Source organism: Macrobrachium rosenbergii, chromosome 5 (assembly GCF_040412425.1).
Source record: "Macrobrachium rosenbergii isolate ZJJX-2024 chromosome 5, ASM4041242v1, whole genome shotgun sequence".
NCBI classification, from domain to species: Eukaryota; Metazoa; Arthropoda; class Malacostraca; order Decapoda; family Palaemonidae; genus Macrobrachium; species Macrobrachium rosenbergii.
In genome coordinates, this window is record NC_089745.1 from 11,348,040 (window position 1) to 11,492,218 (window position 144,179).

General features: G+C 38.7%; 4 protein-coding genes and 1 long non-coding RNA gene across 15 annotated transcripts in view; 1 reads left to right on the forward strand and 4 right to left on the reverse strand.

The window, feature by feature from the left end:
- Nucleotides 1-21,588: 21,588 nt before the first annotated feature.
- Nucleotides 21,589-22,236, reverse strand: LOC136839063 (uncharacterized). Its single transcript, XM_067104725.1, has one exon. The coding sequence runs from the start codon at nt 22,234-22,236 to the stop codon at nt 21,589-21,591; it is 648 nt and encodes a 215-aa protein (XP_066960826.1).
- A 3,396-nt stretch (nt 22,237-25,632) lies between these two features.
- On the reverse strand, nt 25,633-32,319 carry LOC136838981 (uncharacterized). The gene is made up of 3 exons (XR_010853171.1): nt 30,485-32,319; nt 26,433-26,630; nt 25,633-25,743 (listed from the first exon to the last, which is right to left on the reverse strand). It is a non-coding gene; the product is annotated as an uncharacterized lncRNA (long non-coding RNA).
- Nucleotides 32,320-44,065: 11,746 nt separating this feature from the next.
- Nucleotides 44,066-111,115, reverse strand: LOC136838509 (arginine-glutamic acid dipeptide repeats protein-like). 9 transcript variants are annotated; one of them, XM_067103575.1, is made up of 21 exons: nt 110,986-111,115; nt 100,015-100,098; nt 99,165-99,381; nt 98,630-98,747; nt 97,257-97,327; nt 96,912-97,017; nt 96,057-96,237; nt 93,459-93,545; nt 92,795-93,008; nt 92,354-92,452; nt 90,405-90,485; nt 88,617-88,857; nt 84,032-84,372; nt 80,432-80,530; nt 77,872-80,291; nt 71,411-71,564; nt 71,143-71,270; nt 69,966-70,417; nt 55,004-55,183; nt 48,570-48,706; nt 44,066-46,068 (listed from the first exon to the last, which is right to left on the reverse strand). In XM_067103575.1, the coding sequence occupies exons 3-21, from the start codon at nt 99,357-99,359 to the stop codon at nt 46,021-46,023; spliced, it is 5,352 nt and encodes a 1,783-aa protein (XP_066959676.1). In that variant the 5' UTR covers nt 99,360-99,381; nt 100,015-100,098; nt 110,986-111,115; the 3' UTR covers nt 44,066-46,020. The 9 variants fall into 9 exon arrangements, with proteins under 9 accessions (XP_066959676.1, XP_066959672.1, XP_066959677.1 ...); XM_067103571.1 differs by having other exon boundaries at nt 97,239-97,327; XM_067103576.1 differs by lacking the exon at nt 110,986-111,115 and adding an exon at nt 110,649-110,876.
- Nucleotides 111,116-124,539: 13,424 nt separating this feature from the next.
- On the forward strand, nt 124,540-134,454 carry LOC136838510 (fibronectin type 3 and ankyrin repeat domains protein 1-like). 3 transcript variants are annotated; one of them, XM_067103583.1, is made up of 13 exons: nt 124,540-124,644; nt 126,213-126,308; nt 127,129-127,308; nt 127,973-128,077; nt 128,969-129,058; nt 129,660-129,752; nt 130,068-130,142; nt 130,646-130,750; nt 131,024-131,164; nt 131,432-131,530; nt 132,212-132,514; nt 133,472-133,605; nt 134,235-134,454. In XM_067103583.1, exons 2-13 carry the CDS (start codon nt 126,227-126,229, stop codon nt 134,286-134,288), a joined length of 1,461 nt encoding a protein of 486 aa, XP_066959684.1. In that variant the 5' UTR covers nt 124,540-124,644; nt 126,213-126,226; the 3' UTR covers nt 134,289-134,454. The 3 variants fall into 3 exon arrangements, with proteins under 3 accessions (XP_066959684.1, XP_066959682.1, XP_066959683.1); XM_067103581.1 differs by lacking the exon at nt 124,540-124,644 and adding an exon at nt 124,902-125,030; XM_067103582.1 differs by lacking the exon at nt 124,540-124,644 and adding an exon at nt 124,951-125,047.
- A 581-nt stretch (nt 134,455-135,035) lies between these two features.
- The window catches only part of LOC136838511 (carbohydrate sulfotransferase 11-like), a 9,234-nt gene continuing 90 nt past the window's right edge, over nt 135,036-144,179 (reverse strand). Inside the window, exons 1-6 of the mRNA XM_067103585.1 lie at nt 143,439-144,179; nt 140,456-140,629; nt 138,767-138,963; nt 136,747-136,935; nt 135,982-136,164; nt 135,036-135,665 (exon numbers count right to left, since the gene is read on the reverse strand). The exon at nt 143,439-144,179 is cut by the window's right edge and continues 90 nt beyond it. Of these exons, the coding sequence (XP_066959686.1) occupies nt 135,506-135,665; nt 135,982-136,164; nt 136,747-136,935; nt 138,767-138,963; nt 140,456-140,629; nt 143,439-143,885 (1,350 nt within the window). The 5' untranslated portion in view covers nt 143,886-144,179 and the 3' untranslated portion in view covers nt 135,036-135,505. The remainder of the gene's footprint in view (nt 135,666-135,981; nt 136,165-136,746; nt 136,936-138,766; nt 138,964-140,455; nt 140,630-143,438) is intronic.

Sequence of the window (144,179 nt, forward strand, 5' to 3'; positions counted from 1 at the left end):
GTGGTAATAGTGGCTGGACAAGGCCTTTCTCAAACAATGATCTAAAGAAGGAAACTCCTAAATTAGCTGTCATGATTTTGGCTTCAGATGCTTTTAGGAAGGAGGCTAATTTTTGACTGCTGAGTCATACTGTCTAATAGTAGAATCTCTTTTATCTGATTCTAAAAACAGAGTGTTGACAGGGTCAATGTTCGCTCCTTTTTGGGCTGCGAATTTTATAAAGTCCATAAAACTAGGCATTCTGAATTCTTGAGAAGCTGACACAGTCTTGGTTTGTACTGTCTGAGTCAGAATGGGCCAGGAACCAAGACTCCGTAATCCCAGTTCCTGAAGAAGAGGAACCAATTGCTCTTCGGCCAATAGGGGCTACTAGGGCTAATTGACCTTTGAATGTCCTGAGTTTGTGTAAAACTTTCAGCAGTAAATTTATTGGGGGAAAGATAAATCTTCTCCCCAATTGTTCCAATCTACTGTCATTGCGTCTATGGCGATACGCCTGAGGTCCAGGTTGGGGGCCACATAACAGGGGAGCTTGGAAGTTGCTCTCCGTTGCGAACAGATCCACTTGGAGGCCCGGAACCCAGCAAATCCATTTGAAAGATTCCCACGCTCCAGGGACCACTCGCTCAACGGAGTAGTCCTGGACAGGAACTGGCCACCACGTTCCGTACCCCTCAGGTGAGTGGGTGGCTGACAGGTGCCAGCCGTGCTTGTTAAGCCAGGGAGAAGATAGCAACCATTACTTGGTTTACTGCGGCCTGATTTGGAGCCGCTGTTGATGCAATGAACTACCACTCGCTGTCAATACCAACCTGATATGAACTCGGGGGGCGGATTTTCTTCAGAGTTAGAAAGACCGCCATAGCTTCCAGGGTGTTTATATGGAACTGCTGAAACATTGTGACCACGCTTCCTTGTACTTTTGTTTGGTGAATATCCCCAGCCGCTTAGGAAGCTGTGTGAACAACTAGTGCAGGAGGGGAAATTGAAGCTGAACTGTTTTTGGACAGGCCTCTGACCGAGGTCCGTCGCAATCTTGTCTTTAAGATTTGAGGGAATAGAGAGACCTTGTCTCTGAGCTGACATTGGCTCGACTCGCCACACACTCTGTTTATGTCTTTTAATTTCTGCTTTTAATAGCAGGTTGTCACTGAGGCAAACTGAAAGAGATCCAAGGACCCTTTTTCTTGGACCAGGGATGCTGATGGATTTTTGAGGAATCTCCTGGTGAGAGATGCTATCTCTTTCTTCTCTGGGAGCGGAAGACATGGCGTGTGATGACAGATCCCCACTGAGACCCAACCACTGAAACTGGACTCGAGTCAGACGTGACCCTCTGTTCAGTTGAAAACCCTAGCTACTCAGTGAAATTGATGACTGGCGGACGTAGCTTTCTGACACTCCGGAACTGAAAGTGCCCAAATTATCCAATCGCCCAAATATGCTGCTAGGGGATATCCCTGGAGACTGGAGTTGTTGTACTACCGTGTCCGCCAGCTTTGTGAATATCCTGGGCGCAATGTTCAGACCGAAGGGCATGACCCTGAAGGAGTAGGCTTGATTCCCGAGTTCGAAACCGAGGAACTGAGAGAAGTTCAACCGACGTGATAAGCGCCGAAAGATCGAGTAGAGGTGGTGACGCCGACACTGGAAGCAGAGTCCGCACTTGAGCTACCGCAAGCAATGCCGCGTAAATTTGTCGATTTTATGTAGAGATTTAGACGCCAGATCCATGATCACTCTTTTTGCTGATCGAGTCTTTTTGGAAACAATAACCGCCTTGAAAACTTAGGTGCCTTACTTTTTATTGCTCGTTTGTTGAGCACCGTCACAACCCTTTAGGATTGATGGGGTGGCTGGTAAAACCTGGTTAGAGGGAGGAGGGTTTTTTGATCCAGCTCCATCCTAGTCCTTGACACAATGCTGTGTGCCCAAGGCTGAAGGTCCATTGGTCCCTGAACCAAAAACAGGCGACGCCTACCCAAGTTCTCAGTGGGAGGGAGCGGCTATCTCCTACCACGTCCAGGTCTTCCCTTGGGGTGGTAAGGCTTCCCTCTGGCGAGGGGTTTGCCTCTTCCTCCCCTTGCAACCCTATTAAGGCCGTGAATCCCCGCCCTCATGTGGGGTTGTACGGTGAGGCCACATAGGTGGGTGCAGCTGGTTGGACCAGCACATGCTGCTGGGGTGAGCTTCTGAAGTAGAAGGCTGCGCTACTGCCGCAGACCGGGACGGCTTGGACTACCGCCGATGGTGGGGGCCTTATGCCTCCTGAAGCGCTTAATTTCGATTAAATGCTGATTCTGGGGTCTTACGCTTTATAGGCTGAAATGCCCAGCTAAGAATCTAAGACTCTGCTGGCCCGTGTAGCCGCCATAACATTTCGTGACGGACCCCCTTCAGGGAAGAGGTTAGGTCCCCAGATCGAGCCACGAGCTTGTTAGGCTCGTATGATAGTCGCGATCGGGCAAAGATGAACTTCCTGGCATTCCAGTCTGGCCATGATAAATTCAAATAAGTCAGACTGGAAGCCTGCCAGCAAGGATTTAGCCAAAACCGGAAGAAAGGCCCGTCCGAGCAGTGAGACAGTAGCTTCTCCAGAAGGCATAATGGAGTGCCCAAGGACCGCTAACTTAACCCGAGCATCAAACTCCGCTTAAAAGAGCTCCCGCAGCTTGGGGAGTTGCTCTACTGAATTGGCGTGGAAGCAGAAGGGGTCCAGTCCGACCAGGAAAGTGGACGCATGCCTAACTAGAACTCATTACTTCCTGGGAATACCAGGGAAGTAGGGTCTGTCTCCCTTAGCTGTGGTAACGGGATTACCATCGGCACGCCGGGCCGTAGCCAGAGCGACTTTGTCCAAGCAAGGGTGTGGGTAGGTTGTCTCCCAGGGCAAACATAGTAAAGTTGCCTTGAAAGGAGTCAACTCGTATTATCTGGCCTGCCTGCCCACAGAGTGCGCAGAAGAGCCGAATGAGCTTGGTCCCTAGGGACGATGACAGCCCCAGGAATCCTTGTTGACCTAATCCAAGCCTCCGTGCCTCACGGCCTGGGTAAGGGGGCAGGGAGATCAAAGAACTCCACCTTCCAACCGCCTCGTGCCAAGACCATCATGTCAGTTTGCCATCATGTTGATGGCCCGGAGTGCGATCGCCAAGGGTTACGACATCGAACGCGGAGGTCCCAGTGTCGGGATAACATACTGTGGCCTGGGTGTGAGAGTTTATTCCCGCCAGTATGTTATCATGACTGGCTAACTTCGGAGATTTTGTTAAATCTCGAATCTAGGTCCCCAGAACGCTTATAGAGCTGATTGGCAAAGGCCTCTGCCGAAAGCAGGTTGGCGAGGAGGGCTTGGTTTTGCAGCCCTCTTACTCGCGCTTTGCTGGAGGAACCAGACTTGCTCCCGGAGGCTACAGGTCCTGGAAACCTTAGCCTTCGACGGGGAAGGGCGATGCCTTCTGGAAGTCGAGGACTTGTAGCCCTTTCGCCTTCCATGAAGTCTTCAACTTCAACTTGGGGATAGCAGACGGAGCTCTATCACCCAAGGAGGAAGACTTCACAAAACCTGCGAAAGAAGATATGGATGAAGCAGGGGAGTCAGCCAAAGGGGCCCGCCCCAACAACCTCACTTACCACCACTTACCACCTGGTCCTGCTCTATGTTCATTGGTTCCAGGTTAAGATCCATGGCGGCTACATCCTCCGAGAGACCCCAGCCGAGGATATCCGCTGGGGTGGCTGGGTCTCATCCCGGATTTGCTGGATGATAGGGTGGCAAGGTCTTCAGGTACCGCGCGCCACCCGTACTGGGGTAGAGCAAGTCTCAACCACGTCGAGACGAGCTTCCCTGGGACGGAACGCTTCCTGCCAACCCAGCCACCCAGGCCCGGAGGGATCTCAAGGCAGACTTCTGGAAGCTTCGTCTCGCCTGTAAGAAAACCAACAATTAGCTAAGAACGAAAATCCATTCCGGGAACCTCATAAACAATATACAATATACAATAATGAGGAGCATAAAGCAGGAGTACTGTAAAGACTGTCACGCATCGACTCATCCTGGACAGTTGTGCAGAGTGAAGCAAACCTCACAATCATCAGGGTGCCAGACAACCAGGGAAACATCCAGTCGACCGCACAACCAGCGTGGGTCCGCAAACCACGTGACCAGAAGGTTGTTGAGGGAGCGCACCTGCCCTCACAGCGCAACAGTCTGTGGCAGTGGTGTATATGAACCTCCCACTTAAGCAAACTAAAGCTGGCGCAGGCCGGAAACTCGACTGGCAACCGAATACTCCGGCGGAGAAGAACCTTAACATAAACTGGGCCAATAAGCTCTAAATTACTCAGAGTGGAAGGCAAGAATGGTGACTTCCGAGTACTCCGGGAATGAAGGAAAGAGAGACCAGGAACTAACCATAAGGGGGCTGCCAGTAAATAACGAAGCGGAGCCCCGGCATAGGACCGACTTCACGATAATATATATAATGAATTAAGAGAGTATTCTGTAGATAAACAGACTTATCTAAAAACAATAACAAAAATAATAACAGTAACAAAGTGATGGTAAGAATTCAAGAGGACGGGAAGGATCCGCTCCTCTATAAATTGAAAACCTTCCGCCTTTACTTCCCGCCGGAGAAACAAGACGTGGGTAAAATGCTCGTGATGTTCATAACATAGGCTGAAGCAATATATACACGATCAACGTGAACCCGACGGGGAGACAGAGGAATGGATAGTGACTTAACACGCCTGATAAAATAAACCACTCAACCCCAACAGCGATGTTAGGACGACATGGGAGGGAGCGAATCCCTCAACCAACAGGAGAGAAGTCCTGAACTCGGAGAAAACGCCATGTAGCGCCACCCGCACGAGTAGAGCAAGGCTGAGAGAGGAGGAGGGGGAGGGGAAGGAGGAGGAGAAGGCTAACAGGGAAGGAACAGAGACGGGGAGAAGCTCACCCGCTCAACTGCACCATGCTACCTCCCAGACAATGAATCTCGGAAGGGTAATATGACTGAAGCAACGCAACCCAAGCCCGACTCCTACCTAGGCGAAGGTTTCAATATGGACCTAACCTTAATATAGGCTAGAAAAAGGAGGGCAGAAGGGAGGAGGAAGCAACAGGGAGAAAATTTTGTGCCGAACCAACCGATCGAGAATGGCGGGCAAGGGGGGACTAGCCTAGAGGAAACACATCCCAAGAACTCATCCTCAAATGGAGGAAGAGAACTAAGGGCTCACTCTGCCCAATCAAAAACGATCCCGGAGGAAACAGCAACAAAACCCTCAACCTGAACTCCCACCCAGGGCAAGGGATGGAAGCAAACAAGCCTACCCACAAAATAACCATCACTCATAAAAAAACTAAAATGTGCTCAACAGAGAGCGAGCCTACCACGGGAAGTTGTTAGATCTGAGGCTGCCGCCAGCACCGAGGTAAACCACCAATAAAATAATAAAAATAAAACTAAAAGAGAGCACCATCTTCAAGCAAAAATTAATTAGCCTAGTAAGACCAAAAATAACAGAACCCAACCTGGAGGGGAACCTGACGGGCATCACTCCCACAAAAGGCCAGTAGGCCAATTGAACGTAATTCATAAGGGGGAGCCACCGCAAGGAACCACCAGGAAGGGAACCAAGGGGGCAAAATCTATCTATAATGACGAGGAGACAACTCCAACTGAAAAGAACAGAAGGAGTCGCTCGCGGTCGACATGGTTGGCGGGGACGCCGTATGACATAATAAGATCTCAATATTTATGAAAATAATAGACCGCAACAGCCAAAAAAATAGAACAAAAACCCCACAAGAAGATGGTACTTAACTTGAAAATGGTAAAGCTGCTCGAGCCATCGCAGAAAAAGCAGAAAATTCCAAATAATGGAGACGCAGCACACAAAAGAAAACAGCGATTTCACGGGTTAGAAAAATGGAATGAGGTAGGTGGCGCGCAGGCCGCCGCCCTGGCGGTGTTTGGTGTGGGGGCTGTAACGGCTCACCGCTCTGTCGGGGATTTGATAGGAGAGATCTTTCGAGTAGGTCGTGGTAGTGGTAATTCACTCACTCCTCCTTATACCGATCGCCTTCCTAGAAGACGCCGACTGGGGTAGTAACCCAGCTTTCCTGAAAGCTCTTTTTTCTGGTATATCTAGCAAGGTTATACCTAGAAATTCGTGCTGTAATGGAATTTCACCGCTGACACGGACTGACTCCAGAAATACAAATTGTTGTTAAACCAAGTTCATATGATAAATAATGGAAAAGATACTGATTCGTAAAAAAGTATTGAAATAAGAATTAAATATAATTTTAAATATATTAAAAAAATTATATTCATATAGTTTAATATCCATTGCCAATACAGTGCATTAATGTATACACTTTTACCACACCAACCTGCTCGTGCAAGGCTCAGGCAAACCAACCTTGTTTACCTTTGTTACTAATCACTTTAAATATGGCTAATTTGAACTTATCAATTGGCATTACAGCGTTAAGATCATTTACTCATTTAAACAAAGCGTACAATTTCTGATGAATATATTTCAAAGCTGCCAGAACTCGAACTGTAAGCTGGACCATCGAAACCGGGATCGTTCGTACAGTAGAACCTGGTTCTCGACGCCAATTGCCCAGAAGAAGTGTCGAGATTCGATTTGTCGAATTCCTGAGTTAATTTCTCCCATAAGAAATAACTCAAAATGGATTAATCCATTCTCACCACCACAATACACATTACCTCCCAACCTTGCCTTTTTTATACAAACTTCACACAAATTACACTAAATAGGTTCAGAGTTGAATAACTCATCGTATCAGAAGCACTTTTTGGCATTTTTAAATGCATACTGTATCAAAAGTTGGCCTATGACCCAATGCGCCGACATCGGCGATATACCGAGAGCCATAGGCTGGTGCTAAGTAGCCTTATAGGCACTACCAGAATGTACTGTAACAGGTACACATGAAAACTGTTGTTAATAATGATAACATTGAAAACAAGCCATACATCACATGAAATTAATAATACAATAGCTTATAAATTAAATATTGCATGTTCAGTTATCATAATTGCTAGGCTTCTGAATATGTTGGAACCTCGGCAAAGCTTGTGGCAGATATAAACAAACCAGAGCGCCACTTCGGTGGGTATCGCGGTACCAATTACATAAACATTTATATTCGCTACAGAAGGCCGAGTTCCGACGTACTTCGGAAATTTTTCTTAATTTTATGATAACAGACATACAGTAATTCGGTTTATAAATACTGTATTATTAACTTAATGTGATAATATGGCTTGTTTTTCAACAGCAGCAGCAGCAGCATGTGGGCTTTAAATGCTTAAATAAGCATGGAAGAACGCCACCAACAATGCTAAACTAGCGCAGCCGCCTGAAACTCTTTTTTTCTACAAACATCACATGATTCATCGTGGGTCGATTTCGGTTTGTTGTTTGAACTCTGGACACAAAATTTACTCAACATTTCGTGTTGAAACTGATTATTTCTTGAGTTCTAGTACAGTTTAGGACCGGGTTCTATTTGTATATATATATATATAGCATATAGTATATATATATATATATATGTATATATATATATATATATATATATATATATATATATATATATATATATATATATATATATATATATATATATATATATATATATATACATATATATATATATATATATAATATATATATATATAAAATTTAGACACCACACTTCCTTCATCCATTACAAATATGTCATTAAAAAAACTGAACGAGATAGAGCTGTTACTATGATGATCTGTCTCATTTGAACACTGTTCATATATATATATATGAGAGATATATATATATATATATATATATATATATATATATATATATATATATATATATATATATATATATATATATATATATACAGTAGAACCATAGTAGAACTCTGCATAAGGTATTACTTTTGGAAATTTACTTCTATAGTATTTTTTTGCTGTTTATCAAGAATTTATTATTATTTTTTGTAGGTCAGCTGTAATTAACCTCAGAACTAATTGTTTTTGTATGCTGGACATCCTGAAATGCTATTGCGCATGCACATTGTTGCAGGGGAATTTCTGGTAAAAAGTGGAGTTTCCTTCAACGGAGGGGGGTCTGGGGGTTGGAGCCCCCTGTTAAGTAGATGGTATTTTGTCTGTCCAAGTTTGTTATGGGTAAGCATGGATCCCTTGTCAGGAACTTCATTATAACTTTGGATCCATAACAGTGCTGTAATGTGATTGGTTGTTGTTTTGTTGTAAGTTTCTGAAATTATGATAGTTTGAAAATCATGCATTCCTTGGAAAACCCAGTTTCAGTTCTTGTCATGGTGCTTCTGGTTCAGCTTGTAAAGTCCCTGCTGAACGGGTTTTCTGTAATGCAGCACATCCCATTTTCTGCGGTGCCTTCACATGTGACCTAAGGTCGGACGGACACAATATTTTATTATCATTATTATGAATTGTATACTTATTTTTTCATTTGACCTTTGCACCACGTATATGTGACAGAATATTTTTATGTCTAACCAGTCATTGTTAATCATTATGTTTTCTGTATGTACCTGTCCTGTTTTCTGTAAAGAAATAGTTTGACCTCAGGTCACCTGTAAATTTTTGTACCCGCGGTCTCTGTGTTATACGCAGATGTCCGCACGCCGCTTTATAAGCGGATCGCTTCATCAATAAACTAGCTGTACTTGTCTTCCTGCTCATCATTTTGCACCTCTCTCACAGTGGTGACCCCAGGAGTGGTTCCTGGAGCCATTAACAGACCCAAGCGGCAACTTAGTGTTGGCCCAATGAACCAACCCACACCCCTAACGGACTAACTAAGGCGGTCTAACAAAGCGTTCGGGTGTTACCGGCCCTCGTCGGCAAATCACCGGTGTCATTAGTAGACCCACACAGCACGCTCCCAAGTGTGTATTGATGTGAGTGTTCCCCCACACTCCAAGTGAGAGCGCAGAATGAGCATGGACACAGACATCCCCAACCATATACAAATTACCGCAAACTTCTCGGAGGCATACGTCTCCCCCGCATGCTCCTCCATGGCGGTGCCCGCTCCCCGCGTGATGCCCCTCCTGACGGACCAACCAAGGGCAGCCCTCAGCATAAAGCTGCTGCCATTCACCCATCAGGACCCAGCATCCTGGCTCTACAGGGTCAAGGGCAATTTAGGGTGGCAGGCCTGACCAAAGAGGTGTTGAAGGCGGACATCGCCATCAACGCCCTCCGGGAGGAGATATACAAGAAGGGCGCCCCCTTGGGTGATAACAACATCGAGCCCTGCCACCTTCCAGGAGTTAAAGGCCACTCTCATCGAGACCTGCTCCCTGCCGGTCTCCGAGAGAGATGCCCACGCCCTTGACCTCGCCATCAACCCCTGGCAGGACACAAACCTCTTGGAAACGTGGCATGCCCTCCAGGACCTCCTCCTCCTCCCCTAGACTGACAGGAGTGGCAGGCGCAAAGGAGATCCTGCGGCAGCTACTCCCAGAGGTCTGTGGGCAGATCACAGAACTATACACCCTGCCGGTCGAGGACCTGATTAGGGTGGCGCAGCAGCTGACGGACTCCACGAGGGCGGCGAAGCGGGCGTCCACACTCGCACACCCCATCAACTGCCTCCAGCCAGAGGACCCCACTACAGAGGGCATCCCGCCAGCAGAAGGAGAGGCCAGGGTTTTGCTATTACCACCAGAGGTTCAAGAAAGCTGCCCGAAATTGCAAAGCCCCCTGCCTTTTCTCCACTCCGAAAAATGGGGGAGGCGGAGGCCACCCTCACAGGCCGCCATGGCAGCTGCATCCGAAACACCCAGGGGCCCTGCACCAGTAGGCTTCGTGTCAGCGACACTATCTCCGGCAGGATGACGCTGATTGACACCGGGGCCATGCAGTCAGTGTTCCTGCCTTCCAGAGAGGACCACAGATGTCTGCCGACCCGCCAAGCCTCCCTGATGGCCGCCAACGGTCTCCCCATCCTCCATGGGCACCAGGCCCTGTCGCTCATCATCCTCGCCGGGAGGTACAGGTGGAACTTCATCGCCTCAGACATTAAGACCCCGCCTCCTGGGTGCAGACTTCTCGCCCCATTTCGACTGGCAGTCGACATTGGCCACAAGCGCCTGCTTGACACCGAGTCCCGCCCAGTCCCAGCCTCCTGTCGCCGGGCCCCAGGGAGCCCACAACCATTCTGTCGCCCACCAGTATGGCTCCCTCCTGAAGGAATTCCCGGCTAAACCCGAAGCCACAGTGACCGGGCCCCGCCAAACACAAGACAATGGGGCCCCCGATGCACGCGAAGTTCTGGAGGCTTCCCCCACAGTGCCTTCAGGAAGCCAAGAAGGCCTTTGCTGAGATGGAACGGATGGGCATATGCAAGAAGGCTCCCAGCCCATGGGCCTTCCCCCTACACATGGTCAGTTCCTCGTTGGGTGAGCGGGTTCCGTTCTCAGCTACCACTCTGTTGGTCGCGAGTTCGAATCTCCGACCGGCCATTGAAGAACAAGAGAATTTGTTTCTGGTGATAGAAATTCATTTCTCGCTATAATGTGGTTCGGATTCCACAATAAGCTGTAGGTCCCGTTGCTAGGTAACCAATTGGTTCTTAGCCACGTAAAAATAAATCTAATCCTTCGGGGCAGCCCTAGGAGAGCTGTTAATCAGCTCAGTGGTCTGGTTAAACTAAGATATACTTAACTTTTCCTACACATGGTGCAGAAAGCGGACGGCACCTGGAGACCCTGCGGCCACTACAGGCGGCTCAACCATGCTACAGAACCCGACCATTACCCTCTACCAATCATGCAGTACCTAATGGCCTCCTTCCACAGGGCCAAAATATTCTCAAAATTAGATCTCTTGAAATCATATTTTCAGGTACCAGTAGCTCCAGAGGACATCCTCAAAACCGCCATCCTCACGCCTTTTGGGTCCTACGTCTTCGCCATCTCCACCTTTGGCCTGAGGAACGGAGGTGCGACCTTCCAGAGGCTGATGGACAGCACCCTGGGGGACCTGGACTTCTGTGTGTGCTACATCGATGATATCCTAATTTTTTCCAAATCACACAAGGAACACCTGCAGCACATCCGGAAGGTCCTGCAGTGCCTGCAGAAGAGTGGCCTCGTCGTCAGGTTCGACAAGTGCACCTTTGGCGTCAAGGTGGAATTCCTAGGCCACAAGATATCCCCAGGAGGCATCCAGCCAATATCATCGAAAGTCGAGGCCATCATCAGGTTCCCACCCCCTACCTCCATCAGGGCCGTACAAGAATTCCTCGGAATGGTCAACTACTACAGGAGATTCCTGGGGATTGCGCACGCCATGGCCCCCCTGATGGAGGGCCTCAGGGGTCATCCGATGACCTTACAGTGGGGCCCCGACCAGCAGAATGCCTTCTCCCTGACGAAGGCTGCCCTCGCCAAGGCAAAAGGTTTGGCATACCAGGACCCCAACGCTCCCATCCAGCTGACGACGGACGCCAGCAACATCGCCTTCAGGGCTGTCCTGGAACAAGTCATCATTGGAGCCCCGCAGCCCATTGCCTTCTTCAGCAGGAACTCAGCCCCACCAAGTCCCGCTACAGCACCTTCGACAGGGAACTCTTCGCAGTACCAGGCGGTACGCCACTTCAAGTTCCTCCTGGAGGGTACGCCCTTCACGATTTGGACGGACCACCAGCCGCTGGTCCACACCTTCATGAAGCTGGGGGATGCATGTTCCTCCAGGCAGCAGCAGCAGCGGCACCTCGCGGCCGTCGTGGAGTTCACCTGCACCATTAAGTACCTCCTTGGCAAGAAGAACCCAGTAGCCGACGCCCTCTTGAGGATCAAAATCGACGCAGTGCAGCTCGGGATCGACTACGAGGACCTTGCCTGCGAACAAGCCGCCGGCCCAGAGACTCCACCTTACTGCACAGCCATCACGTTGCTGAAGTGGTAGAACGTGCCCCTGGGCCCTGGAGGGTTAACACTGCTGAGCGACGTGAGCACTGGCCGCCCCCACCCACTTGTGCCCGCCTCCCGTCGTCGGCTGGTCTTCGACATCATCCACGGACTGTCCCACCCCTCCGGAAGGACGACAGCCAGGCTGCTGATGGGGAGACCCACCCTGGCACGCCTGCTGGGGACCACTCACCACAGCACCACCACCTACAACCCCGCAGCCAATAGAATGGTGGAAAGGTTCCTCAGGTCCCTGATGGCGTCCCTCATGGCTCGTTGCACCTCCAAGAGCTGGAAGTACCAGCTGCCCTGGGTCCTCCTCGGGGTGAGGACCGCCCCCAGAGCCAACGGTGCCCCATCCACAGCAAAAAAAGCCTACGGGGAGACCCTCCTAGTCCTGGGGGAACTCATCACAGAGGACCGGGACGACTTAACAATGCAGAGGCTCCACAACAGGTTTGGGAAGTTCGCCCCCTGCCGGCGGACATACACCGACAGGACGTCCCCCTTCATACCTCCCGGTCTGGCCCCCCGCCACCCACGTCTTCGTCAGGGACGACGCCGTACGGCCACCCTTAACCAGGCCCTACAGGGGGCCTTTCCTCATGCTTGAGAGGAATGGGAAGATATTCCGGATAGCCATCCACGGGAAGGAAGACTGGGTATCAATAGACCGCCTCAAGCCCGCATTTCTGGAGGAAGACATCAGGGGCACTTCCCAAAGGCCCCCGCGCAAGACAGTGGCCCCCAGCCCGCCCCATCCGCAGGAAAACATCGTGGGCGCCCCCCAAAAGCCCTGGGACCAAACAGGAGGGCACCCCAACCCACCCCTCCACAGGGCGCCGAAGAAGACGACCACCCCTTTCAGCTGGCATCGAGAAAGCGAGGCCCCCTCCGCCACCCCAGCAGATACCTGCTTTGATCAGATGTTACCTACGTCTTGGGGGGAGGGGGAGTATTGTAAATTCCCCTCTCAGCGGGTTCTCTGTAATGCACATCCCGTTTCCTGTGGTGCCTTCGCGTGCGACATAGGGACAGATGGACACGATATTATTATCATTATTATGAATTGTATATTTATTATCTTCATTTGACCTTGCACTATGTATATGTGACAGTGTATTTTGATGTCTAACCAGTCATTGTTAATCATTATGTTTTCTGTACGTACCTGTCCTGTTTTGTGTAGAGTAATAGTTTGACCTCAGGTCACCTGTAAACTTTTGTACCCGTGGTCTCTGCGTTATACACAAACGTCTGTACACTGCTTTATAAGCGGGTTGCTTCATCAATAAATCAGCAGTACTTGTCTTCCTGCTCATTATTTCACACCTCTCTCACAAGCTGTGTACACCTCCAACGATTATTTTGGATGTATTGTACCATTTCATGCAGAATTTCATCCTCCTCATACAGGCGCTATGATTTTCATTTGGCAACACTGTAAATCTACCTAACTTTGCAGTGTTCTAAGTGTATGACACCCAGCAGCCTTGATCTAGGGTTGAGTCAAATCCTGGCCATCCTGAGAATGTCACACCTACTGACAATTCTGATTCAGATCACAATAAGTTTATGGAGTGCTTTTAAAGTAATATCATGCACTAGTGACTAGGCTATGCCCTGGTGCCATAGGCTAGGTTAGTTTAGGTGTCATTAGTTAGGCTGTAACATTATTGTCATTTATTTACAGTGACCTAGGTTAGGTTAGGTGGGTTTGCCCCCCTAGCTAGGTCTAGGTAAGTGCTAGGCAACCTACAGAACTAGGTAAAGACCCAGCATCTTTGGTTAGGTTAGATGGGAGGTTCAGGGGGCAATACCCCCAAGCCAGGTAAGGGCATACCTTCATTTCTCGCTATAATGTGGTTCGGATTCCACAATAAGCTGTAGGTCCCGTTGCTAAGCAACCAATTGGTTCTTAGCCACGTTAAATAAGTCTAATCCTTCGGGTCAGCCCTAGGAGAGCTGATAATCAGCTCAGTGGTCTGGTAAAACTAAAGTATACTTAACCTAGGTTAGGTTCAATCAAATCCTATATTTTACTCGTTTTGCCTTTTCCCTCTATCTAAATCCCCACTTTCCCACTATGGGCCCCAAATATGTAGGATATAAGGGTAGGGGCCATTTTCTCTTTAACTACTTATTTCATAAAGAAACAATATCAGAAATGTTCAAAGCAATCATAGGAAAATGGTATTTGAAAGTTCAGAACGCAATAATTGTGAAATGTAAAATTTTTTACCAAAAACTATATTTCCAACTCCAGTATGTGATTATGGCTCAATGTGAAAATTTACAAATCAAACAACAAACACTCACCCCAAAAGTAAATTATTTACTTTTTATTTCGAAGTCCAGTTATTTCAATGCTACGCGATCATTCTTGCATTTAGCAGGTGATGGCTGCAGGGGCCCGGGGTAATGACTTCTGCTGATTAAAGCTGATCAATTTAATTGGGAGAGGTTGGTTTTTCTTTGCACTGCTTAGACTCCTTCGTTGTCTGTCAAAGGTGTAGCGACAAAGGATGATATATTTGGTATTTTCGGTCTAAATACTCATGCCAATTTAATTGGTCAAGTCCTATATTTTCGCATACTCCGATGGTGTCAACGAAATTCCGAGATCGTGTCATATCGAAGGATTAAATTTGTCAAGAATTTCTATGAATAAAATCGGCCCATTCACCATCCACACAAATACACCACAAAGATATGATGTCTACTATACTGTATCATTCCCCCCGACACCGAACGACACAAGGAACCAAGATTATGTTTTGAAAAACAAAATGATCAAATTGCCGACTGTCAATGACGTTAAATATGAAATATGTTAATACGTTTACCAAGCATTCTTTCCTTATAGTAATTTAGGGGTTTTATTTCCCAAAAGTAATTAGGGTGTTGTATGATACAATATAAGAGATTCATTCCGACATGTGTTGCCAATTTGTTGTTAAACCAAGTTTATATGATAAATAATGGAAATGATGCTGATTCGTAAAAAAGTATTGAAATAATAATTAGTAAATATAATTTTGAATATATTAAAAAAAATTATATTCATATAGTTTAAAATTAACTGCCAATACAGTGCATTAATATAAACCACTTTTACCACACCAACCTACTCTTGCAAAGCCCTGGCAAACCAACCTTGTTTACCTTTGTTACTTATCACTTTAAATATGGCTAATTTGAATTTATCATCAATTGGCGTTACAGCGAAGGATAATTTACTCCATTTATACAAAGCATACAACTTTGTTAGTTCTTAAGACTTAATCTTTCGCATTTGTTTACGAGCGACCGGGATGATGTAAGTTTGCAACGTTACTCCAAAAATATTAATTTTGATTAACTATTGATAAAGTTTTTTTAGCCTTTTGTTATCATAAAGAAACATAAAACAGAAGAAAACAACACACGATAAAAGACAGGATAATAAAGAAGGTTTTTGGTAGTCAGCCTGCTTGGTCGAGTGAGCCACAATCTTAACTGATAACAGTGTTCAAACGAGACATCCTCCAGTCACAGTTTTTAATGACATATTTCTTAATGGATAAAGGAAGTGTGGTGTCTAAATTTTCCTTATATAATATATATATATATATATATATATATATATATATATATATATATATATATATATATATATATATATATATATATATATATTAGTAGAACTCTGCATAGGGTATTACTTTTGGAAATTTACTGTTTCTATAGCATTTTGGTTGCTTATCAAGAATTTACTATTATTTTTTGTTGGTCAGCTGTAATTAACCTCGGAACTGATTATGTTTTTGTATGCTGGACATCCTGAAATGCTATCATGCATGCGCATTGTTGCAGGGGAATTTCTGGTAAAAAGTGGAGTTTCCTTCAACAGAGGGGGGTCTGGGGATTGGAGGCCCCCCCCAAAGTAGATGGTATTTTGTTTGTACAAGTGTGTTATGGGTAAGCATGGATCCCGTGTCAGGAACTTCATTATAACTTTGGATCCATGACAGTGCTGAAATGTGATTGGTTGTTTTGTTGTAAGTTTCTGAAATTATGATAGTTTAAAAATCATGTATCTCTTGGATAACCTAGTTTCAGTTCTTGTCATGGTGCCTCTGGTTCAGCTGTGTACATCTCCAACGATTATTTTGGATGTATTGAGCAATTTCATGCAGAATTTCATTCTCCTCATACAGGCGCTATGATTTTCATTTGGTAACACTGTAAATTTACCTAACTTTGCAGTGTTCTAAGTGTATGACACCCAGTAGCCTTCAACATCTAGGGTTGAGTCAGATTCTGGCCAGCCTGAGAATGTCACTCATACTGACAATTCTGATTTTGATCACAATAAGTTTATGGAGTGCTTTTAAAGTAATATCATGCACCAGTGACTAGGCTATGCCCTGGTGCCATAGGCTAGGTTAGGTTAGGTGTCATTTGCTAGGCTGTTACTAGTAGGTAGAACTAAGTTATAGGTACACGGCGGGTATTTAGTGAGAAATGGCAGTTTCTTATAGTATTTTGGCCATGCTTATTAACAATTTAACGTTACTTGGTGGTTGTGCATCAATCCTTTAGTCCATCCAACAAGGGGTTTCCATACGCTGATCTTCACAAGACAGAGATAGTTACGTCTGTTTCGAACGGTTCATATTCGTCCGGCGTATAACTTGTTAACATATGGGTAACTCCCGGCTAGTATTAAAACACGGCGAAGGGACATTCCATTTGGCCGACAACAAACAAATGGGTAAACAAATGCACCACCAGTGTCAGAAGCCCTAAAAGTGTAGAAAAAACCAGTTCCCAAGGTACTGCACTTGCCCCAAGGGATATGAACCTTTCGAAACAGACGTAGCCATGATCTGTCTTGTTAAGATCAAGTATGAAACTCTTGTTGATGACTTCAGAGGTTAATTACAGCCGCCCCCCCCCCAAATAACGTTAAATTGTAAATAAGCAACCAAAAAACTATAAGAAACTGCCATTTCTCGCTAAATACCCACAGTGTATCCATTACTTAGAAATACCGTCATTTATTTACAGTGACCTAGGTTAGGTTATGTGAGTTTGCCCCCCCTAGCTAGGTCTAGGTAAGGGCCCGGCAACCTAAAGACCCAGCACCCTTGGTTAGGTTAGGTGGGAGGTTCAGGGGGTAATGCCTGCCAGGTAAGGGCATGGCACCTAGGTTAGGTTCAATCAAATCCAATGTTTTACTTGTTTGGGATTTTCCCCTATCTAAAACCCCACTTTCCCACTATGGCCCCAAACATGTAGGATATAAGGGTAGGGTCCATTATCTCTTTAACTACTTATTTCATAAAGAAACAATATCAAATGTTCAAAGCACTCATAGGAAAATGGTATTTTAAAGTTCAAAACGTAATAGTTGTTTAATGTACAATTTTTACCAAAAACCATATTTCCAACTCCAGAATGTGATTATAGTTTAATGTGAAAATTTACAAATCAAACAACAAAAACTCACCCCAAAAGTGTCGTTGCTGCACCTCATGTTGTGGACTGCTGCATTGCTAGAGGAAGCTTGCAGCATCCCCTCGGGTCCCAGCTGCAACCACTTCCTTTATGTGGTCTTGCTCTGTTCAACACCTCTAACCGTTATTTGGTGCAACTGTAGCGTTTTTACCTAGTACCATGTTTGGATTCTTGTAACTTTACAACTTACTTCCTTTGCATTCTATGTTCACCTTGCTGTCATATCTCTCCAAATTAACCCTTAGCACGGTCTGGAAAGCTGAATGGCCGTAAGCGCCCATGTGCCTGGGTTGAAAGTCACACTCTAATTCTCATAAATCACAGTCACAAACATCAAACACTTCAAAAGCAATCAAAAGAGAAAACAGCAACACTGCCATCCTCGGGAATAGTGACCAAAATGAGCTGGGTTCCAACACCTACTTCCAATCAACCACCTTGATACCCAAGGTCCTAAGTCTAAACACCTTCATACCAACCTCCAGACAGTGACTCGTTCCAGCTCACGCTGGAAACTAATAGTGTGAAAAAGTTGATGCTTCGTACTTCATCCACTTTAAGGTACACACAAGGTCCTCCAAACACTTTGGCTACACCAACAAGTGACCAGCCATGGAATACTGATTGAAATGAATGTCATTTGGTTAGTTTAGAAAAAAAAGCTCGTAAGGTGTGATACAAAGAAGGAATTACCTGGAGAGATTATATAAATTAAACATATCATGATATCCCTGAAAGTTCTGCCATATTTCATGACATTCAAGTACCCCTACGATGTAAACCATATTACACAGGTCTATACCCTGTTTTGGAGGGTAGTCCCATCACTGCACCTCACGCAGTGCATTGAAGGCATTACTTAACGTTCTGTGCAACCGCAGCGTCCCTTCGGCCCCTATTTGCAACCCCTTTCATGCCTTTTACTATACCTCCATTCATATTCTTTTCCATCCTACTTTCCACCATCTCCCAACAATTGTTTCATAGTGGAACCGCGACGTTTTCTTCCTGCTACGCATTAAAAACCCCATTTACTCTCAATTTTCCTTCCAGTGTTGAATGGCTTCACAGGTTCCAGTAATGATTCTTATATTCCAGTTCCAGTCCACGTACAAGTGTACGGTTCATCCATTTCAATTTGCGCTTACCAACACGGAAAAATCTAGGCCAAAACCCATAAGTCTTATGAGGAACCTATCACCCATTTTTCCACATTATTAATACCAGCGTTAAATTAAAATGTTATTTACTTTTTATTTCAAAGTCCAATTATTTCAATGCTTCATGTAGCAGGTAATGGCTACAATAACAATAGTAGGAACCAGATAGTCCAGGGGTGAAGTCTCTAGCTGAGGAAAGTTGATAAATATAATTAAGATAGGTTGGATTTTCTTTGCATTGGTTAGGATCCTTCGTTTTCTAGAGTTCAACGACAAACGACGATATATTTGTTATTTTTTATCAATTTACTCATGCAGTTTCTTTGGTTCAGGTCGTGCATCTTCCCCATAGTGCTGGTGTCAATGAAATCCTGAGATTGTTCAAGAAAGTCAGAAACCTTCAGAAGTTCAGGGGCCCGGACATAATTTCCCAATTAATATCTAGGACACGAATATAAATAGACTGTGTATATATATATATATATATATATATATATATATATATATATATATATATATATATATAACACACACACACAAGGAATATCTAGAAACCACACTTCCTTCATCCATTAAGAACTGTCATTAAAAACAGAACGTAGAGCTGTCACTGTTGAGGGACTGTCTTGTTTGAATAGGCCTACTTTTCGCCAGGTCAATTGTGGCTCACTTGACCAATCAGGTTGACTACCAAAAACCTTCGGTATTATCCCATCTCTTTATCATGTGTTCTTTTCTTCTGCTTATGTGTCTTTATATGTAACAAAATAATGCCAACAGACATAGAGCTAAAATACTTTAAAAATTCCTTTGATGTACCATTAAAAAAAAAAAAAAGTTACTACCTGTACACAACAGTTCTTACAAATCTGTAGGACAACTCTAAAAATGGCTGCTTTAAGCCTTCAACTACAACATTCATATACTCCTAAAACATAAAATATACTACATCTGAGCACAAATGACATTAAAACTTTGCAAATATAACATTCCTCCTTTTATCTATGTATCTGTGTGAGGGCCTCAAATTAAAATGATTGAAAAACAGCTTTGAAAGCTTTCAGAGTCTGGCATACCTTAACCCATTAGAATGTAACCCAATTCTTAAACCCTTCTACTAAATGATTTAATAGTATATAAAGGTCCCTATAAATTAGGATTACTATGGTAAACAGGGTTTCTGAAAATATGGCATTCAACTGTAATAATTCATATGAAAAATCAAGGCAGGCCGGCAATTATTAATAATACATACTTTGTACAAGAGGATGTGCATAATTATGTACACATATGGAAATACCTTATAGTGCAGGGTTGTAGGTCTTTCATTAAAAGATCTGAATCTATGATTAGAAAACTGACTACCAATATTTCCATATTTCAAGATTTGCTCCTTAATATTTTCACTGTTTCATGACAGCTAGTCCCTTATGGATACACGAGATCATTTTCAGCGATTTGTGATCTGTATCATCTTTTTTCCTCCCTTATACTGAAATATGACCTCCATTTTGAATACAAAAATTATAAGACTGACACATCTTTTTGATCTGAGCACCAGATATGATCTTCCTGATCACAACATTTTACTTTTCTCGGCTGTACAAAATCAAGATAGGTATGTCAATAAGTGATGTGTTTGATAACTAGGCGGCAAACTAAGAGTGTGGCACCATCAATGCCTAGAGTGCTAAGGCAGAGATGTATCTACCCAAGTTACCAGCAATCAGTATTGTAAGATGCAAGGTATATCAGTGCTCTTCAAAGTATGAGAATCACTCATATTTATGAATTTTATCTTTGGCAGATGTTTCAGTTACAAGTGCAGCGAATATGTACATCAGGAAAGTCCATGAGTCAAGGGTCTCCCACTACTGACAAGTTCTACTCTCACCGGGCACAACAATCTCTCTTGTTCTCCTTCTCCCACAAGATCTGAAACGCTCTTCATGCTGAAAGACCTAGGCCAAGGTCTGGACGCATCTTCGTTCTTCGCTAAGAACCTAAGAGAGGAAGAACATACAGCTTTTCCTTGAGCGAAACCAATAGTTTTGTCCAAGGCATGAACCTCACTCACCCTCCTGGCTGTTGCGAGTGCTACTAGAAAAATAGTTTTCTTAGTCAAATTTCTCAACGAGACATTTGCCAAAGGTTCGAATTGATCTGAACAAATCCATTTAAGAACGATGTCCAAATTCCATGCTATTTGTTTAGGAACTTTCGTCTTCGAGGTATTAAAAGACTCAAGTAAATCCGTTAGATCCTGATTGTTCGAGATGTCTAGACCTCTGTGCTTAAATACCGACGCAAGCATTGATCGATACCCCTTAATTGTGCTCAAAGACAATCCTTTTCCTTATAAAGGGATGGCAAGAACTTCGCTATTTGATTTAGAGAGGTTTTAGAAGACGAAACTCCATGTCTATTGCACCAGTCTCTAAACTGACTCCATCTTGCCTGGTACACTGCGTCTGAAGACTTTCTTCTGGGTCGCGCAATAGCGCTTGCAACCTCCTTTGAAAAGCCTCTCTTCCTGAGGAGTCGCTCGACAGTCTGCAGGCGACAAGCCTAGAGCGGACAAGTTCTGGTGGAACCTCAGGAAGTGGGGCTGTCTGAGTAGATCTTTCCTCGACGGGAGGATCCTCGGAAAATCTGCGAGAAGGAGGAGAAGATCTGGGAACCACTCCCTCGATGGCCAGGATGGAACAATTAGTGTCATCTTGGTGTTCTTGTGGTTCCTGAACTTTTCAGGACCTTCTGATAATTTTGAAAGGTGGGCCAGGATGGCAACAACTTAGTGTCATCTTGGTGTTCAAGGTTCCTGAACTTTTCCAGGACCTTCCTGATAATTTTGAAAGGTGGAAAAGCGTAAAGTTCCAGGCAATCCCAACTCTATTGTCATTGCATCCACCCAAAGAGCCTTCATCAAGGCTATAGATGTACCACTTTCAGTTCTTTCACATTTATGTGCAGTTCTTTCACATTTTGCAGTTCTTTCTGTTCTTCCTGCCACTGGCCCGAACATTCCTTGTTGTCTAAAGTCGCTCCCCACCCCTGATCCGAAGCGTCTGACAAGAGTGTGAGGTCTGGGTTCTTGATATAAAGAGAAATTCCCTCCTCTAGTCTTTCTCTTGAATTCCACCAGACCAGCTCCTTCTTGATCCGATCTAAGATCTTGAAAAGAAAGGAATCCGGATGGGTTTTGCGTGGCCATCGGCTTTGTAGATAAAACTGCAGAGGCCTCATCTTGAGTCTCCCCAGTTTTACGAACTTCTCCATCGAGGCTAAAGTCCCCAGCAAGCTCATCCACTGGTTGGCTGAGCAAACCTCGCGATGTAGAAAATCGTCTATCTTGCTTAGACAAGACTCTACTCTCCGTATTGATGGAGAAGCCCGAAAAGCCAGAGAGTCCATCCTCACTCCCAAATAAACTACCCGTTGTGATGGTGAGAGGGACGATTTCTGAACATTGACTAGTAGACCTAGTTCCTTTGCCAGAGATAATGTCTTTATTAGGTCCTCCACACATTTGGCTTTGGAGTGTGCTTTCATAAGCCAGTCGTCCAGATACATCGACATCCTTATTCCTTGCAAGTGAAGATTCTTCGCCACCGTTGACAGAACTCTTGTAAACACCTGAGGTGCAGTTGACAGTCCAAAACAAAGAGCTCTGAACTGGAATACTTTGCCTTGGAAAACAAACCTCAGGAACTTCCTTGATTCCTGATGGATTGGAACATAGAAGTACGCATCCTGGAAGTCTATCGAGACCATCCAGTCGCCCGGTTGAAGAGATGCCAACACCGACTCTGTCGTCTCCATCGAAAATTTCGTCTTTTTTACAAAAACGTTCAATGCGCTCACGTCTAGAACTGGCCTCCAACCTTCCGACGCCTTCGAAACTAAAAAGAGGCGGTTGTAAAACCCCGGAGAGCATGGGGTCGGCACTAATTCGATGGCTTGTTTCCTTATTAGTGCTTCTACTTCTTCTCGAAGGGCGCAAAACTTCTGAGAGTCGTTGGAGTACGCTTGAAAAGTGACTGGAGCGTCCGACAACGGGGGCTTTTGTTGGAATGGGATAGAGTACCCTCCCCGAATCACCTGTAAGGTCCAAGGATCTTGAGTGACCTTTTTGCCAGGCCTCCGAGAACGACTGGAGTCTGGCACCTACTGCTGTGTGGAGGACAGCACACTCATTTCTTCTGTTGAATATTGGAAGGTCGAGTAGAGGATTTCCCTTTCCCACGGAACTTGGAAAAGGGCCGAGAAGTAGACTTGCCCTTGAACGTCTTGGAAGTGTCTGAAAACACCGAAGTTTTGGCGGAAGTTGCTTCAGGAGTAGCCTTCTTCGGTTTCTTTGCTGACTGAGCCAAAAGGTCCTGTGTTGCTTTTTGCGTGAGAGCTTCAGCAATCTCTCGAACTAATTCCTTCGGGAACAAGTGGTCCTTCGACAAAGGGGCAAAGAGGAGAGCAGACCTCTGGTTGCGGGATACACCCTTCGCCAAAAAAGAGCACCAGAGTTGTCGTTTCTTCAGAACTCCGGTTGCAAAAACCGAAGTTAGCTCCAAGGCACTATCGCATACTCCCTTGTCTATGCAGTCGACTACCGAAGTGAAATCCGTCAACTGTGCATCCGAAAGTCCGAATTCTTTTACTTTTCTAGCCAGAGCCGCCACTGACCAATCTAAGAAACTGATGACCTCCACAACAGCGAAAATACTCTTGAGAAGATGATCCAACTCCGACTGCATGAAGAAGATCTTCGCTGACTGAAGAGCTGTGCGACGACTTGAATCCACGAGACTGGAGAAGTCCCCTTGAGCGGAGGCAGACACACCCAAGGAAAAACGTTCTCCAGTCTCGTACCACATGTGGCTGCGATGAGCCAATCTGGAGGGTGGAAGACAAAACACTCTTGCCTTGCTCTCTCTTGTCTGAGAGCCAGGTATTAATCTTCTTGATAGCATTCCTGGCCGAAATCGCCAATACTAGGCGTGTAAAAGGAGCTGGATCCGGGGCATTGTCCCTCTTAAACTGCGATCTGGGAGATGCCGGAGTCGAAGGTTTAAAAGAGTCCCCAAAGTTCTCAACGAAAAACTTGAGTAACTTCTTATAACCAGAAGATTTCTCCTTGATTCCTGGAATGTCCTCTTCCATTTCTACATCTTCTTCATCTTCCTCTTCTTCAGAAGACACAGGAGACAATTGGTGTGCAGGAACTGTTTCTTGAAACTCCTGACGAAACGTAGGTCGCATGGAATCGAAAGTCTTGCGACCATACCGATGTGGCGCCGAATCCGCCAGGTGTGGCGCCGCGCCATGCTGAAGTGGCGCCTCGCCAACAGAACGTGGTGTATCCGGAGCCAGAGAAGAATGCTGAAGAGCCTGGTTGAGCCTCTTCACTGGTGCATGCGAAGTGGGAGGCTCTTGCGCCAAGACTTGTGGCGCATTCAAAGGAAGCGCCTCCGCAACAGGTGCTCCCGAAGCAGCACTAGCGCCACAAAAGAACTGAATAAGATCCGTCAATTTGTCCGTAACTTGAGCGACAAAACGGGGATCTTGTTGACCGGTAGTAGGAGGAGGCTCTATCTGTAGGTCGCATGGAATCGAAAGTCTTGCGACCATGCCGATGTGGCGCCGAATCCGCCGGTGTGGCGCCGAATCCGCCAGGTGTGGCGCCGAATCCGCCAGGTGTGGCGCCGCGCCATGCTGAAGTGGCGCCTCGCCAACAGAACGTGGCGTATCCGGAGCCAGAGAAGAATGCTTGAAGCGCCCACTTCGAGGAGGAGTCAAAGAATCAGCACCACTAGAAGACACATCCCCAGCAGCGCCTTTTCTATGGCGTGCGGAAGCATCCTGGGATCGCACAACAGGAATACTTGAGGGGGCGACTGTTCGGGAGCAAGCCCCACTCGCCTCCTTTCGGCTTTCGACATGCCCTCTCCCTGAACCAGGGGAGTCCGACAGAGGTCTAGACCTGGGAGAATGAGTGGGCCGAACAGACTCCTCCTCCACTAACACTTCACTTTGAGGAGCCAAATTTTCAATGGCTTGGCCCATCGTCTGGATGGCCGAAAGCACTGCTGAAAATTTAGAGTCCATCTGGACTTTTAACTCTGACACGGTGATAGGATTGGGATCAACAGTGTCGGACAAAGGAGAGTTAATAGGAGAGGGGTTAACAGATTGAATTACCTGCCCTACAGACTTAGCAGATGATGACCTCTGCGAAGCCTTCCTGACTCTGTCCTTTTCTAACTTTCGTAGATATTTCTCTAAGGCTGACCATTCATCCGTTGTTAGATGCATACATTCCTCACATGTATTCTCTAAATTACAAAATTTACCCCTACATGAAGAGCAAACTGAATGGGGGTCGATAGCCGCCTTGGGCAATCGAGTCCTACAGCCTAAAGCACAATACCTATACTGAGATCCAGAATCAGACATATTGTACACAATGAATTAATTCCAACCACAAATTGCAAGCGCTAGCTAGCAAAAAACCACAAAGAAATACTTAAGTATAACTTGCAGACAAAAAATTCAACCAAGAACGAGACCGTGTTGCCGGTCTCTCGGCAGAAAACTTAATGAGTTCTAGAACATTGTTGGGATAGTTCCTTGTTACCTATAGAGGGCGCTGGTAGAGGGATCACCTAGGTGTTTATAGCGCTAGCGCGAAATTTAAAATTCTGCCATGACGTCAGAGACGACAGCTATATGTTCTCTCAAAAAACCAGGTGGGTCAAAATTTAGAGTTTTTTTGTCCATCAAAACTCTTTCAAAAGCAGGTTGCTGTCATTTTCAAGATGCCAAAAGGATACCCAAAGGATTAAAAGTAAGGTTTTCTTGATTTTCAGATGATGATTTTGAGTGGCCAATTTCTGGCTTACAACGCTGTTCAGAACAGAAGTCATAAAACCTAAAAATGACATAACTTTTAAACACTGAAAATGTCACTCTTAAAACCTTACCTTGATTTTCATATTCCTCAGCACCACCTTCTTGGTATTCATTACACAAAAGAGCCCTTCCAAGTTTGTTCCCTTCCTTGTCTAACAAAATCTTCTTCCATTTCCACATCTGCAAAATTCAGAAAACTAAATGAAAAAAAATAACAGCAGCATTTTTTATACAATTTTTATTTTTTACTCCAAAGCATCATTCTTCACCTAAGGTCTACTCTGACATTCACTCTCATGAATACCTCCAGTTGATTTAGGAACTTGTTAGTTTGTTATAATATGCAAATTGTAATTAATAATAATAATAATAATAATTTAATGCACTGGTCTTATTAGAAAATTAACAAATAATAAAAAAAACAGGGCATTCTTGAGCAAGAGGTAGTGTTGGGCAATGGAAGTTCTGGTCACCTGAACCAGTGTGTACTTTTCAGGATAGGGGTGAGACTGGGGTAAGGTCTATCCAAATTAAGGCATCTCATGATTCCCCACTAAAAGGTTAAATTTGTTTAATTCTTGCATATAGTAAATCATCCACACATAAACATGCAATACCTGAAAAAATATTATTTCTACTCTTACAATCATACCAAGGATACAGCTTTTTAATGGTTTATTTGTTCTGTAATTTCTTGAATATAAAATCAATCACACAAGCCTATCCTTTACAGTGTGATACAAAGAAAACAGTTCAATGGAAAATCATGCCATCATTATGTACAAAAATGAAGGAAGCAGCAGCTGTTACACTTCAATCTATACAACTTAGAACTACAATTAGGTTACTTGAAATCATTTGTTTCTTACCTTCAGTTTCTCTCCTCTGATTGACTCCAAGACCATGATGTATTAATCTTGCTGCTACTCTAGTATCTACATGTGGTCTCTGTGCTCTAACTTCAAGTTCTGCTAATTTAACTTGGCTGCATTTTGGGCGTCCCATTTAATTTGACAAATCATCCCGTAAAGTTGCATCAACGTTCTCCCCACTTGTTTTCATCAATACTGGCATAATAAAAAATATTCTGTTCAGTAAATGTCTATTGAATAATGACAATGGTGGTGAAAATAATACAGTACATACTACATTTATTATATTATATGGGGAGGATGTGGCCAGTCAATTTTATATATCCAGTTTTTCTTAAAAAAAAAAGTTCACTTTTTCATACAAACCCATCAAATATAATTAGAAAAATACATGGTTCACAAAATTCTAATAATTTCATTATACAATTTATAGAAAAAGCTACTCGGCTACTGTTAAGGTGACACCATCCCAAATCCCAAAATCTTCCAATCCTCATGTAGTCAGGCCAAAAAACAAAGCACCTGAAAAAGACCTTTGTCTTACAAGTATAGTAATGGGCTTGAATGAAAAATAAATTATTTAAAAAACATATTTTCATAACAATCAGTATCATAAACTTGGATTATAACCATGGAGAGGACTGAGCTGCTAAATAATTGGCTGACTGAAACAATTGATCAATCTGACAACTAACCAACTCTCAAAATACAATCATAAACAAGAAAATAAAAATTTTCACTGATGCCTTTATTGTTTCTAACATACAAACCTGAGGTTTTACATTTGGGATTAACTTTAAGCGAGCTAGAAACCAGCCACTTAAACTTTTGCATGAAGATAACAGTTACAATGGTAGGGGCAGTCAGAGCAGGGACCCACCAAGTCAGTATCTACTTTCAGTTCTCCACACAGTTTAATGTTCTGCCCAGGTCAAACAGTGCCAGGGAAAGTACAGAAGTGGGGAACTGAGGGCTAAAGACCTCAGGTTTATATGTTAAGAAAAATACAGCTTTACTCTTTAAAAGATTGATGTTCCTACACGAACACAAACCCTCGGTCTTTAGAGCTGGGAGACAAGTTTTGAAGGGAGGATTCAGGATAAATCTCTGAACTGAGGCCATAGTAGTTCAGGACCTAGGTACTCTCTTTTTCTGGTCATGAAACTGCAAAGGAAAAAGATCCATATTGATCTTTGAACAAGAGATGTTTAATCGTCAGATTCTGGGCATTGGCTGGAATTAAAGGGGAAATAAATATCCTTGATTGGAAAGAAACTTAGATGAACCTCCAGTAAGAGACTATAGTTCCAAGAATAACCAACTGGTTTGCTCAAAGAATCAGTCCCTCTCCCCTTGCTAGATAGGAGGAAGGATTTGTCCAACCAAACAAAGCTAGATTACTCCTCATAGGATCTGATGCCCAGATCACCTACATGCCAGTCTGGCACATGACAGTTAGTTCACTGTTCCTCTGCCCATTGGAAAAGGGAAGAAAGCATTCTAAACAAAGGGACAGGCCTGCACTGGTCCCCACACACACACACACCTTCTCTTCCAGCAGCTGCATAACCAAAGGTGAGATGCAACCTGTCCCTCAAGAGCTGGGTGAACTCATAAGCTTGTTGACTATCCACCATAAAATACAAGGAAAAAGAGCTGGTAGACCTTAAAAGCGTCCAAGGTAAAAGGAGATGAATATCATCTGCACAATTAATTCCATCTAGTACTCAAGCCGAGTTTCTTCAATGAATGCGATGGACATAAATACTCTGGCTCAAAAGATCAGTCTCGAAATGTACTGATGTCCACTAAGATGTTTAGTGCAACATTTGATCATCTCACTAGTCAGAGAAATGACAATTTTGGACACCGTTTCTCTGCCAACCAGAGGTAATGGGGACAAGCTGCCAACTGGGTTGAAAGATCTCAATCTTTAAGGGAGGCAGACATAGACATCACTGTCATTGACATCACAGGACCACAGAGAAGACATGATCATCTCACTGATCACTTTCAAAACATGCAAGAATGATGAGGAGGTAAGCTTCAGATGTAAATGGGTACCCAAAGATGTCTTACTTTATTCAAAGGTGTGATCACGACAGAACAGAACAATGGCAACTTCAGTAAGCTGAAAAGAAGGACTATGATCAAGCATCTAAAGTTGAAAAAATCCAGAAGATTCAAGTTGCCAAGATCAACTGAGAAACATCTCTGACCTCAGCATATAAAAGTTGTAACCACATCCATCTTGCTTGGGATGTCTGGTTGGCCACAGCACTGAATGATCTGTCTTTCAGGTAGAAATGCAATAGTAGCAGATGATTTAGGACACTAGGACCTTTTGTTGAGATGGCACTACCACTATGGTGTCGAATTAGAACAACTAGGAGTGTCACATTGGATCTTGAGACTCTTTGAAAGTCTAAAAGGAACTGTGATTACATTCCAAGAAAGGCAGTGTAAGAAACTGCTGCCCTGGTTAATGTTTCAAAGAATGAAAAGTCTCAAAACAAGGATAGTAAACACATTAAACAATGGTGTCTTTGCTAGAAAAAGGAGACACTGAGACTCCTGAAACTGTCTTAAGATCCACGTAATACCTTTCTTCGGGTTGTGGATCAACTAGTCATTACAGCAGCAGCAGCTACTGGTTACATCTCCCACTCCTCACAGGAGGAATGTAACTACATCAAGTCAAAAGAAATCACCACTTCCTGACTGAGTAGGACCCAAACACAAGTTGTCAGAACTTAGTTTTGAGGTATTGCTGATCTCCCAACGAATCAGGCAAAACAAGAGGAAGTTTTATGTACAAGACATAAATCATGGATGCAAAACCATTTGTCTGTCAACACCATCATTGTGAGTGGTGATGTCTGGCTGACCTGGAGAAGGTGCTGAAATGCCAGGTGCTGCTGCAAACCTGTGCATCTGCACCACCGACAGAATGTCTGGTTGACCACTGTGCTGAGTGTGCTACTGCAAACCCGTGCACCGGCAACGTCAAATGAACACTGTAATATTTTATTTTAATATGCAATTTATTTATTGTGCTTTCTCTGGTTTATCTTAAATTAATTTCATATATTCCATGACTTCATATACTGTACTGTACTCTGTGTATCCATCCCCGATGGATTATGCTAGACTAAGCTTACCAGACTTGAGCTATATGTATCACCTATTTAAAATATACACAAGCAGGGGGACATTTAGCTTATAACTGACAAACTTCAGCTAGATGGGTTTTTTTGTATGTCCTACCACTGCTTTTCTTCATCAGCTAACTTCACTCACCTCTCCACCCTCACCTCAAACCACTGAGAATGTTTGTGTTCACTACTTTTAGCTGGTAACTTCCCATAAAAGCAGGCAGTTCATTTACACTTATGTTGGAGCCAAGACTCATATTTTGATTTGATATTTCTTCACTGTTAATTTTCATAATTCCAATACTTATTTTATTTCCATTTTACTATTAAATACAAATACACATTATGTTATGTTACAGTCTACAATAATATATTGATGTTAAAAGCCTAAAAGCAAAATACCTGTAGTCAAGACTTTTAAACTCATCTGGGTTCCACACACACTCAATTGATTTTGTATTTGCAAATGATGCAACACTGAAATTAACTACCTTGTTACCAAGTTACAACAACTGATTCCAGCTCATGCTGAGGGGTACTCCAAAGTAAAAGGTGACAGTTTCTATTTCCAAAGGAACACTTGCTAGACTGTTCAGTGTATGCGTGGGCAAAGGGAAAGTGCCATACTTAAAGTAAAGGGTTCTATATCAGACCATCTCACCAGGTTTGGAAATATCACATTTCCTCTATGGTAGTATCTCTACAGGTAGTTGGTGCCTTAGCAATGTCTAGCATTGCAGCTGCAAAATTGGTTCCCTTCTTTTTATGCCCTTGTGATTGAGTGGATAGAGCAATGCTTGGTGCTTCCAAAGCTACTGGTTGAGTAAGTAGATTTATCATATCCTTTTGCATACAGAATTACTAATACCTTTACAGTAAAGTAATTATACATACCCCAAAACAAAGAATTGATGGTGTACACTTCCATAAGGCCAACCTTTGCCCTTTCTGTTGGTGATAACTGAAATATAAGGAAAGATAATACGTATAAAAACCTATATATACCAAACAAAATAAAACCAAATATAAATCTTATACAGAATTTACAGTATTCTTGAAAATCATATATTTTGAAAATGAAGTTTTCATAATAAAACTAATATTGTATACTTTACCTGACACACCTGAATTAGCTCTGGTCACCACCAGTCTTAACTACATCCCCATAGCTTTTACCCACTAAGTGGGTAATAAACTATCAGCGTTACCAACGCTTACAGGAAAATCTAGTCAAATGAGTTACCTGCAGTACCGTTGGCAACACTGCTGCAAGTCCTGGCTGAGTGAGGCCGAGATACCCCAATTGCGTTATCCACTATTCAAATTGAAATGGGGAGGAGGGTGGGAATCATTCAGGTGTTCAGGTAGGTATTACAATATTGGTTTTATGAAAACTTCATCCAACACACTCCTGAACACCTGAATTAGCCCGATTAACAAAATTTAGTGGAGGTGGGATCAATCCAATTCAGCCCGACCTGCCAGCAGGGAAAGCAGGTAACTCATTCTGGGCTCTACTCTCTGTAAATGAATGTATCCTCACCTGGTTACCCCACTCGGCAGGTGAGAATGTTTGTAGAGAGAGTACCCCCAACGTCAGTCTCATGTCTAGGAGAAGGTCCCAACTGGACCGAAACTCAAAGGAGTATTGAAGGGGAAGTTACGAGGTACCGAACCGAAGGTAACAGAAGAAGGTAGTTACCAACTATCCTGGAGAATGGAAAGGCTCGTGGAAACTATCGGTGCTGATACACTGAACGCTGGCGCAGGCGAATGCGCCGACTGCGTAGCATCCGCAAGAATCTTGTGAGGATATATTACGAGTTACGAACCCATAAAGAATGAAATAAGGGAGTTGCTGACACTCTGCAAACACCGAGAAGCAACTAGACCAGATGCCTGAGAAAACTGCCGGATTTGCAAAGGTGATAAGACGAAAGATCCATTAAAAGTACCTTCCCTTAACCTTGAAAGAGGGGGCGCTAAGCTCTAAAATACAGGGTTGAAGTAAAGCCTTGCTCTGCTGAGTTAAAAGCCAAGAAAACAGGATGCGCAACAAAGACCCCGAGAGCCCTCCAAAGAGTGGACCGAAAAGAAGATTGAGAAGGGCAATGGAAGAAGGCTTAGCAGAAAAACTGGAAAAACAAGAAATTTCCGTGGCCAGAAGAGGTATAGATTTCAAAGAAAATAGACTGGTTCTATTCCCCCCACCCCTGATAACCTTGATAGACATTATCAAATCTGAAAATTCTTTAAGACTTGATCATGAATATTGGAAAAACTCGATCGCCAGAATTACCACCATCGCAAGATGAACAAAATTTTAAACCCCCAAAGGAAAAGGAACCTTCGAAGGAGGAGTATTCAAGGAAAAGCAAAAATTCAGAACCAGATACATCAGAAACCAAATCTGAACGACCCTCCACGGATCTGGAAACCTTTGTTGCACAGAGCACAAAGCAGGAAATAAAACCATTGATTGATCTAAATGAGAGACCTAAACCCAAAGAAGACCACGCTCAACTACTTTTCCTGAATACTTCCTAATTAGAATTCCTACCCTTCTGAGTGATTCTAATTCTAAATCCACCTTAGAACTTATGCTTTTTAGAGGGAAGGGGAAATCTGCAACACTGCCTGCTCCCATGCTGGGGTAGATCCTACCTTCGAGGTTTGCGGTTCTCCATGACCCCGGCACCCGTTAGGGCTGGTTCTAGAACAGGCAGGGGCTGAAAAAGAACGATTAGTATCTACAACACTATTACTACTATCCTTATCTCTAGTTTCCGTAAATTTAGTCATAAAGATAGAAAAATAGACTAGACATACTCAGCTAGTAACTTGTCCTCTAACTTTTTGAATAATTCTTCCATCTGATCTACCAACCAAGACTAGCCGCCTATCTGACAGATACTACACTGTGTCTTCCTACATAAAAACACAAACAGAATGTCGATCGTGTTTGAGGGTACTCATCCTACACTTGCAGAATGTGTAGGGCCGATGAGTGTCAGCATCTCCAACAGAAGAAGGCTCTGTCGTTGAAGATGTAAACAAAGTGGAAGCATCGGCGCTAGCAGACGGTGACGTCTTCTTGTTTGACTTATCCAAACGAGTCCAAAGTCAAAATCGGGAGAGAAGTTCCAAATCCTATCAATAAAGTATCCATCCAGGAGAAAATGTGTTGAAAATGTCCAAATCATGATCTGATGTCCCAATTCTTGAATGGGGGTCGGGCTAAATGACCAAAAGTTCGCCTGATGTGGGACACCCACACAGCATGGCGAACAAAAAGCAATTGGGTTATCTCGGCCTCACTCGGCTGGGACTTGCAGCAGTGTTGCCAACGGTACTTCAGGTAACTCATTTGACTAGATTTTCCTGTAGGCATTGGTAACGCTGACAGTTTATTACCCACTTAGTGGGTAAAAGCTATGGGGATGTAGTTCGGGCTGGTAGGTGACCAGGGGCCAATTCAGGTGTTCAGGGAGTGTATTGCAATATAGTTGTTTTAGGGGCCTTGGTCCTTCTTTGTCCCAACGTTCAACATGTTTGACAATAGTGCATATATGTGGTCTAGGTCACTGGTCTAATTTTACTTTAGGATAAAATATTAACTCCACATTCCCAACCTAATCTTACATTATAAATATACATTTATCACAAAATTAACAAACATTATCCACACATTCTATATATCTGATGTTAGTATATATATGTAGGTTGTTGGATCTATGTTAATGTTCAGACATATGGCCAGGCAGTGGCTAAACCTTCTTACAACTACTTAAAATCATATCAGGTACATTTCAGCACCAATACATCCTAACCAAACCTTGACCTAGGGCACCATGCCCAGACCTGGCTGAGAGGGGAAGGGGCAGGGTTGCCTTTGCTCCCCGATTAACAGTAAAAATATGAATGCAATTGAACATCAGGTAGAAGTTTATGTTCGGACACATGGACAGGCCTAAGGGAAAAAGGAAGAAGCGCAAATGCACATGGTATAAGAAAAAAAAATAATTCTACAAAAATTTTTGTGCCTTCTATGGGAGGCTGAAAGTGAATATTTCCAACCCCATGGGGACCTCTTTCCCAATACACTTGTAAAAATACTCTAATTTTTGTGAGTTATCCATATTTTTCTAATAATTTCTCTATTTTATTTTGTAAAATTACCATTACAGCTCACATGATACCATAACAGATAAGAATTAAAATCATTAACAATCACCGAATATATTTATGATAAAATATTTTGAAATGTTTTTCTCTAATATTTCTTTTATTTTAGTTGCAAAATTAAAATTACAGCTGACTTACTATAGTAAAATATAAGAACTAAAACAAACAAAAATCCCTAGGTGTATTTATGGCAAACGTTACCATAAGTCACTTGTGGCCTATTCAAGTGATCTGAACATTTTTCCCAGAAAATTTGTTCACACTGGATGGCGCAAAATATAAATTCTCACCTGAACTGTGCCAGCTTGAATATCAAAAGCTATTATTATGCATCACACAATCATGCCCAGACGCAAGGGGTTACGGTCTGGGAAAACTGATGGCTACTACGGTGGCCTGGTTCCTGCTAGGCCTAGGCTAGTCGCTCACCACAATATTTAATGCTTTGTGTTTATGTTTAACCTATGTCTTATGTTACTATTTATATTTGTTGCATTTTGTATATATATTTACTTTTACCACCAAGGGCTGGTACTAAACACAGTGCCTGTTCTGCATGTAAACGACAGTTACCCAACCTGAGAGGTGCGGCAATAGTCTCCAGCATTACCTTAAATTCCATTTGGCAGATCTAAGCAGTGAGCTCAATGACAGCGTTTCCTTCTTGCCTTTTCTACAGTTTTTGGTTGCTAATTATGGATTTACCTTTAACTTTTTGGCGCTCGAGTGTAATTAATCTACAATTAACAGTTAACCCTGAAGTCCATCAACAAAGGGGTTTCCATCACGCGATCTTCACAAGACAGAGCACGGTGCGTCTGTTTTCAAGCGGTTCATATCCCATCTGGCAAGTGCAATAACTTGGGTAATTCTTTAAAAGGTCCGCCTCAATACTAAATTTGGTGTTTGACCATTCCATTAAAATAATACAAAAACCCCTTAATATGCACAGTAATCACAACCACCTAAAGTGTAAAAAAAGCAAGGTGTAATTCTAGGCCTAGTGGGGCTCTGCACCTGTTTTACCTTTCAAGGGCTGGTTTTCAACACATTTTGGGGTTCCAAATATTGATGCGGACCTTTTGTAAAGCCAATTACGGAATGTCTTGTTAACGTGTGTTTAACCCCACCCCCGGCCCAGTACTAAACAAGGCGAAGGGACATTCCATCTGTTCAACAACAAACAGATGCACGGCCAGTATCAAAGCCCCTAAATGCGTAGAAAAATCCATTTGAAAAAGGTAAAAACAGGAGTGGAGCTAATATGGAATTACCTTAGCCAAAACTTAAAAAGAATTTTCCTAATTAGCAACAATGGACTTTAGAAAAATATCCCACAATCGCCTGACCTAAGCTACGTAAATAGTTGGGCCTACCGGCAGTTTCCAAGTTCTAAAGACAGTCTTCTTAAACTATGTCCATTTTAGCTAATAAGTATTTAATTTATATTTAATTTATAAATGTGACCTAAGGCATTGTAGGATATAAGGATGGGGTCAACTATCTAGAGACGTAGGCTACTCATCTGCTAACGACACCAATGTCAGAGGACACATTAAAACATAAGAAAATTGTATTTTAAAGCCCAATATTTTACAATAAATATACGACTAACCTGGCAAAATCGAACGGAATTTTTGATGACTGCTTAGAAATCAATGGCTTCCAGCGATTGAAAATCATTTAGAATATCACCAGTTTTAACATTTTCGTTCGTACCCTTCGTTGTTTAGATAACACTTCAGTGACCCGTTTTTTTAAGACAACCATGCTTGGTTTAGTATCCTCCATTGTAAACAAACTGGTTCCTGGTTCCTGGTTCCTAAGCGCTCACTCCGCAAACACAGTTGCGGGCACACTACACGATTCTCATGAGGAGGTGTGAAGCTTTATTCCCTGAATACATTTTTCACTTTTATTTTTACTTTTACCTTATATCAATACAATTTTTCTCAGTTTTATTTTTTCTTTACATTATATATATTATTTAACAGTTTTCATTTAATTTAGCACCCTACCCTTAACCTCCCAAATGATCCTTAATATTTCTGAATTTATTTACTTTTATGACTCCTCCTTTTACGTTACTGTTACTTTTAACTGGTGCCGTTGTTTTCTGGGTTGGTGACGTCCTTTATTTTCATGGCTATTCTTATGTATTCCACTAGTTTTTCTGTTCAGGGGCTTTCAGAGTCTCTAATGTTAAGTTTTCTATTTTTGTAAGGTTTACACCTGAACAAATGTTCTGTGCTGTCCTCCTCTATTCTGCAGTTATCACAGACCTCATCCTTATATCTTCCCCGGTAGTTAGCTTTCAGGTCCAACATATTCAGCCTGGTTTTCATTATTAGCATGCATCCTTTGTCTCTAGTTCCCTTAGATACTTATTTTTCTTCAAAGTTATCTATGAATCTCAGCTTCTTCATTTCTTTCTTCTTTTTTCCAATGTCTTTTCGATATCTTGCGTTATTCTTCTCTTAATTTCCTGTTTCAGTTCTTTTTTGCATATTTTCCCATTCCATTTATATCTATATTGTACTTTTTACCTATCTTTTCTATGCCTTTTGTCCAGCACAGCCCGTAGGGGCTCTTAACTGGTCTTCTACTATTTCTTTGATTAGCCTTTTCTTGTCTGAATTTATAATATTGTGGAATAGCATTATTTTCTTGTATTCAATTCTATAGGCAACTGGCCATATGCCGGACTCCGCTAAAATTCCCCAGTAGGGCGTGCCTTTGGCTGTTCATACATTCCTCGGAGGATCCTGTATTGCATTTGCTCTAGAGCGTTTGACTCGTTTTCTGTTAAGTTGCTCCAGGTCTCTATGTTGGCAATAATGTTGGGACCACCACTGTTTCATAGATCTTTTTCCTTACTTCTAATGCCATATTTCCAACTTTCTTTACGTCTCCATATTTTCTTATTTCTCTTAGTAGGTACTCTACTTTTGTTTTCTCGATTTAATACTTGTTTCTTGTGAACCATTTTGGGTGTACCACTCTCCTAGGTATTTATATTCGCTTACACTACTAATTGGGCCGTTTTTTAATTCTGTTCTTATGTGGACTGTCTGGCCCTTTGTTCTTCTATCTATTATCAGCACTGCTGACTTGCTTGGCTTAGTGTTAAATTTGAACTTTTCAGTTGCTCCAGGTCAGCTGGCAGTTGCCAATTGCCATTTCTATACCTTCTTTCCTGCTGGTGGGGAAACATTATATCATCAACAAATATTAGGGACTCTATTTCTATATTCCTTATGATTGTTATGTTCTTCCTGCTTATTTCATTCACTTTGTCTGTTGCTATGCTGCATAGTTTTGGGCCGTAAATTGTACCTGCCTTACATTTTCTGTAATTTCGATAGCGCCTGTTTCTCCCTGCAGGGCATCTTATGACTGCTTTGCCGTTCTCATTCATCTTTCTTATCAACAGTGCATCTTTCCATCCTATCATTTTCCCAATCTCTTTAATGCAGTCCTTCAGGTCTAGTTTGTCAAACATTTATACGCATCTCCAAAACCATATGTACGTCGGGGCACCAAGCACTGTGTTGTAGCCAATCACTGCGTTCAGGGTTAGCAGGTGATCAACTGTGGATCTTCCTTCTATGCCACCACATTGGAATCGGCTTATCTTTTGGTTTATTTTTTCGTTTGTTAATTCCAACCTCACTTTTTCAAATACCTTGCTTATGTTACTCGTGATAAATATTCTCTCTTGTTTTCTAATTCTAATTTGCTTCCTTTTTTGTGAAGTGATAGTATTTTCATTTTTCCCATTCGTCGGGGAGTGTTTAGCCCTCTTCTATTTGCCCAATTAAGAGTGCCAGGCTTTCGGTCATTTCTGTCCCCATACTTTTATCATTATGTTATTTATTCCTTGGCTGTCCGGGGTATATTTATTCTTCAGCTTGCTTACTGCTCTTTCTACTTCTTGAATGCTTGACCTCTGGATTTTTTTCCGTTTTCTCGTCCCGCATAGGGACATCCATTTCTGTATTGTATATTAATTTCTTCTGCCAGTTTCCTACTTTATCTTCAGGTTTGTCTAATATGAACAAATCTTTGTAATATTGCTCGTATTCTCTTCTAATTTCTTTCACGTTTTCTATTATTTTTCCTTCCTATTTTTTATTGCCACCATGTTGTTTGACTTTGTGCCGTCAAGTTTTTCTTGAAGTCCCAGAAGGCTGCTCCATTTACTCCCCTTTCGATTTTATTTCGGCTGCTGTTTCCTTAATCCTGATTCCATCTTCCTTCCTTTTTTCTCTAATAATATATTCACTTATTAATCTCTCCTGTACTTGCCTTAGCCTCTTCTCTTCTGTACTTCTAGACTTTTGTTCTCTCTTTTGATCCTCCTTCTGGCCCTCATTAGGTCTCTTAATACTTTTGTTTTTCTTTCCTTTTTCTTTTGCATCTTTTCATGCATTTGCTTAATATTTTGTCTAGTTCTGTTTGCCATTTGGTGTACTTCTTTTTTATGTCAGTGGTGGAAATCTGACTTTAGGCGTCATAATAACTGGGGAGTGAGACTCTTCCCGGCGTTTGGTTCCACATTAGAGTAATGAGTCTCAAACGATAGTGCAAATGAAATGGTAGCTTAGCACAGTTTCCTTTTTTCAGATTGTGATTGCCTTCTTACTACTATCGTCCATTATAAATAAGATTATGGTACATCTATTTTATCATATAAGATCTTTAAAGGATATCCAAACGTTGCACAACATACGGACACTACACGAAATTTCATTCAACATTGTCCTGTCTCAATTCTGTATGAACGGATTTAGGATAATTTAACAGTTCCCTTTATAACCAATAAAAGGGAAACTGTAAATGGGGGTTTGATTGTTTTTCCAATGCGCTCTTATAAGTTTTAGTTATTCCTTAAAAATTTTTGACATGTTTCACAAGGCAAGGTCTTTCAATTTTAGAGAAGCAGTTTTTAGTTTGCTGTAATATTTGTCCGTCTGTCCACACTTTTCTGTCCGGCCTCAGATCTTAAAAACTGCTCAGGCTAAAGGGCCGCAAATTGGCATGTTAATCAGCCACCCTCCAATCATCAAACATACCATATTGCAGCCCTCTAGCCTCAGTAGTTTTTATTTTATTTAAGGTTAAAGTTAGCCATGATCGTGTGTCTGGCACCACTATAGGTACCAGCGACAAATGCCACCACTGGACCGTGGCTGAGAGTTTCATACAGCATTATACGTTGTATAGAAAACTCGATGGCGCCGAAGAAACATCAGCACATTTTTTACTTTTTTTTTAATGGGGTTCTTTTAGATGTATGCTGCTTTGGTGATTATGAATATACCACCATAGTTCATCCATGTTCATAGGATCTTTTCAAAGACACCTATATAATTCTACTTTTAGTCTACATGGACTTGGTGGAAATCTCTTGAATGCAAATGTCAAAAACACAAATTAGTTTATATATATATATATATATATATATATATATATATATATATATATATATATATATATATATATATATATATATATATATATATACATACACATCACTAACCAGTTTGACATGCTTGCTAGAGGAGATATGCTTTGGGCAACCAGGATATCTGGCAGTATAGTGCCCTGGAGTTCCAGTCTCAGCAGGGTCCCTTTGAATGGGCTGATTTCCTATGGTGATTGTTGGTGGAGAAGACTGAGCAGATGTAGAGGGAGGAGTTTTGGTCGTTGGTATTGGGGCCTATTGTTGCCCAACCTGTAGCAGCAGTCAGATTCAGTGTGCCCCAACTCTTACAGCGGGTGCAAGTAGGCCTGTTAGGCAGTCCGTTCCTCGGGCGAGTCGAGCCTGAGAGGTACCTGGAGTGGCACTATGCGGCGGGTGAGATGAGCAGGGACTAAGTTCCTATGAATCGGCCATATGGCAGGGTTCCATATGTGGTGGGCTGCTTATCACTGAGATACACAGCAAGGGGCCCGGGCAACACATTGAAAAAGATCCTCCAGCATGGTCCAATTGAATAAGTCCTCAAGGTAGCGTATGACAGGGAGTCGAACCAATGGGTACCACACTGGGTCTTGTGACAGGCCCATTCCGTTCAGGACCAGCCGACTTCCTTGGCAAGACCTCGGAACCTTGTCGCCATTTCCTCCGGGTTGTTTTGTAGGCTTTTTGTGATGACCCTACAAACTTCAAGCATGTCACCTTTTGACTCTCTCCAGTGAGCAGAGGGCTGCCTTAGCTTTTCCTTCCATGTGCTTTGTAAACACTAAGGCCCTATCGGTCTCGATGGTGTAATTTTTGAAGAGCACCTCTATCTCCTCCAACCATGCTTCCGGCTCTTCCTCAGCCCACTTGGGGACTAGGGAATTAATGCTTGAGAGCAAAGCATTGGGTGCACCAGGTGTGGGGTTGAGGCTTGTTGGATAGCCATAGCTTCAGCACTTTCCTTCCTTGCTTCTCCTCCAGCTCGAGTTCCCTTTCTTTGAGAGTTAACTCACGCTGTCTTCTCCGTTCCTCGCTCTTCATCATACCTCCTCTATTCAGCTTCATAATTCTGCTATTCCAGTTTTGCTTCCTTCTCTCTTGCTTGGCCAAGTCATCCAGCTGTTCCTTGATCCACTTGGTGAATTCTGGTCCATTGAGACCTGCTCTCCTTCCCCAGATCCATGAAGGCTCTGTAATTGTCTGCTGCCATGCTTCCGATGGGCTGACTGGACTTACTTGGGGAAATAGTCTGTGATAGTGGGGAAGTGTCCTGACTGGTGGCACCTTTTCAATAAGGTGGCACTGTGGTTGAGTGTGCCGTGCAAAGGTCACACTGATGGAGCAATCCTGAAGGAGCAAAGGTCCATATGGGCGGATACACTGTCGATGGCACTCTGTACTCAGGTACAGGTGCAGTGGCTTTATGTGTGAGTACTATGTCTCGGTGGCACTGGGGTGCCGGTGTGTTTCGGGAACAACCCTAAGAAGCAGTGCAACCAAACTGCGCTGAAGGAAATGGCACTCTGTGCGAGGCAGAATGTGAGTAAGGAGTAAAAGGGGAAAGGGAAAGGTAAGCACTTCAGTAACTTAGTCGTTGGCAGTGCCTCAGATTAGTGGCACTGGAAGGGGAAAACCTTGGGCTTGTACTCGTGGGTGGCTAGTTCTAAGAACTAGTGGCTGCTCCTGACATGAGGAAAGGAAGCCTTCTTCCTGACATGAAAAAGGAAGGTTTGGGCTTGCACTCAATGTGCGATTTGGTGCTTCATGTATACATGCAAGTCTTGGATAATGGAAACCCACTCATGCACAACAGTTAATAACTGTTATTAAATGAGTTGTGACGCTCTGTGAAACGCATGAGTTCCTCCGCTGGCTGAAGCACTTAATGTGAAAAAATTGATATGGGAGACAATTCAGTGAACACAGGCATGTGTAAATTTGTGCACTGTGTGAGTGAGTAAAAGAATTGATGGGGATCAAAAGATCAAGTTTTGAGTAAAAATAAGAGAAAAATATTGTACTTGGCTTTATGAATGTGAGTTTATTTTCCAGTACTCATTTATTTAATTTTAGTATTCTCCTTGTTATGATGGAAGAATATTAGAGTTCTTTCTCTCTCTCCCTGAGAGCGTATTTGTATGGGAACGTATTAGTTGCGTGATTTAATTTACTCTAATTTCTTCTTATGATAAATTACATTATGAAAATTTACGCTAAGTTACTTTTTTTCTAAAAATGTGCTTTTGGTATTTACGTAACTTAATAGCTAGCTCCGGTCATGACAAGTTATATGGTGGAAAGTGGTGGAAAGGGTTTTCAAATTACAATACGGTCAAGATATTTCGTTAGCTTTTACGTTAGGGGCTTAAAAGAAACAGAATTTCGTTCGGCGAGTGAACAATCGGCAGTGGAACTGGGTGCGCGTGAGGGAACAGCTGATGGCTGCTGGTTGTCATTGTTCAAGTAATATAACGAACGATGATTTAAAACTTAAGAAAAGGAACACTAAACTTTTTCTGACTGGCGCTGATGCGCAAATCGAATTATTTAACTTGAAGCATCACTTCAGTAATGCCTTTACTTTACTTGAAACATTAGATGTAAATTTGAACTGATATGACAGTCTTTGAATTGTGGGAGAGAGTGAGATGCTGGGAAAAGCGCATGCCCGAGCTGGTACAGCACCAACTGCTAGAGGTCGTCATATGTATTTTAACATGAATTTTCGAACTACACTTCACTAGCACAGGAATTGTACAATTCCTCTGCTGTAACTGTTTTCGAACAACACTCGCAGCTAGCTGTTCACGGGCTAACACATGCAATAAATCCCTGACAAAGCACTTCCTAACGATCAGTTGTCTGGCATCACAACACAGCTGCTATTCTTCTTACAGTCGGTGAATTTGCGGGCAGTTATCCTGCACCACTAACTGAAGAACTTTGCACCCTTGCCTTTATCTTATATGATATTATAACTAAGAGATTTGCTGTTAATCACTTTTTTTTTTTTTAAACACTTTTCCCTATCTGTTCCTCGTATCCTTAATCTTAACCCCTTACCTTGTTATCTTTAGCTTCGGTTCTGCCACCCATATATTTTTGCCTTGTCAATAATGGAATTGAATTATTTATGAATTATATCATTCCTCGGTTTGTCTTCCTAATCTAGTACAGTAGCAAAGTTAGTGTTACTAGTCGACTAAGATCGATTGGCAAGATCAACAATGTTACATTCTCAGTCCAGTTGGAAGAATGAAAATGGATTTTTTAATTAACTGCCTTAAGACCAACACAAAGCGCTCAGAATGTGTTTATAAATGTAATGAATAAACTGACTTACCTGATGTCACATCTAAGTAAACATAGAAGTGGAGGTCGCCTTGGTAAATTATAACCAGTAAATGCTTTAAATTGAATTTATTTACAAATAAAACAAAAGAACCTTATGTACGGTAATCCCTACACTGCACCGCATGAGTTGCACTGATGGCACTAACACTTATTGGGAAGTACAAGGGCACAAAATCACCAGTGAACTCAAAGGGACCGATGGATAATAATAAGCAACAGGTCACCATGTGCAAATGAGGTCAGGTTTGTGCTCCAACATGCTTAGAGACAATTTTGTGGTACCCAAATGGGTAAATATTACTGATAAGCCACAGGCAATTTCTGGACTTTCTCATGGTCTATAATGTTCAGTCTGTAAAGCTGTGGATTCATCAGAAGAGGTGAAAGTTGTTACCACTGTACAGTAGATGACCTGGCAATCTCTTAGGACATGGTACCACAAGGTAAAACCTAGGATCTCATACGTAAGCTGAAACCTATATTTTAGCCAGCAAGGATGCACAAGAAAGACTGGGACAAAAGTGTTTGGCAAGATTTCCAATATTACCTGGATATGACCACTGTTCTATCTCCCACAGTTATTGAAGTGTTGGCAGTTCCAAAACTGCCACACGCATAGAGAGTGGGGGGGCGTCGGGGGAGGAAAAACCAAATCAACTTGATGTCTTCTGTCCTGACATCAGACCTGGAGCTTACACACTGCATAAATGGGAGAGAGATTTGGTCGATTCACAGACATCTACTGTGCCTGACCCATTATGCCTGTTCAGTGAGTTTAACATCTCTGCTGCAGAATGTGCACTGCAACTTCCAAAGCCTCAGAATTCTGGGTTATAACCATTATAATTATAGTAACATTCTTGCTTGTTTTGTCTTTTGTGATATTTTACAATTCTCCTTTGTTGCCTGGCCATTCTGTCTTTCTTGGTCTCCTAATTATGATCCCTTCTACACTTGCCCATATTTTTGTCCATGACCATATTATCCATACCACTTTCTGTCAAGACTGGGCTTCACTCCATTATAATGGCCTTCATGATGGAGTTTTATCCAGCCATGGTCTTGATAACCATCACAGCCAGGCTCTTTCCTTTGAGACATTGATGTTATTATACATATATGCCCTCCTCAACCTGAAAATTATCCTTGTCTGCTTTAATAAAACCTGTCTTGAAAACTTATATTTTTTCTTGCAATTCCCTAGTAGGTCTGTGCAATGGTTCATCCTTTGTGCTATTGTTCCAAAATATTTTGGTTCTTTTGTACACAGTACTAATTAAGAGGAACTATGAAAATCACTTTGGATGTCACTTACATTCTCTGTGTGACTGGAGCTGCTGAACCTTATCTCGTGCTGGTCAGTTGGTCAACGTTAAATATCAGGTCAAAAAGGCCCTAGTACTACAGTACTTGCATGAGAAATGCATCTGATAATTTGTCAAAAGGCTTGCCAAAAATAAAACAATAAACTATTTCAAACATGTAATCTACAGCTAAAGACATAACTGATATTGAAAAGGGTAAAAAATGGCTGTGAGGCATTCTTATTCCCAGTATATACATTACTGAAAGCAGATTTCAGTTATTGCAAATAACTGAGATTTGATTTACTTATTTACAAGTCTTAAAAGCACTCTTAGAAATTATCACCAATGATTTACAGTTTTATAATTTACAGAATATTTGTAAAATGATGTTTAACATCAATCAAAACTGATATTAACCAATCGTTTCCCAAAATTTGCAACTTTAAAATAAAAGCTGCTTTATTCTGTAATATCTATATAGGATGCTCATCACCACACTTGTACTTAAATACTGTGATATGTATTTCTGTTACCTGTGTAAATAGTTTATATATTATAATACTATTATAACACCTTCATTTAATCTCACAAGAAGGAACCGTCCTGTATTTCCAACACCCAAGCAGTAGAGACAAAGGTTTTTGTGATGAAGGGTGTTGAGAACCAACTGCATATCATACAAATTTTTGCAGTGAAAGCTTTTATCAACCAATGGCATACCATATGTAACTAAGTACCAGTGACTAAAAATATAGTAAAACCATGGAGCAATAAACACGCATTTTTTTGTAAAAAAATAATCTTCCTATTATTTTACATTGAAGGAAATAAACACTGGAAGACATGAACAAGACATATCACTTAGAATGTGAAACTAAAAATTATCACCATTTCCTCCATTTTCAGTTTAAAATACTAATGCAAGATTTAATTTCAATGAGTTCTAAAGGAGAAAAATCACACAAATCCCTCATGACTTAAGCCAACTCAGTGTAATGACAGCACTAAAGAAGAAAAACTGACCATAAAACCTTTGACTTATTCCACATCCAGTGTAATGATGGCATCTTACAAAATGAACTGAGTTAGAATTGAAGTTTTGGAAAAGTGAGGATATTTCAATTTCAAAAAAAATATTTCAGGATAACTGTAAAAATGAAAGGCTCACGGTGCCATCACTGATATTTGCATGAAAAGAAGTGCACAATTAAGTCTCGCTACAAAACGCAGAATTTTCACTAGGTTTTGTTTTTGAAAGGAACAACATTTGATTTTTTTTTACAATTTATTTTGTGGCATCTGTAAAATTTCTGAAGTTGATTTATGAAAAGTTGAAAACCACATCAAATTAGAAATAAAAGTGGTGAAACCTGGCTCTGTTGCTTGTCTCATTAAAACACACTAGTGTAGATATAGATACTTAATATCCCATATAACAGTATAGAAAGGAGAATATGTTTAGTAGGAAAAATAATTAAGGCTGGCTATCCATACTAAACCTGTTTAAAATGACAAAAGATCAAGCAAGGACACCCAGTGCTACTTCAAGGCCTACCAGTATGGGCAGTAGGCTTATTGTACAACTAAAATTCTACTTGATCAAATCCCAATCTAGATTAAACCACATAAAATAACATTACTCTAATTTTGATGCTTTCAAAGGTTGTGTCTTTCATATGAGATCTGTGTTAAGAATGTACATTCCTAATTAGTGAGATCAGTGAAAACTTTTCATACTAGTTAATATAAAAGAAAACTTATATACAATTAAAACTCATCCACGTCAATACATACAACTGTTTACAGCCTCAAGCCTTTGAAATGGAGGAAAAAGAAATCATGAGTTTGGAATTAAGACACAAGTTAAATTTGAAACTAAACTACAGTAATAAAATTAAGATGCTACATTTACAGAATACCCAAGAGCTTTTCCTCCTTGCCAATAGTTTTTGTCACCTCGAAGAATGCGAATGATCTTGCTGTAAAACGAACTAACTGTTTACAATGACATCTTTATTAAATAACATATCTAGATTCTTCTGCATGCTTCACCTCCCATGTCCATAATCTGGTCTGAAATGCCCTCCAGGATTCAGATGAGGAAACGTTCCTCTCCATTAACATTTGTCGCTGAAGCTGCTTTCGTGAGCATGTGCTACAGAAATCTGAAATACGTATATATTGGATTATTATTGCTTCAAGCAGCAAATAAAAAAACAAGATTGGATATCTACTATTTTTTTTTAATAATATTGTATGTTTTTAATAAAGCCTCTGGATATATCAACTTATGAAACATGAATCTTTGTCCCTGGCTGTGGGTCAAGTGACCAAATGATAATGTTCATGCATCTGTGGTTTGTTCTTTAAAATAAAGAAAGTAATTTGTAAGCCTAATATATGGATAGATACTGCCAAGCTATCAATGGTAAGGGACATCTGACTAAATAAAAGACTTCCAATAGATATCATGTTGCAGACTACTTTCTGGTTTGGAGTGCTATTCTCTACAGACTTGAGAAGGAAACATCTGAAATCACGAGGAACAACAAAAATTAAGCTGCAATTAACAGCGAGGTTGAGTAAACTCACACAAATGCGTAACACATACTTAATGAATAATGAAGTAAAATATTGAGTAAGCAAAAATGTTTTGCTTATTGAAGAGAAAATGAAAGTTTTTCTTAAAAGTAAATACAATTCAAAATAGGAACAGAATGGTAAATGCAGTTTTAAAGAAGAAAACATAAGCCCATAAGAGGACTCCACAATAAGTGACAAATTTAAATTTTTTTCTCATATGTAAATTTACAAACATTCACGGTTTCTCCAACTGCACGATAAATACATTATTTCAAGGCTAACTCAAAAGTTACAAATTTTTTGGCTATCACATATTTTCATAAGTGACTGTGAATGATTTCTTATATGGTAATTATAGTTTTTTCCACTGATAAACATTTTACTCTTGGTTTCTTCTATCTCTCTTGGTATTAAACTCTTTCTCACGATGATTATCCTAGTGGCAATTTTGTAGCAGTTTGAAACAGACTAATAAGCTGAAATCCTCGACTCTTATGTCATGGTTAGTTTGATTACATTGTTAATTGGAGCCTCCTAAATATTTAAACATTTCATACCCTAAAAGTACTGAGGCTGATGAAATCTTCAAGACTTCTAACAGATATTCTAGCTGTTGGTTGAAATTACAGAAGTGTTTAAACTTCAGGATTATGTTGTATTATACCCTCTACATCAGAATGGCAGATGTGTCCATCTAGTAGCCACTGAGCAAATGAGTCAGGTCAGTTCTAGTAAATTACTTAAACTGCATTACTCTTTCTGCCTTGATAAATACTATAATCTGAAGTGAGTTTTAATGATTCTTCATTCTACAACCTGCAATTTATTCATTGTAATGGATTTCTGAGACCATCATGACAATTTGAGGGATTTCTAAAATCTGGTCATAACAGATGTTCTTAGTTTACACATTTCAAATTCTTATAACGCCTATACAGGCAGTTCCTGGTTACGTTGGCCCCAGCTACATCATTCTAAGCTTGCGGTACTTTTCTTAAATATAATCATAAAAAAATCTGTTCCAGGTTACAGTGGATGTTCCAAAATTACATCGTTTCAGTCTTACGCGATGGAAGAATAATTGAAGAATATTCGTACATTTTTTGGAGGAAATTCTACAGGATCATGGATGAACACCTCACCAGAAGCAAGGTAAATCAATTGGGAAGTTTTCAAGACAACCAAAGGATTAAGGGTAAGGCTTTCATCTCTTTCAATCTCATTTATAGCAATTTTTTAATAAAGTATTCCGCCACATCGCGCTTCAGGAACAGAACCCCGAATTAACCCAGGGACTGCCTGTACAAACATGAATCCAACAGGTACTTACATTGTCCTCATGGAAAGACAATTATTCTAAAAGTAAATTACTTTAAGCACCTAAGTACAGGCCTACACACATTCATAATCCCACTGATTACTTTATATACCATTTTTGTACATTCTTGATTTGTGTAATGTTACCTAATATCATAATTACTTCTTTTTTTCTTTTCCCATTGTTTCTTGGGCTTCTATCTACATTACATTTCATTATGTTATAATTTTGCAAACCTTCCAAACAGACTGATATTTGATTTGATTCTATACAGTTTGTTATGTAGTGAGAATGGAGTTTTTTACTAGTAGTTAGTGCAACAAATCTAACATTACTGGTATATTAGGCAGTGCTGTACACGTTGCAGTGTCAATCTGTCTTGAGTTTATGTTACATTCCACGCTGTTTATAGATTTTGGCGATACTTAAAAATAATTTTATCCAGTAACATATATAGTTACATGTCTAGTGTTAACATTTTACCCATGGAATGTGAAAAGATCTAATACTGAAGTGATGGCTATACTGTACTGAGAGTTAAGGATAGTCATTGCCTTTCTGGAATGATAGTGAATGCTTCTTTTATGATACATACCTAATGAAAGTTATTTCCTAGTATAAAAGTAACTGAAGCTTTATATAAAAAGAGGCTTTACAAACGATGAGGAACATCTTTATGAAAAATATTCATTGCCTGACAATGTATGTAAAATGCTTAATGTATTTTGAAAAAAAAAGTCAAAGGTAGAATGATTTTACACTTACATGAGCTAACTGCTCTTCATAAGGTCTGCTCAATAAAGTTGCAGGATGGGCTTGTGGCGGATGCCCTGGTGGTAGGGGTGGAGGTGGATCACCAGGTCGTAAAATAGGGGGCCGAGGATAGGTCGCAGCTGCAGCAGCTGTAGTAATAATAATAACACACACAATAATAATAATAATAATAATAATAATAATAATAGTCAGCATAAAAATGACACTGGTAAAATGCTTTAGTTTTGTTACCTAACATTAAGTCTGCAGAAATAAGGGCATTTCAGTATTTTAAATGCAATTTTTTTACCTGTTAACTTCTATCAAGTTTTTTAACATTCAGTCCAAGATAAGCCATGAGTAAAAAAAAATGCACTTAAAAATCAAAACTACTATACGTGATGAAAAAAATACTAAGTGCAATAAAAGTCTCCATAGAGTAAACCATCCCTATTCAGAACTGTAAAGGGCAAGTCCACCAAAATATGGTCATAATTTATGCAAAATTCTCCTACTGGAAAACTGTGAAGAAAGGTTCTGCATCTAGAAAATGAATTTCACGATTTTATATCGGACAAAATGAAAAAAAAATGAATTTCATGACTATAACACACAAAAACTTGGGAATACATAATTCTCTGTATGGAATATGAAAACATTTTCAGGTAAAAATTGTAAAGCTTGGAAAAATTTAATTTTTTTATATCCAAATTCATATCTTTTCCAATATTCTATCTTCTATGTAGTGAAACTAAATGATTCAAAAGGCACCAGCAATGATAATCAGAAATGGTGAAAAAGCAAAGACCACATCTAATGATGTAGTTCAGCCTGTAGACCTACAAAGGAAGTGAAAAGTTGCAAGTAAAACAAAACACCTCCTTAGCCATTCCACAGACCACAAAATGGATTAAGCTACAGGGGTAGCAATCCAGGATAAAAATGATGAGGGTCATTGGCACTGCCAATTCTATTTGACACTGTGTAATACTGCTACAATAAAACTTATGGTGCAGATACTTTTTACTTTCAAAAAATTAAGCCACCAATATCATTTAATATCCAATTCAATATAACTTATGAATAACTTCACCTTGGGTGTAAGTTATTCACATGGTACTGTATACTGAAACAGATGTTAAACAATATTTGTGGTTTAATATTTTGTGACAAAAAATGTCATGTGTGCAAGTCACAAAAATTTACGAATACATGGTTCTTCAACAGTGTGTGATCACCATTCACATCAACAAAAATGGAAAAGGGCAATCTCTCACAGCTAACTGAAATGCTCCTTGTAATGTATTTTGTACAAGTACTTCAGAAATGAAGCCATTTTAATAATTACTGTTAAGCATTACCTACTTTGGTATAAAACACAAGAAGCTCTTCCCACATCACTGAAATAAGATCTTAGAGGACTGAAACCCCATTAACAGGGTAGCCTTAAGCTAGTAATGTGGATGTACAGAAAAGTAATTGTTGCTATGGATGGCTGGAAAAGTAGATACAGAAGTAACAGAATAAACATCAGTATGAAGCCCCATGAAATCATAGGGAAAATGACAGAAGACCTACATCAGATGGGGAAATCAGGCAGAAAGTGCACAAGAATGAGGAAAGCATTAAGAGCCTCATTTCATAACTGACCCACAGAGGGAAAATATGACATTACTGATGATAAGATCATAGGGTTGTCATGAATGACCATGTACCCTAGTCAGAAGTCTCTTTCAACTCAAATTTTAACCAAACCACTGCATCAAATTCATAGTCTCTAAGGGCTGGCCAAGAAGTATTTTCCCTTAAACAATGGATGAATTCTAGAACAGCATAAAGACAGGAGAACAGACAAAGCCAGGGATGAAGAGATGTTGCAGAGCTTCCAGTGATACCTACAGTGTACATCACATAGCACACACAAGCAGTACTCCTACAAGTGGCTCATTAGAACACTGTAACAGCTTCCTAAAGTTGAATAGCCATGTCAAAAAAACCATATCAGGGGTTGTGGCTGAAACAATTATATTTAACACTGAGTGTCCTTACATCTGGAATTCAATTCATCTCTGCTTGTCAGGAACTCTAGGTTTAGACATCATCATTACAGTATTCACCAAACTACTAAAATGACTGTTTAGCAGTGGCAAAAGTGTCATTAAACATAATTTATTAAAATCACATACCATTATTATAATGGTAATACACAATTACTGAAATAGTAGAGAAAATTTTTCTAATACAGTACCACATTAACTATGAAGCGTTATAACAGCTTTTTAAATTTAAAAATATCTATGTTACTGGCATGTATAACCAAATACTTCATTTTCATACACAGAGTCAAATGTAGATACACTGATGACAATGTCACTATACATAATACCTAATTTTATGTTATATTCAATTATCTTCAGCACCAAGGGTCACTGCTGTATAATGTGAGCTTGTTTTCTGGATAATGGTATTTATTCAGGTCATCAAATTTACTTGAACTATATGATTTACGAAACATGTAATTATAAAAATCCTTTAAATGGTTAAATTTTTTCCAGACTTTACTGTTAAGTATATGGATGGATGGTTCCTACAGCTGAAGCCCAAGAAATATGAACAAGGCCATTTAATAGTTTACTGGATTTATTTAAACATAAAGAGCACTTATATACTCTGCTCAAAGTGTGGAAGACCTGCACATGTTTGTATTGTTACAAAGAAAATTCTGTTGTTTCTTATGGTGTCTTATTTACTTCAAATGCAGACAATCTGTGCAAAACCAGACAAGGGTTGCTTGTATTCTGATCTATCTACCCCTTCCTTCCAAGTAACTACTGTATACTTAATTTTATAATTACTTTCGTACCTATAACTTTACTACTGTTTGTGTGTTCAGATGACATATTGGTACAAATTAACTTCTTTCTCCCCATAAGGGGTAGTGTGTCAGCGCACATCAAACTGTGCAGTGCATGCATTTCTTAAGGGTGCTGCAGCATCCATTCAGCCCCTGGCTGCACTTTATTGCTTTCAACCTCACCACTTCCATTCTTTCTTCCTCATTGCTGTTTGACCCCTCTTATTTACTATTTTCACCATTAGATCATTGTTCTTAACCTCATTTAATTTTTGAATCTCTTTTTATTTTCCTGTCCATCTACTCCAACTCCCTGACTGAAGTGTCCCAGTGCTTGATTTTATAAAACTTAATTTTTTATTTACCAATAATTCTAAATCTATTCTCTGAATCATACGAACAAAAAGGTAAAGGACCTGAAGTGAGTCTCACATGCACTACACATTGTAGGCAGATTCTTTCCAGTATTTCTCCAGCCTCCAGCTGCATAATGCTTTGGATTCTACTTTTCACTTAGTTATTTTTGTCTTCTTTCACTTGGCTGTCAAAATTCAACTTTTTCCTGCTCTAATTTTCAGCCTTAATTTCAGAATGCATCCTATCGGCCAACTCTGGGTCATAAAATGTGACCAGGTGGCCTGTTCAATTACATCAGTAAAATCGAGTTGGAAAGTCACCAATTCTCTGAGAATCTAAGTACTGCACTCACTTCTTTGGTTACCAAATCCTTGAACCTTAGCATTTTAAGTGTAGGAGGAATCACACAGCATTCAATTTGACAACAGATCAGGAAAAATTTTTACCGTTCAACTTTCCTGGAAACCACTGCCAAAGAAAATTAAACATCCTGCAATGTTTGTATTTTTCACGGCAAAAACGTTGGCTGTTCTGTGCTACCCGATCTACCAATCATATCTACATCTTAAAATCCTTAACATTATTGCCAGCTGTCTCCTTCTGAAGATAATCATACACTGACATGATAAACAAAGATTATCTTAATTTCCAAGTGAAAAATATAGGTTGGTAATATTTAATAAGTAGTCCTGTATATCAATATTACTGTATGAGCATTATTCAAGTAATGTACAGCAGTTGGTACTGTACTCCACTTTTTGAAAAATTGAAAATACAAACTAAGTAATTAATACAGTACTTAGTTTCCTAAATGGACCTATTTCAGCTATTAACTTTTACGTGACAAGTGCCAATACACCGTACTCTATATTAAAAAGAATAACCAATGAAAGAGTATTGCAGTTTCACCTGAATTACTGTTAGGTTAATATACACAAACTACCATTGGAATAAACTATCAACCATAAGAATAAATGAGCAGAATACTTCAGTCATGCATGTGTCAAATGATAAAATGAACAAATGGCATCACAGGGTTGCAACTTAGGACTGGTTAATTTTCAAAATACTTTATGCATTTGTGTAAATATACATCAAAAGCACAGTAAAGCCATGCCATGGGATTTTAATGAAATCTTTATGGCCAAGGAAGACAAAGAATTGGACAGTGTGCAGCAATGAAAACTAATTACTCAATCATACACATACTATATTAAAACTAAAGGCAAGAATTATTAATATATACAATATATATATATATATATATATATATATATATATATATATATATATATATATATATATATATATATATATATATATATATATATTGTATATAATTACACACACACACACACAAATGCTACACAAGATGCAAGTAAACCATAAAACATTTACAACAATCACTGAAGCACAGGCAATGATATGGACATAGTGTAAAGAAACTTTGTAACACAAGTATCATTTTGAAGTATGTATTCCACACCCATGAAGTTTGAAGATTAGTCTCTCAACAATATAAACTGTAGTATTTTACCTAATATTTGTCATAGCTCATGATTATGTCCTTGTCCTATCTCAAAATTGTATCTAATTCTCATTAAATCAAAGGATCAGGAATATGCCATATGTTGATTAAAAATGAAGCTAAAATACAAATAAATTTAAAGATATAAAACAAGCCCATTACGAACAAAGATTGCCAAAAAGTATCAGATACAAAGCAATTCATAGTACACATAATCAGACAAAACTTTGGATATAATATCAGGTAAATACTCTCTAACTTCAACTGATTACTTCATGAAAACTAGTTGTGCAGTGACTTTTCCATCAAATTATTACTATTACATGTTAGAAAAACATTCCAGGTAATGAATTTCACTTCAACTGAATGTCATGTGAAAACAAGCAATAGAACAAACACTCCACCTTCAATTCAACATTTCATACTAACCTTTTTTTCAACTACAAATCTAATTCAGTCAATAATGGTAAGTATTTCAAGAGTAATTACTGTAACTACTGAACGTTGCCAAATTATTTTAGTTATCCATTTAACTGACATTTCAGCAATGATGTACAAAATTTTGACAGATATTTCAGCAATGACATATATACTTACAGAGCATTTCAACTAAAATTTTATTTTAAATTTCTTGAAAAACGGAAGATACTTGAAATATTCCAATGAATGAATGGATACATGCAGCTAGCAAAGTTGCCATTCTACACACTTCCATAACGCTGTTTAGAGTAGCAATGTGATATGATATGAAAACAAAGCCTAGAGCTGACTGAAACAACTAAATATTACAATTATCAATAATATAAATGCTTTAGTTATACTACAGGTAAGTCAAAAGCTTTACCACATTTGTGCAAAGATTGAAAAGACTGCTGACATATGCTTGTGCATAAATGTGTATGTATTGTGCATATTTTGAATACGCTGTTAGTATACAAATTTCCTCATGTCAACCATAGGTACCGAGTATGAAAATACTGAGTAATAATCATCCAACAGTACAAAGGTTATTTATCACATTTCCTAACGAGAAATAAACAGATTCCAATCTTTTCTTCAGTTATCTGAAATTGTTCAAGGGCTACATATCAAATGAACTCAGAAACAAAAACACTGGATTTGTGAATACAGCACTATCATTTGCATAAGGTTGCATTTGCTCATTCATCACTTAGGAGAAAATGGTCTTGCGTACGGTATCCTCTACAGTATATTAAACCAAATCAATAAATCTATACCAAATTTATCTATACTTTGTGTATAACACTTACGCTAACATTTTATAAGACTAACAATAAAAAGTCTCTTAGAATCTGTAGCTACTTCAACTAATACAAAATTAAAGACCCTTATAGATATCCTCACTATTAACATTCAACAAATCAACACTGAACACCAAACATGTCATAAGTAAGGCCCAAGAAAAAAATTCATACGCTAAAAGTTTTCACTACGAGGAAATTCCATGAACAAAACTGATTTAAAAAAAATGAAATGGAAAAATGAAAGAAAAAAGTGGAAAGTGACCCTAACCATTCAGGAAAAATGTGCTTATGAAATATGATACAAATAACATCAGACACAGACACAAAATTGCGTTTTGAGACAAATTATGTTGACACACAATCAGGCGTATAAACATCCTGAAGGAGTGGAAGAATGAGTGAATGTGCATGTGACTGTTTAAGTGTTTCTGCTCCTGCATACCTTCTGGGTGAAGGTGAAGGTGGGTGTGGGCATGGGAGTGAGTATGGGCATGAACCTCATTGATCATCTGCATCCGATGCATGTGGTCAGCTAGGGCCAGCCTCTCCGCAGTGGATACAGCCAACGAGTTGTCCGAAGGAGTTGCTGCAGCACTCAGAGCCAAGGTCGTGGCTGGCAGCCCTGCACACAACATACACAATGGTCACCACGTAATGTCACAGAACACAGTGCCACACACAATAGGAAAGGAAAAGATTTTAGATACTGCACTAAAAAGGATATTAAACAGGAACACATGAAAGGAAGGGCTACTAGTGCTGTGTCATCTAACTCAGAAAGAAAGACAAAAAGAAGAGACATCACACATTTTACAGGATGAGAATTAGTCTTGTTAAATATGAGAGACGATTAGAAAGAAATATACATGCTTTCTCTCTGGCTACTGTATTTAGCGATACAGCAAATTAATAAAAAAAAATAGCACATTTTAATTACACTTCAATTTTTAGTTATACACCAACAACAGTAACAATCCTAGTATTAAATGTTTCAATTTAAAATAACCCTAGTATTAAATGATTTGAGATTGATCAAATGTTAGATATTAATCTTCCCTCTGACCTTACTGTATTCAAACTGAAGTCTTCGATACAGAAATCTGTGCTTTTATTATTTAAAAGATAACTCTCTCTCTCTCTCTCCAAAGATAAATAATTCTTATCCTGCCATCTGGTAAACAATAACAGAACAGTCTGGTTGTGTCAAAACAATATCACTGGGGAATTATTTTAAACCATAAGTTTACTTTTAGTGTCTCTAAAAAGTAATGTCCCACGCAGATACAAATCCAAGAACAAGACTTTATTTGAACTCCCACCAAGTAAATAACATTAATATTAACAATTACTGGCAAACATTCTCCAATATCAGCAACTGCTACTATTCCCCTGCTTTACACAATTTTTAAGTGACTGCTTTCATAAAAGCATAACCAGAAAACTGAGTTACTAAGGTTGGAGAATTTCCTGGTAATGAATCTACATGAGCTAACTAGACTGTAGGTACTGTATACGCTAAAGACTTTTATAATATTTTTTTATTAAATTATTTCGGTGTCATATAATTTTTTCAAGTGCTACTTGCATATGAATTATAATTTGTGAAAAGTACACAAGTACATGGATAAAATTTTCACACCTCCAGAGGTGGATCCTCTAAAGATTGTTAATGGAAAAAAAATTAATAGTTCATATCAACTACAGAGCTTTACAGCTTATTTAGAAGGCCCTTCCCTGATTTTATTAATATTCATGACTAATTTTTTATTGCTGGCTATGAATTCATTGGTAATGTGTTCAATAGTTAGTTTTTCAGCTGCTTCTCAACATTACTTGAAAAATTCTGGTTTAAAGAGAGGTACCATGGCACAATACCTCGGTTGTAACGGAAACAGTGCAATCTTCTCCAACATGGGAGACAAGCTACAATTTTGCCTAGCACATGACCTGTACAAACAGTCCTCGTTTATTGGCAGCATCGGTTAACAACATTTTGGTTTTACAACGCTTGGCTAACGACGTCATTAACCAGACTTTTGGCGATGGTATGTGACTTTTGGCGTTGATAAGCCGTTTATTGATGTCAGTAAGCAGTCTGTTGACATCGGTAAGCAGTTTATTGGTGCTTATGACGTCGTAAAAGCCATTTTTTACCATAATTATCGGTGATTCTTGGTTATCAGAGATTTTGGGTTATTGGCGCTCAGCCAGGAACAGAACCCTCACCATTAACTGGAGACTGCCTGTATCTTTAACACCTGGAAAATGTCCAGTACACTTCAGTTCTCACTGCTTATATTTTCAAGTTCTTTCAGTGCTCCACTTTATAATCTTCAGATATGGAAGAGCTCCCAAGATCTCTGCAAATTTATTATTTTCTATGCTAAACGTATATACTTGTGGTTACAACTGGTAATCCTCAGATGAGTGCTTCTTGTGTAACTGTAGTTGAAAGAAATTTGTGAGAAATCATTCATATTGCCTGAATGAGGCATCTTTAATTAACTGGTACCTTATCAGACCTTCAGCTGTGGGTAGAAGGGCACATGTCTAAAGAATATTGTGAGGGAAGGTGATGCTGCTAATCACAAATCTCCCCAGTCCAGTCCATCTCCCAGACTTTGGCCATACCCAAGTTAGGTTAGTTGGAAAATGAAGATCCAGTATAAGATCCAGTGATGCTGTGTTTTAAGTGCACATTATGAAGCAGTATTGGGGACAAAGCATTGACTAGGAATTTTTGCCAATTAAATATGTTTGCATGTTTCCAGCAAAAAAGCTGTGTCCCAGGCAAAAGCTCTCCCAGCCAAATCGTGCACTGCTAGCATAATACTATTTGTTCAACTCACTGTGGTAGTGAATGTTTATTTTTTTATTTTTTAATACAATGAATATGTCCACATCATCCTCATTTTTTTAAATCAGCTACCCTTTAAGTTTGCACAGCCTAGGAGTACAGTTAACATATATTTAGCCCAGACTGTGATGATTAATATCAGGAAGAGTTCTTTGTAAAAAAAAAAAAAGAAGATATACCTTTGTGAAAGGTTGGTCAAATTAATCCCTAAGAAATTAAATCATGTAAATGATAACAATGGTTCTTATATAAATAGAAATACTACAGTATACTGCTTGTCCTTTATTAATTATACCTAACTATATTAAATTATTTACTTATAAAAAATTTTAATACACGGCTCCTAAACTAAATTTCATTACTTTTCAGATACCTCCAAGACCAAGGAAAATATTCTTAACAGACTAATCCAGTAAGTGAGCTAGACATAGTGGATCCTAAAATGAATGTGACCAATACTTGCCTGACTAAGCTTGTAAAGGCAGGTTCTTTGAGTTCAGGGTATCTAATCCATCATGCCCTGCTATGTACCTTTCTCCCACTCACTTTAACAGTTTGCATGTGTTCGTCTGCATCATAAAGAGGCAGGAGTTTATATCAAAAAGCAATTTTTTGCGTCTAGCAAAATACTGCTGCCATGCTCAGTTATATAAATACTAATTATTTTGTTTGTAGGCCTTGTAACGAGATCATTTTCATAACAGTGTTGGCAAATTTGTTGACTGCATACATACAAATGTTTCTTTTCTTTAAGAACAAATTTTCAAATATTATCAATACTGACGTTAGCCAATAACAAATATTTCATACCTGATGATGCTAAATGATATAGTTCTTAAAATACATGCTTCCATATAAATATTAAATATAAAAGCTAATGCACTCATAAACATAAACAACGCATTTGCAAAACAAATGCAAATTCGGTTCTGTAAAGCTAATAACCTACTTGTGATCCCATTCCTTAACCCTAATGGGATGGCCTAAATATATATTAAACATACCCCCCCGGACTGGGCAAACTTTAAGAAAAAAAATCAATGGAAAGAGGAAGATATGCAAATGCACATGGTGTAAGAAAAAAAATTATAAAATTTTTTCCCTACTTTCCACGGGAAGTTGAAGGTGACTATTTACAACACTGTGTGGGCCTCCCTTACATGATACTACTTGTAAAAGTATGCTAATTTTACCAAGTTTTACATGTTTTTCCAAACAATTTATTTTATTTTGTAAAATTATGATTACAGCTAACACATTATCATAACAGATACGAGCTAAAATCAGTAACAAATTCTGAGTATATTTGTTGCAAAATATTTACAAGATTTACTGTGATGGGGAGATAAAAGATAAGAACTAAAACCAACAGCAATCGCTGGGTATATTTATGAGCAAATAAATAAAAAGATGTCATGGGATAGAGAGGGGCAATACGTTCCCCCATCAAGTCTCAAATCACAATGATCCCCCCCCTCTGTCCTATGTTGAGCTACTACAGTTGCCATAAGTCATTTATGGACCATTGAAGTGCTATGAACATCTTTCCCGCTAAATTCATCCAAATCGTATGGCATATAATATTAATACTGTACTCATATGAGCTAGCCCATCCATTACTCAAAACCTGTTATAGATCATCGTATGATGATGCCTGGCCATTAAGGGTTGAAGACTGACTTATTCTTACCAACATTCATTTCAATGCTAAGTGGAAAGGTTATGCATTAAAATATTTCCTTTTAGTGTACTCTATTGCAAATATATTAGAATATAATGCTATAAAATCACAATACTGTACATAACTTGCTTCCAACCTCCGCCTCTGCTACTGCCTGACATACGTTTTATATACGCACAATATTTTGATCATAGAATTTTCAGTTCTAATGAGGAATGCTGTGAATCAAAATATCTACTGCATTAGGAGTGCGTGGAATACATAAATATGTACAGTATCTCTTGAAATTACAACTGCTGGAAGTACGTAAGCTGAAATGTTCTGGACTACATAGATCTGGTCACATTTTCTCTTTCTTTTAATGACATACTTTAGATAATTATTGTATTTAGGTTTGTACCATTAATGACACTTTTCGATAAAAACTTTAAAACCCGTAAAAAATTAAACAAAAAAGCAGGCATAACAATACAAAAAACACTGAATGCACTGTACATGAGCATGTGCACCTGTTCTGGCATTTCGGTACCTCCACATCAAAAATCTAATGACTGTGTGTGTGTGTGCGTACATGCACACCCATGCACACACATCCGAAATTTTTTGTATTTATTCAGTACGGCATACAAAAATTTACAAAGTCCTCACATTACGAAATCAACTGTATAGGCTATCATATATCATTGGTTGAAACATTGAGTTGTTCGTAATCTCCACTATGATGTTTCTAAGACTTCCATCTGACCCGTATTTTGCTTCTTAAAGCCTTATTTCAAATCTACAATATGCAGTGTATTATGTTTACTGATATACAAGAGAGAGAGAGAGAGAGAGAGAGAGAGAGAGATTACAATTTACATATACTTGAGAAATAAACTGCAAATATAACACAAATTCAATGATTTTCACTATGTGGTCATTAAAATAGTTAAAATCAATATAGAGTATTGCTATGTACATATTCCCCAATTCAACTGACAATTACATGTAAATTGCAATTTTATGAGCAATTTTATAACTCACTCTCTCTTGCATTGTGTGTAATTATTTTACTCCAAGTTTTGATAAAGATGTGATTAATATAGAGAACAACCGACAGTGTGGAAGGTAAACTAACAACACATTATAAAAGAAAAAATTTCTGGTACACACACAGAGAGAGAGAGAGAGAGAGAGAGAGAGAGAGAGAGAGAGAGAGGAAATGCAGAGTAAGTGCACAGTTTACCTCATAATGTGATGCATAATAGTAGAAAGGATTAACAGATGAGTGGTCTTGAAAATAATCTGTTTCCTCCATCTGGAGAAAGAACGAGAAATTTTCAACACCACCCAAAACAATCACTGACCCTAACCAACTGACTACCAGTAATGAGGACCAGCCTACACTGAAATTTCACCCACTGAACCTTATACCAAGATTTACACTAAAGTGAAAGTTCTGCAACTACTCTGACACAAACGTCAGAATAAACTCCATAAGGGCCTATCACAAACAAATATATTCTAAGCATAATTTCCTAAACCAGGATGTTTTCCCCTGTGAGGTATAGTTATTATTAAAGAAAATATACAGGACAGTTCACTGAGAAGAGAGAAGAGTACTTACATTGGGGGTGTGAAGTAACTCCATAAACAATTATCTCTGACTATTTCTAATATGACCAATTTGATGCAATGCCATATAACAAATGTAAATTTACAAGGAAAACATCTATTAAGCACCGAAGGAACACTGTAGAAATACATCACACTAAAAAAAATATAAGGAGTAGGGAAAAACAGGATTTGACAAAGCAAAAAAATTCAACAAACTGAACAATCAATGCTAAACAAGGTATCACTTGGACAGAAAAAGGTGCTCTGAGATGGGTCAATAATTATACTTCCTTCAAACATATGGTTTTAAAACATGAAATTAACAAGCTCAATTAAGGCACTGATTCATATTTAAGCCCACAGTGCCCCAAGGATTATAACTTTTACATTCACAGGAGCATGTAGCCTAATGACTGCCAAATGTAAAAGGCTCTAAACTACTACTGTTTGTACTTCAGTGAAAAGAACGTTTTCTTTAAATAAGATGTAATAAAATTTTAGTTCCAGCAACTGAGAAAAATATAAATAAAAATGTCACTAATGTGCAGTACTCAAAACATACTTGGAAGGTTAAGAATGTTAAATTCTCCTCTCAATCACATTTACCATACTTTAAGTCCTCACTTTCAACTACTGTAACTGATGTTAAAGCAAACTTCTCTTAGTGAATAACTTATCAACAAGAAAAAAACTACCTGAAACTTTTATGCAATATGATACAAATTCAATTCTTAATGGGTTCACTCAACCATTTTCTTAAACATTACAAACATGTTGCATGATGAATGGATGAACGCTTCATATATACATAATACACAAAAGTATCAAAGGCAGTAAATCTATATGCTATGTTAAATGATATAAGTTTTTCCCACCAACCCATTAATTATTTTTGCCAATACTGTACTGATGTCTGCGATGATCCCTGGACCACCAGTCATTTATCTCTCACACAAGAGAAAGTAGTCCCAACATACATGTCTCCTATGGGCCCTGACATTAGCATTAATTAACAATCCTCACTTTTTTTGCAGAGTACGTAAACAATACTCATGAAATTGAACTTCTGAGTATCTCTGTTTAATTGGATGATGACGGGGGCTTGTTTTTTAATCATTCTCGGTGACTGAATTTGGAATGATGGTTCCTGATGGTAATTCTTCTCCTCCTAAGAATGATCAGTGCAGGTGTACTGCAAGAGACTGCAATTCATGCTTTCATTACCCGTCACTCCTTAATGTGTGTGTTTTTCATGCAGGAGCCAGGAATGTTCGCCTTCTCTTAACTGCGTTGAACTGTTACTTGGTTGCTTGCCCAGTAGAAGAGATATGGTTTGCAGTGGAAGAAGGTTTAAAGTTTTGTCAGTCTTCTGAGGGCAATACACCATCAGTATCACTACTTACCTGTGCTGTGCCAACCCAACACCTAAGCTTCTACTGTGACGTCTTGCACATGGAATCAGCTTGGACTGTTCAACTTGGGCAACTCCATGCCTCTCTGCACAGGACTGGCAGTACACTTCTATCACCTCATTCAGGTAACCAGACCAGCCCAGGCGATTCTGCTCCCGACTGTACGAGGGCAGTAAATGGGATCATGTTTAGTTACTTTTGGTATCTTCAGACTGTGACTCCATGTCTGGAATCCACCTTCACCTATAATGGGTTCTACCAAACCTGATGGTCATTAGATGGTGGAACCCAAACAGGACAAGTTTAGGCAGCATTTTCAAATGATCACTGAGCCCATTCATTAGTGCAACTGTCCAAGGGAAGTGACCATGGCAACTATTCAGCACTTGGTGTCCATTGAGAGCACCTTGGATTTCACCCTAGTCTACACCTTTCTTTGACCTCCGGATCATGAAATTTGTTATCCTCAAGTCACGCCATCAAGCTGCTTTCCCAGTTGCTAACATAGCACCAGAAGTATTAAGTACAGTAGGAAGCTGAGACCTGCCCACAGACAACCATCAGTCTGATCAACAACCCCTATCTAGAAAGGCTCCAATCAGAGAAGAGAGGTCCAAAAATTGTTGGTGATGGGAGGATGGACGCTGACCTTCCAGTCTGCAAACTTGTGGGGCTAACCTGGTTTTGAAGAGGCATGACTGTGTTTGTAGCCTTCTTGCTTTGAGAAATGATCAGTACTGGGTTCCTCCTTACTCTTTCCCAAGAATAAGATTGCGGCAGTGTGAAGTGCACAATTAAGCTTCAAGCTCCTTTGTGCACTGTGCTGTATTCTCTAAGATTCTCTCAGGGCTAGTGAAGGACACTGGAACCAAACTTACTAGGCAGCAATGCCATCAATTTCAGGTTTTGAAAAAAGACCGACTTCTTCCAAAGTCTGGTCAGGTTCCCAGCAGTATTCTTTTTCACGAAGGGGTCAGGAGTCTTTCTGTCCCTTACAGCCTCCCATCCAGGCTTTGGCCAGTAAGAGAAGCAAGGGGAAGGAGGAGGAAAGTGGTAATGGAAGCTGATAACCATTCTCCTCCATAAGTTGAAGGATGCCTGTCACACTAATGGGTAATGTGGCAATGACAGAGTATGGAACCTAAGGTAGTCTGTTTCCTTCAAAACCGCCAGTGGCTTTCTTCAAGAACTGTCACCTTCCCCTTTCTAACAGACCAAAACCAATTCTTGCTTACCATCGGGAACCATCCAAATTTCTTGTTCTTTCATTCTCTCTCCCATGAGTGCATTTGTCTGTTACTCTCAATTCAAGATGGAAACCCTATATTTCATATTGGCCTCAATCAAAGAGGGTGACTTCATGCTTTCCAAATATCTGAATTATTTTTATTTATAGATACCCATTAATCAGAACCCATAAAAGTACCTCTGCTTCAAGTGCAACAGGATAATCTATCAGTTCATAGTTTTGATTTGGACTTACAACTGCCCCATAGGTATTCTTGAGTTTTTACGCTGGCATCAGTTTGGCTTATTCGTTCGGGATCTGTCTGTTACAGTATCCTAACAACTGGCTAATCCTGGCATCTTCCAAGACACAACTGCTCCATAACCAGAAAAAAGTCTTTCAATTTATCCAAATCTAGGAGATTATGATAAATTGGGAGAATTCTGATTTCCTACCCAAACAGGAGACAAAGTACCTGGGTATGTTGTCAACACAGCAGACTTTGGGAGGTATTCACTTATTGCTTGTTCCAACAGAAACAACCTTCTGACTTTGGCAAACTCATCTTGGTTACTTTTGTCTTTGGAGAAACTCCTGCCTTAAAGATTTATCCAAATGTGTTTGCTTCAATAATGCCTAGAGTGACAGTGGTCAACTGCTGTTGATCCTGTTGACACTCATTCCATTGAAAATGGAAGTGACAGAATCTCTCTTGATGGCTAAATGACAAAACCACCTTGTGGGAGTTCCACTCCTTCCATTTGAGTTGTTTCTGTACTCAGGGGCACTGAAAGCGATGTGAGGTACACACCTGAGTAGCCTGTTTTTCTTAGGGGTATGGACTCGAGATGATTCTCACCTGCACTTTAATGTTCTCAAAACTGGTGCAGTGCTCCTGGCACTGCATGCATTCTGGGGTCAACTGATGAGTGACAACACAGCTAGAGTGTCATTCATAAAAAAAACAAGTTTGTATGGTCTCCCATCCCAAATGCATGTTGGTGTGGCAGGTGCATAAGTGAGACCTCATCGAGTAATTGAACTGTCAGCCAGATACATTCCACGACATCAAAATGTGGTGACCAACTAGCTTAGCTGCCAGAGATAGGTCATAGGAATGAAATGGTCCCTCCACCCATATTGAACAGAAAAAATTTTCTGGGTTTGAAGATCCTAAGTGAATACCCTGTTTGCCTTGACTAATCAGGAAGCTCATGGTGTTCTGCTCACCAGTACTAGATCCCTGGGCTGGCTTGGAGGAAGCCTTCCGACACCCTTGGGAAACCTCAGTGTTTATTCTTTTCTGCTATTTTACATACACTGAGTAATCAACTGAGTCTTGTCACTCCATCTCAGAATGACCCTGGTGGCTCATCACTGGTCACAAGCTGAGTGGTGTCCAGATCTACTTTTCCTTCTTGTTGAAGCACCAAGAAAACTAATCTTATGGCACAAGCTGCTTCAGCTTTACCAGTCCTTGCAGTCAATAGTTTTATGACTGGAGGCTATCCTACATCAAATATAAGTGAGAAGCTTCTCCCCCACCTCAGTGTTGCAAGGGAGATGTCTGACACCACTAGATCTGCAGCAGGTATATACCTGACAAAGTGTACCATCATCTGTGGCTGTTGTCATCAGAGGGGTATTCCTCATGTAGGAACTCCTATTCAGCAGACCACAGGACTTCTAGTCTACCTTTACCATGATAAGCAGCTCTCTGAGTGCATGGTTAAGATCTACCACTCAGCCCTTTTTCAGGTGTCCCAGCTAACAGGACTTAGTCTCCATGCTTTTGAGGAGCTTTTGAACAGTCATGCCCAACCTGAGAACCAAGGCCTACAGAGTGGGATTAACTTCTTAGCCAATGCCAGGCATCTTAGGAGCCCGTAAGGGAGGCTAAAAATAGAGATGTTATGCTCAAGACTTTTTCCTTGCTAGTCTGCATTAACAAAGAGGATAGGCGAATTGCAGGGTCTATTCCCACTTAACATAGCATTATATGTTAGTTCAATATGCTACAAAAAGTTACTTACGATTTTTATTACAAAAATTACAATGATACCACGTAGTGAAAAATCACAGAAGCTTAATACTGTATTGTGTCATTATAAGTCACCTGATGACCAAAGGACCAAAGTTTTCAAGATTGCCAATTGGAATTTTTTTATACTCATTCATTATTACTATCATCATAATCATCATCATCACTGATTTAAGATAGTTCACACAAAGTTAAGTTCTTTAACCCGTTGCGGATGGCATGCATCGGCTAACAAGCAATTACTGCACTAGCAATCTTATAGCACACATTATACATCATATGATAATTACTATGTAGTGCTGTTCTACTTGAATTAATTTTCCTAGAAAACATTCAAATTGCTTGAATGGGTCATAAATGACAATATGGAAATTCTTATGGCAAAACTCAAGACCTAAGCTCAGTGTGGGGGTAAATAATAGTCACCTATAAGATTTCATGAGGGAAGGCGCTACATCTTGCATATACATTTGTCAGTAAATTTGCTCTGGGAATTTTATCAAGTTATAAATGTCCTTTCTAATATTTTTTGTACTTGAAATTACAAAATTACAATTATAACATTATACTGTAAAAGATCATGTTATTTATAACTGTAATATTGCAATGTCAAGCACAAAAAATATTAGAAAGAACATTTACAACTTGTAAAATTAGCTGGTATTTTTACAAGTGTCTCATAAATGAGGCCCTGTAAGGTTGAACATTTTAACTTTCAACTTCCTGTGATAGGTACAGAAAAATTTTTAAAAATTTTTTATACCATGTGCATTTGCATATCTTCCTCTTTCCACTGATTTTTTTTTTTAAATGGCCAACCTTTTAAAGCTTGCCCAGTCAAGGGGGTTTGTTAATGAATATTTAGCCTGGCTTGCGAAATTTAACTAGAAAGGACCAAAGGATTCATTCTTATACTGTATAAATAAAACTTGATAACTTACAAATTTAAAAAGGAGATTGACAAAATTTCCTCAACTTATCAGTGTCCAAAGACTTACTACTTGTTCCCAGCTAAAATTACGTATTTATGTGAAATACCAATGCTAACATTGCACTAAATTAATACAATTCACAATTATATCTTCAGGCTAATTATTATGTCATGTACCTGCAGGTGGAATATATGTGTAATTTTCTAAGGATAATTTTACTACATCATGCTCATTTTTTTACAAAGAATGCCAACAACCCAACACAGGGTTTGATCACATCAATCATTCAAGTCTTCTACCCATTCACTACAATTAGTCTTAATGATGCTGTATGATTATTTATGTAAATGGGTGCACATATTCTGACCTACTCTGACTGTAGTGGTTTCAGTTTTGGCTGCTTTTAAATGTATCCTTCAGTATTTAACACCCCTACCATACATGCTCTTGTGAATGAATACTTAATTTGCTGCACGTCATAATCTTCATGAAAAAAGTTTTGAATTGCTTCAATGGTAATCCTAGAATCACCAAATAATTATACTTTTTGTAATGACATATTTTATGATAACTACGAATGAAGTTGCCAATAACATGCTCTAATGGCAAAAGCATTATTAGATTATGCGAGTCCCAATTTATTCCATCAGAACATATAGCAACATCTCCCATACCATGGGAAAAGTTGTACATGTCAATGAATAAAATTTAAGGGCCTTTGTGTCTTATATGAGACCACTGGGAACACCATCAAATTTTATGAAGTTATATACTGAGGAATTTGGATTTATTCTGCTTATCTTAAGAATATTAAATATGCTTATAGGACACAATCTTTCTTGTAAGCAATTCTTGTTGAATGTTAATGAACATGTGGTACCCACTATTTTAAGACGACAATTCTTTAATTTTCTGAAAATTCATTATCCTCAAAGCTAAAATCAACTGAAATGACAAAAAATTTTTGCTGTTGTTCTATCATATTCTCTTCTCTGAACAAGTTTATGGTTTCTGTCATTTGTAAGTTTTAGCTTTGAGGATACGAGGAGATTCAGAGGATAAGAGAAGTGATGTCTTAAAATAGCAGACAACACATGCATAAAAACCAAATGTTTAATATTTGTATCTTTAAGATACAAAAAAATATCTAGACTAAACTCCCCAATTACCAAAACATAGATTTATAATCATTAAAGCTACTGTATGTAAGGTTCAGTTTAAAATTTCGCAGCTTATCTATTCTGAAACAAAAAAATTTTTTCCCTCAACACAAGTTATTTTCATACAAACCCATTAATCTTATATATCAATATATGCCTTATTTTGTACTCTGCAATGATCCCAGATTCACCAGTATCTCGTCAATGAGACAGGAGAGGAAGCCATACTGTCCATGCTCATTGTGTACGCCCAGGTATGCACTAGACACATAACTCAGTTTCTGTGAAGGCAATATATACCACCAAGACTTGTGGGGCTGAGATGAAAGCATTCTATATATGATTATTAGACATGAAAAAACCTTTGTTTTATAAAAAGTTTGTTCATTAAAACTCCATAACATATATAGCCTTTGCCTGATAACTATTCAAGGGAAAAGTCATGAAGTGTAAAACCCTAAAGTGCATGTGCCTGACATATACAGTTTGAGAACTTGAGGATTATCAAACTCAAAAACCAAGTTTCTTACAGATAAGTTTGTCAGATGGATATACTGAAGAAACCTATGTTGCATAAACATGGACTCTGACTTCACCATAATCTTTGTTGCTTCTTTTGGCAATAAACAGAAAGTCTTAAGCAGCACTGTCTATAAAGCAATGGTTCTCAACCCGGGGGGGTGCAAGCTCTAACGAAAAATTTTAAATTCTCCAATTAGATTAGTTATTCTCTTAACAAGAGTCACTAAGAAGTAGTGTCAAGTATCTCACTAATTCATTCCCAAAAGAATAAAAACACCCCTTCTCTTTTTTTTTGTATTTTCCTTTAAATCTGGGAGGGAATTTTACTCATAGATGCAAGGGGGGCGTGGAGGGAAGGACCAACTCTTAGAGGGGGCATGGAATTAAAAAGGCTAAGAACCAGTGCTATAAAGTTTCTGGACCTATGGAGACAGAGCCCAATAGCCCTCACTAGACACAATAGGTCCTCACTGGAAGAAAAAGGAGGGAATTTTACTCATAGATGCAAGGGGGGTGTGGAGGGAAGGACCAACTCTTAGAGGGGCACGGTATTAAAAAGGCTAAGAACCAGTGCTATAAAGTTTCTGGATGTATGGAGATAGAACCTGATAGCCCTCACTAGACATAACAGGTCCTCATTGGAAGAAAAAGGAGACAGGAAAGGGTTGGTAAAGAACACTGAGCTAGGGTTCTGGCAGCCAGTCACTGAGTCTTTGTTATGACATCAAGAGGAACAATAATCTCAACCTCTGGTATACGATGCTAAAAAGACTGTCTTCAATGTCAATGCGGGATTCAGTCAAAGTAAGATTTCATAAGTAACCTGTTTGCAAGAGGTGATATTTGCATTATACTGAGAACATTAAAAACAAAATTTCAAATAATTCTGATAAACCACCTGCTGAGAATGATCGGCATTATATATCAAAATGTGATCCAGTAGTTAAGAGATTCAATTCAAAAGAATCAAGATAAGCTAAAGCTACAGTGGGGGCATATAATGGAAGACATATATCATGTCACCATGTGCTTTTATTGCCAAAGGTATAGTCTGAGAGAATAGGAATGCCCTGCTAAAGGACAAGATGATGATGTTCCATTCTGTGGCATATTTGCAGTGATCACAGACTCTAAGGTTAATCAAACCAAATTTTGCATGAGATTTCATGTCTTCCGCAAATCATATAATGAAGGTGAGATGTAAAATATCAGAGAATTAGAGGATCAGAAACAGAACTGACCATCGCTACTGACTCAGTGGCTGAATATCAAATGGGATTTTACAAATATTAAATATATGAATATGGAAAAGTCAGAATTAAATGAAGGTAGGACTGAATGTTTGAGCCTCAAGCATCAAACCAGACTAGTGATGGTCACACAATCAACTAAAATGAACTGCTTTTTGAGGTGTGGGCCAGTGGGTCAGAAGCGCATCTTTTTTGACAAAGAGTGGGGCCAAGAATCAAAAACATAACCAATAACTGGTAAATGAAAATAGAAAAAGAATACTGTAAACCTGGAATAATGATTCCTGACAAACGAAACACCTAAAAAAAAAAGCTGTTTACAGTAGCATAGGCTTACAAAAAAGAGGTTAGCTATTTATAAAAAAAAAAAAAATTGCTTAACCAAACCACCGAGTCACGAGGTAACTGGATGGTACACAACTGAGGATCCACAATAAGCATGCAGAGTACTATTTTCTTCATTTGTCTTAAAGACAAAAGACTTGTGAACCAGGGAAACTGGGACCAGAGAGCACAGCATACGTACGAGTAATAAAACTGTGATGAAAAAACTGAACTCAGCAACAACTTCCTTTGCCAATAACACTACTAGAAGAGCTATATATACTGTACTTGAAACTTTGAACCAGAAATAATGATATGCCTAAGTATATTCCTAAGCATGCTACATAAAATCTTTACCTTGATCCATTATATCCCAGCCAGAACTATAAAAGAGCACTTACCTAATCTTTCCATTCTTTCACGATCAATGAAGGCGGCTGAAGAGACTGATGGCGCAGGAGGATACAAAGGTGCATGTGAATGTGGAAACCCTGAGGAACAATGATACTGGGGACTGAATGCAGGAAAACGGGATCCTGAAAGCCAGTGAGGTGAAAGTCCGTGAGGAAGGGTTGATTCCAATGGGTTGATGGGGCGCTGCTTAAGCATCTCCTGTTTCAAGCGGTCAGCTAGCTCTCGCTCCCTCAATTCCCGAAGTTCTCTATCCCGAGCTTCCATTTCCAGCCTCTCGTGTGTTGTTCCTGCAGCACCCGAGGCATATATTGCAGCCATATTTCCATAATGTAGTAAGTCTAAGCTATGGGGACCGGCAGGCATGCCAGGAGGGAGGTTAAGCCCAGGAGGAGGACGACTAGCTCCCGGGGACAACCCAGCCACTGGACGTGCGTATTCCCTGTAAAAACATATACTATATCAAGTTTCCAATATACAGTACATGTACATAACTGAGAGAGAGAGAGAGAGAGAGAGAGAGAGAGAGAGAGAGAGAGAGAGAGAGAGAGAGAGAGAGAGAGAGAGAGAGAGAGAGAGAATGTTCTTTTACTTTAAAGTGTGTATTTGAACGATACCACTGAACTGATTCACTCCTAAATCACAGGTGAATTCTAGAGTAAGATAAGGATACATTAGCTGGACAGTTCAGAGGTGAGAATCCAAACGGAATGGATAAAAGGTAAAAGGCAGAAAGAAGTGCTACATGGAATTAATGGGATGCAGCAAAGAGCCACAAATAATGTCTAAGATTTTCAGAGGAAGGGACACTGTAAAAGGCAGCCATCCCTATAGGGAATACTGGGAGAAATCATCCAGACATAAATACAGTGAGCATGAATATATTTATTGAGCATGAATATGTTTACTACTACAGCTGTTGACTTTTCTCAAGATAAACGGCAAATTGATGCTGAAATCTCACATTTCACCAAAAGAACTATTACTTACAACTAGTTCAGTTTAAAAAAAAAAAAAGATATTTCCACAGGGGAAAACCTACTTTATTTCCACAAAATATTTCAGTTAAGCACACCAAAACTAGAAAAAAATCTATGCAGAATGTAAAGGACCAAAGGTCTTCCACAATGAAATATGGTAAAAAAAAAAAAAAAAAAAGTCTCTTACCCTAGTCTTGCTAGAGCCGGAGTATCTGCTGGGTTTCTTGGTGGTTGGATGCGATCAAACAATGAGGCAGCTTCACTAGAAGTTGATGGTTTGGGAGTATCTCGTTTTTCCGGTGTACTAGCCTTTTTCTACAATTTACCAAAAAAGAAACAGGAGTAAAAAATAAAAGCCATACTCTTCCCAAGATATCACAGAGTTTAACCATAAAACCAACTGTCTCAACTCATAATAAAAATGTGACAAAATGATGCCAAAGGCAAGTTCTTACTTGTACTCTCTCCCTTTCCTCACGTTCCTTTTCAGCTTGTTTTCTTTGTCGTTCCTCACGCTTCCGTGCCAGCTGGCTGTTTGGTACGGGCTTAAAGGTAAGATCTGTCCGTGTACAAGAATTGAAGTCTCCTCTATTCCAATGTCGTAAAAATCTGTTAAAAAATAAAAAATTCTGAGTCAATATTCTATTAATATCCGACAATTAAATATGACAATTTTAAGGGTACTTTTTAGTTTTCATTATGAAAGCAACACACACTACCAAATTCCAAACATTACCATGTGAAGCTGTTTCATGAAACCTTTTAAACAGGAGTTACTGATATACAAAATTATTCATTTTACTTTAAAACTGATTATTGAAAGTGTCTGCACTGGAAAAAATTTTACTATTTCCCTTCCATCTTTCAACATTCAAATCAGTTTAACATGATGTATATACAGATCTTAAGAATAGAGTGGGCACTAAAAAACAGCGATCAAGCCAAAAAGGCAATATTTTCCCACTCAAGCTTCCCCCAGAATACAAAAAGTTTAAAAAGAAATAAGAAAAATGTGGGAAAATTAAATTTTTTTGTATTAATTTGTATTTTTCATAGCTAACAAACCTGTGGTCTTAACGTAAGGATAAATCTTGTAGCACCAGCTGGAAACTGGTAAAAATCAATTACAACTGTAGGGCAAGGAATTGGCCAACGGGATGAGCTAGGAGGTAACTGCCAACCTCTTCTAATCCCTACATCATGTGCTCTTGCACGCATTTCATCAGCATTAATAGTTGAAGAGGAACTGTAGGCATTCCTAATCACTTGCCATAGCCAAAAAGAGATGGTATTCTTGGACACTTCTTTCTTGATTCAGCCTGTGTAACAAAAAGTCTTCAACACCCCGGTCTGAGGTGGCGAGTCCTTTTTAGCTAACTACGCAGTACCTTGACGGGACAAAGTAGTAATTCATCCGGATTGTTATCAACAAAATCCCCGAGGAAGGGATAGAAAAGGATTCAAATCTGTCATCATGAACCAAGGGACTGGGGGCCTTAGCTATGAATTCCAAGACAAATTTGAAGGTTACTGATCCCCAACCAGACTGAGAAGCCTCCACAGCACATACTCAGTCCACTTCATTGTTTGTGAAGTTCCAGTGAGGCAAGAGGAAGGGAGGATGGAACTCACTATGATTAAGTTTGTAGAAAAAAATCTTTTGTGAGAAAAAACCACGGATGGTTCCATCACATCCCCATTAATGGTTTATTACCTGAATCAATTAGAGGAAAGACCAAGTGGCTGTAGCTCCCAAACCAAAGCCATGCGGATTCATGATTAGTGAAGGATGGAGAGAAATACGATCACAAGCCAGGGACACCAGCCATAAAGTATATTTGCTTGCAAAACTTTGCTATGTAAGTAGTCTCCATGACTAAGTGGCTGAGCACTTAGCAGTTACATGAGGAGTAAATATATATACCCTGGATAACCATGCCTCACTACTGGTCAATGAGAATACATACATCCAAGTGTTTGCAAATGACACCTATCACAGAGATCTGTGAAAATAGGGTGGTATCTAATGTTCCTCCTCAGATGGCTGTGCACTCCTATCTTTCTACAAAGCACAAGACATTAAAAGCAAAAGACCTTTGTGTCCTTTAGCCTTCAAATGCATCATCAACATTCAAAACATCAGAGTTAGCATTTTTGGAGACCTGACAAAGCCAAAAGCAGAACATTTTCTTCAAGAGATGTGCTTCCTCCAGTGACTTGTGTTGTTTTCAGAAGGAGAAGAAAAAATTTTTCAGTTTTGTTCAAATAATCGCTAATTGTCCTTATAGAAAAAGTAGACAGTCCTTGCCCTGAAACAAGGTCAAAAGCAAATCTGAAATGTTTCCTCCAGTCACATGTGTTCAGAAAGTTTTGAAGATGGGGAGCAAAATTTTTGAATTTGGGAAAAAAATTCTAATTACAATAACACAAAGACAAAAATCCTTGTCCAGAGAAATGGCTGAAGGAAAGGCTACAATAAAACAAGTAAAAAATGTGCCGAAGTTTCTTTGGTGCAATCGAGTTTCCTGTATAGTGTATAATGCTATATGAAGCTCTCAGTCACAGCCTGGTGGTGGCCTGTGTTGTTGGCACTTATAGCGGTGCCAGATGCACGATCATGGCTAACTTTAACCAAAAATAAAATGAAAACTACTGAGGCTAGAGGGCTGCAATTTGGTATGTTTGATGGTTGGAGGGTGGATGATCAACATACCAATTTGCAGCCATCTAACCTCAGTAGTTTTTAAGATCTGAAAGCAGACAGAAAGTGCAGACAGACAGACAAATAGTCATCTCAATAGTTTTCTTTTACAGAAAACTAAGAAGTAACGATCATAAAGCTGGGAGCACTGGAAGACTAGGTTTTCACAAAAATTTCTTGACTCGATTACATTCCTGGACATGAACAGGAACTAAACGGCAGGATTTCAAAAAGCCAAAACCAAGGTATAAGCTTTGGTTCTCTAATCCAAAAACACTTTCTATTAAAAACCACCATAGGATGCCTTATTTTATACAGAACTAACCTCAGTCAGTCGTTATCCTGGAAAAATGCACCTGCTCCATTTGGCTGTCCTCTTACTGCCGCTCTCATCCATTCATTCTGTTGTGCTCTACTGAGGATCAAAAGAGTATAGGGATGGCAGGAGTGCATAGTCCCTTAAGAATTTTAAGAAAAAGATCCCTGAATCACAATTTAAATGGGAGGGGGAAAAGAGAATCTCCATGATGTAGCAATCCAATGATTAAGGAGGTGGTCTTGTTCTCTTAACCACAGGTGATGTAGTGTGGGCCTCCAGAAGGCAGGGAAGTAAAGCAATGGTTTTTACTCAGCAGTGAACAAATTGACTGCATACACTGATGATGCCACTCTTGCTAAAATTTCCATTGATGAAAAAAAAGATTGGGACAATTTTGAAGAGTGAGTGGGAATTGGTTTTGTTTGAGAAAGAGGAGATCAGCAGTTCTTGAAGTTATCTATTTTAGTGTCATGTGGCAAGGTCTGGAAAACAGATCCTACCCTTCTAGTTGTTGTTCCTTCTCTGCGCCTTAGATCTGTGGTTGAAGAATCCCTGAACAGAGGTCTGGCACATACTCATGAGTGGAACAGGCTTTGGGGCACGAAGCTTAATCTTCCACAACCAGAAAACTTTTGCCTTTGCATCCTGATTTAAATTTAAAAGGTATGGTTTACATGTCAGGACCACTCAAAATTTCAGGGGTAACTTTTTATAAGAAATTGACTTTTGAGAAGCATATATGTAATACTGTTTCCTGTTTCTCAAAAATTTGGGATTCTGCAGAAATGTTTAAGAATTTCTTATAATGACGCTCTTTTATATCCTTGTTCCGACAACTGTCCAGTGTGGTCTTCCTGTGCTGACTGTCACCTAAAGCTCTTGGAGTTATGTCATCAGTCAAGTTTATTTTTTCAAACCTTGATGTTGATTTGTTGCATAGTTCATTTTGTTGATGCATAAAACCTACAACATAAATCCTCTGCACTCTTCTTTAACAACCTGACCTTGCTGTTTTTGCTTACAACACTTGGCAGGCTGCTCTAAAACAGTGTGCCATTTTCTAGTATCAGATTTAATACTAACTCATTTGCCAGGCGTTTTATTTTGGATGCAACTTGATTGTGGAATTGTCTGCCTAATGCAATTGTGCAATCTTTTGACCTCCAAATGCTTAAGGGAAGAGCAAACTCATTCCTGCTTTCTGTTGATGTCTCCTAAATTCAGGTGTACTGATCTCATTTTCTATTCCCTCATATTTATTCATTTATCACCTTTTCCTACAACATGTCTCTGCCAGCTTATTTCCCTTTGGAGCCCTCTTGGGCTTATAGTCTGTTACTCTATCCATAAGGGTTTACAGCTGAAGATTTAAAGAATGAAAAGGAACAAAGTGGAATAGGAACCATGAACCTGACCACTCATCTCAACAGCAGGCTGGTTAACCTGCTTTGAGCTTTTGAAGATGTTGAGAGAGAGGGACAGGTAAAAGGAAAAATAGCAGCCCTTCTCACAATGCGCCTTTGAACAATCTTTCCCATTACAACCATACAGCCAAGAAAAAATGCCTAAGAGATCTGTAAGTTACCTCTGACATAGTACAATGAGGAGGAGTGGCATCTCCACATACCAACATGAAAAATGGCTGCTAATTGAATATTACGCTTGAGGCCCATCTGGATGGAGACTGCTTGAACTTTGTATGACTTGCATTTGAGTTATGATATATCCTTCTTGGACATTCTCAATTAAGTCCTGGAAATGGCTTGTCTGAGCCAGAGGGACACTGTGTTCTGTGAGACTGGGGCCTAGTTCACTCTCATGTTCAGAAAAATACCTGGCAGGACACAAACCCTTCATCTCCCATGGTTACAGTTTAATGGTTCTCCAGAGGCTTGGTAAAGTCACTCTCTGATGATGGTGGTAGCACCGGAATGCTGACAGGGAGAATGACAATGCTTGAGCCCATTTATTGGGTCTTTATCATGAAGCAGTGGGCAAGGAAAGGCTAAAGGAGGAACAGTTTTCTGAATGCGTAACGATATCTGTTCAAGTATGTAGTTAGCTCATACATTTCCAAGATGCTAGGGCCAAAAGAAACACAATCTTCCATGTTACATCATGGAGGGAAGATTGCCTGAGTGGCCCATGCTGAGGGTGCAGATTTTATTTTTTTTTTACTTTTGTTAATAAACTGACAATAAATTTCCAACATGTCTGCAAAAGAAACTTATATACTTGAATTTCAGAAGTCCTATATCATCCATACATATAACTGTATTACTGTACATATACATATTGTTTGTATATATAATTATGTAACTAAAATAATTATCACAATCTTTACTTTACTCAACATGAAGTACATGATATACTGAAGACTTCAACATAGTGAGGACTATGATCATTTTAGTTAATTATTGCTGTTGTTCAGAACTGTACTTTGTGAGTTATTTATATATATATATATATATATATATATATATATTATATATATATATATATATATATATATATATATATATATATATATATATATATATATATTATATCAAATACTATATGTTAATAACTAGGTGATAATTTTACATTTAAGGAGGTGAAAGCAATCAAATAATATGGCTCGCTATACTCTGTGAGTATTAAAGTGAACAAATGATGGATGGTAGAACCAATGTATATTAAAACATGCACCCCTTGTGCATTTATTTATTTCCTTCTTTAAATTTTCAGCTGAAAAATGGACAGAGTCTACATACTATAAACCCAAGAGGGCTCCAAGGAAAATCAGCCTGCAAAGAGAGAAAAGTTACAGAAAGGTGTTAAATAACTAAATATGAGGGAACAAAATAAAACCAATACCTGGATTCAGATGTCAGCAGAAAGCAGGAATGCATTTGCTCCTTGCTTAAACATTTGGAAATCAGAAGACTCAACAACTGTACTGGGCAAACTTTCCCACATTTAGTTGTAGCCAAAATAAGACTACTAGCAAGCCGAGTAATAAATGTGATACTAGATAACAACCTTGACTCCACTTCTACATTACCAGTAATCCTACTTAAAAGCTTCAAGAAATGTAACAGTGAGGGTTTGCACACAGCAATTCAAGTAAGTTGCCTCATGGTACAAAGCCAAGGTATACATACATCTGTAACTGTTTGCATGTTACGATGATTTGTAATGCCTATGTCCCTCTCTAATAAGTGTAACTAACTTGCTTCTTTCATTTTCTCTAGTTTATTTCTTATAATAATTATATACATTAGAAGGATTAGATTAGAAAAAATGCAAAAGATGGGGTAATTAAATTTAACTGACAACACAGTACTTAGAACACAAGCAACAAAAAACTGAAACTATATATTTATGTTGACCTGGGCTTGAGGCCAGACAGCAATCTAAAATAAATTTTCACATGCACAAAACCTCCACTACTACTTTCATCTCAAGATATTCATAAAATCTTACAGAATTTAAGAGTTGAAGTACCACAAAATAAAAAATTGTAAGTGAAGTCATGGTGGTCACTTTTGAAACCCACAGGGTATAAACAACCCACCCGCCCACACCATACATACTTTTTATTTTTGTTGTTCACTGTTTTTCAACAGAGCACAAGCATTTAGTTTCATGTCTGATGGCCACCTGGAATCTTAAAGGGTTAAGACACACTAAAAGACAAAGGTTTATGGAAAGCCTATACCTAACATCAGCAGCAAAGGGATAACCAGAGAATGATGAACTAATCATAGTTTAAACTATAAAGATGATATAATACAGACTATAAAATAAGAAGTTTCAATTGAATAAAGATATTACTTTACACTCAAAATCCTGCAGGCAAAGAAAAGCTAAAACTTTAGGAACATAAAACATAAGAAGGAATTTCAACTTACATTGCACTTTCAGATCGATGAAATTCTGAATCCTCAATCTTGGGCTCAGGAGATGGCTCCCTGTGAGATGGAATATCATCCTCTCCATCATCATGATCTTCACCATCATGCGCAGGAACTCCAGATCCTAAGGGAGCAGCAGGGCCACCAGGATATGCAGGATGACTTGGTGGTACTGTTGCAGGCAGAGCTTGAGTTGTTGGAGGTGGAACAGCAGCTCCAGGAGTTGGCTGAACTAAACTGGGAGGTATGCTTGGGGGTTTGACAACAGGTCCTGTGTGAGCAGCAGGTGGTGTTGGTAAAGGCTGGGGAGCAACAGGTGCTACTGGAGATAAACCTGGAGAAATTCCTGGAAGACCTGTTCCAGAAGTTCCAGGACGCAAGCCAGGTGGTGCTGTTGGAGGCTGACTAGATGAGAGTTTACTTGGAGAGGAAGAAAGATGAGGAGGAGCCCCAGAACGACTAGAAAACATTGGAGGTCCTAGATGTGGAGGTGTATGAGCTGAATGGGACGATGAAACTTTTGTATTGGTAGACGAGGTAGTAACAGTGGAAGTACCAGTTGTAACATTCACAGGAACAGGATTTGGTGAAGCTCTGCTCGTACTGGATACTGCTGGTGAGGAAGGAGCGGGGCCTGTACTACTAGGCCTTTGAGAAGGAGACTGGGGTCTATGAGGTGGGGGACGAGGATGGGCTCCATACTGGTACTGCATCGGTAGATGGTAACCATAAGCTGCATAGGCATAAGGATAAGCTGGATTAGCCAAATGATGAGGTAATGGTGACAGGGCAGGTGGTACACCAGGGGGTAGGGATGATCCTGATGGTGGTGGTGGTTTTACTTCTTGGCGGGGTTCTGGTTTAAATTCTGCTATAATTTCAGGTCTGTCACCCCTTTCAGCTTTAATTTCTGATTTTATCTCCGATTTTATTGGCTCACTTTTGTAACTTTCACTTGATGGAATTGGTAATGGTTCATATTTCAACTTCTCAGGCTTGGGTAAACTTTCAGGCTCTCGTTTTACTTCAGATTTTATCATTCCAGGTATAACAGGGTACGAAGGCATTGATGACATTCCATGAGGTATGACAGGCATAACGGGATGCTGTGGTCTTGAAGAAACAGGCTGTGCATTTGTTGATGAAGGTGGGGTCCCAGGCATACTTACTGTATACAGACCTGGACCAGGGCTAGCCCTAGCCATAGAACTAGGATTTGGTGATGTCTGAGTCACTGAAGTACTAGAGGGAATAGGTCCTGCCTGAGTAAAACTATGAACAGGTGGTGGTCGTACTACAGGATGGATACCAGTAGGATACCTCATATCAGGCTCTGGTTTAACTTTCAATGATTTTTCTTGGGCATTTGGTGATGCCCCTGGCACACCAACAAGAACGCTGTGAGGTACTCCACTCACTGGTGCTCTAACTACTGATCCTCGTTCTTCTAAGGCCACACTAGATACAGGCCTCGATGCACTTGTTACAGTAGTTGCTGCCATTGATGATGGTGTGGCAAGCCCAACAGAAGCTACAGGTGCTACAACAGTCAGTGAAGATGGTCTTGAAATTCCAGGATTCACAATCTGGTGGCCTGAAGGAACACGTGAGGTAGTAACAATAGGAGGTCTTGGTGAGCTCTGACTGGAAATACCACTCACTGTAGTTGTGATAGCAGAGGATATTATTACGGGTTTTATATTATTAGCAACTGTTGGTGGAGTAGATGGTGATGGAATAGAATGGCGACCAATCACTTGTGCTTGTACTGTAGGTCCACTGTGGGCTGGAGGAGGCACTAAATTTCCAGGAGATAACCTGGGGACATTTGCTGGTGAAAGAGCACCTTGCACCACACCCGCCCATGTGGGTTGTACCGGAGAGGGTGAAGCTGTTACTATGCAGGCTGTTGTTGGAGCAACACTGAGGGGCAAGGGTGAGCTTGAAACAGGCCTTACAGTTCCAGGAGGAATTATAGACCTGACTTTGGTTGGCGGTGTTTGAGGAGGAGATGATGCAACATTTGCTGAAGCAGACATAATGTGAGGTGGTACTGTAGGTGGAGGTGAAGGGCATACTGGAGTAGGTGTTGCTGTAGAAACAGCTGTAACAGCACCTGTCTCTGTTGTAACCACTAAAGGGGTAGGGGTAGAAGTAATGGTAGTTGTGGAGGTTGTAGTAACCATAGTACTAGTAGTAGCTGCTGTACAGACTATAGCTGGAGCAGTAGAAGCAATGGTTACAGTAGTAGTTGTAGTGGGGACTGTTGATATGGATGAAACGCTGGGAGGCTGAGGTGGAGGAATAGTGTGTAACTGTGGTGTTGGTGTAGAGGGTGCCACAGACGATGGAGAACTAGGGTCACCACTTCCACCATCACCTTCATCTGAACTTTCTTCTGAACTAAGGCCTGATATCTGAAAGAAAATATGGCAATATAAGAAAAAAAATTAAACTTGAATTGTTTACTTTAACACAGCTACACATGAAATATGTCGATATAGTTTATTTTTTATGCAATAAATTAAACTAAACAGGCACTAAAGACGTGACTCACATCATCCCCATTACGCTTCCGTTTGCTAGGAGTGGAGGGACGTGATGTCTCATCCGGACCTCGGCTACGTTTCAGTCTTGGACCACTCTTATCTTCAACCTTGAATAAAAATGAAAACTTGGTAAACCACCTGGTCAAGTCACCAATCAAGAACTTTGTATCTCTTACATAATGTTGGTTCTCTTGTACTAAACAATCAACCACCATCTAAACACCAATTTATTTTAAAACACAACTACAGTAAGTAGACACTCCTCTGATATGAATATCAATACCAGTAATGGTAGACATTTCAACCAAATTTACAATTCTGTATATTCAGTCACCCATATTACAATGAGCTGACCACTTAAGCAACCTCTTAGGTTTACAGACAGTTTGGGGTGTTTGGCCTCCTAATAAGTAACTAAATATGACAAAATTATTAAAGTAATTTGTATTTTTCATAACTAACAAACCTGAGGTCTTAGCATTAGGATAAACTTCTAGTGCCAGCTGGAATCTGGTAAAAAATTAAATTTTTATGATAAAATTAAGTTTTATATTTACTTACCAAGCAATTACATAGCTACTAACTTTCAACACGGCAGTCTAATAAAATTCAGATTTTCACAGTGGCGCTGCCATCACTAGTGTAGGTGACAGGGTCCCAACCACTTTCGGGACTGATTAGGTACAAATCAGCATAGAGCTTCAATTCATTTAATGCCTAAATGTCCAATGAGGGGAGGAGGGTGGGCTCCGGTTATGTAATTGCTTGGTAAGTTTATATAAAGCTTCATTTTTATATGTGACTTACCAAACAATTACATAGCTCATTCCACATTACGAGTATGTGGGAATAATGGACATGTTCTAATCCAAAATATTAATAAAGATAATGACTTTGAACTTGAAAGGTTGCTAGCATTGGGTCAATGCTTGTTGTACCTTATCTGGTAAGAGAGCTGCTTCAGGCAGGGCCCACCTCTGGTCAACGCTCATCCTAACCTGTAAAGGGTGTGGCAGTATTGGCCAAGAGTCACCCCCACTTCAGTGGGTACTTTGCAGCCATGGAAGTTCACCAATGGCTGACAAAGACAAAAAATAGTGCCCTTGCCCTGGGCATAGACCAGAATAAACACAACACTGTCACCCGCAACCAAAATTAAGAACCACCACACCAACCATTGGAAACTAGCAGGTGCTCCAGGTACACTATACCCCAGGCTTCCCTTAAACTCAATGACCTTACAAGGTGAAGAGACAGTAGAGGGACAGAGAGCCCCCTATGCTTACCTTCCCAACCATGCCAGCCATGGATCCCGGAAGTTGGCGTCGAGCACCCAAATGTGGTGCTGAACACTCCACAGTCGGAAATTGGCGCCAATCAGTTGGGTGCGGAAGATTGACGAAGCACATGCCAAGCGAGCTGAAAAAGAGGGGTGCTCTGGGCGAGAAACGACGCTGACCTCATGAGCTTTGACCTTAAGGGAAGATAAAACATCTTCTTGAACTTAAGAATGCACTTCTGTAATTGAACTTCTAAGGAAGAAAGAAAGTACATTCTTTGACAGAGAGCACAAAGGGTTCTTCACTGAGCACCAAAGCTTGTTGGAGGGTCCTCTGATCTTTTCTGTCTTCTGAAGATAGTACTTCAAGGCTCCCACAGGACAAAGTCTCTCTTCCTCCTCTGGCCTGAGGATGTCCATTACTCTCTTAATAGCGAACAAGCAAGGCCGTGGCTTGGAAACGTCCTCATTCTTGGCGAGGAAACCGAGAGAGAGAGAGGTAAAAAGTCAGCTAACTGGCTTGTAGAGTTTTGGAAGACGAGATGTTATTTTGCCAGTACCATCCTCTGGAAACTAACCACTTGGATTGGTAGAGCCTGCTAGCAGAAGATCTTTTGCATCTAGCAAAAGCTTCTGTAGCTTGCTTTGAAAAGTCTTCGCTCTGACGAGGCTCCTGACAGTCTGAAGCCGGTCAGGGCCAGAGAGGACAATCCCTAATGGGACCTGAGGAAGTGGGGCTGTTTGAACAATGGCTGTCTTTTCAGCAGAAGTCTTGGGAAGTCCATTAACAGACACAGCAGATCCGGAAACCATTCCTTCCTAGGCAACAACGGAGCGATTAGGGTCATTGAGACGTTCTGGTGAGAGAAGAAGTGTTGATTGCCTCCCTGATCAATCCGAAAGGTGGGAAGGCGTGGACATCCAGGCCCATCCAATCCGTCGCCCATGCAAGAGGGTCTGGGACTGGGGAGCAACATGGGGGCAAATGATGATTTCTCGATGTTGCGAAGGGGTCCACAGCTGGTATGTCTCAAAGTTTCCAGAAATCATCACATACGAGGGAGTCCCAAGTCCACTCCATCGGCAACACCTGATTGCAGCGATTCAATTCATCTGCAAGGACGTTCATTTTTCCCTGCAAGAAGCAAGTAATAATCTTCACCTGGTACCGATATGCCCAGAGAAGGTCGTCTTTCGCCGACTCGTAGAGAGAGAAGTAGGGACAGAAACTAAAGGAGAAAAAACCTGGAGACTCAGTCAAATGGCCCTTAGTTCCTTTACATAGATGTGGAGCTCTCTGATCTACAGGCCACATCCTTGAGATTCTCCAACTCCCTAGAAGGGACCCCCAAACCTCCTGAAGCGTTTGAATAAAATTCTGGGTGCAACGGTAGAAGAGACTCCCCGTCAAAGTCTTTCTACAGACAACCACCATCGAAGGTCTGTCTTGATCTGTGAGGAGACGGGGGAAAAGGAAAGGGTCCAATTGGGTTTTCCCACTCCAGCACACTTTAGATAAAACTGAAGAGGCCTCATGTGAAGCCTGCTCCTTTTTACAAACGGTTCTACTAAGGCCCAGCCTACACGCTAACCCGAAGCCAGTGTAGCAATCATGCAATAATTGTCTCTTTCTTCCTTCTCTTTTGTATCACTGTTTCACTGTAACCTTTGAGGAGGGTCTTGCAAGCTGTTAAATATGGTAATAGTACTAAATGCAACATTACACTAAGCATAAAATATAATATATGAAAGTACTTGTTCAAGTATGTGTTTGCCGAGTTTATAGTAATCAAGTGGCTGCTGTTTTGTACTGCCTTTTGTTATCACCACATTAAAAAACCTTATAAACAGTTCATTAAAATTTTGTATGTTACCTATTACAGCAATATCATCTATTTGGTATAATATACAAAAACTTACATATTCCTTACACTGTCCAAAACACAACACGTCCTAAGCTACTTAAGCTTATGCTATTATATATCCCTAGCTGAAACCTTGGGTAAATATGTAATGCACTATGTTTACCAACAAAATTGCATTAATTTCATCATAGGATAAAATAACAATACACATCCAAAAAGAAAGAGGGAGTCAACAGACAGACACAAATTCATACAACTGCATACAGAACTGCAATTTTCACCGTCTCCCTACAAGATCATTACGTTTAGTAAAATAAATTGAATTCAATTTTTCTGGACTTGGACATATACAAGTAAAAACAAATATCTGATAAGTTGAAGATTGCATAGTTAAGGTGGTACTTTTAATTTTTTTTCCTGCCTTCACAATACCAGACTGTAAGACACTGCATTATCATTCTCACCTTCTTTGGTGCTGGAGAGGCAGAATGCCTAGAGGTCCTCCTATCTGGGGTTCTTCTATCTGGAGTCCTTCGGTCAGGGGTTGGACACTCATCTGTTATATCTGGGGTATTCGCACGTGAGCGTCTGGCAGCACGATGTCTTGTGCTAATCTCTTTGGTACGAGTCCTTGTCCTCATTCGCAAGTCTTCTTCAGTAGGTGTTGGAGGTGGACGACCAGACCCAAGAGGAGGCTCCCGTGGGTTTGTGATAACAGGTAGGTCCCCATACCTTTTGAAGTGGATTCTACATTCATAACATAAAAGCTGTTTGTCTTTCCCAGCATGGTGCCAATCACGGGATGCTGAAAAATTGAGATTCTGTTATCATTGGAAACTTCAACCTTAGCAGAAAACACACTTGATAGTCAATGGGATAAAACATGTACCTCACAGAGCTTAATGTAAGTTGTTCAAAAGAATTAAGCATAAAAAAATTAAGCATGAAAAATACATAGGAAAAAATTAGAAAATAGAATACAGATGAATAGTAAAAGACAAATCAACAAATTAATAAATATATGGACACATAAATAACAACAATATACAATAGAAAAAGCAAAGAATATAATGTAGCAATTTCATTACTTTTAAAAATAAGAGCATAACCATCAATAATACTACCAATGAAAGGATGTTAAGTTAGTTATTTCATCCAGACAACCAACCCATAAATTTTACTTTAATGGCTGGCCAGAATGGTGTTCTTATGAAAAGAATAAAATGAATTATATTTATGTAGATAACTATCGTCTTATAAAAACTATAATACTGCATTCTCTACAGATGGGAATTAAGTCATCAAGAGCAGTGGCCACTGTTCAGGAACACCAATGGGCTCTTCATTAATTATGATGCTTATTGGATGGGCTAGATCCCCAAAATGTCTGTTAAACTGAGGGGTCCACCTATTATATTTTGGTACTATCACTTTACTTCTTTATATAATAACTAAATTTTCATACAGTGGTTCTTTTAAAAGAAATTATTTTTTTAATATAAACCCATCATTTGCATTGCCCCACATTCGAAGTTTTCATGAATCATCTGCTGGCTGGATAGCGAAAAATACTTACTTGTCCTCATGGACCCTGGGTTCCAAAACAACAGTGAAACTGTGTGTAGTCAAGTTACAACTTCAAGTCATCTGCAGGGATGAGGGACAGCAAAACCCATTTACATCAGCCCTAATCACACTTCTGGTGGGTGTAATGAGCTGCTCAAGAGAACAGGAATAGCTGACAAGACCCCTGTGACAAATAAACTACAGGGTCTGTATAAGCAAGAGTGTGCAACACTGTTAAGTGAAGCACAAGGTATATGGCTGCACTCATCGCGATGTAAAGGCAAAAAATCTTACTTGACTGTCTTGTACGATGACATCCTAAATCACAGGAACCACAAAAAAGATGCAGTTATCAATGGCAAAAAATGGTTGAGCTTGACTGTCATTCGATGGGCGGAGTTCAATTCCGCGGCCGGCTGATGAAGAGTTGAATTTATTTCTGGTGATAGAAATTCATTTCTCGCTATAAGGATTCCACAAAAAGGTCCCGTTGCTAAGTAACAAATTGGTTCTTAGCCACGTAAAATAAGTCTAATCGCCGGGCCAGCCCTAGGAGAGCTGTTAATCAGCAGCTCAGTGGTCTGAAAGTAAAACTAAGGTATATTTAACTTTTCAACCATGACAAGTACCATGAATGTTGCTTCTACTACAGGTTCAAATAGGGCAGGTTTTGGACATTTTGTGCATCCTCACCACTCAGGAGCATTACAAACAATTATACTTCACTGCGACAATGAGTAACTGACATTAGATTTCTCCTAAGGAACAATGCTACCTTGCTCCATGTCTCAAGGTTACCTGTTTGAGTTCAACTGAACATGTCTATCAACAGCACTTCCCACGATGACTTGAAATGAGTAACAGGCCGGGCATCCCTTGTTGACTGCATTAGAGAAAAAGAAGGCATTCTGGTCATTTACTATTGGTTGGACAATGACAATATTTGTCGTATGAATTCTTCATAATGGAGAAACTATTGAGAACACCAAATTCATCAACCTATCTGGGAAAATACAACATCCAAGTAAACAACTACCAAGATGAAGTAGGGCATAAGTCTGTAACATTTGGTAACATTGTAGCCAAGTAGTCTGCTTCAACAGCCTCCTACACAATCCAATCCAAGCATGAGATTCAAATCTCATGGTCCCCCAAAGATCAATCTACCCGAGGCTGATGAGAGTGTTCCTACCAAAAGGGTATCTACAGAGAAGCCTATGTGATGAAATTAGTCTGCATGGCAATCCTTGCTTGGTCATTGCAGTGAAGCCTTTCAAGGGTTTCTGGAGTTAATGAGGAATTGTAGGATGTGCAAACCAAGTAAGTGTCGTTATCCTCCAAGATAATGAGTTTGAGATAGCCAATTAAATTATGAATTTTGTGGAAAAGTGTACTCAGGAGTTTTAATAACCCCCCAACAAACCCATTGATGTGTGACCGATATCCCAAAAGCCATAATTTAGATAACTGAGGCGACAAGTTTTGTAAGTCTATTTGTCAAATTTGCAAATGTGAAAAAGAGAAATAGAGAAAACGTAATACTGCAAGCAATATATAACTGCTATTATTATTATCATCATCTCATTACTATTCAGAAGATGAACCCTATTCATATGGAACAGGCCCAGAGAGGCCATTGACTTGAAATTCAAGCTTCCAAAAAAAATATGGGAGAATAGATAATAAAATTGCTTGAGAAAATATTCCTGAACACAGATCCATAGAAAACTTGTGTTTTTGTTCTTATATATGACTTAAATAATCATCTTTATCATCATCATTACATTATTATTACACGTACAGTATTCCCATATCACTGCAACAAAAGAAAATGAACAAAATATCCTAATGCCATTTTTTAAAGAAAACAAAATACACTTAATGACAGGTCTATGGAAAAACCATAAAAGAGATTAACATTAAGGAATGATATGGATGGCTAAACAGACCCGTCTGTGTTGCTTTTTCTGTCTGGCCACACCCTAACTTTTACAATGTGTTTGATCAGCCGTAGGTGACACGGATTTTTACCTCTACTGCTGCTTTTCCAACTGAAGGTTTAGGGCAAGCTTTGGAACTAGGAAAGTAGATTTTATCAAAATAAAAAGTTTCACAAGACTTTATATCAACAATGATCACTCCTGATATCACTCAGGAGTGACTCAATAGTGAGGCCAAGCAACTGCTACCAAGAGGCTGTGGCTGCAGAGAAGTCCCACCAGCATCCACCAGAGAAACTGAGGATTCAGATAAGCTCAGATTTGGCAGTCAAAACTTTTATAAGACTACCTTAATGAGGACCACATCCAGATTCTGCCTTCAGTAGACAAGACATGGGGGGCCTTCAAGTAGATATCTCCACCAAAATAAGATGCGGTGTTTGAATTACAACAGGCCTTCTAAACTGGTATGGTGATTCCCACTTTGACCTCAAATGAGAAGCAGAAGAAAATGCCTTTGAAGCTTTGCTACTGATGTTGTAACTAGTCTGATTAATGGATAAACTGAAAGTGAAAAGACTCCATTAAACTTTCCTTTAGTTGATTTCCAAAACTTGGCATTCACTGTTGGTTGAAGCAACAACATCCATGTCATATATATAACTGTTAGTGGTGACCTCACTTTCTGCATAAATGGATTGGGCCATGGGCTATTTATCAAGTATTTGTTGGTCAAACAAGTGCAGCCAATTTGAAGACAATAAAATGACTTCAGTGAGGCATTCTTTCTGGTATGAAGAATGCCATAGTTCAACCGTGGGTTTCTGTACTTCAGAATATTATCAGATTCAACATTCTATAAACATGACAGGTTTATGGCTGCTTTATCTGGAACCTTATTTCCCTTTGCGCCCCCATGAGCAGGGATCCAATATATTTCAACATTTATGCCAGCTCATATAATCTATGGAATGTAAACTTAATATGGGATCTTCAGGACATGAAAATAAGGCAGATTTATGACTAATGGGGCTGTGATTAAACATATGGTGTACAATATCCTATTACTGGACATATGATGCAAGTATATGGTCTGTACTACTCTATACAGCAGCGACATCAGTACTGACAAATAAAATGGTGGAGAATTTGTAAAGGCGTGACTACAGAATAAAAGATGTGACTACAGAATGCTTAGATTCATGCAGTAGGAAGACCATAATGTCAGTGGGGAAGTGGCAGAGATATAACAGATTCAGACATAAGATAAAAAATATATACGGAATTTCAGTCAAAAGAGTAGAAGTAGTGAAAGGAGCAGGACAAAAGATGAAGACTTACAACAGATAAGAATTCAAGAGGAAAGTCTACAAGTGACAATGTGGAAGGAAAGATAATTGGAAAACTTAAAGCAAAAACTTCAACAACGATAATGATAAGTTCAGGCTCAAATATCACTAAAATGTGAAAATAAAGCACAATAAGTATAACATTAATATCAAAGATGTCAAAAATTCCTAAAAGGGTAATAAACTTTTCTTACATGTAGTGTAACAATGTCTACAATGGTATCCTTGTCGGTCTTTAGAATCTGAGTCATCTGAATCGTCATCCTTCTCTGATGCTGAGGAAGGATCCAGAGGATCACTGGGACCTGTGTTGCGCTGAGCTCTGGGTGTTCTAATTCTCCTCAAAACATTTTGGCGACGATGCCGTCGATGCGGTCTTTGGCCAGCTGCCGCAGGAGTCTTCTTCCACAAATAGTAGAAGCATACCAAATCACTCTAAAAGAAAATAAATGCTTTCATGAATACATATCAACTGTTAATTGAAAACCTACAATGACTCTGAACCTACTGTTAAGCTACATGGAAAAACAAGCACAGTTTTTTATACATACTCATTAGAGCAGTAAAATTTTCCTGCAAATACTTCAAGTATTTTGTATTGCAACCATTATCCTAATGTTTAAAAAAATCATAAGACCTTGGTAGCAAGAGCATGTACAGTGACCCCTCGCTACTTCGCGATTCGATTATCGCGAATTCACGACTTTGCGGAGTTTTTAACATATATTAATGGAAAATATAGTGTGGATTTTCTGGAGAAAAATTGCGATATATGAACACCCAAAATTTCTCATTAAATCCATTAAAATATTAATAATAAATAGTATTTCCTAGTCTAAGAACAACAAAACAAGCGTAAAATAGCAAAAAAACACATATTTGCACTTGTAACTCCTAACAAAAAAAAATAAATAATCTGGAAAGTGATGCCTATACTGTAACTACAGTTCATACAATACCCTTGGGAACTTGTTGACATTTTATTTCCTGTCAAAGAGTGATACAGCCTATATAGCACTGCAATATATAAAGAGCACTAACTGCCCACTATCTTTCACTCTAATATTTACCTTCCTCTAACAAAACAAGTCCCCTAAACCACTTACAATAAAGACATGTAACTCTACAGTCTGGGAAAAGCTCATTACAAGTTTTTAATACAATCTAATAGAATTTTTGAGTTACCTAAAAGTGAATTAGTCCTTCATAGATAGTCAATTCGGCAATAATGTACCATACTATTTTTTAAGAACATATTTAACTGAATAAAATATTTTAATGTTCTTGACATCTGTGGATGAGACCTAACAATTCTGTAAAAATATAATGGATCAGGAACATTTCTGACATGGGGATGCTAATTTTTACATGGTTTCTTTTTCTTAAAACTCTATCAAATTCCAGTACTTTATTCAGTCCAATAGTGTAAAGGTTACAGTTCTTCTTAACTCCTAAACTAATTCATAATACTAATAACCAGACCAGGGTTAAGATTCTTAGCCCCTAAATTATCATCATAATAACATACTTGAAAAGTTCACACTGCATATACAAAGTACTGTACAGTACACAAGAGCTGCGAGTATTCTCCAACGAGGAATGAAATTTAGAGATAAAAAGTTAACATTTAGACAACCATGAGGCAAGAGGCAACAGAAAAAATTACAAGTATTTTGCAAAGATTACTGCAACTGGATAAAAAACTGAAAAGCTGGATAATATCTATATATCCCTTACAGCAATACATGATGTATTATGCTCATTATACTATTAGAAGATTATTGATTGCTAAGAAAAAACAATAATTCAACGCAAACCACCCAAAATTTTTCATAAATGGGGTCGATAAAATATTGTCTTTGAAATTAAAGAGAAGAAAGTAGTATCCACTTTACATTCTTTGCGCCTTATAGTTATTCTGCATACCCACCTAACATTTACTTTTTAATATTTTCTGAACAAAAAACTATTTTGGTACTTACTGTTTCCTTGTGAGGCAAGAGATCCTTGCGTATTCTGAAGAAATTCTTGCCATACTGTCGTAAACCTTTCATGAATCGTTTCTGTAAAATAAAATCACATTTGCAAGTCAGTTATCATCACATCCTCAGCATTATTTGAAATGAAACAATGATGCAAAAGTAACTCTTCATAATCAATCACAACTTCTAACAATAAAAATGTGAATTACCAGAGAACAAAAATCACAATGTAAAACTGATAAAACTGACACACTGAAGCTACACCCAGTATCTTGTGTTTTATTGCATTATCTTAGTTTGGATCATAATGACAAAAATAGCACTTGCCACAAATGTAAATAAGTACAGTAATGTTACTTTGATATAGAACCTCTCTATAAACTGTTACTTTGATACAGTACTTCTCTATAAAAAAATAGAAACATCTAAACAAAATCATTTTCAGTGCCACATTTTCCCTTTACAGGGTTATATAAGATTTCATAAACTTCTATCTCATGCACTTTTCACCTGAATTCCCACTGGGTCTAAGTCTTCATTTATTCTTCCTAGTGGTCTTTGCCTTGTTAATCCCATACCACTACTTTTCTGACTGACTGTTCCTCATCCCTTTAAATCACATGTCTAACCGTGACATTCTTTGAGTTGGTCTGTCCCTTGCCTCTGCCCCTCATGAGCAACCTTTAAACCTTTTACTGGTCTATCCCTTGCTTCTACCACTCATGAGCAACGTTTGCTTTTAAGAAAAGGTGCAGCAGGTACCTGTACAAGAGGAACGACACGCAATGTCACAGACAGAAATGTGAGCAGCCAATGTAGTTAAAATAGTTGGCATAACGTAAACAGGATCCCAGTAGAAACAAAAGAAATACCATGAGCAGCAGCAGCAGCAGTAGCCATTTGGTCCAAAAGGCATAGTGATAGGAAGAGCATTGTAAGAGTAACTTGATGCAGCTAGCATAGCAAGAGGCACCAGCACATTTTACACTTTATGTAAACCAACAGCAGGTGTAGCAGACTAAGAAGTAAATAAGGATGAAATAATAACCTGACAAAGATGGCCAAACAACAATGCAAAAATATTCTCCTGTAGCTATGCAAAGGTTTAATCCTACTTCAGTATCTCCAGCATCAACAAGGTAGTACCGTGGTATATGAGAAGCGGTATCAGAAAAGCAGGCACAAAAACCAGGAAGCAATCCAATCAATGAGTAAAGCATTAAGCAGGCAAGTATGAGTGCAGCCTCTGAGGGAGGAGTACAGGTACAAGTAGAGTGGGGAAAACAGGTGGACCAAGCAAACATGTGATCACATGAGCACACATTTCAACACTGGTACTCTTTAAATGGATGTTGGAAGCAGATCTAGAGGCCAACCATGAAGCAGAGATTCAAGAGTAGACAAAGCATAAACGTCTTGCACAGGTGATACCAAGAGAGCAGCAGAGTAGGCGCCTAAGCAAGTGGAGAACAGCAGATGAGGGTCCACCCACACCCACTTTGCTTTGGCATACTTATGCGTAATCACCACCAAAAACCTATTTGTGCAAGCAATATATCAAAAGGGGCAAACACTAATACACAAAACTTAGCAAAAAAACAGAAAATAAGCAATAATAACTACAGTAAGCAGGCAAAAAAACCACCTGCGATTTATTAATCACTTAACTGTGACCTGTAATTTAGAAAAATAGAGTAACAAAAATCAGACTACACTATTAAGAAAAATGAAAAGAGGGAATAAAACACAAAATTGTTTCCAAAATGTCAAATCTGTAGTCCAGAAATAAGACATGGTATGAAAAGCCACTCTTAGTTACTCTGCTTCAGCCTACAATGAATGTGTAGGAGACATTCAGGCCATAAATAAGGGCTCTATGCGATTGGTGGGTTTCATATGATAATAAAGAAATTTACTTGAAACCAGGGTGCATTTCAATGAAAACTTACTCTTTCTTCCTCTGACCATTTCTTCTCTATTCCATCAGGGACGGGGCATTTCACAAGCGCCTGTAGAGCCTTACCATGGTCATAGTCACTGTTATGGAGCTGAGAAATTGCTTTTATTAAAATTTGCATCACAACAAACTAGAAGTAACTTATCAAAACAAACAAGTAGTAACTTATCATAACAAACCAGAAATAGCTTATATTGCAAGTAGTTTCTGTTTAAAGCTAACTGAAATTTCAATGCCCTAAAACATTTATGGAAAACAACACAAAGTGTATTTCAAAAAGAAATAGTACTTGATTACCATAAGTAAATTTACACGAAAGTATGAAAAATTTCCCATTCACATGATAATTTCATTATAATCCATAAGTCAGAACCTTCCACGTATATCAATAAAATATTCATTCAGTATTTTCCTATATAAAGTGATACCTTACCATTTCCAAAGCGTTAATTGTCGTGTCATCGCGAGAGGCAGCATTACAACCATCAGTGGTGGACCCGCCATCACAAAGCCCAGCAAATGCTGCCATAGAACGTGCTGCTCGCAGGTACATGAGAAGATCTGTGTCTCTTGATGCACCTGGCACCCATCTTTGTTCTTCCCAATCAGCACATTCTTCCGGCCGCTCATCAACCACCACATTGCCCCTGTTGCATTAAAGAATCTTCACTATTTACAAAATCTCTACTGGGAAATTCATTTTCTTCATGTCAAAATTAGATTTAAATCTTACATACTCAATGAAAAGCAAGTAAAAATTACTTAACCCTAAAAGAACTTCAAAATTATTGTAAATCATACTTTTGAGCAAGTCCTACTTGTATGTTGCTTAAAAAAAATGAGGGCCAAAACAAGGTTTGTATAACTAAAAAATCTAAAACCATAGCAAAAACAACTGGTCAATATTCTCAAGGAGACTGGATGAAAAATGTAAATCATTACAGCAGGGTAAAATAACCATGTGAATAGTGTAAAGAAATGCTATTATTGCACGACATGCCACGCTATTTGTTGGGTTTGCAAAGGCAAAAAAAATTGGCAAAAAGTTTAAAACACATAACACAACCTTACTAAACTTATGAAAGATAAATTTTTACCTGTATTCAGGAAGTTTGGCTTGATGAGAGGGGCCTACACGTATTTCTCCCTGAGTAGAAGCCAGCCTCCTTGTCTCTGGGTTATATCTGAGGAAAAAATTAAAATTCTGAAAACTGTATATAGCAATGGACATCACAATGCTACATCTTAAAAATTAAATGAGTTGCATGGGAATTCTGTGAATTCTTCATTATTTAAGGCAAGGTGTGTCAATTAAACCCTAAGTTGAATGTGCAAAAATGATTATAATTACTAAATACATTAAATTGCCAGTAGGGCACTACTAAAATTCCACTTCAAAACAATACACAAATGCAGCATATCAACCGATATGGCATAACCACCCATACCAAGCTATGTCACTGCAATATAAGAAAGTACAAAACTGGACGTTCTTCTTGAATTACGTCAACTCTACTCTAAAAGAAATGTTTAAGGAAGCAGTGAAAGGTAAGCAGTTCCACATTACAATTGGTTTAATTGTACAACAGTTCTTGCAGGGCTTTTATAAGGGATTCCATCTATATATGTTCCCCTACCAGCTCCCAACCAACTCCTCCCTATGAACTTTCTATTGAAATGTTGAGGACAGCATTACTGTTTGGGCTAAAGCAAATATCTACCTCGATATTCTCTGGACAAGATGTGTTTGTGAAATATGAATACCCATTTGGTGTCTGTATTTAGAAATAAGAAATACAGTTTTGAAATAAGTAACAAAAATAATCTTGACGTCATCTGAAAGAACTCTTCCTAAAGTGGATCTGTTAAATATGAAGTCTCTATTCCTTATAGTTCAAAGGTAAAGGCCAAAATTATAACTATAGATAAAATCTACGTAACCTGGAATCAAAATTTTACATTCTGGCAAAGTCTTCACATTACATGTGACTAGACATGCTGATGGACAGAGAGACAAATAAATGAATATCCCTTCATATATAGCATACCATGATGATCAACCTTTATACCAAGTCCTGACTGAAATCTCTTCAACAATATAGGAATTGCAGTGACAAGCTCAGTTAAAAAAAAAAAAAAACCCACACTATGACACAGAAAGATGGACAATCTCACTTCACACATATCTACATGTACCAAATTTGACCAAATTTTCTTCAAATCATGTACAAGAAGTTGCAATGAGGGGCTGAGAGTGCCAGACACAATGATGGTAACAGATGATCTCCATTCATACATATTAATGCCATCTGAGTCATGCAATTACCATTTTCTAACAATTAACATAAGCAACTTGGTCTATAATTGTTTACATTACTCTGGTCTTTTCCTGGTTGGGAGATGTGAATAATTATGGCATTAGGTAATTAAGAAGACAAATTTCTGAGCCACAAATGATTAGAAATTGTAAAATGTATAATCTAGCTGATGACAAACTCACTGTGAGGCTGCAGTGGGAAGACCACAGTTTATTTTCCAGCAGCTGGAAAATACACTGAGATCTCAAAGACCGAGATGGTTATATCACAAAGGTAAAACCTGACAAAAATACTGGTTATAACAATTATGAGTGCTCTAATAATTATGTCTAGATACTAAATAGAGTGGCCCCCTTACATTTGATAACTAACTGGTGACAAAATTGCAGAAAGTCTTTATTTACATATATAAGCACTTCTCAAATATAAAAACTGACATGTTTTATTACCAATACTGCAGACAGTTTTACTGTGAGAGAGAGATTTTGAGAGGTCAGTATATCATTATCATCATAAACAGACAGATATAGGTGAAGTAAAAAGGAAACAGGAAATAAGATATAAAGTATTACATTAATTGAACAAACTACAAAAGTGCAAAATACTAAAGAATTAAAAGCACTAAAGTAACTCAAGAATACATGTAGACTTGAACTGAAGATATATATTGTTGCAGAAATGTAAAAATTTTAAGACAATTTAAGTAAAATACCAGTATATGTAACTCTCATGGGTCTGACCAACAATCAGCACAATTGGAATGCTGCAGACATTTAGAAGTTATGTGCTCTACCATGTACAGTATTGTTCATGACATTCAAGAAAACATGCATAACATTTTCTTACAAAAGAGAGAGATATAAGTGTAAACTTTGTGAATAATCCGATGAAAGAATTCTATGAAAGGAATTTCTGTTCACAGCACTGATTCAATGAGTCATTAAGCTCTACCTACAAACTACCAAGAATGATTATGTATGAAGACATCTCTTAGATCACAGATACTGTATGAGGATTTATTTGGGGAAAGTTTAAACACAGCAGTCTTAATTCTAAGCTCTTCACTGAGACATCTCTAGACTCTTAAGGTCATGTCAGATTGCCAAGCCATTTATCTGACTTACATAATTCAGTACCACGAGGAAAAGACTAGTACTCTGACACTGTGCACTTAATGACCACCTATTCACCACTAATAAAATTAAATTACTTTAACAACCCGAGTCAGAAAAGTAATTGTTAAGAAATGGTTTGTACTTCCACAAAAACAAATCTTTACTCAGCAATGAAACTTAAATTCTAACAAAAAACCAGTCACTATTCATCAACATCATCACCATCCGAAAGCCTTTTACATTTTCCTAGAAGAAAACTTACCCAAGAATATAAAAAAAGGAATTATCTTCAGGGAGAAAGTCTCTCACTGCATGAATGTCTGAATAATGATCAACTCTGCATAAACCTCGGAGAACCGAAACTGGGTAGGTGTCTGTTGCATCGGAAATGAAAAGCTCTCTGCTCTTGATTACAGGGTCATCTGTTACCAAGGATCTGTTATCTAAGAGAAAATAAACCATGTTAGTGGATTACCAATACTCACAGCATTAAAAATTATGCTAAAATTTGATGTGTGGATAAACAGATTTCAAAATACAAGAGAATCATTTGAAATTATTACTTTACAGTACTAAACATGATGTAGTTTTACTATCTTACATACTCGGATGCATTTTCTTTGTGATCTCATACTGACAGCCATAAGCCAATAAGATGTGAAGGAACACTTTTTGGAATTTGTCACTGCCTTCATATATACATACTCTTTAAGAACCTTTCTGGAATTTGTCAATGCCTACATATATACATACTCTTTAAGAACCTATGACATAAAAAAACTTGTGGAATGTGTAATTCTTACCTATTAAGCAATGCTGATTGTAAAGTAAAATTACCTTTCTTCAACTGCACAGTCCAAGACTATTCTCAAACTGTGTAGCATACCATAAACAATGTTGCATCAAAAACTGAAATTATTGTACTGTATTCTATTCATTATTATTTGATAGTTAACCCGAGAGTTAAAATTCTACATTTTCATAAGTGGCCCTATCTGATAAGCAATATCATGTGCTGCATGTAAATCAACTTCAAATGTTCACAGACATTCATAACAATGAAATTCAGTAACTGTTCTTTTTTGATAAAAATGATTAATAACTTTGCAATACTCACTATTTTCAGTATTGCGATCCTGAACAAGACGCTGGTACACAGTTTCAGGCACTTCGGATGGTCTATAAAACCATTTTATGTTGACCATTAGTGTGTCCCTCTTACTCTGTGCAGAATAATTATCAAATGGTTATTCACATATGATTGATAATTCATTCAATACTAATAAAAATTTCAGTTAAAGCAAATGCCGTTCATACAGTATTCGCATGGATAAACCTATAAAACTGCACTTTTAAACAGCATATACTGTACATAATTACAAAAACTGTCAAGATATTTAACAATTTTTCTCATGTCAATACAAACTAATGTTAAATGTAATACCAGTCTCAGGTCATTTACCCTACGAAATTCTTGAATTGAGCAGATGAAAAATGGTTGGTCAGCCCGCTGACTTTCAATGTATACAGAATCTGTGGAATAAAGAAATACAGATAAAAGTGAAAATTATACAAATTTTTAATCATTAAAATGTTCCCTGTATGGGAGTACCACCAACTTGGCTCTTCCAGCACACTGCCAGAAAGTACAAAATAAGCTCTTTGCAACATCTTTTCTATCCCCAGCTGCATTACGTCCCTATTTTACTTCTCCTTGAATCCCTTTGGTCTATTCTACTAAGAAGTCTAACTTTAACTTTATCTTACATGTACTGTATATTACTGTATTACTGAGAGAGAAAAAAAAGAGAGAGAGAGAGAGAGAGAGAGAGAGAGAGAGAGAGAGAGAGAGAGAGAGCTTTAGAGAAAATAATAATAATAATCTAATAATAATAATAATAATAATAATAATAATAATAGTGCAAAATACATGTGAATTTTGCAACAACAGACTGTTATGCATGGTAGGACAAATAACAAAAATGAAGGACTCCAAAGTATTAACAGTGTAAGCCACCACTCTGAAGTTCCGGTAACAAAATAAATTTGAACGAGTGAAATGCATTTCAAGTCCTCAAGTTAAGGTATATAACAGTGGTACTGAACCAAGAGCCTTGATATCACCGTGACAAAACTGCATGTTTTTACAATGGGAAATAAAGAAGATGAAAATCCCGTATCGCCTATACCTCAGCCACATAACGAAAAGGTAGAAAGAGAAATGAAATACTTAACATGTAACTGAAGTCAATGAACTACAGTACTTTCCTTTGGTAAAAACAAACTTTTCCTTCGAAGAGAGGCAAATTAAAGAACTTTGACAATAAACAGGATTGCCATAACTTTAAAAAAAAACAGGCATGGTGACCTCACAAAAATGATCATGCTTCAAATTTATGATCTACAGTAAAAACCTATCAGAAAATATAAGTAAAAGGGAAAAGGATGTTTTACCAGGAAACCAAAGAAGGCAGGAATAAATCCAGTATATGTACTGCAAATCTGCCCTTCTAGTACAAGTGTATTTTGTTTTACCATATCCTGAAGGAAGGCGAATTCGGATTTGAGAATGAATATCTATTATTCATACCCTCCAAATAATTATTTTCTCATTCCTGTATATTATGAAAATAAATTTACCTTAAAATTCACATTCAACACTCAAAACAGTGACAGATTAAACCTTTGCTATAATACTCAAAGTCACATAAAACATAAACACTGTAACATAAACTACTTAAGATTATAAACTACAAACTTAGATGAATATACATACTTCAAAATCTTTGGAAGAGTTATTAGCAGCGCTTCACCCAAAAACATGAGTTAACTTACCTCCTGGTCTATATAGAGTAGTATCATCTGTACAAAGATAGGACGTATATTCTCCATTGGGAGCTCGGAAAGCTTGACCTCTTACTGGCTGTTTCTTGCCAACTACAGCAGTCATAACCTAACATACAAACAATTCCAAAGATTATGAAACTGTCAATACTTATTAGATAACATATTTCCATAAAACTGGTACAATGACATTACTGATGCTGTCTCCATGTATGATACTAGAATGTATTGACAATGACAAATTTTGTCTTCAGTAAAAATTATGGCTTGGACTTTAAGAACTGTTATATAAAATGAAATAAAATCTTCTGAACTGCATTCAGGACTCAAGATAGTTACAAAAAAATTATATAACCCTAATGATAAACATACTGAAGACAAACAAATCTTAGTAACATGTAATGAAAGAAGAGGAGACACAATAAAATGGAAAATAAATGCTTTCCAAGAATAATACTTAATCAATACGAAATATTAATTAAAAATGTCTGAACTATTTCAATAAGCATTGTCTTTCCCATCTTACCTCCTCAATGACTGTTCCATCCGGACCTTTTGGTCCCCCTGGTACCATAACCCCACTAGGGGGTATCGAAGGGGTGGAAGCATTAGAGTTTGAGTTTGATGACGATGCAGATGAGGGGGGTGGGTTGTCTGTGCTTCCACACCCCCCTCCATTTTCTCCCTGTTCAACCACCTTGGTTCGTTCAGTGGTTGTCATCCTAACATTATAAGTTATTCATCTGCAACAAAGATGTATTTTATTAACATTCGGTAAAAAAAAAAAAATGTATATGTATATGTATATATAATATACAAATAAATATAAAATATATAATATATATATATATATATATATATTATATATAATATATATATATATATTATATATTATAACTATATATGCTAAGACAGCTACCTCTAGACAAAGGACAATGTTTGCTACAAGGCAAACTTGAGTACTGTACAGCAGAGTAATATACTCAAAAGAGTGGTACCTTTAACAATGTAAAACTAATGCAACCAAGGTCATGGGATGCTGAAGGCAGTATGTATTACCAAAGAAGGTACAAAAGTCTACTTAGAATTGTCTATTTTCTCAAATGTCTCTAGTAATGGCTGTTTTAACAGCCATCCATCTTGAGCAACCACGGTGACAAACCTATGTAGACATGCAAGGTCTGTAATTAAAATTGTATACACTGATTCCTTTAACCATTTTACCCATAGGACATGTTTAATTAGGTTTAAATAAAAACTGTAATGCAGTTATTTTATTTATAATTTTTACTCCATGATAACGGGCATTTTCTGTACAGTACCTTATTATTGTCCAACAACTTTCTAAACCAGAATTAATAAAATTATATAATTACCTAGAGCTAGTTGGCAGTAGTTAATACAATGTAACCTATTCTGCAGCCAGGTGAGTATGTCATTCTTCTTACCAATTACCAAATCTGTGGAAGATAAGATAAGGTTTGTTGTGGTAAAAAGTCTAAAACAGTTTCTTATTCAAACTTTAACATTAAGCCCTTAAAAAATCAATTTTCACTTAGGATGGTCAAATGGGTGAAAATTGAAGTTAACCTTACTTAACAGCTCTTACAATAGTAATTGATACTCTTGAATAAGATAGATTATAAATTACTAGACATATATATTAGCCAAGAGGCAACAGTGACAAAGTACAATATTCAAATATACAAAATCACGTATCATTCTCAACCAACCATCTTGAGAGAGAGAGAGAGAGAGAGAGAGAGAGGGGGATACTAGTAGTGTAAAGGCTACATTTTTGTGGGATATCAAAGATTCTCTAGGCTGTAATTTTTTCTTCAAGTTTTTAAATCATTCAGCATTCTTCCTGATCATGTGATTAAATTCTCAGACATCATTTAGCACATTTGTACAACACACTATGATCTGGTTGCCTTTACTATCATCACACTGACATCAACAATTCCTGGATGTTAACAGAGTAAAGTTGCAGCAGAAAATGTCAAACTAATTTTCCCACTATCACAATTTCAATAAAAACTATTCAAATAAAGCTTTTCATTGGAATACTTTTCCTCGTATACATTTCCACAAAATATACAGTATAGTGAGCATGGACAACTCTACTGCGGAAGAGATGTCCATATTTTTCAGCTAGACCCTGGCTCAAGGCATGGGCCAATGAGAAGCTATAACAGTTATTTGAGAACTATAGTAACATAAATTCAGGTAAATAACTCAATAATCTAACTGACAGGAAAAAAAAGCCAAAGATGTCCAGACTGTCCCAAGGGCTGCTGGAAGGCATCCTTTAGGGCAGTCAACGTGTCCAGAACAGAAGAGGAGAACACCTGGAGTTCATATTTAGCTGTGTGGTTAACAGACTGATCACCTGAGTTTCCCAAAGCTTGAACAGTCTTACCCCAAATGAGAACATAGGGACCAATCTGTGCTGACTAACTAGACCTGAGGGTTAAGCAAAACATTCCTTCTAGTCAAATTTCCCTGACTGAGAGCTCGGTGGCACGGCAAATAACCTACATGTGCATATGTATTACCACCTGCCGGATGTGAAGGGATGCCATCCTACATCTCTTGTTGACATATGTCATTGCAGATAAAGGTCATTCTCTGTCCACACACCTGAAGCAGAGTTCCCCCTAGATGTGTGCCCCACCCATTCCTTGATGCTCTGAGAACAGAAGCACTAGGAGGTTTCCATCATTCTGCCACCAAGCAAGGTCAAGGGATGCTATTATTAACTTCTAAGCTCGAAATATTTAAAGATCTCACGGTTTCCAAATCACACTACTTGGGACACTTTTTGGAGGTTAGAAAATGTACTATTAAAAAAAAGATGACTGAAATTTTGTACTGAAAGCACTGGATGAACCAGTTTCAACAGCCCTCCTCCATCACTCTTGGCTCAAAACCACAAGGTCAGAGAAAGGGTCCCTCAAGGCCAACTAATGTTGCTCCAGTTGCCACTGAAGTAAGCAATGCTGCAGGTGCCTTAAAGGAACAAGCTTACCAAAACACAATACAGGCAGTCCCTGGTTATAGGCGGGGCTCCATTCTGAGGGTGTGATGATAACCGAAAATCGCCGATAATAGAAAATTGGTGATTTTCGGGGCTTATTGCCGCAAAAAGCAATGTTTTTGGTTATCGGCGCCTCTGTTAGGTATGTATTGGAGCTGATAAGTGGAAATCAGAGATTTTCGGCGCCGAAAATTACCGATTTCTGTCGCCAGACAAGCACCGTAAAACCGGATGACCATTACCTGGGGACTGCCTGTACTCCGAGACTGCTACCTGTCTATCAGCATGCCCAGTAATTTCCTACTGCTTGGACACAAGATCCAACTTCTCCCAGTTTATCTCAAGGAGACAGTCTCTATTCATGTGCACCTATGAGGATACTGGAACCAGCCAGTTGTCAGGATAACACAGAAGACATACTGAAGACATACCCTGTGCAAGTGGGCCAAGGCTGACACCAAAGTGAACATCAACACCTTAGGAGCTGTTGCCAGTCTGAAGCATGGGGCTTTGAACTGGCAGACATTACCTTTTGCTTCCTGGACGACTGATGGATGGGCATCAAAAATATCCTTCAAATACACCAAAAGTCTGCATGAAGTTGTCCTCTCTGATGGAATCTTAACACGGAATAAATTGTTTCAATCTGTGTTGAGTTGGTTACCCAGATCCAAGTCACCACAAGTATGCAGCACCAACGACAGTTGTTGGAAAGACTGTCTTGCCTCCACACTACAACCTAAAGTACAGCATTCTCTATCATTAAGATGGGTTCAATGAAGGAGAAGCAATTGCTTCCAAGATCATCAAGCATGAATGAGCCTGACAAAAAATGTACAGAGAGAAAATTACAACTCCAAGTCAAGCATAGCATATACACACACACCAAAGTCCACCAAAGGCCAAAGAAAAAACAGACAGCAGGTTAGAGAGGACTTCCCACACTTACTTGCTTACCACCAATTAACCATCCTTTTACCAATCTTTAACAACTGTTTCTAGCTTGCACTAAGACATACTCCTACATAAAAGGTAATGGTTCTTATTTTCATACGAGAAAGCCCTGAGAGACCCCACAGGACAAATTTAGTGAAGCTTTCATCTCCATGATCCTCCTAATGACTAAGGATGTTGTAATAGCCCAAATCTCAAGAACCCTAACATTAAACTCTTAATGCCTGGGCCTTATAAGTTTTCTTATTTGCATCCTGAACTGAATTCCTTGACCAGAACGTTTTAATCGTCATCAGCTATGTTCTTACAGCCCAGAACAGCAATGAAGTAGTGTACAGATATTTTGAAGGGTAGCTTGTTTGAAATTGAGTTGGTTACCCAAATTGAATTACTGTTTGGCCTTTGTACAGCATTCTCTATCATAAGATGGGTTTTGAGCAATTGCTTCCAAGATTCAAGCATATAAATGGTATTCATAGTAGTTACAGGTTGGGGCTTTAGCTTTTAACCATCCTTTTCAATCTTTAATGAAACTAAGACATACTAAGATTTTGCCCTTCAGACCAATGAAGCTTTCACTCCTTATATGGCCCAAACCAAATTCCTATAAAACTATGACCAGAAGTTTTAATCGTCAGTATGGATACAAAAGATAATCTTGTTTTAATGAATTACTTTTGGCTTTGCGATATTTTGAGCGTTCAAGTATAGGGTATTCATAGTAGTTATATTAAGCTAAGATTTTGCCCTTCAGACCAATGTTCTCCTTCTAAGGATTTAGATGTGGAGTGAGTTATTTTCCATGTTTTGTCTTTCATTTTGAGTTCCTGTCTGGTCTAAGTCTGGACACAGGCTATGGATAATATGTCATGGAGTGCTTTTGCAAAAAAAAAAAAAAAAAAAAAAAAAAAAAAAAAAAAAAAAAAAAATTGTCAGGTGTACTTAAAATACGCCTGGGATATCTTAAATTTCCTTTTCTATATGCAGATATCCACCCCATGAACTTCAGAATGCTACTAAATGATTATACTAGTAAATTAAAGAAAATATTTTCTACAAAATTCTGTATCTCGTGAAATATAATGTCACTATCTAAACACATGACAAAATCACTGCCATTTCTTTTCGCTTTATTTTTAAAAAAGGAAAATCAATGTGAACACTTTACTATCTGACAAGTGGGAATGTAATGAATGAGGTATAAATTTTTTGTCCATGTCTGCTCTAGTTTATTCACTCTACATGTAATTTCATGTACAGTATATCACAACATTTCAGTTTCCTGAATTATTTGGTGGGCATATGGACTTTTTTCTCATTAGGAATTACAGGTACTACCATACTACCATTGGTTTTTAGTGTACAGCAATGGGGGGCAAATAATGAAAATTTTCTCCCCGAAAGTTTTTAAGTTAGTTAGGCCTATACATAATACAAGGCAATGTTTGCACTGTTGCCTCCCTAAAAAAACCTACGTATAGTAGCTTCAGATGGGACCATAATGCGGACATCTTTTGGTGCTTTCTAGACATTTTTTGGCAGAAATTTAATATTGTACAAACAAGAGTAAAAAATGCATGCAAACACCTTCCAGTACTTCACGTAATAAAGCACACAGTAATGCAAATCAACAAAAATGACAAACTGACTAGGGACAAACTTATCAGGATTAAGGTAATGGCATTTTCCATCAACAGACTGCAAAATTGAAGTTGTCAATTAGGCTACAGCATTATATTTCTAACAGAATAATGCAATTCCCCATCCAAATATACATGGAGGTACTGTGAAATCCTTATCTCCCTCTCTTGGACTTGATCATATAAGCTATATAATAACAGCTGATGCTCCTCTAGCATCAGCTGTGGTAAGTAAAAGACCTCTCAATTTTTTATCATATACAGTAAATCCAACAGACAATGCTATTGGATTTACTGTATATTACAAAAAATTGAGAGGTCTTTTACTTACCACCAACAGTCAAAATAATCCTTGTTATATATTTTTTGTCCAACAAAAAACCCACGGTTATCAAGATGTATTCACACCTGGAGACATTTTTAGATGAGTACCAAAGAGAATTTCTAATACTATACCTCTGATAACAATTTTCCTCAAACTTCTTTACTGTACTTTGAAATTCTAACAGAGACTTCAACGCACTTTAAAAATATAAGCTATACAAGCAGCTGAAAAAGAATTCACTAACAACTTCCCAAAAATCCCTCTACTCTCAGTGCATGAAAATACACATTCCCGTAGTAATCCAACAATTAAGATGTAGAACAGTAATAAAGAGATTGCTCCAACATTAACAGTTCAAAACACTTCATCTTATTTTATAGACATGCTTCATGAGAAATGAAGATGAAAAAAGACCTAATTCAAGGTTCTCTGGTGGCAGCTAAGATCACTGATACTAATGCCATTTGTTAAAATCGAATATGCAAGAAAACCAGTTTAAGGCCATATTTAAAAACAATGCATATAGCCTAATCCTATGACAACTCTAACACAATGTCCTTTGATAATGTGCCATAAATTCCAGGAAATACAACACAAGCCACTTAGCCTACATCTTAGTGGATGGTATGTGCCCTGTATGTACAGCACCTACAATACTATCAGTGGAAAATTCACTGCAAGAAAGGTACAGTGCAAATTACTGTATATCCATAAAACCAACTGAATAAATCTGAGTAAGCCCAAACACATTTAAATAAAATATACAGAGTACAGTACAATTTACTCTATTCTGTGACCTTACAAGCAATGTACTACTATATATACAAAAGGTATATGGGAAGAGGAACAGAAGCATTTTATAGTAAAAGACCAGGCCTTTGAGGACTATTTCTGTCACCAAGGAAGGCACACTGGACTGTGAAATGTGTACAGTACTGAGAGAACGGCACAGAAAACGGCAGCAACCTATACCCAGCTATCTCCTTGACTACTGGTTACAGGTATAAAAAAGTATTCCATCAGCATACTACGCAAAAAGTTACGTGTACAGCCCTATAATAAAATTAGTTCATTTTCTAATTTACAACAAACAAAAATTAGAAAAAATAAATACGATGGTGCTACAGTATATTCGAAAAATGATTGCAACATTTGAATATAAAACTGAGGGTAGAGAAAAAATAATCCAAACACAATAGGGATCCTTAACCAAATAAAACTTGAAACAAAGTGCTAATACACGATGACAAAAGCTGGTTTAACTCAAGAAATATAAGAAACATTTAAGATTAGGGCATTGCACAAAATGAAATATAATGAAATACTATTTAGTAGGTTTTACTTTACTTCAGAAATAGACAGTTCCATACCCTTCACTACATATCATTTCTGATAAAATTGATCTTTCATTATATATTTCTAGGTGCTAATGAAAGTTTATAATTTGGTGGTTTTTCATTCAAGGGTTGGGGAGTAGAGATTGACAGACAGATGACACTTGGCCAGACCTATACAGTACACTGTAATGACAAATGAAAATATGTGAGAGGACAAGATCGATGAACTTTCTGAAAAATAGTAAAACAAAACAAAAAAATTGCTACAAAAGCACACAAATATGTGGGCAAATGAAAAGAAAAGACAATCAGTACATGGAACATAGAAACATAAGAAACAGATATCACACAAAACAATGATGCTGGGGAACACCTAAAGGTGTTCAACATAAAAATATATAGAATATGAAAGACAAAAATAGCACAAGTTACAAAATGAAACTAAGAAAATGGCAGGCCCTGAAGAGTAGAAATATACAGAGGAGCAATAAAGAGTAAAGAAACAGGCTGCTATCCAAATGCACTGAAAAGAGTTCAAGATGATCATAAATACATATCAAAAATATTAACAGCAGATCCGAAAAACGCCAAGGTGAGCACATTCAGGTTTACCAGTACAACTCCTCTGAATGTCTCTCATGAGATCCTAATGGTGATAAAGATGGATACACTACAACCACACCTAAAAGGATCACAACTGATGGCAATCCAATCAGGATTCACAACAGCAGACATATTGTAGATCATATGCTCTTGGTCCAGAAGCTGTGTTACAGAGGTCATGCAAAAAATCTACCACTGTCCTGGCTGCTAACTCACGAAACATTCAATAGTAAACAAAAATAATTAATAAAACTTGTAAAAGGCTATGAAAAATATTATAAACTTTATTGCCAACGCTTACCTTAACAATGAAACTCCAAGTCAACAAAATACCAGCATCAAATATCAAAATTACAGGTTGTATAAGGTACAAGTGTGAGTCAACATTACTGTAATATTCCGCCTCATTACATTAAGTATCACAAACTATCTGGAGCTGAATACGAACAGTTTTAGGAACATACTAAGCAGAACTGTGGCTATAATTTTGGTGGACAATGGGCTTAAATTTGCTCATTTGATGGAAGAGGCAAAGATGACAATTATAGCACTAGTCTTCATTGCCAAAGACTGAGGATTAGAAATAAACAAAACTATGAGTAATACAACATGATAACCCTTCAGATGAAACTGAAGCATCTTGGAATGACACTACAGTATCTTAAAAGAGAAACTGATCAGACCATCGCCAAAAATACCGTGTGATGCATCATCTTCCACAAATTTCCCGTCCTGCTTCAATCCAAATAGGTCTGAGTTGTTTGATCCTTCTGTCACCCACTAAAGTCCAGCTGACACCACCACATACTATTTTCCAGGGTATCCAAAGGGCCTACAGTACAGTATCTCGTTTTCATCATTCTCATCTACACAAGGAACTGGTAACTTGCCTTATGGTATCATTTCTCATGATATTCTGCCATTTGACTTGTAACATCCTTCTTAAAATGACAAAATCTCTTAGATGTGGTATCAGTGTCTTACAAAATCTTCTAAATAAGGTATTGCTGTCATAACATGATTAATGTCTGAACAGAACACAGATCATACTAGCCTTATATATAATCTGGCCTCTGTATGCAATTCTTCAATATCTGAGATTCAATCCGACTAATCCTTTCTCTATCTAGTGTTATTTCATCCCTTTGTGCATACTCTTCTATACTGTACTTAGATTTTCTCAACTCCCCAGATATATATATATATACTATATGCTTTCAATTAAGCATTTACTGCATATCTTGAGGTGTTTTGCTGATTATGACAGCATCATCTGCAAATCTAAGTCTGTCAAATTTCTTCACTACTACACTCTTAAACCTCTTCCATTTTTGACTAATTTTTCATTTAAAATTTATGAGAAGGGTAAGCAGCAAGGTTGAAACAACATTCCTTTGCAGCACCTCACCATTCACTGCAAATATGACAGTATGGAAAGATATTCAGATGAATACTAGCTCTAGTATTCTAACACAGCAACGACGAGCATGACGCACACAAAAAAACAGTGATTCCGAAAAGGTGTGACTTTAGAAAGTTAACATTAATTGCTGCAGAGTTGTCAATTGGGAATGGAAAAAGCTGGAATCCAGCAGTTAGAAAACTGATTTGAGATGGCTTGAATGTGTGATGAAAGGGAATTTGGAACTGCTGGTCACACAAGTAACCTACTGTGGGAGACAAGGTCAAAATACAAGACCTACAGGAAGACCTAGTAAACAGGTGAAAATGGGATTGATAAAGGCCTACACAAGATGGGAATTCAAGGTGAAATTGCACATGACAAATGAGAGGGAAGAACCCATTGAAAGTCTACACATGGACGGATAATCTATAGTATGAACAACAATGAGGATGAAGATAAAGTGCACACACATATGACAACAATTTGGCTCATGGATATCTCATAAAGGGCTAAACGTGTAGTGATATGGAATAACATGATAATTTGTAATTTAAACATAACCCCATTAAAGAGGCATCAACTTTTTACAAAATGTGAATCAAAAGATTTTCCACTGAGAATTTACGTATAACATGTCCAAAACTTATATACTGAGCATAACTTCTGATCTCCTAAAAACAAAACTTTCACAATTTAGAAACTTATTCATTCTTAGTTTTCCAAAATACCCAGTTACTGAATTCCAAGAAATCCAAGATTCTATCGTAGGCCATTCCCAGTTGCAAATCATAGGAAAAATCAAAGCAAAACACTGGATGTACCGTACGGCAAACTGACAAGGCAATTTAAAAGGTTGATTTAAAAGGTTGGCACTAAAAAGGTGGCTTTATAGGGTAGCCGCTTTTTGCCATGTGCTTGACTTCACTTTCTGATATTACAGGTTCTAGCCTAGCTATGGAAGGATGAAAGACTGTGAGTGAACTTATAAGTCTAAGCCATGACTAGCTATGCTAACAATACAAAACTAGACTCATAAATGGAACTGGCTCAGGTCCGAGTTTAGCTCCATAGGCTATTCTCTTGCTGGTTTTGTAACAAACTTTGCCTAATGCAGCCTACATACTATTCTTCCTGAAAAGGACTGGACTGACTAATCCTATTTTCAAAATTTTAATCTAGCCTCTCTTCAGTATCTGAATCGGCTAAAACTTAGGATAATCTGAGATAATTTTGTAAGTTTGCTCTACATTGCAATACCCAGTAAGTGTAAAGGAGAAGGACGCTTGGCGATATCCTTTATTAAAATCATCTTTTGCTAAATAGAGAAAAGGGTGTACAATGTGGTACAGGTGAAATAATCTGAGAAAATTACAGAGATAATGAGAACTTTGCCATCTTTCATTTATATTTTCATGCTAATCCCGGAGTGACTGGTACTAAATATGGTAGAAGCTCTGCAAGACGTCATGTTTAGTACAGCCCCTCGGGGATTCAAGTAAAAATAAAGACAAAAGATGGCAAATTTCTCATTATCTCTGTAATTGTCTCCGATTATCTCATCTGTATTGTATTATATACACCCTTTTCTTTACTGTTTAGCCAAAAAATTATTATTTACCTGATAAACTACTGTACATTATTACAAATATTTATAAAAAAGCTTAACCTAACACCGGGACGTTAAGCTAATGCTTGGATATGACTGCATATGAATAGTGCAGTGCATACCTTACACTGGATTTTGATAGATAATGATATATACACTATATAAGGCTATTAGGAAAATGCTAGGAAATAAATTAAGGAGTAGATGCAGAGTAGGGAGACAGGGGTAGGCATGAGAAATCCAACTGTGAAAACTGGCCAATTGATCTTTCCTATAAAACCTTGTCCTGACCTAACCAGACGTTACCTTCCTATCCTGACTTAGGGTGCCATGGCCTAACTGAGGAGGAGGGGTTCGCCTCCCCTGAACCCCAAAAGTAACACTGAATACTGGAATCAGACTGGAAGGGCTAAATTTCAGACATCCTAACCATAATAATCTTAGCCTAACCTTTCCTAAAGCACTGTGCCTTGACCTAAAGAAAACTCGCCTCCTAACCTGACTTAGGACGGCGTGCCCTGACCTGGCTGGGGGGAGCAAAGCCCCCAAGGACCTTCCCCCAGTAACAAAATTGAGTAGTCCCCAAGGACCCTCCCCCAGTAACAAAATCGAGCACATGCACTGGCTTAGGCTACCCCTTTGGACGTAGTAGGTTAAAATTACCCACCTACCCCTGTCTCCCTAATCTGCATACTGCCCTAAATTAGCCTATTCCAGAAATGCAGATTCTCTCGAAGCTTTGGCTTGCGATAAAGTGTATGGGACAAATATCAATTTTCAACGGGGTAGGCCTATACACTACCAAATATGATAAAGTTGGCTAACCAACTTGGGGTCTTGTGGTATCCTAAGGCTACCCACGACAATCCTAAGCTAACCTTTACATAGACCTGATTAGGCTACTGTATTACCATTCCAGGGCCTCAAAACTTCGTGATGGAATTGGGGACATTGTTCAGCCAGAGTAGGCCTACTATCATTACATACACAAGCAGCAAAAATGAGGTTAATATAATAATCAATTAATTAACCACAGCACGCACAAGGGGATCTGGTTCAGGGGGGAAAACGATAACAGGCTAATGGAAGATTTCTGACACCTTGCAAGGTCCCCCTCGGGACCAAACGCTGAATAGGTTTTCTCCGAGCTTTCTTGGGCCCACTCCCAAATTTCAGCCCACTCTTACTCATCCAGGGTGCAAGGGAAAGTCGCAGCAACCGGGACCATTGTATCACTGACTGCACAATTAATTATTAGCTTATTAACAATCGTCCAAAAAGCGGCCGCAGTCAACGAACGATGCCACAAACATGACAAAACCACACTTTTTTTTTTCTTTCTTTTTTCCCGGTCACTTCCATCGGCTACAGCGTGGAATTTTTCTCATCACTTGAGGTCATACACTTCAATTCCTTTATGAGAGCATCGATTCTTACCTCGTAAACCTATATAATTATCTAAAAATACGTCTTGATTAGTTGATAATTTCAACACAAGGCACCACACAGACAACGACACACCAAGCTATTACACCCAAGGCGTTGCCGAAACTAAGGGGAAAAAGTTTTATATCTTCTATACTAACGCTCTCATTATTTTAAGAAGGAGAGCTGCTATTATAAGTAACGGCATGGCAATTGACCGGCATTACTTAACAATTTTGTCCATTTGCAAGTAAAGTTGCTGGAGTATTGTGTACGTCTGGCAGGCCCACGCTACACGAAATTCGCCGAGCATCTTTGGGAATTTAATGGCCCGTAACATTCTATTTAATCCTCTAATTCATATGCTGGACGAGTGATATTGACTAAAAGAAGGTCGATTCGGGGAAAATAAACACAGTTTCACACACTGAAACATAATCGTTCGTTAAAAGGCCATATTATTCACATGATATTCCGAATACCTGAAGCGTGTTCATGGCTTCTCTCTCTCAAGACTAGCCCGAACATTTTTAAAGGCAGGCTGAATGGTGCGACGTCACTAAGGGTCATTATTGCCCGTCGCTCGTCCCCCATTCCCCTCCCCACCCGTAAACTCCAACCCTCACAACCACAAAGAGAGTTTTGCGTGCAGCCCCAATCAATAGTAATTCTTTCGTTTACCTTAACTCTCACTTTAGCCTTTGAGAAGTAACAATTATGAAGGAGCCTTCTCGTGTAATTTTGCTAAGAATTTTAATAACTTGTGACCAGCCATGTCAGTAAGTTCTACTGCACAGAGGGGGTTTGGGAGGGAGAATGGTAAAGTATTCACAAAATGAGACTTCGAAAGTAATCATGGTATATTAATTGTAATTTACGGGTTTGGGCTGAAGGGACTCTAAATTATTCATAATAATCATTCAAATGGCTGAAATTTACATTGATTTGAATTTAACTTAGAAAGCTCATGTTTAATGTGCTGTATGCCATTAAGATAAATGCGTGTACGTATCAGAAAAAAAAAACAGTTGTGAAAATGTATTTATCCAAACTGTGAAATATCAACCACAGGCACTTTAGTCCTGTTGATACTTGAAGCCATTCAAGATAATAATAAATATTAAAAAAAAAACTGCTAAACTGAAGTGGATTACTATAGGAAACTCTGTGGTGATACAAATGTAAGTGTTCTCTGGCCTGAATTAATTTCTTTTAATCTATATTTGTTTAAAGGAAAAAATTCAAAGCTCTCTCTCTCTCTCTCTCTCTCTCTCTCTCTCTCTCTCTCTCTCTCTCTCTCTCTCTCTCTCTCTCTCTCTCTCTCTCTCGTATGATTTTAGCTGTCTCTGGTAATTTGTGTTTTGAGACATTTTTCCATCGGTTTCGAACACATGCCAAGAATTATAAACCAAATATTTGCGTCACATGTATATTAACATTCGCGTGCAGCACTATGAGCTGTATTGAACAATACCTCCTGTGTATGTCGTTATGATGGCCCTCGGGTTGATGTAAAGATCTGGTAAATTATATATGCATATGTATATATATATGTATGTATGTATGTATGTATGTATGTATGTATGTATGTATGTATGTATGTATGTATGTATGTATGTATGTATGTATATGTGTATATACATATATATACATAAGATAGTAATATAGAGAAAAATTGACAAATGTAATCCAAACCAAACTTTATAGCTTAGATTACATTTCTAGATGAATGCAGCAATTTAGTTGCGTAAAACCAACAACTTATTTTCCACCATGCCGAGTTAAAAATCAAAGCATCCTGCAAATGCCTGTGTATATATATGACTAGGTGAAAAATAAGTGAAATCAATCCTTTATTGCACAAGTCACACGAGCAAGAAAGAACTATTTCTACAACAAAAATTTGTTTGTTATATTTTGCAAGGAAAAATCAGGAAAGCCAAACCTAACTGTAAGGTAAGATAAGCTTACATTTTCAGTAACTGAATCAGCTATTTAAGCAGGTGGCCCTGGTAGGAGGAAAAGAAGGCCTCTGACATGTGCATTAAATAAGTGCATCAATAATACGAATCAGGCACCGTTTAACTTGAATCCACGCTCAGTATTTTCTAGTCTCCAGTGAAGTTCAGCGCAAAACACATTTATTCTTGATTACATTCAACTACACACACACACACACACACACACATACAGTATATACATATATATACATACATATATATATGTGTGTGTGTGTGTGTGTGTGGGTGGGTGGGTGGCAATTCTTTTCTAAAAACTTACAGAGGGTTGTTTTCATATGTAGGTTTGTTGATATCAAGAGCTAGTGAATCGATATACCTCAAACCTGTTAGGTCTGATATGAATCTATGCATATCCGTTATCCTAAAAATGATAATGAATATGACCCGACTTCTTTTTCTCCCCTTTTCTCTTCTACTCCTTATATTCCTTGTGCATCCGGTCTTAGATTATTTACATGACAAAGGCCATTCGGTGTCGATAAATTCACTACCGTCGTGGTTATAAGAAAAAAAAAAAGAATGCATTCATACCAAAGTTTTAACTGAAACAGAAAAAAAAGCTATTCAAAATAATAGGATAATTCTCCTATAATAAAATCATACAGCGATTAGCAATAAGACTTCTAAATAAAAGATGAGTAACAAATAAACTTCATCTGTTTTGGTCAAAACAAACAGCAATAGTCTCCCCTGTAAGACGAAAAACGGGCGTCCCGTTCTCTACCACAGATAGTAATTAATAGAAAATTAAAGTGAATAGGGAGGACAATATGAAACAAGCTATCTATTATATGGCGAAACCCGCTAGTCTTTTAATGAAATTTAAATTAACATTCCACAAAAACTTCCAAAAGTCTGACTGTTGGAAAAATAACACAGTCCAATGAAAGAATGAATATGGAAAATTAAACAGAGATCAATTTGCAGGTCTGCGTAGGACGTAGGTGATCATACATTGGTATGTCGCGTGTATGAAAATAAGTATTCAGTAACACCTGCGATTAGATATGAATAAAACACGACAAGTAGTGTTGAAACTGACGATCAGAGAGGAACGTGTTAAATTCAGACTAATCAAGCAAAGGCTGGAGGTGGGTTAGGCAGTAACATTCAGCTGCTGAATGACGGAGATTTTTCTGTTCGGGTTGGCTGGTTCAAGTTAAACTGGCATATTATGCCTCATGTGAAACTTGGAGTCTGACCAATCAACAGCGATGACTTTTGTTCCTTTCTCGGATATCTAATACATCATTATAAGTGTATATTTATATTTTTGCTCTCTCTCTCTCTCTCTCTCTCTCTCTCTCTCTCTCTCTCTCTCTCTCTCTCTCTCTCTCTCTCTCTCTCTCAGCCCACTGTGAGTAGGGGTTCGATAAGTTATTAATGAGGCTTCTGTGTAGGTGTATGAAGTGGCTAATGGTGTTGAACACTTCCACGATTCTTTTAGACTTTAGAGTAAGATTCTCGCCACAATAACCAAACGAAGACCGTACATGAACAGCAATATATATGAATGCAGGAGAATACACACCAAATGATACTCCCAAATCTTTAAGATGATATTAATGGCGCATGTAAAGAATTCAGAGAGCTTCCAAAGGTCTTCTGATATGTCACTTAATAGGTGGGTAAATTACCATCCATAGAAAGGGACATTTTAAAGATATTTGCTTAATTACTTCATTGGCCTGAAAGATGACCCTGTATATGTCACGAGGTAGATCCAGTCTCTTCCTTCGTTAAAGGAGAGAGAGAGAGAGAGAGAGAGAGAGAGAGAGAGAGAGAGAGAGAGAGAGAGAGAGAGAGGCATTCTTGACCTTGTTATGTGTGGTGGAAGAGGAAGCAATCATAATTTGATTCATTTGTTTGTTTTGGCTGTAAGCTCACATAAAAGATGTAGGAGCCTGATCGGCTCTTCCTTTTTGTGTGATGATGGCCTTTGTAATGTAAATATAATTTCTATTCACAAATTTTAATCAACGTCTCGTCACTCCTTCAGGCGTTGTACATAGGATACATTAGACGTACATTCGTATACAGATGCAAATATGTGTGTTCTAATATGACCGGATATGTATACAAACAACAAAGTAGATATTTCAGCTCTTATTTCAACATAATTAGCAATTACTCTTTTAGTGAACGTGTTCGTGGCCATTTTTTTTTTATAAAACGGTACTAATGTCCATTAGAAGATATAAAAGTGTATGCTTATAAGTCTTTTCCTGTCTTTATGAGGTTAGTTTATTTCATCTCAAAGCTGATCTGTTTGAAGTGGGACTTCTAAATTTTGTGATTCAATCGCTTGCCAAACATTCTGCTTCCCCAAGTCTGCTTTTAACTAAATCTGCTATGTTCCAATCTATTCCGCTCTTATCCAGCCGTGTTCTGCTGGATATGCTGGTCTTAATTGCTAACACTTTCGACGAATGGAATTTGGGATTTTTATTTACCCAGCTTATAGTTTTGTCTTTATAAACGAGTGTAAACAGGTGCTCTGCAAGGAGTTCTGACTTTGCACCACGCATGGGGTGAATTCATTATTGCATTAATACCAGTTGTAAAGAGTCATTAATCGCTGACAAAGATTGACTGTGTGCTAAATTTAACTCTTATCTCAGTAATCTTATTTGCTTGAGGCATGGTAATCACTCTTGACTTAGCAAACTGTTAAAAAGGCCGCCTCATAAATTAAGATTTTGGTTTCATAATGCCGTGACTAACAAACACGTATATATAAACACATCCAAATGCCTAGCACAAAACATCTTTAGGATAAATTCCCTTTTTTTAGTAATAATCTTATTGTTCGACGGATATTGACCTGATGAGAAAAGATTAAGCCTAAACCGCAAAGAGATATATAGCTAACTGATATGCACATTTAAGAAACCTTTATGCTAACCATGCTCCCTGTATCTACACCAGAGCAAGCTATGGGAATAATTTCTTTTATTTTGATATGTTGCGTATCTTTTTTAAATTAAAATTTCATACTGATGATTCTTCCTATGTGAACTTTTGTGCCCAATAACCACGGAGACCAAAGGCAAGAACTCGGGCTCCATTTGTCTGGACGATTCAATCACCTTTTTTTTTTTTTTTTTTACTTTATGGAGGCAACGCTTCACTAAGGCTTCACAAGGAAAAGGCGTCCATCTTTCACTTACTCATTCCATTCCGTTGCTTCAGGTTCTTTCCCGTTTCTAAAATTGCTCTTAGTAAACCCCTGACTGTGTTACAAACAAATTTGTGTGGGTAATTGAATATTAGACATTTTAAATGACTTTATTTACAGTTATTACTGGTATACATATGGTAAAGTACTAGCAATCTAGCAATATTTCAACCTTCTTATTCATTATAATGTTATTCAAATATTTTTCTGCTCGAAAGATTTTAACATTTTTCTTTAAGGTATAATAATTGAATGCAATTCCCTCCAGTTATTAAAGACATACAAGACGTGCATTTTTTAAACAAGATCTCTCTCTCTCTCTCTCTCTCTCTCTCTCTCTCTCTCTCTCTCTCTCTCTCTCTCTCTCTCTCTCTCCTGAGAAGTAAACTCGTTGCTTCAAAGCAGTAACTTCCGCTTGGTATAGTTTATCTAAGCTGTCAACTCTGGGGTTATTAAAATCGATCACAGTCTAAAATTCATAGGCTGGCGCTTACTGTTTGCGGACGTTGTTTTAAGACTATATCAGTCTGAGACGAATACATCCATCAGAAGCCATGTAGACACACTGTCAATTCTTGAAGGGTTTCATAATGAATAACAATCTTCCATCAGTTATTGTCGCAGTACATCTAACGACATTTTGATGTTATTATACCATGCTGCATTTTTGGTTAAGTTTTCTCGATTTCCATTTTCAAAATGTTGCTTTCCCAGTATCATTTTCTAGTTAGCTTACAAAATTTTAGTTCATTGCCATAACTGCTCTAGTTTTTTAACTGAATTTCTTATCTATTCTTTGCTATAGATATGTTTTCAGGTATCATCCAGTGTGTATCATCGAGACCTTGCCTTCTTTTTATTACACCCTTACAGAAAACTGGAATGAAATTGAGCCAGAGACCAGGGTTTTGAGACACTAAACACTGACTACCAACGTGCACTACTCTGGATTGCATCGTTTGGCAACTGTTTCTTTCCTTCTCTTGCCAAGCTTGGGGACACGTCCTTTTTTTTTGGTTTTTCTCGATTTTTATACCCCTCCATCGTTCCCCTTCCTCTTGTTTTGGCAACTGTTTCTTTCCTTCTTTTGCCAAGCTTGGACACACGTCCTTTTTTTGGTTTTTCTCGAATTCTATACCCCTCCATCCATCCCCTCCCTTTTTTTAGTGTTCTTTCGGCCTGAGTTACAAGAGGACACTTCGTTGCTAGTTCCATCAATTCCTGGACCCTACCCAATGTTACCATCCCTTTGGTAGGCATGTTTTGCGCGAGATCCATTTTCCTGATAAAGTGAACAGACAGAAAATTAAATAGCTGAGCTATAGCTGTACATGTATGCTCCAAGACTTTTCAGAGGTTTCCATTGTCGATAGTGTCTGGGTAGTTTGTCTGGTATGTTAACTGTGCAATCCATGAGTCACTTCCTTGCTTGTGCCAGTTGTTTAAATGAGATATTTGAGGATATTAGACGTACTACACCATTCGTGCTTTTCATATTTTTCTTCCAAGTTTTGTTCCACTACTTCCACCCAACATTTTGTGTCTACAATGTATCCATACTGAATAATCCCATCCGATAATTTCTAAGCAAAACTGCAAGGATCACGATACTCACCCATTTGTTTCAAAATGTAAAAAGTAAGAAATACCGGAATTGCAAGTCCAAACAGAATCCTGGCCCCTTTTAGAATCTTCTCCGGCCTGAAGTGTTGAGCCATGCCATTGGTCTTTTCCCCATGCATAGACCAGGAACTATTGGGAAGTGGTTTTACAGCAATTGTCTTCTGTTCTACTGTTACTCGGCTGGTGAGCAAGTGCACAGCAATGATGAGGGATACGTAGTTGATGGCGAATAAATACCACTTGTCAATTTCCTTATTGTAGGACGTTGTGGGAAGGCTGGACAAAGACTCGGTGTAGAGGGATATGAGTACCAGCAGTGTGGTAAGACTCATGGCTCCCCGATCGCTGAAATTGCCTGAGCCAATGAACAAGGTTCCATAAGCAATCAGAATGAGAAGATTTGTAGGGAAATACGTCGAAAGAAGTTCGTGGTCTATTCGTCGATGAAGGTGGAAATTAATTTCTATCATGTGATTCGAACTGTTTATACTCCAGTTTTTCACCAGATACTCGTGCAGTTGTCCATTCCCAAAGAACTCCATTGACACTTCAGTAACATTGATGCTGTTCAGGGGAACATTAGTGATCATAACTCCGAAGCGACAAAATTGCTCGTCATGAGGGTAACGCTTGAGGCAAAAAGGACAACGAATGGTCGGATGTTGTGTTATGGTATAGATGATTGGAGAGTCACCCCCTTTATATATGATATCTGAAAAAGCCAGGAAAGAAGTTCATTTAATGAAAAGAGCCAGCTATCTTTCAGTGTGACTCCGAATCTTGCATAAGGTTTTGAAATCTGACAGAACTCCAACAGCAAGGTAGTTAAAAGTTTCTTCTATTTGTGTCTATGAAAGATCTAAAGCTCTAAAGTAAAGAACTGCTCAAAGCTAATGAGTATATATAGCATTTAAGATCTTCCTGACTGTACAAAACCGAAAAAAAGTGACTGGAGATGGACGGTAACATTTAGACTGGAGTAACTATAGAAACTTAGACTTAAAAGATGCTGTTGATGCTACTTTAATCAGCCAAGCACTGCAAGAGAAGAAAGTATGCACAAAGGGATGAAATAACACCAGATGGAGAAAATATCAATGTAGCTGAATCCACGATATCTTTCATAAGTTCTCTTAGTTTGCATTCAATGAAAGCTTTAGAATATCGAATCCAACAATGGGCAGGCTGAAGAAAGTTTAGAAATGAAGCAAACTGAAACTGCATTCAAATTAAGATTTTATATTAGTCTAACAAAGTGGCAGGGCAGATTGAGAAATTAGGCCATAAAAGAGATTATGCAAGTTTGATATGTAGATGAGATAAGGATGACGGAGAGATGGAGATGGCCTGGACATGTCCTTCACACCACTTCTTGGGGAATGGTAAGGGTCCAGAAGAGTTAACAGACTGAGCCCTACTTGGATGAGAACTGTGCACGGGAGGGTGGGAGTGAGTGGGGATTTGTAGAAGTGAAAGCGCAGGACAGACATGAGTGGCAGAATTTCCCAGGGGTCTTGTGCATCTGCTGACGATGGAAGCTATGGTGATGGTGACAATGGCCAGTAATTTGGGATTTATTTGCTTCGAACTCAACAAGTGCAAGGGAACTGGACAGTCAGGAATTTTTCACCACTTCTTAGTAATTATTTTCACCACATTGACTTTGGTAAGTGACAAGTAATGAAAGGTTTGTTTCTGTATTTTCAATAATAATAATAATAATAATAATAATAATAATAATAATAATAATAATAATAATAATAATAATAATAATAACAACAACAACGTGTCTTGTAAACGCCTTAAGAAGCATTTCTTTAAAATGAGAACCATGCAGCAGTATCAGGATTTGTTTTAGTGTGAAGAAAGTTAAAGTTAATTTATTTATTTATTTGCGATCTCTAAAATTAGTTATCACAGATTGCCAACAGATCACTAAAGATGTGCCTACCATCTCCGTTTCTCTTTCCTTTGGCTTTCTTCCTGATCACCAGTGACGGTTGATGGTCTATGTCCCCGTAGCTGATAGCCGGGGAGAGAGAGATCTCAGGTACCCATATAGGCCATTCTTTACCCGGACGTCTCAAGATCTGGTTAGCCTCTGGGTCGTCCTGAAGATTTTTGAAGGCTATGCGCTCCTCGTACCAGATGAAGTCGATGCTCATCTCCAAAGAGATGGTCATTTTAAGCAAGTTCACCTCCACGTGATGAATGTCTACAGCAACTGTAAAAGTCATGGGGAGTTTTGGTGGTATCTCGCTCATATAAGCAGGCGGCAGCTGAATGCGGGTACAGTTTTTCTCATCACTCCAGTCGCTGCATTCTGGTATCATGTTGCAGCGGGATGTCATGTTGATGCAGGACCCATTATCACATGTGAACTCCTCATCCATAGCACATTTACTCAGGACCAGCATACTTGAGTCATCACAGAGAAATACATTATCCTTCAGGGGCACCCACTCCATTCGTCCTATTGGAGCAAGGGTACTGTATGTACTGGCAATTGTACTGTTATCATCACTGTCAAAGAGGGTCCATTTTGACTCTTCTACCATCTGTATACTCATGCCAGTTAACCCTACTAGGAAAGAGCCACCACCTGGATTTTCTGAGAAGACAAATTTAGGGGCCAAACGATGTTTTGGGGACATTCCATTCTTGCATAAGCCACGAAGATGAAATACTGATCTCAAGCCGATATTCACCAAAAAAGCAGTAAGTATCACACTCAAGTGGTTCGAAAACGACCCCCAGAGATGACAGTAACAATGGCAACTCAGGGTGGATGTCAGAGGAATGGCTTTGACACATAGTGCTGGCGAAGCCATTACTTCGGAATTCGGTCTTTGTAATATTACTGGAATTGAGACTCTCAGCAATCCAGGCAAATCTGTACGTTGCAAAAACCAAGGCACATTGAGAACCAGCTGTAGTCAGCGTTGCAATTAAGTCTAAGACCGACTGCGGAGTTTGGGGAGCTGCCAGTGACATCCCATACACCTCTAGCTGTTTCAAGGCGTCGTCAAAAACCATAGGAGACTGGAATAGAAATACAGGTCTGTCAGGATCGTCGCAGTAGGTTTCTGTAACATTTCTTACATCACCGAAGATCATCCAAGGGGATGAGGCCCAGGATAAGATGTTCCCAGGAGGAACCGTACTTCCGCATTTTGTCCACTTCAGGACTTCCTCCCTGCTGAGTGGGCGAGACCAAAGGGAAACCTGCGATATTCGACCCCTGAAAATCTGCCCGATGGGGAATTTGCTTCCCAATTCATCTTGGTCATGTCCCAAAACTAGAATACCATCTAGCCAGAATTTTGATCCTGGTTTCACTGCCCTGCAAAAAAATACACATTTCAAAGCATCAGCAAGTAGCAAAAGACTTTCACTGATTTGCAAAGAATAAGTTGAAACTCGTGACTTTCACCATAAATATATGTTGTATTTAAAAAAAAAAATTCATGCCCTATTATATTAAAATTGTAATGTAGAGGAATTAAATGGAATTTAATTTTTTCACATACTTGAAAATGTTCTGTAGTTGCTCCAATATGAAAACATAGCAACAGCAAGCTTATTAGGTACAAGAGACAAACAATGCAAAAAAAAATAAATAAATAAATAAATAAATAAGCAAGTGAATTCAGAGTGAAACCCAAAAGATGTACCATTGATCCGACAATTCGCCTTGGAGGTAAATGTCCATGGTCCCTGCTGTGTGCACCACCAAACACACATGATACCACTTCATAGGATAAAAGACAGTATTTTTGATCTCCAGCGAGTCAGCGTCATAGGTAATCCAGAGAGAATCAGGTAGTGGGCCTGCCAGGAAGAGAAATTTCACAAGATAGCTAAATCAGCAGAAAAATGTTCAAGCTACTATTTTTTTTTCAAATGTAAGCCTAGAGAGAAGGGCGACCAAACAGAAAGGGCGGATTTGTACTAAGATTACATAAGACATTCTTCTTCCTACTTGTTACCTGGCAATTAATTAACGATTTTTTTTCAGAGAATCTCTCCGTGTCAGATTGCAGAGTGAGAACTGACTGGCTTGATATTCCATGGCACTAATACCTTAAGAAAATGAACATTTATGGAAGCGAAATATGGTGAATGTGTATTTTCACTTTATTATTTGCCTTCTGAACATACATTCTAATTCCGGGGGGTGTTTACCATGGTTTTAAGATCATGATAATTTCTGATAATCGATCTCGCCATACTTTAATCACAGTGACCCAGTTAGGTAATTTCATAAGTATAACTAAAATATTCCAGAACACGACGTGCTGAATAAACTCACATAATTTCAGCATCATGGGAAAATCTGACGTGGCGTAGCTGAGGACTGCAGGCAAAGAAGTGAAGGCCTTGATCTTGAAATCAACGCAGAGAGTGAACTCTAGTAAAAAGCCCTTCACGACCCCACCTACAAGCTCCAGAGATATGTTTTCACGCTCAGCAATTTCAGGAACCATCACTCCTTCCTCCGTCGTCAGCGAAGCGTCGTATTTCTTATCGGATGGACTGAGAAATGTGTGGGAAGGATCGCGCAGTTAAGCCCTCAGTACCGTCCGTACGGCAGATGTCATGTTGAGAAGAATGTAATTGTCTGTGGACGCTCTCCCGTCTGGTTGCATCTCGTAAACTTGGCCGTTTGTCACTTCTAATACTGGAAAACATATTTCAAGTTCGAGAACAAGGACCTGCTTACTTTACATTTTTCTATATGTAAATATGTATAAATTAATACTTGAAAAAAGCTTATTAAATGACAGTACTAAAACATGTATTTGATTCTCGTCTTCAGATAATTCTTCGTTAGACAAAAAAAAAAAAAATCAGAAACTACCAGTTGCAAAAGCTAAGAACAATAACAAATTTTACCTCATATAGTAAAAAAAAGAAGCCATTCCAATAGTTAGTATTGCAATGATTAAAACCCTGATAAAATGCATTTAATACATACGTCAGATGCTTACCCAAAGATAACATAACGTACAAAAACCAACGACGAAAGAGACCCATCTTGATTTCTGTAGCTGGGTTCTTTGGTTACCGGTGATACCTATGCAACTACCGTTCCATCAATGGCCCGTTCTTTTAAATATAATGAGAGTACAATAGGCATTTACTTTCAGATACATCAATGATCACTATGGCAACCATGTTTACGCTTTGCTACCTGCTCGATAAGGATGAATTTGTCTAAACAAGAAGTGGATGACGGTACGCCATTTATTGTCAGCAAAACCAACAGCCATTCTTGATAAGACCGTAAGTGATAATTGATTTTATGTACTCAGGTTACAACCAGAATAAACAAAAATGGTAATTGGTTTTTTTATGATTTCAGGTTGTGAAAAATAGTCAGTTTATTTTTCATTTTATGTTAAAAACTGGCGTTTGCAACAGGCAAGGTCATCGACTTCGAAACAAAACAATTATATATTGCTTGAGTTCATATAGTCAGCAAAGCAAGGAATAACTGATCGTTTTCATCAAAATTTTGTTTATAAGCAAAACTGGGGATAATGGTTTTTTTTTTTTTTTTACAAGCTGAACTTGTAAGCATAGCAAGAGATGCTTCATTTTTATAAGTCTAGTTTGTAAACAAACCGAGAGGTAGTTGAACGTTTATATTTTTTGTCTGAATAAACTACGTGGAATTACGTTCTTACATCAGTCCAGGCTAATGTATAGAAATACATTTAAGATGTCGTTCCTATGGTGACTCTTCCTATTTTCATATTTTCGGATAAAATCCATTTAGACAAATTTTCAAAATCTTAAGATAAACTGGCTGATGCCAAAGTACTGATTAACAAAGAAGAAGAAGAAGAAGAAGATTTGTAAACAAAAGTAAACAGCATTTATAGATTAAAACAAAAAAATCTCGTTGGATTATCTGAAGATACTGGGGAGTAGATTAGGTAACAATTACCAGATAGAAGTAACAATTTTATAGAATTAAATATCTTGTTCTATATTGTTTCAGACATACAGATATAATTATGATTTTGACGAGTCAAATGCTGCAAACTGGTAATGTAGATAGTCACAATGACGTCACTATTAGCAATAATAATAAGATAAATTTTAATAATAATAATAATAATAATAAATAACGATGATGACTAAAGTAACAGTAACAACGACGACATCTGTGATAATAATGAAAGTGGGAAAACCCAATTAAAAGTGCGCTTACGAACAGGTTTAAGATCAAATTCAAAGAAATTAATCTGCTCTGGCCTTTCAGAACTTTTCCGAGAAATTACTATGTAAATTAATATTTATTTTACTTCGCCTGCCACAGGCCACGATAAACGCTTTTTTTTTTTTCTTTGTTTCTCGTTTCTTTCTTTTGAGTCATATCTCGTCTGTCGATGCCAACTGTTATGTAAGTGTTTTATCTTAGATTTGTATTGGGTTTTATTAATATGGAAATGAACTGTTTGATGAATTTACAAAAAAGAGTTTAGTCTATATTATCTTATCCTGCGTGTTCCAAGAACCCCCTCTTTCACAACGCATTCGGGTCGTTTCGGCCGTAAGCACGTTTACGTGCAAAATGGACGCCGTGTTAGTGCCAGTTCCTGGGGATAATGCGTAAAACATAAATAATAACGAAATACCATAAACATAACAGTAAATACCATAAACATGACGTCTTACATTGTTTTGGATGTTACGGCCGTAAGTGACTTACGGCCGAAACGACCAGGACCGTTCACAACAACACGGTGACGGGAGAGAGCTAGACGTCTTTTCCTTGAATCCTCATCACCACACCTCATATTTACCGAACTGGTTATCAGTTCCGTCGAAATAGGAAGGGTAATTCCCAAGTACATTCCAGATGTTGTAGGATGAACTGCTAATCCGGGAAGCGAAGAACTTTCTCTTATTCTCTTGTCTTCTGGGCCTCTTGGCGACCCATTTTCGTCTCACCAAACCGCTTAGGTATGTTGCAAGATTTTTATGATACAAAACAGAGTCGTTAACCCAGCACTCAGGCCTCCTTTGCTGGCAGATAAGGTCTCTGATGTAAACAACAGAACCGCCATATCCTGGGGAAGTTCGTTTGCACGCTCTGGGTGATAACGCCGCCAGCGGATGGCTGCGAGGTTACCGAAGGTCCCCAGTGGCGATTTGACTCTCGACTTGCAACAGAGCCCCTCAGTGCTCCTGAGTTCATTTTGGATTTGTTCCTGCCGTTGCTTGTGAGTGGAGCTGGGAGGTTTGTTCTCACAGTCATGTAGATTTTATTCATAAGCAGGTCAGCTTATGTTAGGGGTTGTAGTTATGTCCAACAACTTTTGTTGGAAAATGTAGTTTAACCTTTCGTTTCAGTATTCTTGTAGATTCGTTATGTTGATTAGCTCTTGTTAGAAGAATAGCTTTTACTGGAAGACGTAGCTTCAAGTTTGGTTCTAATGTTTAGGTAGATTATAAACAAAAAAAAATGTGTTTTTCTAAAGGCTGTAACCTCCACATCTGCTCTTAACATTCCGGTAGATTCCATTAAGGATCTAAACAAACCTAAATCCAAGTCTTGCATGTCAAAGATAACAGTATGTTCGTCTGCACCTAAAACGCTTACATAGAGATTGTGTTTATATGCCAGCCTTTGATAGATCTTGTCATTGTTGATTTTTTTTTTTTTTTTTTTACGAAGTTGAAGCTAAGGTAGGTGCTGTTACTAACGTTGGAAGTTTTTTTTAAGTAGTGGTTCTCAGTTCCGTGCCACAATAAACACTGAAGATTTTTAGGCATTTATGCGATAATCAGCTACTACTATGATTTTGTTATCATTCAAATTCTGACTCACTATCAAAATACAAAATAAGTCACCATACAGATCATCAAAATGCTCACAGGGAAAGGGCATAAAGTGACTTTACTTCATTCTTCTAGTGTAGTATCTTAGGCTGACTGTAAAGTTCATGATTCGCTTAACATAAAAATTATTAAATTAGTCAATATGATAGAGAAATATACAAAATACACAAACTAGATCCTGTATATGTGTCAATTTACCGTCGCTTGTTAACGATAGTAGAAGGACAACTAGCCCTAAGGAAAATGGATGTTCAACAAAGAAGTCCCGTGCAGGCGCCCTCCTTAGGTACCCCATGACCTCAAACACCATTGATATAGTTCCTTGCCTTTGGTCATTCCCACACCCACACACGCACACACATATATAAGACTCCTAGACTCTGTTGCAAATCCCTAAGCACTGATTTCTAGGGGAATTAAGTTACTGTGTCCATACTCCTTACCCATAAAGTTGGCAAACGTTTGTGCTCTGTTCTGATTAAGACTTATTACCCCATGTCTAGACCGGGCCTGATAACCACCAACGCTTTGTCGAAGTGATAAACAAGGCTCTTTGTTTTCAGAAAGTTCGTGAGAGATGCCATTGCAAAAACAGTCTACGTTCTGGCTGTTGTTGACATGGATTGAGGTAGTTCTATCGACGTCAGCTAATGACACGGGTGAGTATTTGAGTTTCTGTAGCTTGTGTTGGAAAAAAAAGTTAGAACAAGTTTTCATGCAAACCAACTAAAAATATTAGCATTTTTATTCATTATTTACCCTAGTATTTTTTAAAACGATTATCACTTCTAAGGTCCAAAATATCAGGTTAGAATGAGCTTTGAAATACATTACTTAATTCAGTATTTACAGTCTGCCAGAGGAGTGTATTTTTAAAGCAAAGAAAATACTGTTTGAAAGCTTGCACTTAACATTGTGCAGCTGCAATTCATCCATCAAGTCGCAGACTTTTCTTAAACAAAAAAACTCTTTACATCTTATAACTTACTACATCAGAATTTGTGTTCTGTAATTTGTGTTGCACTGATTCCTATTTAAGGATTTATTAATTTGAAAAACTGGTTTATATTTTCTTAGGTACTGATAGCTCTGGTTCGTATCTGAAAGTTCTGTTTCTTGTTTTACCCTTGTGTTGAAATGATAAATCATATATTACTTTGGTTAAATGTTCCATGCACAAATTTCTGTCATCTTCGACTGACGGCAGTAAATCCACGATACGGAATGTGGGTATGAACAAAGACCAATAATCTATGCCCACTTGTTTCACGCATGAGCCATATAATGCTCAGCTAAGACTCTACTTATTTCACAAATAAGCCAGAAACGTCTAAAGGAGGGTGTTTACTCATTAAACAAATGAATCACGCATTTCTCAACGCGGATTTTATAACTGTTAATGTCATTATTATTATTATTATTATTATTATTATTATTATTATTATTATTATTATTATTACCACCTTCCTTCGTTTACAGGCCCCCCTCCACCGACCTTGCACGTTGTCGGTGTGACTTTTGCTTCCGTCGACGTAATTTGGGAGTACGAAGATGGGGCACCAAAGGACGTCAGGTACACCTTGAAATATTGGCCCAACCAGCTTGAAGATGCCGTCGTCGACACAGTGGATGTCACGACGAATTCTTACAGCGCATTCGGTAAGACGGCTGACGGCTTGTGGAGGTTACGAATTTTAGATTTTTCCAGTTTGCAATTATATCAAAATTATGGCAAAAGCGAGTAGTTTTTTGAAAAATTATTTTTTAAAGTAAACTTCTGAAAGTTAACCAGATTAAAAGCAAGAAACCAGACCGGAATGTGTAGGCTTTTATTTCCAGGGTACGCCTAAACTTATGACTTATACCAGTTGTAGGATAAAGAAATAAATCTTGTCTTTTCAGAAACTTTGACTGATCTGTTCTTTCTAATATTTGTTTTTCATCGAGAGCCAAACATTGAGACACTTTGAGTAGGAAGAGTGATCTAGTAATACATATTATTTTGCTAATTTCAGAAAATGTAACTAACTGTGAGGTAACTTGAAAGTGAAAAAAATTAAGTATCATAGTAACTATAGTAGTTCCTAAAGGTCTTCATTAGCGAACTGTATACAAAATTCCACGCTATTTAGAACAGAAATCTTATCTGAGTCTCTCTCTCTCTCTCTCTCTCTCTCTCTCTCTATCCAGAATTGGTAATATACGACAGTTGATATCATAATCAGGGAATCTAATCTCAAATTATAAACTCATTGTCAAAGATTTAAAATATGAGGGAAATCTCAGAGCATATTCTATTACCACTAATGAAACGTTCCCTCAGGTTTAATGCCGATGACAGAATATGCCTTTGAAGTCTCGGCAGTCGATAAAACTGGCAAAGTTGGACCTCCATCGAACATTCTCAAGATAACTGTAGCAACTGTCAGTAAGTCACTTCTAAAGTTCTTGAAGTAATTCAGATGTAAGTGGGAATTGAGTTAGCCTGTGTAGCAAAAAAAAAAAGTAACTGCAAATGACTGTTAGAAAGGTTTAGTATCTCCAATTATTAGCAGAAAGTCACAGCAGACAATAAGTAATTATGAAAGAACTTGACAGATAACACCCTGCCACAACGCAGAACCAGAGATGATAAGTTTATTCTTAAAAGACGTTGTGAATTGCATCTTACTTCTCCGCTAGTGATACGTTTGATTCTTGAAAGTTAAGTCTGTAAATCAAAGAAAAGAAAATAAAAGTCCCTTCCTAAAATCGTGGAAAACGTAAAGCGCCCTTCAACCTGAAGGCCAGAATTCATGGTCACAAGAACGGGTTAAGGTATAGTTAAATTACTTTAGGAACTGTGTTCCGAGCAGGCCTGAAACGCCAATAATGTGCGTGAGCAAATCAGACTTTAAGTCATTTTAAGTAGATAAAGTTTCCGCTCTAGTGCCAATGTTGGCGTTTAGCTAAAATTAAGAAAAATTCACTGACAGGAGGAAAAGGATGGCTTGTAAGTCTTCCTTTTCCTCCTCCACATTTGCCAATCTCATCCTGATTACCTGACAGAATATGTAATGTGGGAAGCAAAGTCTCTTGAGCAACAGACATTCATTAACGGGGAGACAGAAGTAGTCAGGCAAAGGAGACGCAATGGAAAAGAGGAAGAAAGTAGGATGTCTCTGTTTTACAAACACTGAAAATTCTAAGTTTTCAGAGTAGTAGTAAATTATTCCGATATGGCTTAACTTATTTCATTGTTCTGATTAGCTCGGGGTTTCAGAGACTTTTACTTATTCCAATACGTCCATTTCTAATCTGTAGATTTTGACAACTCCAGGTTTTTCCTTGCTGAGGGCAATTGAACGCGGACATCCATATGTGGTCAAGGATTTGCTACAGCTGGACCCTGATATTGATGAAGGAGACGGTGAGTTACTGTGTACTGAATAGTAACGTTGTATAAATGAACGTGAATGTTATTCATCGCAAATAGATCTGATCGTTTAGAAAAGTGGTATTGGCTAAATATTGCCGGTTGAAATCATTTATGTTTTATGCGTTTGAAACAGTTTTATGTTACAAATACTTTTCGACTGACGATTACGCTTTATCATTTGGTTCAATGAAGTGTTATTGAATATTCAGCAATTTGGATTATTATAATAATACTTGCCAGATTTAATGTTTTGTAAGCTAAGCTTGACTGTCAAAACTAGCTGACGTATATTTCATTTATCATTTTTTGAGGCAGCATTATTTTTTATCATGTTTCCATTAGGATTACCCACTTCACAAATAATATTCAATTTTCTTTCATCTAAATCCTCCAGGTTTACGTGGAAAAAATCTTGAGATACAGTATATAGAAATAATAGAAACAATAATAAAATACACAAATCACAAAATTCAGCAACATTCATAGGTAAATATGAAGCATCTCTCAGGACATAATGAAAACGAAGGAACTAATTTTAACAATAATGATCATTGCATGTAAGATTAATTTCACCTGCTGATCTTTTCGGCAGGTATGTACTTGAAGATGGCAGCTCAAATGGGCCACCTGGAAATAGTCAAGTACCTGCTCGAGGAAGGAGCAGACCCTGACGCGGATGAGGATGGTAATGAAGGCTTTCTTCATCTTGGGAATTGCTGAGGAAGCAGACTGATTCACCACACAATTTGTTTAGTTGCCTTTATCAGCCATTCATGCCACTCGCTTAGAACGGGAACTTTTCGGCTTTTCTCTGGTTTTCTTTGCTAATGTCATAATTTTACAAAGTTTCTTGGTTACTTCTGTTGTCAAAGTTTTAAGGCTGATAATAGGAGCTAAGTTGGAAATAGGTTATTGTTGTTATAACTGTTGTTATTCCTGTTCTTATTATTTTAAATAGGCATTTATCTTTACAGTCTGCTTAAATTTTCCTCTTCTGCAGGAGAAGCTGTTCAAGAAGCCGCCAAGAATGGCCATCTGGAGGTGGTGAGAGCCCTCCTCGAGGCTGGGGCAGATGGTAATGTACCCATTACTAGTAATAAAAAATAATCAGGCAATAAGTGATGTTGGTACGATATTTTTTGTGGCAAATTTAGTGGTATTTTACAAGACTCCACACAATGAATCAAGGGGACATTAGGAGAAAAGATTTTCCCTTCCTCCAATTCCCCAGCCTCATTTAGACAAGGTTAAGTAAGAGTAGGTTAGGTTAGGTTAGGATGCATTAGTTGGCGTAGGGTTAGGTTAAGTTAGGATGCATTAGTTGGTGCAGGGCTAGATTAAGTTAGGATGCATTAGTTGGTGCAGGGTTAGATTAAATTAGGCTGCATTACTTGGTGTAGGGTTAGCTTAGCTTATGTCAGTGGTTATATCAGGAGACATGTTTGGTATTTACCACACATTCGCCAGTTCACTGTAGAATTTAACGTCAGTTCAGGTCATGTGATAAGTGACAGACTATGGTAATTCAAGTCTTGTGTTACTTATTAGTTTGCTTCTTTTCCTTTTTTTGCAATTCAGCTAATGTTGGCGACGGAATCCACTGGGCAGCAGCGAACGAGTACGCGGATATTGCCAAAGTGTTGCACCAGTATGGATCTGATGTCAACAAACCCCTCCCCGAAAGTAAGTGTGTGTGTATATATATATATATATATATATATATATATATATACATGGTTTTGTCTGTGTGAGTGTCTGTCTGTCTGTGTCGAAAGTCTGTTGAGTCTATTAGCATTTAAAATTTTCAGGCAGAAATTGTTGAAACTGGCAGATACACTCATTGCTGCCATTAAATCATGCTGGCCTTATGGAAGCACAGACTTTTTGCTTCTTGAAGAGGCTGTAGGTTCACCCTGGTGGGTAAAGCATCACTTAAGAAATCCTTCCACCACACAGGTCCTTGGAAGGACCCCGTGACCAACGAGGATTATGGATTTGGCTGGACGGCCATGCACGTGGCAGCAAGATGGGGGAAAACGTCCATGGTTGATGTGCTCTACAACCTAGGCAGTGACCTGGCTGCCAGAGACCTTAATGGTTAGTTCAGTTCACTCTCGTTATGAAGATGAAGATGATGATTATCATCTTCCAGGTTTATTTATGAGAGGTCTTCTGTCAGGTCCCATTCTGTCCATCAGAAGGACCTCTTACTTTGTGTTCTTGAATGACTAGGTTTCTCTCTTCAATGTCTCCTTCTCATCTTTTTAGGTGACATGCATATCTGATTGAATTACTGCAAAACATTATCTTTCTTATTGGCTCTGTTGCTGTTATCTGTTACTATGATTATACTCATTCCCTTAGGCGACACTCCGTTGCACATCGCTGTGAAGTATCCTCAGATATGGTTCGTCAGAGAGCTCTTGAAGTACTGCCCAGACCTGACGCTTGAAAACAATGATGGTAAGAGTGATGATTTCTTGAGTTCTTTAGTAATTCATGGTAAACAATACTCATTATCAATAATTCATACATCTGAGGATAATAGTAAGTTGATTTACGTATGAATACAAATTCTAAAATCAAGTTAAAGTTTCAAATCAGCCCAGGAACTACCATTAAAATATTACAGTTATTTGTAGATATCAGTCACCAGAACATAGAACATTCTCCTACTTGGTTGGTTCAGCTCTCATTGTGAACCACTGCCGTTAGCACCAGACTGCTAAGTTCAGTGCAAATTCAACTAACACTTGATTTTCACAGGGTAGGATCATTCACCCAACAGTCAACTTTCCTCTCTCTTATTAGGGCCTGAGAATGACCTGGGAGCTAACTCCTGAACTCTCGCCCTCCTGAACTCTCGCCCACAGGCAAGAGGGTCCCCATGTCGTGGAGTAACGCCGTCAGGGTACCTCACGCGGTGCACTGTAGGCATTACCTAAGGTTCTTTGCAGCGTCCCTTCAATCCCTAGCTAAGACCCCTTTCATTCCTTTTACCGTACCTCCTCTTTTATTGTCTTTCTTCCATCTTACTTTCCACCCTCTCCTAACAATCGTTTCAACATTATTTTCAGCGCTGAATGAACTCATAGGTCTTAGCGTTTGGCCATTGGCCTAAATTCTATACTCCATTTCCAACAGGCAAGACTGTTGTCGAACTCGTGGAGGATCTCCCCCACGCCATCTACAACAGCCTGAGCTCTGAGGAAGGGGTCAAGCTGCGCCATCTCGTGGCCAACATCACTCACGAGAAGATCAAGACTCACTCGAGCACCGAGGACGCCGCCGCGGCCCTCGAGGATGACATCGAGGCCCTTGTGGAAAGCAACAAGACCATCAGCGACCTCGTCGATGCCGTGGCTTCTACGGATAGCCATGTGGACTACGTGCTGCAGGAGCTCTTCGAGGACACGGTTTACCTGGAGATCGAAGATGCCTTTGCAGGTGAGCTTAGTTAAGAGTTGTTATTACGAACCCAGGTAAAAAGTCACAGGAAAAATTCACAGGAAAAGTCACAGGTAAAAAGTCACATTAATCTTTCCTAAATAATAACCCTAAGGGTTTTAATCCGGTATGTATCCACCTTTGCGGCGTGTTTAGTACAAGCCCGTTGGGGATTTCCGTATAAACATAGGCAAAAGATTATAAATACCATAAAGATGATGACCCCAAGAAATATTATGAATTTTTCCCCTGTGACTTTATTACCGGCCACCATAAATTAATGTGACTTTTCTTCCTGTGAAGAAAATTGTGATTTTTTCCTGTGATTTTATTACTGGCCACCGTTGTTGCTGGTGGTAGTATCGGAATATCTGTAGTTGAACCCCCGAGAATGTCGTGCAATTGGAAATTCAGAAGTTCAAGTGAAGACGCAATGCATTACTACCCTAATACTATTCTCCTTGCATTTTAATAAGTTTTTATCTATTTATTAATTTATTAATCTATTTTTTCTTTTCAATAAGTGAGATCTCTTCTTTCTGTATTTCCCTTTACCTTCTCTTACTGGTACTTCTCCCTAATGAGCACCATATTCTTTGGAAGCTTGAATTTTAAGTCAATGGTCACTGTGGCCTTGTTCCATATGAACAGTGTTTATCTTCTGAATAATAATAATAATATAATAATAATAATAATAATAATAATAATAATAATAATAATAGACAACCGAGTCTCAATTCTAGATTCTCATGGATCTGGTGTAATCTTGCTCCCCCACCCACCCAACCTCCTTCAGAGTGAGAATAGGACATTCTGGTGCTCAAGGCTAAACTGTCGGATATCGGAGTCCATAATGTCAGGGAATAAGATCCTTTATGCTATCTTCTCAGTAATGTTTCATTATCAAACCAAGTATACATGATCTCAGTGCACTGAAAATGACGATTATTTCCGAAGATCATCTCTGCTCGTCGGAATGGAGCAGCGGCGAATGGAGGGTTAAACTGAAAGTGAGATACGAGGCAGTGTGTCTCTGTGTCGAGGGAAAGGGGCCGACGCTTAAATTCAAACCTCTGGAGCAGCCAAAAGTGGTAAGTAGGCATTCTTACACGGCACTATATTTTCAAAAATAAAGAACATTACAGGTGTTTGAAGTCATCATTGCGTATTGTCTGTATTAAAATCTTTCTGGTGTCTACTCATTATCCGTGATTATCTTTACAATAAATGCTACTTCAAAATGACATTGGGTAATTTCTTAATACTATATTTAGTTAATGCAAATTATTTATATTTCTTCGAAAATGTGGTTCCTTCATATAATATTTGAAGATACAATCTTTTTAACATGGATGCCTAATATACCGACTCACATTCAGAATTGGGCAGATACACATATGCTGTAGGCTGACAGACTGTAGTCCATTATTGAATGTTTCGAGCAAACTTTCCCGTCTCGGGTTCTTTTGTAAAAAGCCAAACATATTCAAACATACAAACAGATTAGTTCATTGTTAGTGGAAATCCGCTGAAACATTTTCCTCCAGTTCCCACGTCGAAAGTTATCATTATTATTAACCAATGTGCAACCCCAGTTGAAAAAGCCAAACGCTATGAGCCTAAAAAGGCTCTCCAATACGGGGAGGGAAGAAGGCCACTGCGAAAAATAAACTAAAAGTTGAACAACGTTTTATAATTTTCCGTTTATTTTCCATTTCAGTGCGAAGACAAGCCTCCACATAAAGAATACCCATCACGTGAAATCGAGCCATGAAAACGGAATAAAATAATACATCACACAATTCTCGGTCTTAGGTAATATTTACGGTTTTAACGACAGGGAGCTTAGTATTTCAGACGTTTTCCTGTTGTTTTACAAGTTTCAGATGGATGTATTAAGGAGCTATAATACTAAAAAATTTCAATAAAACTTTTCTGGATGACTCTGCATTTTATTCTTGCTACTGTCTGATTTGTTTTGCCTTTCACTTCACTTGGACTGTGCTGTTCCGTCGAAGTGGCTTAACAATAAGTGTTTCGAGCCCCACTTAAAGTGTGTTTGTGCAAATACATTACAAGCTCTTATCTTAGTCATTAGATTTGCATTGGTTTTCCAAGCTTTTTAGTCTAAGTAGTGTGGTCAGTTTTCTTTATCTACGGAATTTATATTAAGATACCTCTAGGTATCTTAATATTTTGATAGAGATCATCTACATGGCATGAAGATTATATATATATATAGTTATATAGAAGCAATCAACACAATATATATATATATGTTATAGAAATTTATATATACACACACATATATATATATATATATATATATATATATATATATATATACTGTATATATACACGCATATATACATATGTGTGTGTGTGCACACGTTCACGTAATATTATATATAAACTTTCCAGGGATTTTATATTTCATGTTACTGGAAATGTTTCTCAAGAAAAATCCTACATAATAAGGATTAAAAATCCTACATAATAAGGATTAATAAAACAGCGAAGATTTCAAGACCTCATTTGCATTCGTTCATCTCTTCCATAATTCTATCGCTTAACAGGGTCCTCACATCAAATTCTACAACGGAATACTGGAATTAATCTATTTAATAAAGTGAATTAACTTATCAATAGACAGTTGTAAATTAATAACGTATTTGAGGATAACATCAATTTGGTGACCAGTTTGATAGGTAACCAGTGCTGAATATTAAATACCAGTAGCACACAGTGCCCGCAAGCATTACCGAACCCTAGGCCGATACAGAACAGTAGCCTACGATTGACCGCACGAATCCGTTAGTAGCAATAACGGATCACAGTGAGGCCCAAACCTTGGCTCAAGCAGCCTTTGGCATGCAAGTTCCCGTGACTACTAAAGAAACTTGCCAAAGACATTAGGAGCCTGATGGAAATGGCATTGCTTCACAATAAGGCACGACAAACAACTATAGTGTGTACGTATGTGTATTGCAGCTATTCCTCCCTTATGGCCAGTTCCAGGTACAGGTCGGGAGAGTAGTCGAAGAGGGTGAAATCAAGTTGGTAGAGTTCGACGACATCCCTGAGCAGACGTCGGGGCACCTGCCTGAAGTATTCCTTCACAGCCTCGCTGGTCGTGTTGTACGAGTCGAAGCTGGATAGAGTAGAAATTTTTGTTTGTAAAAAAGTGTTTTTCGCCTGAATACGACGTAAACGAAGAGATAGTATGGAAACTGATCTGCAATGTTGGTGATAGCATCGCTGTTGCATTAAACGTAACAGAGGAGGGGACAGAGTATCCGTTAAAAGTCTTTTAAATGAGTATTGCCTCGTCGAGGCCCTTGAGGAAGTTAAAGAGAGAGAGAGGGTGTTCACGTAGATACTAAACTCTGAACCACTAATGACAATGAATCTAGTCTGTACTGTAGAGCTTACAATATTAATAACGAAATAATTCGTCGAATACTCACTTGGACGAGTGTGTGTGGGCGTTGTATAGTAGGTCTTGAAGTCCCATTTGCCTGATGATGTATTCTTGCTCCAAGTCCAGCGATTCCATTTTGGCAATGTAGTCATAAGGTACTTGGCAGGGGGCGCACGTCAGCCACACTGGACGCCAGTGCATGTTTACCAAGAATTTTCCATCACTACTCCTGAGGAAATTGAAGGAAAAAGATGTTAAGTCTCTCTCTCGCTCTCTCAACATTACTGTAAAGAACATTTTTTTTTTTTACTTTCCTGTAAGCTCTTTAGCGGTAAAGAGCAAAATGCATAAATGAACAAAAAACTACGTACCTAACCACGTTCACGCTTACAGGTGCTAATTACGACTTCGATTAATTACAAAAGCTTTACTGGATGAGTCAGTTTTAGTTATTGGTGAAGAAGAGACCTTATTCACTCATCACCAGATGGTTACAACTGAGGATAAAATCATTTATTTTTGCAACATTACTTAGTATTAAACTTTGATATTCTGCCAAAGCTTACCTACGTAAATCCACCGATTTATTGGCTAATGACTCATAAAGAAAAACTGTTCGCCATTCCCTAAATAAGTGAATATCGCTCTTGCTATAGATGAGTCACTTGAACAAATATCATCGTCAATATCACCTGGCTATTGGAACTCTGCCATTAAGGTTAACATAGTAAGCACGCAAGTATGCAAGTAAGACCACTTAAACTGACACATTCCTAACTCAAGAAACCAACCGCTCGATCGCCATACTGACCAAGCCTTCAGGAGGTCGTCCCGAACCTTCATGAGAAACTGGGTGAAGGTCGGATGTCCGAGAACCTTGTTTCTGGGACCTTTTGTGGGTTTGGGCGTCGGAGATTTTGGATCGGGGTAAAGGCGCAGGATTTCCTGCTGGATCTTCACGTGGGGGTCGTGTTCGTTTCGGACGCGCAGCATCTTATCCCTGGAAAGAAGAAGAAGGAAAAAATATGGAGGATACTGTTTACTTATGACTTATATTTTTGGAAGTCCTCCTATCGGCAATCAATTTGGCCCATCCGGTGGACTCTTTTTTTATATATAATTGTTTATTGTTTTATTCTAGGTCATATCGAGTCTTGAATCGTGTCAGTTATGGGCCATGAAACAATGGATGGTTATGATGGTTAGATGTAATTTTTTATTTACTTTCTAAACACATCATTGTTCTTGGAATATTAATCTATAGTTTAGGTAAAGGAAATACAAAATGATTCTCATATACACATATATATGTATATTTCTATACATATGTATATGTATATATATATATGTATATATACTGTATATAAATGTATATATTAATATATATATATATATATATATATATATATATATATATATATATATATATATATATATATATATATACTGTATATATCTATATATACACATGTATACTTATTTGTCACGAAATGTTCCGAGTACCTGGTTATTACACTACTAATCATAGAATTCAAATCTTACTTCACTTACAACCAGATACCTGAACTCTCATAACAAAAAACACTAAATTCAACAAGAATTAAAGAAGTAATTCAAATGACACTAAGAAAACGTAAACATACAAAACATGAAAATGAAATGCAATGTAAATTCACCAGATCATAAATTCTTTATTATACTGACTGGTCTACTAACCACTTATCTAAACACTTCACAGATTATATTATACCATGGTATAGATTTGTAAAATTCGCTTTATCTTACACAAGCTTTCACAATCTACATATGTTCACAATAGGCGCTGTTACAGGGAAAACACTAATTACTACGGTTATCAGATCCCAAAAAAGCTAAGATTAATATCGATGACCACAATAAATTTGCTCTACGTTACAAACTTCTCTTTCTTGAAAGAGAGAGAGAGAACTAGCACGAAAGGTCTCTAGAAACAGAATGAATATGATTTCTGTATCAAAACCCCAAGATCCAGAGACTCTGCATGATGTCATGTAAAACATTTTGGGAACATTCTGGACTTCCGGTCACATGAGATGCGATCAGAACAATACGTGATCAAAGTTTAAATGACGTAATAGTCATGCGCTATAATTCTTCCCAAAGCAGGACTATTTCAAACAAAGGGTATGGTTATTCAACACGTGCTTTGATGCAATCATTTCTCCCTTCGCGTGTGAGACAAAACCTTACGTGACAACGTCCAACTTATCTCACCGCACCTGTCAACGTGACTTAATTGATTGGATCAAAACAAAAGCGAACGATGACATCCTCGATGACAACCCCAGAAACATGTTCTGGTCGGACTAAATCTCCTCTCTCTATTACGTTATTTTTAAGAAACATATTATTGATTTTAAATTAGGCTGTTAAGTCATCTGAATCATTAATATTTGTGAGATTTGACATTACAAAGACATTTTTACATAACTATTATTAATGTACGGAACACACATACACAATGTCTCTTGGATATAAAAATCATACGACAATTACAAAGCATATAACATTCTGGAAAAGTCGTACGTTATGCGTTTTACAAGAGAATATCGTGAGAATATACATATATATATATACAGTATGTATATATATGTATATATATATATATATATATATATATATATATATATATATATATATATATATATGTATATATATATATATATATATATATATATATATATATATATATGTATGTATGTATGTATGTATGTGTCTATTTGTGGTTGTGTGTCTGTCGCAAAAATATGTATATTCTGACCTTCAAAACGGTTCTGCCACTCCCATCTCACCTGTATGCTGATAGGAGCCGTTCCAGTGGATGTCGAACAATCAGCATCTTTTGGAACTCCTGAACGACCTTGTCCCTGACGGTGGGATCCTCGGGCTGGCCGAAGAGCTGCCTGACGCGGGCGTGAAGGCTCTTCTGCGCAATCTTAGTTTCGCCAGCAATCAGGAGCAGATTTTTGACCCAGGTCGTCGATGCAGCCTGAAATCAATCAGGATTTATGAAGATGGATGTATGTGATGGAATCTTGGTTGCTCTACTTCAGTTTTAAAAGCATCCCTAATTTAGTATATCACTTATTCTAAATTAGCACGGTTAGGTTATCATACTTTATTAAATTTTTTTATGACAGTGCCTGGTTTCTCTCTCTATATATATATACACACACACACACACATATATATATATATATATATATATATATATATATATATATATATATATATGTGTGTGTGTGTGTGTGTGTGTGTGTGTGTGCGATAACTGAATCACGAAAATATGGAACGTGATGAATATATAAATACAGACAAAATCCACGAAGGAAAGAGAAACACTGACTTGCTGCAGAGCCTTTCGACTGTCGCCCTTTACTTAGCAGACTGCTAAGTAAAGGACGACAGTCGAAAGGCCTCGCAGCACGCCAGTGTTTTTCCTTTCCTTCATGGATTTTGTTTTATTTATATATATATATATATATATATATATATATATATATATATATATATATATATATATATATATATATATGTGTGTGTGTGTGTGTGTGTGTGTGTGTGTGTGTGCGCGTTGTATGGCTCATTTTAATCATTATACCAGCACCAATAACATTTACATTTAATCGGTCATTTAGGCTAATACTTCCTTGTTCCAGTCATCCACACTAACTTTCATAACACCACATTTCTTGCCGCTATATTGTGCTAATAATTTTATCAAGCTAACATTCACTGCGTTCTTCCTCTTTTTTGCAAACTTTTTCAGTTTCATTCACCTTGTCTGAAACATAACCTCACTACCAACTGGCAGCTATGATCACTCCATATTTCACCACAAAGCTTTCAACTATATCTTCAACCCTTGACAGGATAAGATCCGTGTTTATCATGCATAATTTGTAATGAATTCTGCAAACACGCATCCTCACTACTTATATTCAGTCTCTATTACGTTTATCTCTCCAAAGAGAGACAATTATGCCTACAACAAACTCTAGAGACGTCTAGTTAGTTTACTGTGGCTTTCAGACCTAAGTCAACCACTTAGTACTATCATATTATTAAAGCATTAAAAAAGGTTTTCTTATTGCTCACTATTTTTAGTGAACTTTGCACACACCTCAAAGTCCCCTTCACAACCATCTTGCAATAGATATTCAATTCATTAACTCTTGCATCGGGCATCTCTGCTTCTCCCCCATCATCAATATTCAACAGAACCTCAAAATTTTTAAACAAAACGAGGACTCACATGCGCATGCACAATGGTAAAGTTTCTTTTATGTGTGTATTATTCATATTATAAGAAATTCAAACGCTATTTTTGCTTCAGAATTACAGTATATATTTACATCGAGAAAGAGCACAACATGAGAGGTTAAGGACTGATGAAATTGCACTGAAGGGGAAAAGCTTTTACTTCCAAAAATGTTTACAGAAGGGACTCCAGAACTGAACTACAATCCTGATGCACCAACCTTGAACACGGGACACCAGATCATGTTATGTTTCATGATGTACCTCATGTTTTCGAAAACCTGATTCATTTTGGGAGAGAGAGCCCCAGTTATCTTCATGGAGCTGCAGACGTCTTTGACGTAAGCCGCCCTTTTGTTGAACACTTCCTTCAGGCTGGCCGCTGTCTCCTCCGTCTGTGGAAAGGAAAAGAAGATTAAAATGTGCTAGGTTATGGAAAATACGTCATTCTGACTATGTGGTATTTATGAAGCATAAGCAAATGTTATTTTCTCTACAGACCGCCTCTCGAGATGATACCACCTCCTTTGGCTTCGCAAAATACAGAAATGTAACGACAAAACATCTATGGAACTTCAGGAAACATTAAGATAGTGTTTTAAATTTCGATTTCTTATGTTAGTGCAGATATAAATCAGAGATTCTGAAAACAGGAGTTTTTCATAACAGTCGAAGATAGTAATTAAATGAACACTCAAGTTTATGAAGAGCTGTTTATGAAAGATATACTCCTGTTGTTCAGTTTGTGTGACCCTGAATTATGTATGCTTGTATGTGGGTGTGCATGTGGAGATCAGGTTTATCAAATACCACACACACACACACACACACACACACACACACACACATATATATATATATATATAATTATATATATGTATATATATGTATGTATGTATATATATATATATATATATATATATATATATATATATATATATATATATATATATGTGTGTGTGTGTGTGTGTGTGTGTATTTAATTTACTATTCCCTACCATTGAGATGTGTAATAATTCAGCCCCTGTTCTCTATAGAATTTTGTTCCCACCGTAATTTTTCAAACCGTTACACTTAACGGTTACAATTCTTCTTTTACTATGATCCCAAACTATGCTTGGAAATGATAGTCATCATAGCGCCCGCTGTAAAGAAGCTAGTTTTTATATCGTGTCTGTTACAACAATTCTTCGTTTTTGTACTTCCCGAGGCATCCGGTTTGTGGTTACGTATTTATGTTCTACGATGAGCCCTTAAGACGGTGACCGCAACAGTACACCGTTACGTACCCAGTTACCGTTCAATGTTTTGGTTATTTGCCGCTACTTCTGCTAGCCTGCTGTGACTGCTTCTACTGCTGCACCGTTACATGCCCAGTGACCGTTTAATTAATGTATTGGTTATTTGCCACCGCTTCTGTTGGCCTGCTGTATCTACTTCTACTGGAATTGGAATATAGAGTTTAGGCCAAAGGCCAAGCGCTGGGACCTATGAGTCATTCAGCGCTGGAAAGGAAACTGAGAGTAGGTAGGTTAGAAAGGTGTAACAGGAGGAAAACCTCGCAGTTGCACTATGTTAGGAGAGGGTGGATAGCAAGATGGAAGAAAGATATATGAATGGAGGTGCAGAAAGAGGAATGAAAGGGGTTGTAGCTAGGGGCCGAAGGGACGCTGCAAAAAACCTTTAGTAATGCCTACAGTACACCCCGTGAGGCGCACTGACGGCATTACCTCCCTACGAGATCTACTTCTACTGCAGTGGCCGTTACTGCTGTATATGACGTGATTCAGTGGGACACGGGCCAGATGACCTTATTGGCTTAGATGACCTTATTGGCTTATCTTTTTAATACTCCATAAATGGAATAACACAGACCTGGCTTACGCCAGTCCCAAATCACGTCACTGGAAACCAGTCTCCTAATAGCCAGTCGATCAAGAAATGTACAGCAAAGTTTTAAGTGGTCTTAGCGTCCAGATGTCTTAATAAGTAAAGAAAACCGACCATACACCGGTCGTTGTTTAAAAGAAAGAATTTTAAGGTGGAAGGTCATAGTTTATCCTTGTTTAATAAATGGCTATATACATTTTTCATTCTCCCCTCTTCCTTCTTCTCCATAGAGGTATTCCCTTATCTGTTTACTATAATAGTTAATGGATGTTTTGGGCTGGCTCTATTAGGAATATTTGTGGAGTTTTAATAATGATAAAAATAATCGCTTGTTGAAGGTGAGATATTGTACCATGACTGGAAATTCATAAATCCGTATGTTTCTTTCCTGATTCATAGAGAACAAAAAAACACAATTCCCGAATGTAGCCCAGAGGAATGGTAACCATGAGAGAAGTGGTATTAACCCGGATGTTTCCACCTTTACGCGTCACCTACTCCGACGTGCTAGAATTAAACATGGCGGACGCTCCTTGGGACGCCGTGTATAGTACTAGCCCCTAGGGGATCAAAGTATTATATACACCCATAAATAATGAACAAAATATTCATTAATAAATGACACAACTTTATTTTAGTTTCTGCCTTATATAAAAAAAAAGTAGCAATGTGTCACTGAAACTTGCAATAAACCTTAGTGGTCTGGTGCTTGCTTAAAAGGGTCGCAATGAGCCCCGAAAACCAACAGAGTAAGTAATTCTGCATCATCTCAAACTTGGCGTCAAAAATTCACGCTATGTACAGAACAGCCTTTCGAGATGAAATCTTTCCAATGACAACTCGTGAACCCTAATAACAAGTACCTCACGCCTCTACATGTAAAACATTTAGGACACAATATATACGATATTTTTAATCTACAAATGATAATCATGCGGGAAAGTAACGGTCTTTTAACACCAGGAAACACACGGTTCGGTTTCAGTTTGAGTGAAATATTAATTTTGTAAATAATTGTAGCATCATATTTGACCATCATGGTCCGCAAAGCTACGCAAATTATTCCAATTATTAACATGTGCTGTTAAAAGGCTACATGTCGTAAATACCGTGTCTTTTACTGGAATTAGGTCAACCGCTCGCCCCGGTACCACTTAAGGCATATCCAGAAGATTCGCCCCAGTACCACTTACGGCATTTCCAGAAGATTCGCGTCTCACTCTAAATACAGGACGTAGAAATATAAATCATGCAAAAGTTGTAAGTTAGTGTTTTTATATGTGAGTATGCATGAAGGCTAAGAAAATGACTCACCCAAGCCGAGCTCAACTTTCTAGCAACATCTTTCTGATACTGCTCTGGGTGCATGACCTGCTCCCTCTCCGGCAAAATGATCTCCTCGTCGTGCTCTCCTTTGTTCTTATCTCCTTCCCCACTTTCTCTTCTGCTTTTATCTCCTTCCCCATTGTCTCCTGTGATACTGTTTACGTCAGGAGGGCTTTTAGGACTACTCGTATCTGTAGACGCACAGGCACCGCCGCAAAGCGATCTGTCACTGATCATCAATTTCTGGAAGAGTCTTTGAAGAGTTGAGTTTTCGCGCCCAATAGCTCGTAAATCTCGAGTTCTTTCTACATTGAGCAAAGCTAAGTGGCTTATTGTAAACAAGGCCAGGAGACATATTACCCATATGCCTGGAGCGAGCCTCCTGTTCAAAATTCGGTTCGCTGCCGAATATGAATTTTTCAGCAGCGTCAACATTGCCTGCGACTGATTTTCTCTCTTCCAGCTGCAACAGTTCCGATATCTGTACCTCACTTCATTGGGTATTTTCTCAAGATTTCATATTGCTCTTCACAACATTCGAAACATTATATAACAACACACACTTCACTTAAAACAAATCACAATTTGATGTTGTTCAAAAAATGCTCAAGTTCACTTTTCCGTCGCTCACGGTAACAGCGGTGCATAATTCTGACCAAATTCCTTTTGTGGTCGCTCAAAAACCAAAACGGGTCACTTTTCGAGGTCAATGATCATATCCACCTTCTG

What these genes read in the sequence shown, in the direction of transcription:
- LOC136839063 (XM_067104725.1), bottom strand. Translation starts at nt 22,236, where the DNA reads ATGTCGATGTATCTGGACGACTGGCTTATGAAAGCACACTCCAAAGCC.
- LOC136838509 (XM_067103571.1), bottom strand. Translation starts at nt 99,359, where the DNA reads ATGACAACCACTGAACGAACCAAGGTGGTTGAACAGGGAGAAAATGGA. An exon ending in TCCTTTTTTTATATTCTTGG is followed by an intron (nt 93,546 to 96,056) that starts GTAAGTTTTCTT and finishes TTTTTTCCTCAG; the next exon opens with ATATAACCCAGAGACAAGGA. An exon ending in CATCGATCTGAAAGTGCAAT is followed by an intron (nt 71,565 to 77,871) that starts GTAAGTTGAAAT and finishes ATTTTTTAACAG; the next exon opens with ATTTTTACGACATTGGAATA.
- LOC136838510 (XM_067103583.1), top strand. Translation starts at nt 126,227, where the DNA reads ATGCCATTGCAAAAACAGTCTACGTTCTGGCTGTTGTTGACATGGATT. An exon ending in GACGTCAGCTAATGACACGG is followed by an intron (nt 126,309 to 127,128) that starts GTGAGTATTTGA and finishes CTTCGTTTACAG; the next exon opens with GCCCCCCTCCACCGACCTTG. An exon ending in CTCTGGAGCAGCCAAAAGTG is followed by an intron (nt 133,606 to 134,234) that starts GTAAGTAGGCAT and finishes TTTCCATTTCAG; the next exon opens with TGCGAAGACAAGCCTCCACA.